This window comes from Petromyzon marinus, chromosome 1 (assembly GCF_048934315.1).
Source record: "Petromyzon marinus isolate PM22_M1 ecotype Great Lakes invasive population chromosome 1, UKy_Petmar_22M1.pri1.0, whole genome shotgun sequence".
NCBI classification, from domain to species: Eukaryota; Metazoa; Chordata; class Hyperoartia; order Petromyzontiformes; family Petromyzontidae; genus Petromyzon; species Petromyzon marinus.
The window spans coordinates 12455430-12598659 of record NC_133667.1 but is presented as its reverse complement, the minus strand read 5'-3'; the positions used below and the strand labels follow the sequence as shown (position 1 = coordinate 12598659).

The 143230-nt window shown below is 43.0% G+C and overlaps 9 protein-coding genes and 3 long non-coding RNA genes across 13 annotated transcripts in view; all 12 read right to left on the bottom strand.

The window, feature by feature from the left end:
* Positions 1–7651, bottom strand: part of LOC142929306 (dual specificity tyrosine-phosphorylation-regulated kinase 2-like) — an 11377-nt gene extending 3726 nt beyond the window's left edge. Inside the window, exons 1-8 of the mRNA XM_076070378.1 lie at positions 7415–7651; positions 5492–5632; positions 3497–3632; positions 2983–3064; positions 1509–1675; positions 875–935; positions 640–757; positions 128–358 (exon numbers count right to left, since the gene is read on the bottom strand). Coding sequence (XP_075926493.1) covers positions 128–358; positions 640–757; positions 875–935; positions 1509–1675; positions 2983–3064; positions 3497–3632; positions 5492–5610 — 914 coding nt within the window. The 5' untranslated portion in view covers positions 5611–5632; positions 7415–7651. The remainder of the gene's footprint in view (positions 1–127; positions 359–639; positions 758–874; positions 936–1508; positions 1676–2982; positions 3065–3496; positions 3633–5491; positions 5633–7414) is intronic.
* A 624-nt stretch (positions 7652–8275) lies between these two features.
* Positions 8276–10611, bottom strand: LOC142930180 (uncharacterized). The gene is made up of 3 exons (XR_012946244.1): positions 10063–10611; positions 8895–8952; positions 8276–8477 (listed from the first exon to the last, which is right to left on the bottom strand). It is a non-coding gene; the product is annotated as an uncharacterized LOC142930180 (long non-coding RNA).
* A 14515-nt stretch (positions 10612–25126) lies between these two features.
* Positions 25127–34408, bottom strand: LOC142929354 (dual specificity tyrosine-phosphorylation-regulated kinase 2-like). Its single transcript, XM_076070587.1, has 8 exons — positions 33431–34408; positions 30657–30738; positions 29533–29699; positions 28886–28946; positions 28651–28768; positions 28139–28369; positions 27185–27414; positions 25127–26167 (listed from the first exon to the last, which is right to left on the bottom strand). Exons 1-7 carry the CDS (start codon positions 33488–33490, stop codon positions 27228–27230), a joined length of 906 nt encoding a protein of 301 aa, XP_075926702.1. The 5' UTR covers positions 33491–34408; the 3' UTR covers positions 25127–26167; positions 27185–27227.
* A 1551-nt stretch (positions 34409–35959) lies between these two features.
* On the bottom strand, positions 35960–39143 carry LOC142929637 (dual specificity tyrosine-phosphorylation-regulated kinase 3-like). Its single transcript, XM_076071308.1, has 4 exons — positions 39008–39143; positions 37854–37911; positions 37434–37582; positions 35960–36286 (listed from the first exon to the last, which is right to left on the bottom strand). The coding sequence occupies exons 1-4, from the start codon at positions 39044–39046 to the stop codon at positions 36146–36148; spliced, it is 387 nt and encodes a 128-aa protein (XP_075927423.1). The 5' UTR covers positions 39047–39143; the 3' UTR covers positions 35960–36145.
* Positions 39144–48747: 9604 nt separating this feature from the next.
* Positions 48748–59246, bottom strand: LOC142929228 (dual specificity tyrosine-phosphorylation-regulated kinase 2-like). Of its 2 annotated transcripts, XM_076070036.1 has the most exons (9): positions 58580–59246; positions 57129–57264; positions 54361–54442; positions 53237–53403; positions 52590–52650; positions 52355–52472; positions 51843–52073; positions 50890–51119; positions 48748–49870 (listed from the first exon to the last, which is right to left on the bottom strand). In XM_076070036.1, exons 1-8 carry the CDS (start codon positions 58735–58737, stop codon positions 50933–50935), a joined length of 1140 nt encoding a protein of 379 aa, XP_075926151.1. In that variant the 5' UTR covers positions 58738–59246; the 3' UTR covers positions 48748–49870; positions 50890–50932. The 2 variants fall into 2 exon arrangements, with proteins under 2 accessions (XP_075926151.1, XP_075926166.1); XM_076070051.1 differs by lacking the exon at positions 58580–59246 and having other exon boundaries at positions 57129–57389.
* Positions 59247–59650: 404 nt separating this feature from the next.
* Positions 59651–67927, bottom strand: LOC142929606 (dual specificity tyrosine-phosphorylation-regulated kinase 3-like). The gene is made up of 4 exons (XM_076071190.1): positions 62699–67927; positions 61545–61602; positions 61125–61273; positions 59651–59977 (listed from the first exon to the last, which is right to left on the bottom strand). Exons 1-4 carry the CDS (start codon positions 62735–62737, stop codon positions 59837–59839), a joined length of 387 nt encoding a protein of 128 aa, XP_075927305.1. The 5' UTR covers positions 62738–67927; the 3' UTR covers positions 59651–59836.
* A 7681-nt stretch (positions 67928–75608) lies between these two features.
* LOC142930284 (uncharacterized) lies at positions 75609–78773 on the bottom strand. The gene is made up of 2 exons (XR_012946263.1): positions 78037–78773; positions 75609–76411 (listed from the first exon to the last, which is right to left on the bottom strand). It is a non-coding gene; the product is annotated as an uncharacterized LOC142930284 (long non-coding RNA).
* Positions 78774–78850: 77 nt separating this feature from the next.
* Positions 78851–91975, bottom strand: LOC142929237 (dual specificity tyrosine-phosphorylation-regulated kinase 2-like). Its single transcript, XM_076070106.1, has 9 exons — positions 90998–91975; positions 89543–89678; positions 84391–84472; positions 83268–83434; positions 82621–82681; positions 82386–82503; positions 81874–82104; positions 80921–81150; positions 78851–79901 (listed from the first exon to the last, which is right to left on the bottom strand). Exons 1-8 carry the CDS (start codon positions 91153–91155, stop codon positions 80964–80966), a joined length of 1140 nt encoding a protein of 379 aa, XP_075926221.1. The 5' UTR covers positions 91156–91975; the 3' UTR covers positions 78851–79901; positions 80921–80963.
* Positions 91976–106056: 14081 nt separating this feature from the next.
* Positions 106057–115221, bottom strand: LOC142929223 (dual specificity tyrosine-phosphorylation-regulated kinase 2-like). Its single transcript, XM_076070004.1, has 8 exons — positions 114649–115221; positions 113198–113333; positions 110174–110255; positions 109060–109226; positions 108413–108473; positions 108178–108295; positions 107666–107896; positions 106057–106942 (listed from the first exon to the last, which is right to left on the bottom strand). Exons 1-8 carry the CDS (start codon positions 114804–114806, stop codon positions 106756–106758), a joined length of 1140 nt encoding a protein of 379 aa, XP_075926119.1. The 5' UTR covers positions 114807–115221; the 3' UTR covers positions 106057–106755.
* Positions 115222–115470: 249 nt separating this feature from the next.
* Positions 115471–118989, bottom strand: LOC142929695 (dual specificity tyrosine-phosphorylation-regulated kinase 3-like). Its single transcript, XM_076071417.1, has 4 exons — positions 118767–118989; positions 117612–117669; positions 117192–117340; positions 115471–116044 (listed from the first exon to the last, which is right to left on the bottom strand). The coding sequence occupies exons 1-4, from the start codon at positions 118803–118805 to the stop codon at positions 115904–115906; spliced, it is 387 nt and encodes a 128-aa protein (XP_075927532.1). The 5' UTR covers positions 118806–118989; the 3' UTR covers positions 115471–115903.
* Positions 118990–128451: 9462 nt separating this feature from the next.
* On the bottom strand, positions 128452–130543 carry LOC142930194 (uncharacterized). The gene is made up of 2 exons (XR_012946256.1): positions 130513–130543; positions 128452–129493 (listed from the first exon to the last, which is right to left on the bottom strand). It is a non-coding gene; the product is annotated as an uncharacterized LOC142930194 (long non-coding RNA).
* LOC142929281 (dual specificity tyrosine-phosphorylation-regulated kinase 2-like) lies at positions 130542–138380 on the bottom strand. Its single transcript, XM_076070236.1, has 8 exons — positions 138216–138380; positions 136760–136895; positions 133985–134066; positions 132861–133027; positions 132214–132274; positions 131979–132096; positions 131467–131697; positions 130542–130742 (listed from the first exon to the last, which is right to left on the bottom strand). Exons 1-8 carry the CDS (start codon positions 138371–138373, stop codon positions 130556–130558), a joined length of 1140 nt encoding a protein of 379 aa, XP_075926351.1. The 5' UTR covers positions 138374–138380; the 3' UTR covers positions 130542–130555.
* Between the last annotated feature and the right edge of the window lie 4850 nt (positions 138381–143230).

Here is a 143230-nt window from a genome sequence, read left to right as displayed (position 1 = left end):
AGCAACGTCTCAAGGAGAGCTGCATGCAGAGAGAAAGTATTTAGCAGGGAGAAACATCAAAGTCACTTCATAAGAACCTAACCAACACAAATATTCTTCAAGATGCAACGTGCACGTGGAGACTCACGATTGGCTCTTGGCTGACACAAAATCTTCCTCGAGACCTGACCCAGAATCATTCGTCCATCTCTGCTCGCATTGGCTCACACGATCCACCTCCACGATCTCGTCCATTTTAATTGATGCGTCCACAGCATCCGGTTCATTGTGACTAGCATGGCTTTCGTCCTTGGTGTCGTCCTGAAGCCACCTGTGGTTCAAAGCTTCCTCAGGCGTGAGCCGGCGAGCGGGATCCCACCTGCCAAGATATGAACGGTGAATCGTCAGGGTTTATTTACTGTCTACATTTCTTCTAATAATGGGGTGGAGGTGTGGCACATGCAATTATTTACCTTCATTATGCAAACGAATACAAGAAGGCACAAGGCATGAAATATTGCCCTGTTATGACAGAAAGCCACTCCCTGTCAGTAAAACACCACTCCTAGTAGTGTGCACTCTTTCTACGAGAGTGCTGATGGTGAACACGAAAATAATGATGAATTAAGATCATATGTAGACAGTACAGGTATATCTTACTCAAGGCATCCTTGAACAAAATCGATTAACTCTCTGTTCGTAGTCCGAAGCTTTTCCTTAAGAGAGGTGGTGCTTGGAACGACTTTCCTGCCGTTCACCCTGTGGCACCCTGTCGTGTCTGTGTTGGAGAGAAAATGAGTGAAACGGGTTTCCGAGGATTACGAACAAAGTACATTACGGCAATGCTTGCCTGGATAATTGTGACAACAGAAGTAGCAACCTCCCCTCCACTCACCGGTGTAAATGTCTATGTCGGTCGCAGCATCAATCATGGACCTTGGTGGGAGACCAAGAATCTGTGCACAGGTCAAGTGAAATTAATATACATGGGTTAGGTCATTGGACTGTGTGTATTGTAAACATACATACAGTAGACTTCCTCAAATGTAAATGTCACTAAAACGGAAACGTTTATTCACAAGGACTGCACATGCTTTTACACCACTGCCAAATAGATTACATTTTTTATTGGGTACTTAATTAACAAATATTGCCCTTTAAAGTGACTTCAGGAACCTTCGCGATGAACAATTAACCGAAAGAATGGAAAGGGTAATAGTCTGTCGCTCTGAGTGATGATTATCAACAAGGCCAAATCACATCATACGTGTCCAACTAGTGTCTGGTCACATTAAAGATATGTCTATTCTCTATGTACATACTGGCAGCAGAGCAACATTTGTTCCCATGGAATGAGGCCAAAAGTATAATTGCTCCAAAGATTGCAATCCACGGCAGTCTCCTATATGGTTGTTAGCGACTAATGGACCATCACTCGGCGTTAGCATTGTGAGCCGGCTCAGCTAAAACTAAGCCATAGGCTTCAAATTCATAAATAACGAGATTATATTTTGGCATATTTCAGGTACCGTGATCATTTGGGCAATCTGACGTCCTGTGGCCATGAAGAGTGACTGCCCTGAAGCTAGCTCAGCAATTACGCAGCCCAGGGACCACATGTCCACTGCGCAGGTGAGTTGGAGGCCCAGCAATATCTCTGGAGCCATGTACTCCAACGTTCCGAAATATCCGAAAACTGCACACCACACACAGAGGAATAGCACTGATTGAGCGAGAAGGCCATGCTCGTTATTTTCTTAGATATTTTTTTTTTAGTGCACACGGATTAAAAAAAAACATGTTGTAGGATGTTAAACGTTGTCATTTTATACAGCAATTGAATGTGCATCTTTCTACAATTGGCTCAAAACTGGAAAAGCGTGAGTGGCACTCCAAGAGATGGTTTGAATTTTGGGTAAAAGTTGTTTGCAAGCACCTATTAAGGCCTACATGACCTATTAAGGCCTCTGTGGCGGAGGATTAAACTGAGTCACTGAGATTGCAGTGCACTGCAGTACTGCTCACCATGCCACGTTGCCACACGCACACACATTAGAATAACAGTCGCCGTTGGCCACTAAGTGGCGGTGACGTCACCACGGCGCCTGTGCCAGGCCATGTGCACTTTGAGGCCACGTGAAGTGTCGAAGGTTCATCGACAGGTCACGGGACCGAAATGAGTGGCAGATGCACCAACTATGCCCCCTGCTGTGCCAACACACATATAGCCTTAACAGACTGTTGGAGCAAGTGCTGTTAGCGAGCACCTATGAAGGCCGGCACGTGGCGCACGAGGGGGTGGATGGCCAGCACCACACCCGGCTGCTTTTATCTCCCTTGTGATGTTTACACCACACCGCACTAGGTGCTCATTTGGGGCTGAGTCGACCTAGGGGAGACCCAGGACCGGTTCAGATAATCGTCACTTGTATCGGCCATGAGCGGGCATCGAACTCGGGGCGGCCGGGTGCGTAGCGCACCGCGCTAACCGCTGCACTTGCGCTCCCCACTCGTATATTTGTTGAGGAGTAGAGTGGTGACGGGATGTCCCACTCGCCTCGGGAGGAGCGATGTCATGTCCCCTCAGGGTATTTGAGGGGGGACCGGTGACGTGGACGGGGTCTTCGCCGGGAGCCGGGATCGTGAGCGGTAGGGAAGTTGGGACCCAGGGTAGGGGAGAAATAGCACCAGGCTAGGGGGGGCTACTTTACCCGGCTGGCCGAGTTGGATGAACCGTCGGTCAGTGCTGTGGGAAGAGCCCGTTAGCCTGGGAGGCGTAGGGATTCCCAGTACCCTTTTCCCCTGGGGAGATTTAGCTTATCTAGTGACTTGTGTTTGCCCTTGACCGAAAGCTAGGCGAAAGCCCTTAATGAACCGTTTGGCGTCAGCCCCGACAACGCTCTGCCTTCGTGTCGTCATTAACACCACAGCATATTCACAAAGATTCACAAAGACGCACAGACACACACACCCTCACACGAAAACACAAGTAAAACTACTCACTTGGCTTCGTCATCATGACGCTCAGGCCGAAATCAATGATCCTGATGTTGCCGGTTGCGTGGTCCTTGACCATGATGTTTTCCTAGGAAAACAATAACAAAGGGCAATAGTGGTTAACGTTCAAAAGTATTCATGGTATGCAGCTCCTACCCGTTTAGACATCCAGTTAAGACTGCATTTTACATATCAGTGAAAAAGGTGGTTCTCACCTTTACTCGTGTAAGAAATGTGTCTAACTTTGGGCCAACTGTAGCTGTTGTCATTGTGACGAATGTAAATGAGAATCTTTTCAAATAAACTGCAGAGTGTACTCTCGAGCAAGAAGAGAATAGACAATGTCCTGGATTGAAACAAATGTCGATTACTGTTTTATACATTTATGGAAACAATAACATTCGGTGTTTGGTTTTCAATTTTTTTGAATTACGAGAGAGGTCTCACTTTTTTTTGCCACAGTTGCCTCAAGGCAACACAGATCCATGAATGACGGCAGTATGCTATTGTATTTACTTACCATCTTCAGGTCGCCATAAATGATGGCCTCCTTCTTAAGTTTTGCAAGGGCCCTCAACATGGATCTTGTATAGAGCCTGATTGTTGACGGGTCAAAGATCGTGGAGTTGGCATGGAATTGATCAAAGAGGTCGATGCTGCAAGACAAGATGTCGTCAATGGTTAGTCCACCTTCGACTATCTTGGTCAATGCTTAGGGTCGCTTCATGAACTGGAGGAATCATGATTTACAATAGATTAGGCTTTTCATTATGTAAAAACCACATTATACATTTTCCCAGGGTAATGAAGATGAAACATGACCTGCTCATTGTCTTCGAGAAGTAATAATAATAACAATAATACATCAACTTATAGTATGCAGAGGAACGATGAACCATAGACAAGCAGGTGGTCAACCAAGCGATGAGCAGACGCCAACAGAAAGCCCCAAGTTCTGCGGTTCTCTCTATGTCAAGGTAGTAACGGAAAATGAATTGAGTTTCAGTTTCATTTTATTGGGAATAACCCTGTGAAGCCATTCGGCTCTTGATTCGGGTGGCAACCGCAACAAACAATAAAATAACAAGATACATTTAAAATTGTACTGCACGCAAATTTAAACATCCCCTACAAAAACAATGAAATCTTCGAGAAAAAGCACCATTAGTTTATGCTGCGTACGAAAAAAAGAATCCCATTTTGATGTTTGATCACAATAACAATCATAATACAATTTAGATTAAAATGTTTAGTCTAACTCTATACTATATAAAAAAAATCGGGCTAAACTAAACCCTTCTAGAAATTAATAAAATAATGATATAAAAACAATGTAACGGTGATAATAAGAAATGTGATTGAAAGTTAACAATAGCGACATACATAACATATTATTACTAAACCTAGCATCCCTCGCTAGCTGCATGAAGGTCAATCCATAATAGCAGGAGTAACAATACTAGTAGAAGCACACTAGAATCATGTTTATATGTGGGAGCAAACCAAAGCACCCAGACAAAAACCCACACAAGGGGACAACACTCGATCACCGTTCAGGTGGAACAGGTAGAGTCTACATTTTCTGCTGGAATGCCCTCTCCTGACAAGCCAGGGTATGGGCACCTCGACGTCCACGGTAGGAAGTTTATCAAAATGTGTGTGACCCACCAAACCCTCGCCTCAACAGTGCTGGATTACAGGCGGGCACCACCCTACCTGGCTCATAGGGCTCGTTATGAGAATTTGCTGTTGCATCTGGTTTCATTATGAAGATAATGGATGAGACAGGACATTGCGTTATCTAGCAATGTCGTTTACAGATAACGAGAGCCATTGTTTCCTGTTTATGTGATTAATTTTGCAAGCGCTATGTTTTAATGTGCTGTACGATGTTAAACGGTGGTGCCACTCAGCTCGTATGTATTCAGTAAGGTGTGGGAGAGCATCGTCACGTGCCACGTTAAGGAGCCACCCGTGTCCCTTTTATATTTTACCAAGTACCAATAAAGCCTTGAAATGGAAACGGCTGGTACAGTCTGATGGGTGGTGACATGGCCTAATGGCAGCATGATTCCCCACCTTTCGTCGAGGTTCATGGTTCGAATCTAGCAGCCGCCCCGATTAATGCAGCTGTACTAACACTCACACACTGTTTGTCTCACAGCAGATGTTAAATAAAAAAATACCTGCAAAATTACTTAATTGCCAATAAAAGAATAGCTTTCACCCTTTTGGCATTGAAACAGGCATTAAGCTATTTAGACAACCCATTAAGTCCTTATTTGCCGTTGTACAACATAGGAATTAGTCACCCCCGCCCCTTCTGGCAGACGAATGCCCCAGGTCACTTTTGCAAATGAGACTCATCCTGGTCACTTGAGTTCTCTCCCGGTTAAACAAAAAAATAATCTGAAATTCATCAAATGTTAATCCTCCGCGTGTAACAAAACAATAAACTTTTGTGGATAAACACGATGGTGGTGCACAGGGTGTGATTTTTCTTTTTTTTACTCACGCGACTAGCTCCATGACGATTGCGGGATGGTTTCTGAACATAAGGAATTCGAAGAATCGAATGATGTAGTTATTTTCCTCATCTTCGGACTGCAAGGCGTTTAAGATCTGCACCTCCATTTCACATTCCTCAATTGTCTCGCTGTGGAAGGAATGCATCGATAAGTCTCACCCCACTCTTAGGTCTTGCACATTTGTAGGCATTGCCACACGTGGAATGACGCGGTCAACAGAGCTCCAGAATCATGGCTGTGAGCGCTTAATCCCGGTCAACGTCAACATCGTCCCTGCCCGGTCGACGTGATCAGCGGCCAACTGGGGAGGCTGGACCAATTGGTTGGGAAGTTGTCGTTGGTTACAATATGGGACCTTTCTTGCCAGTATCATAAGATAAGAATAGGTTTTTTTACCCTTTCTGGCAAAGAAAAAAACAGGTGTTAAGGGCTTAAAACACCAAACAGAATCCTTTTGCAAGGGGTAACACCTATTCTTCTATTTTAATACTGGCAATAAAGGTCCCATATTGTAGCTGCTCACCCCGAGCTATAAATACCCTGATAGTGGCATTGTCTTTGTGCTGTTCGCCTTGTGGCATTCTCTGGTCTAACACTGTTTGAGACTAGGCTCTAAAGAAAAGCTGTCTCTGGTGTGGCTCAATCAGTTTCAAAGACAATGCCATATATTATCAGAGGATGTTTGTTTTGTGCATGTTCACCACAAATACGTGTGGTTAATGCAGACTTGATTCCTTGCAAAAGCATTCTGTTTGAGGTTTGAACATCTTAACACATATTCTTGGTTCTTTCGGTAAAGTCACGTAGAAGGAAAACAATGAATAAATAAAAAATTCTCACGACGTTTCGACTGCAACACAAGCAATCATCAAATTTTCTTGCTGTGGTTTTCACACCGGATGATGATTGCTTGTGTTGCAGTCGAAACGTCGTGAGAATTTTATTGTTTTATATTTTTATTATTTTATTGTTTCCCTTCTACGTGGTGACTTTACCGAAAGAACCAAGAATATGAATCCCTGCAGTTACGAAAGCTTTAAATCAATAATCTTAACGCCTGTTTTATTGCCAGAAAGGGTAAAAACATTTATTATATTGTCGATGGTTGTTACTCGAAGGAGTTGCTGCATCGCATCTCAGTGAGGAAAAACATTTTCACCACTGGATTGGAATCACCTTGGTTTTCAGCTATGTTCGGCGAGTAAGGTACAAAGTGTTCTACTGCACCAACCCAAACTGTGGACGATATTGTAAACCACTATGGTCCGTGCTCCTTTAATGCGGAATTGCTAAATTTAAAATCTCTCCTGAAGCCCCCTCGTGGCTAGCAGACCTTGGCATTGGTATTTAGCGCCTGAACATGTTACCATATGCAAGATTAGAATGAGCAAAAGGGCAGCACTCATCCCCATTGTTGGGCAGTGGTGTCATTTCGACATTCACATGGCAGGAACCATAAACATTACAGACTGCCACTTGATCAAAAATAAAACATTATTTTGACGGTGCTTGATGACATTAATGATTAATACTGCGGGTGTATAACCATAATAATGCATGCTGTCTGCTTCGATGGATGCTAAAGATCACCTGACGTCATTTGCAAGAGTATGCCACTGTGTGCTTGCATCTGGGTACAATTTTTGCCAATATCGAAACTTACTCGACAAATTCCTCAATTTGTATTGTGCAACATAGCGATCATTGTCCTCTACTGGCAGACGAATGCTCCAGGTTACTCTTACAAATGAGACTCGTTCTGGTCTCTTGAGTTCTCACGAGGTTAAAGAAAATCAACTTTAAATTGTATCACTATTTAGACTTCCTCTGCAATATGTAAATTAGCACAACTTATTACAAGTTACAAAACCAGATTTCAAGATGTGGTTCATGTCTTTGTTCAAACTTACCTAGAAGTGTGCTCTAGCACCTTGATGGCCACTTCTCTTTTCGTTTTGTGGTCCAGGCATCGGAGCACCTGCCCAAAGGACCCCGTCCCAACTACATTCAGTACTTGGAAGCGGTACACCACGTGTTCATCCGTTATCTGGAACAAGATTACAGAAGTGTTGAGCACTCAACCAGGGCCCTCTCTCAGTGCTCAATCATTACTCAGTCGAAACACACGGCTCATTCAAGTGCTCATTTATTGCTCACCGCTCTTGACATTCCCGCACTCCTGAAAATGTCTAAGCTTTATCTGCTGTCATTGCCAAAAACCACGAAATCATTCGATGCAAAGCATGTCTTATAGAATGCCCTTCATCTGTATTTGTGAAATGGTATCCTCAGATGCGCATCTGCGGCCTTGTGTAACGGTCTTCCTTCCAATATTAGGAAGCCACTGGAGCTATACCCTTTTTAAATAATCTAGATTAACAATTCATTTTGGGGTCTGTAGTGGGATGCATGATTAGCTGGAATAAACGTTGCCCAAATTGAAAAGTCTTACCCAGGGACGGTCCAAGGATGAGCTGCCAGCATCTGGCGCCCTAGGCGAACCAATGCAATTGGCAACCCCCGACCCCCAAGGGCAGATGTAGGCTGAGGTTTACGTAAACTGGGGAAAAATGTTGCCCATATTTTCCCACTTCATCTGTTTTTAAGCGTGTTTTTTTTAAACAGAGGAACGATTATAAATGTTGAGAAAGGAATTATAATTAATAGTCCCTCTACACGCACGGGAATTGAAATAATGACATCTTCGTGATCTAATTTGTATATTTTTATTGTATTTTTTTTCCTCGAATCTCACACCCCACTTAACTTGGCACCCGAGGTGACCGCCTAGTCGCCTATATGGACGGGCTGCCCCTGGTCTTACTGGAATGTAGTGGTCGTTCACGTCATCGTAGCCATCATTGCGAGTGCCATTATGTTCCGATCGAATCTTGAAATAGAAAACTTCATTGAATTTCATGATTTCTTGACATTCCTGTGCTGTCATCCTGTGTTGGAATTTGTCCAAGATTTCTACACGCGCACACATGCCCAAAGACAGACACATACATAGTCATTGATGAACATACACGTGTGTAACAAACACAATTACAACACAACGGTGTGCTGTACTAGTGACTTTTTTTGGCATGTTTGGTTTACGTGACAACCCTTACTAGTTGGCTGTGTCGGGTGGTGGTGGGTTTAACGACACATTTATATATTTACGCGATCCAACCCAAAAAAAACCCTCTATTATGGACAATTACAATCACAAAGTAACCACGCATATAGTGCTAAACTTAAAGAGAATCGATTTGGGCCTCCTGTATGTGTGCTCTTAATGGAGTTGTAAAACCATTTAGGGATTGACTCTGGATGTGTGTTTGCTATAGAGGAGTGTGGCAGTAATTCATGTGGTGAATGATGCTGAATAAAGTGAAGTAAAACCTTGTGGTGTGCAGCTCATCCCTGCCACTGGGAAGACGACTTCATCCGATGGAGTTGCCTGTTTTTGTCACAGAGATGCGCACAGAGAGGCACGCGTGAACATGGGGGCAAGCACACAGACATGGACATATATACAGAGACACAGTGGTACACACACAAACACCCACTGAGAGAGTGCTTGTGGAAGGGCCTAAATCGCACAAAGCTCTCAGAGGATTACCCTAGAGAGTATTTTTTGGCCTGCACCTCCGTGATGGCCTCATATATTGGAAAAGGTCAACGCTTTACCTCACTATGCATGATCGACGAGCTGCGGTGAACCCATTTACTGTATACTGTTGGGTGGTATTTAAGAAACTTGCCCCATTGAACTGCCATGCTCGGAGATTAAAGCAGCGACCTCTGGTGTGGAAACCACTACACCAAGCAGCATCCAAGACATAGAGATTCACGAATAATAGTATATTGCACCTCGATGATGTCAAATAATCTGACACTTTGGGAATATTAAACGGTGCCCATATTCCCAGGTTTGTGCCCAATTCCATTAAACATCTTCAACTGCATTATCCATTGATTTCTAATTTACACAAATATAGCAAAAGGGTCAATTGTTGAAGGTATTTTATGAAACTGGTTACAGGTCACGAACCTGACCGCATTCATGAAGTCCAAGTAGAGCACCTGCCAATACGTGTGCTGTGTAATAAGCTCGTGTGTCTCCTGGTTGGTTCACGAGTACTAGAGTCCCTTACTGCGAACTGAGCTGACAAGAAATTGCCTTGACTGTGTCGTGAGTTTGCCGTGTGTAAGTGTGTCTGTACCGTTAGGTCAAAGCGGCCCGTTGTGGTACTAGTTATAATAGGCGTTTACTAACAACACTTGCCCCAAAAGTCTATAGAGCTTACACGATGTGGGGTGGCCGGGGGGGGGGGTGGAACTTTGATTCTTTGCTGTCAGTTGAACTAGTAATACACCCATTTGGTGGTGAAGTGACCTGAAAGCCTGCACTGTGTGTTGAGCTTATTGGTCAATGGTAATCGTTCTATTCTAGAATAGCAGTGAAACACGTAGTCCACGACTACTCTACGATAAAAAAAAATAAGTGAGCTTGTCTCTGTATTGTGCAGTCTGCTTATAAGAGTTTGCTGTCAAGTGAGTTACTGACCTGCTGCACAATTGCAGACTGAACATCGAGTTGATCCATCTCCAAAAGATCGTTCTGGAACACAGCACAAAGATAGCATTAAAACCTAAATAACCTCCTTTAGCACCCTTCATTCGACCAAGCTTAGAGCAGCAAGGGAGATCTCTCCAGCAGGTGTGGCACTCTCCCAGAACTGTCTTCAATAGGGAGTTCAAATCCCCGTTTAAAGATTGAGAACCCTTCATCCTTGAAGAGTTCGTGAAAAAATTAAGTGCCACTTTGTGTTAATCAATTAGTTGTCCGTATATTTAAATATGGGCCTCGCTATAGGAATGTGGAATTTACACCACCTGGAAATCACTACCCATGAAGCTTAATAGCTTATTGAGCCCTTTCGCAACCATCACCAACAACATCTACCTAAACCACAATCGCCATTAGCATCACTAGCACCACCACGGAAATTGTCTCTGACATCACCATAATCACCACCAGAAAGCAACTAAACCATCACCCCTATCACTACAATTACAATCTTCACGTAACTATCACTTGCAACACTCAACACGAGCAAAGAGTAGCTCTCCCCACTGCCACCAGCAACCAACTGCAATCAACACGACAAAGATCAATGTACCGTCCTCAACACCATTACCATCACTTACCGTGGATAAATCTGTCGTCGGCAAACTCGTACTCGCACTATTGAACATTCAAAAAACAGAGTCCTCGTGGCAAAAGCCGTAGCTCGAGCCGCGTGCCGCCTCGAAGTTTAGCGCTATGTTAATCGCATCCGGATAGTGACGTCAGTAGCGACGTCACGGCATCCGGTGCGCGGAGTGTCACGTGGGCGTTCGTGGGGGGTCGCGTGTTGTGTAATACACGTGTTGTGTATTACACAACACGTGTTGTGTAATACACGTGTTGTGTATTACACACGTGGTGTGTATAATACACGTGTTGTGTATTACACAGCACGTGTTGTGTACAGTATGTTGGACTTCTTTCGCACCGCACGTAGACAGCTGTGCTAATCGGAGGTGCCGATTCGAGCTGCAGTACAGTATAGTACAGCTGTTACCATCAGCCACGATGTAGTTCTCATTACAGTACAGTAGTATAAAGAGCAGGAATAGTTATTTCATTAACTTCACTCCACTTTGCCCCCCCCCGTACCCAATGGATGTTTGGCATCGCGTGACGCCCGTGAGCGATGCCCACAAAGTTGTAACGCCTCTTAAATTTTGATTTAAAGCTTTCGTGACTGCAGGGATTCATATTCTTGGTTCTTTCGGTAAAGTCACGTTGAAGGGAAACAATAAAATAATAAAAAAATAAAACAATTAAATTCTCACGGCGTTTCGACTGCAACACAAACAATCATCATCAGATGTCAAAACCACAATAAAATTTTAATAACTGCCACTTTTTTCAAATTTTCTTGTGGTTTTCACACCTGATGATGATTGCTGCTTGTGTTGCAGTCGAAACGTCCTGAGAATTTTATTGTTTTATATTTTTACTATTTTATTGTTTCCCTTCTACGTGGTGACTTTACCGAAAGAACCAAGAGAAATGTGACGTCACGTCAAAATGCGCAACTTCAAATAAATATAGACAACACGTTCTACTTTATTAAATAGACTTTTTAATAAATGTTTTCTCCTACAACATCAGAGTGCAGCGCCACATTAAATACGCACTACAATGACAATAGTTTAAAGCGATTTGAAGCATGTTTTATTTATTTATTTTGGGGGGGGGGCAGAGCTTTGTGACGTCATATTTGAGAGAGGGGGGGTCTGACTTTTTGTGACGCCGTGTGACTATGGTGGTGGGGGTCAAAAATCGCGTGCCGTCTTGTTATTCCACTGCTGGATGAGGGGGTTCGCCACGCAGCCGCAGATTGCGGGTGTATCTTGGGCCACGCATCATCGCCACGCTCGTCGATGTGGGTGGGTGGGTGAAGGCGGAGAAGCATGGAAGTTCAGTTCAACAGTTGATGTTGCTGTGCTGCACTGGCGGGCTATAACAATGCTGCTGAAATGATGCACTTTACCGATTTAAGGCCGTGAAGATGATGTGTAAGAAATGTTTTTATATATATATGATACGGAGACGGAAATGCGAATGGGGGTATATGGTGTTACTCTTTGTTTTTTTCTTTGGTAAAGTCACCTATAAATAAGAAATAATAAAATAACATAATAGCGTACGACGTTTCGGTTGCAACATAAGCAGCCATCATCAGATACAGAAGAGCTAAATTTACGACAGAGGGGAAACATTACCCCAGATGTATATACAGACACCCAAGTAGGGGGGAACTAACACAGATACAACAGGGGACACAGAGAGAGAAGCACACCAAAACAAACAGGGTTTAGCAAAATTTGGAAACCATATAAAGCAACACAGACGGTCAGTCAAAACAATTGACGCATAGTCTGGTTGATTACGCTATTTCAAAGATTGCTAAATTGCAAGTTAAGTATGAAATTTAAAATACAGACTGCACACACACACACATAGACATCCAAGTAGAGCGAACCAGCACAGAGACAAGCACAGAGTGAAGTCGCCTTAAATAGGCAGAGAAGGTAAGGCTGAAAGACAATGGGACAAATTAGCAAGAGGTATGCATGGAGCAAAGGGGACGCGGCAGCACACACTCGGAAACACCAAGGCCCACACACAGGCAGAGACAGCACAGAGACACAAATCCAAGCCAAAACAGAAAGGCAGACACACAAGCAGAGACAACACAAAGACACAGACCTCATACCTCCCCGTAGAGGTGGTTCAGACTTGATTCGAAGCTTTCGTGACTGCAGGAATTACTGCAGTCACGAAAGTATATGGTGTGCTTATTTATTTTGATATTTTATATTCTCCAAGACGACCCGAATTATTTTCGGTTGTACACTGGCAGGAAACAGCTCCATATGTAAAATTTACAAAGGGCTGTAGCATTACACTTACTCATTCATTCTGGCCACAACCTGATACCAACATTGACCGATTAAAAAAACCCTATATAATCTGTTTAATACGTAGGTTTTCGCGATCAATATTATTCTCAAAAGTTTTTTTGGGTTAAATCACGCAAATATCAGTGCTGTTAACCCACCACCACCACCACAGCCAATTAAGACGTTACATACACAAAACGTACCAATGAATTTTACTTCAGCACACCGATGTCGAAGAGGAAACGGACATTTACAACTTTAGTACGATGTTTCAATGGCGATTACAACCGGCTTTATCGGGCGATTTTCCCAAATTGTGAATAAGTCTTCCCGTTTCCAGTCTTAAGTCAGGCACTTCCAAATACGGCCTTCAGCGTTGCCAGCTGTTTGGTCGCGGGCTCTTGCAGCCGTGTGACCTCAAGACACACACACACCTGCGCAAGCACACGGACGAGAAGCCGTATAGCTGCAACGTGTGTGGCCAGACCTTCAGGTCGCTTCCACTTGCTTCAGATGTTGTTTTCCCCGCTTCAAATAAAAGGTGCATCGTGTTGAAAAGTAAAACATTGGACAGAGCCTCTATCGAGCTGCACAGGGCTCGCAAATCAGTTTGGCCACCGATGAGCCAACACGTTTAACGCATATTATAGATGAGCAACAAGTATGACCATTGGACACAGGTAAAGGTGGAAGTTTTAATAGTATTTTCTATAAACTCATTATGCATTTCCATGGAGCATTATGGATAAAGCAGGATTAACTCAATTGTGTTCACAAGTAAAACGTGTTTCAGTCGATCAGCCTATTAGTTATCCAGAAAAATATTATCAAGCAGCATTTGTTAAAGCAAGCAAACTGGACCAGTTTAAATATTGTGGGTCTCATCAGCAGTTAGGCTGGTTTAAACAAATGCTGCTGAATTACCGGATGTTATTAGCTAAGAGCATTCCAAATAAAAATGGGACCCCGTTTAATGCACAAAATCAAAGCGATACACAAACTCATGCGTTGCTGTGGATAATTTTTGGGTAACAGCATATATAATCATAACTCCATTTTTCTTGGTTCTTTCGGTAAAGTCGCGTAGAAGGGAAACAATACAATAATGAACTCAAGCACGTACACCAAGCTCTTAAGGCTAATGGTTATTCCGATGACACAATCCGCAAAGCTATCACTCCAACCATGAAGAAGGACCCTCTTGAGAAGCCTTTCAAAACCATCACGTTACCCTACATTGTAGGGATCACAAAAAAGTTCTCCAAAATCTTGAATAAACACAAGATCCAGGTCCGATTCAACACATTACATAAAATCCGTGATCTGGTTGCGTCTGTAAAAGATGTGATTCCAGACATACAGTACCCTGGTGTCTACAAACTAAGTTGCCTCTGTGGTAGTAGTTACATTAGAGAAACCAAACGGCATGTCTCGGACCGCATTCGTGAACACAAAGCAGACCTGAAACATGGTAGGACCAACACCTCGGCCGTGGCAGATCACTTATAATTCAGTAGGTTCACATGACATTGACTTCTCCTAGACAGAGGTTCTTTGCAAGCCATCTGGCTACCATGAGAGATTCGTTCATGAGGCTATCCACATATACAAACACAGACAATTTCAACCGAGAAGATGGATTCTGGCTTAGCAATCATTGGAAGGATTTGATAAACCATTTTGGGACTTAATTGATTGATCACGCTTACGCTGGCTTTCAGACCGCATCCATTATTTTCGTCTCCCCCCTCCTAGTTTCCGAACATAGATGGACTCATCCATCAGAATAAACTGTCAACTCGCTCTCCGTGGTGCAAACGTTAAAAAACCGCCACTTTTTTTCAAAATTTCTTGTTGTGGTTTTCACACCTGATGATGATTGCTTGTGTTGCAGTCGAAACGTCGTGAGAATTTTATTGTTTTATATTTTTATTATTTTATTGTTTCCCTTCTACGTGACTTTACCGAAAGAACCAAGAATATGAATCCCTGCAGTCACGAAAGCTTTAAATCAAAACATAACTCCATTGTTTCCACGTTAAAATATTCTTCATTTTATATTTTAAAAAAGCCTTAAAACCGAGCTCCATGACACACCAGACAAACATTTTATTGACCCTGATGTGAAAGAAAGAGGGGTTCATGAAGGGTCAGCATTAGTTAGTCCAAGGAAGGAAAAACACCACTGGTTGGTAACTGAAAGTTAGCTTCTATGAAAGAAGACAACAAGAGAACGTTTAATTCGGCGAGGGGTGGGGGGAAAGGGCAAACGAGCATGGATGTGGGTGGAAGCACCACAGGTAAATCGTTGTACCAACTAATTCTAGCAGAAAAAAAGTAATTAATTCTGTCCATTGTAACAGAGGTGTCCATAGAATTTTCTAAGCACATCCCACCATTGGGACCACCATCCGAATAGAGCCGTTTTGCAAATCCTTGAACGGTTTGGAAAGTGAAACCTCAACAGAGGATGCGCATTAGGGAACCTGCAAATTATGAATGTTCAGCACAACCAGTGCGATTAATTCACGCCTGTTAAACAAAAATATGGGTCTCCATTGTGTGCCACTGCCTGTAACCCACCAAGAAAAGTTCTGGTTACTTATGACAATTTCGATTTAAAGCTTTCGTGACTGCAATGATTCATCTTCTTTGGTTCTTTCGGTAAAGTCACGTAGAATGAGAATAAAATAATAAATTGATAAAATAAAATAACACAATAATATTCTCACGACGTTTCGGCCACAACACAAGCTGCCTTCATCAGGTGAAGGGGGCGAGACTGTCTGGTAGGACAGCGCTGGAGTGAGAGAGCCACGTTCAGATCACGGCTTTTAAGCTGTGTGAGAGGAACAAAGAGCCTTGAAGGAATTAGCATAAAATTTAGCATTGAAATGGCTGAATGATTAGCTTGTGACTGGTCACAGAAATAGCTATGTTAAAAGTTAAAGCATACACATCCGCAGAGGCACCCATTGTTAAAAGGAATTAGCATAGAATTTAGCATTGAAATAGCTAAGTTAAGGCATACACATCCGCAGAGGCACCCCTTGACAATGGGATTAGCATAGAATTTAGCATTGAAATGGCTGAGTGATTCGCTTGTAACTGCTACAGAAATAGTTACGTTGAAGTCAGAGCATACACATTCACCGAGGCACTTAGTACAAATCAAACAGGAGAATTTAGCATTGAAATAACTAGGCGAATTTAGCATTGAAATAACTGGGTGATTTGCTAGTGACTGGTCACAGAAATGACTACACATCTGAGCTATTCACAGTACTATATAGTGAACCAATAAAAACTAAAATATAAATTACCTTCATGTTATCAATAAACTCTATATTCTCCAATCAGCTAAGCTACCAACCATAAGTCGTTATGTATCACAATGCTATATGGCGAAAAAATGGGTGGATTCTTACCCTCAAATTTCCGTACCACGGATAGCTACGGGCCCCGTTCAGACGGACGAGTTCGTCCATGGTCGAAACAGAGGAGGGGGAGAGAGACAGCTGCGAAGCCCTAGTATACTCCATGTTGTAAACCATACCATTAACCGTGGTGTGAGAGGTATTAAGAGGCAATGCTGGCGAAAGAGCTGCGGTCTGAAGGTCATCGTAAAATTACAATTAATTAAGAACAGAAATGATTTAACACATCTTTCCAGTGGTTACTAAGCCTGAATCCATCTTCTCGGTTGAAATTGTCTCTGTGCTTGTATATGTGAATGGCCTCATGAACGAATCTCTCATGGTAGCCAGTTGGTTTGCAAAGAACCTCCGTCTTGGAGAAGTCAATGTCATGTGAGCCCACTGAATTGTAACAGTGATCTGCCACGGCAGAGGAGTTCGTCTTACCGTGTTTCAAGTCTGCTTTATGTTCGCGGATGCGGTCCGAGATATGTCTTTTGGTTTCTCCAATGTAGCTACTACCACAGAGGCACTTTAGTTTGTAAACGCCCGGGTACTGTATGTCTGGAAGAGCATCTTTTACAGATGGAACTAAATCACGGATTTTGTGTACTGTGTTGAATCGGACCTGGATCTTGTGTTTATTCAGGATTTTGGAGATCTTTTTAGTGACCTCTGCAATGTAGGGTAAGGTGATGGTTTTGAGTGGCTCCACAAGAGGATCCTTCTTCATGACTGGAGTGATGGCTTTGCGGATTGTGTAGTCGGAGTAGCCATTAGCCCTGAGAGCCTGGTGTACGTGCTTGAGTTCACTGGTAATGTGTTCCTGGTCGGAAATGCATTGGGCTCTATGGTATAGAGTCTTGATGAGGCAGTTCTTCTGGGATGGATGGTGGTGGGAATCCGGTTTCAAGTAAGCATCTGTATGGGTAGCTTTCCTGTAGACAGAGTGGCTCATTGAACCATCATGTCTCCTTTTAATTAAGACATCCAGAAAGGGTAGTTTGCCATCTTTTTCGACCTCCATGGTAAATCTGATGGCTGGGTGTATGGAATTGATGTGGTCGCGGAATTGGTCTAGAGCAGGCTGGCCATGTGGCCAGATGACAAAGGTGTCATCAACGTACCTCTTCCATAAGGTCGGGCGTAGAGTGGCAGTCTGGATGGCGTCAGTTTCAAATTTTTCCATGAATACGTTGGCTACAACCGGAGATAGGGGGGAGCCCATTGGGGTGCCCTCAGTTTGTTTGTAGAAAGTTCCATTCCAGGTGAAGTATGTGTTGGTTAAGCAATGTCTCACCAGGGGGGGTACATCAGTATGCAGTCCTTGATGAACCAGGTCTTCAATGATAGCGATGGTGTCAGGTACCGGGACTTTGGTGAACAAGGACACCACATCAAAACTGACAAGCAGGTCGTTTGGGGACAGGGAAATGTCTTTGATTGTCGATACCAGGTGAGTAGAATTTAGTACCGCAGAGGTGGTTTTTCCAGTGAAAAGTCGCAGTATATCAGCCAGAAAACGTGCCAGTTTGTAGGTGGGGGAGCTGATAGTAGAGACGATGGGACGAAGGGGTGTATCTTCTTTGTGTATCTTTGGAAGGCCATATAATCTTGGTGGTCTGGCAGCAGAGGGTTTCAACGAGAACTGTTTGTTCTCATCAATTAATGCTGTTGAATCAGAGATAATTTTGTTCGTTTTGGTGACCAGGCTGTTGGTGGGATCTCTTTTTATTTTTGTATAGCTGCCATCGTTGAGTAGTTCTTGAATTTTGTTGTTATATTCTGTTTTGTCCATGATGACAGTGGCATTGCCTTTGTCGGCTGAGAGAACGACAATATCATCCCTCTTTTTTAATTGAGATAATTCAAAACGTTCGTCTTTGCTGATGTTGCTAGGTGGCAACTTAGCGTTTTTGAGGGTTGCAGCGATTTCAGATCTTGCTACGTCTGCAGAGATGTGACTCAAGCCCTTGAGTGCAACGTCGACATGGGCAATGATATCATTAACCGGTAAGTTTCTCGGTGTGACAGCAAAGTTTAGACCTTTAGCTAAAACGGATTTCAGACCATCAGAAATGGAACTGTTACTGCGATTAATTACGACTTTGTTGACGTCTATCTTTTCGGTGTGTGGATCCGATTTTTTGCTGGAGAGGTGATTGAATTTGGAAATCAAATTGTCCCTACATTTGTTCGACATAGTGGCAGCCGAAGAGGTAGTCATATTGTCTACATGTTACCAATCCGATGTAGACATTGTCGACGTTGCACTCAAGGGCTTGAGTCACATCTCTGCAGACGTAGCAAGATCTGAAATCGCTGCAACCCTCAAAAACGCTAAGTTGCCACCTAGCAACATCAGCAAAGACGAACGTTTTGAATTATCTCAATTAAAAAAGAGGGATGATATTGTCGTTCTCTCAGCCGACAAAGGCAATGCCACTGTCATCATGGACAAAACAGAATATAACAACAAAATTCAAGAACTACTCAACGATGGCAGCTATACAAAAATAAAAAGAGATCCCACCAACAGCCTGGTCACCAAAACGAACAAAATTATCTCTGATTCAACAGCATTAATTGATGAGAACAAACAGTTCTCGTTGAAACCCTCTGCTGCCAGACCACCAAGATTATATGGCCTTCCAAAGATACACAAAGAAGATACACCCCTTCGTCCCATCGTCTCTACTATCAGCTCCCCCACCTACAAACTGGCACGTTTTCTGGCTGATATACTGCGACCTTTCACTGGAAAAACCACCTCTGCGGTACTAAATTCTACTCACCTGGTATCGACAATCAAAGACATTTCCCTGTCCCCAAACGACCTGCTTGTCAGTTTTGATGTGGTGTCCTTGTTCACCAAAGTCCCGGTACCTGACACCATCGCTATCATTGAAGACCTGGTTCATCAAGGACTGCATACTGATGTACCCCCCCTGGTGAGACATTGCTTAACCAACACATACTTCACCTGGAATGGAACTTTCTACAAACAAACTGAGGGCACCCCAATGGGCTCCCCCCTATCTCCGGTTGTAGCCAACGTATTCATGGAAAAATTTGAAACTGACGCCATCCAGACTGCCACTCTACGCCCGACCTTATGGAAGAGGTACGTTGATGACACCTTTGTCATCTGGCCACATGGCCAGCCTGCTCTAGACCAATTCCGCGACCACATCAATTCCATACACCCAGCCATCAGATTTACCATGGAGGTCGAAAAAGATGGCAAACTACCCTTTCTGGATGTCTTAATTAAAAGGAGACATGATGGTTCAATGAGCCACTCTGTCTACAGGAAAGCTACCCATACAGATGCTTACTTGAAACCGGATTCCCACCACCATCCATCCCAGAAGAACTGCCTCATCAAGACTCTATACCATAGAGCCCAATGCATTTCCGACCAGGAACACATTACCAGTGAACTCAAGCACGTACACCAGGCTCTCAGGGCTAATGGCTACTCCGACTACACAATCCGCAAAGCCATCACTCCAGTCATGAAGAAGGATCCTCTTGTGGAGCCACTCAAAACCATCACCTTACCCTACATTGCAGAGGTCACTAAAAAGATCTCCAAAATCCTGAATAAACACAAGATCCAGGTCCGATTCAACACAGTACACAAAATCCGTGATTTAGTTCCATCTGTAAAAGATGCTCTTCCAGACATACAGTACCCGGGCGTTTACAAACTAAAGTGCCTCTGTGGTAGTAGCTACATTGGAGAAACCAAAAGACATATCTCGGACCGCATCCGCGAACATAAAGCAGACTTGAAACACGGTAAGACGAACTCCTCTGCCGTGGCAGATCACTGTTACAATTCAGTGGGCTCACATGACATTGACTTCTCCAAGACGGAGGTTCTTTGCAAACCAACTGGCTACCATGAGAGATTCGTTCATGAGGCCATTCACATATACAAGCACAGAGACAATTTCAACCGAGAAGATGGATTCAGGCTTAGTAACCACTGGAAAGATGTGTTAAATCATTTCTGTTCTTAATTAATTGTAATTTTACGATGACCTTCAGACCGCAGCTCTTTCGCCAGCATTGCCTCTTAATACCTCTCACACCACGGTTAATGGTATGGTTTACAACATGGAGTATACTAGGGCTTCGCAGCTGTCTCTCTCCCCCTCCTCTGTTCCGACCATGGACGAACTCGTCCGTCTGAACGGGGCCCGTAGCTATCCGTGGTACGGAAATTTGAGGGTAAGAATCCACCCATTTTTTCGCCATATAGCATTGTGATATATAACGACTTATGGTTGGTAGCTTAGCTGATTGGAGAATATAGAGTTTATTGATAACATGAAGGTAATTTATATTTTAGTTTTTATTGGTTCACTATATAGTACTGTGAATAGCTCAGATGTGTAGTCATTTCTGTGACCAGTCACTAGCAAATCACCCAGTTATTTCAATGCTAAATTCGCCTAGTTATTTCAATGCTAAATTCTCCTGTTTGATTTGTACTAAGTGCCTCGGTGAATGTGTATGCTCTGACTTCAACGTAACTATTTCTGTAGCAGTTACAAGCGAATCACTCAGCCATTTCAATGCTAAATTCTATGCTAATCCCATTGTCAAGGGGTGCCTCTGCGGATGTGTATGCCTTAACTTAGCTATTTCAATGCTAAATTCTATGCTAATTCCTTTTAACAATGGGTGCCTCTGCGGATGTGTATGCTTTAACTTTTAACATAGCTATTTCTGTGACCAGTCACAAGCTAATCATTCAGCCATTTCAATGCTAAATTTTATGCTAATTCCTTCGTCAAGGCTCTTTGTTCCTCTCACACAGCTTAAAAGCCGTGATCTGAACGTGGCTCTCTCACTCCAGCGCTGTCCTACCAGACAGTCTCGCCCCCTTCACCTGATGAAGGCAGCTTGTGTTGTGGCCAAAACGTCGTGAGAATATTATTGTTATTTTATTTTATCAATTTATTATTTTATTCTCATTCTACGTGACTTTACCGAAAGAACCAAAGAAGATACTTATGACAACTTTGCAGTGCATTTACTTAGCTCAAAATTATTATTCGAAAAAAACATTCATTCATCAAATGTACTTCATACCAAAAAAAATACATACTGCTGCCACAGATGACAAAAGTCAGTCCTATTGAACAATATTTTTTTTAAAACATGTACAGTTTTGCTGTTGCAGCAGCAGAAGATTAAATGCTAGTGACATGAGACCACTGTTAGGAGGTGGGGGGGGCATGCTGACAACACACAAACGGACAACGATCACAAACTATGTACAATGCTTACCACCGCTGGGATTCCCAACGGACTATGTAGTGTCACGTGCCTGAGCCTATGGGGGGAAATGCAGAAGTTGCATTTCCCAGGAAACAACGTCAGGTTTTCTCGCAGACCCAATTATGGGTGGTTTTGAACACCTTCGGCATAAATAACAAGATGATGCTTTTACATATATACGTGATTTTTTTATGGTGGTAAATGCAGAATGATGCTGAAATGTGTTCCTTTGGTTTAAAACAACTTGGCGAATTCACTGGTCGAGAATTTGGAAACCAGCTCGGCAGAACCTGGAAGTTGATCGATGGAAGTGAGAAACGTTGAATCCAAAATCAGCTTAAGATGAGAACGATGCTGTGATCATCATGGTTGACACTTTTGGGAGGAATGGCCCTTTTACATCGCCGAGATAAAGATGGGATGGACATTGCCCAAAACAGACATTTTTTTTAGGGCAGTGTTAATGACGATTCGTGTTGAGCTTTTGTTATTTGTACATCACTGCCAATGCAATAGTAAACATAAAAGATAGAAATTAAGATGCAGAAAATGTAAGTATATATTTTTTTTAATTGAAATAAAAATGCCGTCCCTGTTTTCCCTTCAGATATAACAATGTGCAAGTTGTAAATGAATAATCTGAGTCTCCTTGCACCACATAATTAATGCAACCCGTGATTCAGAAATTCAGCTACAAAAATCAACATTTAAGGCATGTAAAAAATACCATTTCGGGAGAAATAATGGTGCCAAAGTAATGAAAATCTTTGAATGCAGAAGTCAGAATTCCTCACATTCACACATCCTAAATGGAAAAGACAGGTTACATAGAGAAACTATTCTTAAACTTAGAACAAAAATTGACGAGAGAAGAAATGAAATTATTAAATGCTGCAAAAACAAGGACGAAAAACCGTGCACATAAGTGGACTCTCTCACACTTTCCCAAAAGCGTTTGTCTCGAGAAAAATTTAGTTTTTCTCCCAGAAAGCACGGGCAGGGTTAAGGAAACATCACATAAACTGTTCAGGTCAGCGGGCTTGGTTCTTTGGGTAAAGTCACGTGGGTTGAAAATAAAATAGATTAAATCACGACGTTTAGGGCGCAGCACAAGCGGCCCGTCATCAGGTGGGACAACCAACAGGAAGCAACAAACTGCTGAAGTGGGCGAATCGGAGTTGCAGAGAGTTCCGCTTCAGCAATTTGTTTCTTGCTGTGGTTGTCCCAACACGATGACGGACCGCTTGCGTTGCGCCCGAAACGTCGTGATTTAATTCGTTTTATACCTACGTGACTTTACCGAAAGATTACAGCAACTTGGGAAGGCCTTCGTTGCAGCAGTGGACAGATCAGGGCTGAAGACACACACACACAAAACACATACAACGCACAAATTAGTAAATATAATGTAGTACACAATAAATGCACGCGCGCAAACGTCACGCGAGTAATTAAATAAATACAGTAAAACCTTGGATTGCGAGTAACTTGGTCTGCGAGTGTTTTGCAAGACGAGCACATTTTTTTAAATAAATATTAATTTGATAAACGAGCGAGGTCTTGCAATACGAGCAGTACGTACACGCTTTGTACTGCCGAGCGTCACGTGATCACAACTGATGTACGAGTGCTTTGATATACGAGTGCTTTGGATTACAAAACACGTTTCCGAAACGAATTATGCTCGCAATCCAAGGTTTTACTGTGTACAGTACATGCATACACATACCTATACAAACGCAAATCAATATATGCAATAATGAATAAATATATACACAGTATAATATGCACACAAGAGCAGGGGGGAACATAAACACGTAGGGTTTCATGGACGTACATAAAGCAGTGTTTTAGTACTCGATGTTCAACCTTGTTTTCATGGTTGGTCACCAACACTCTCCAATTCATCGCAATTGTATGTACGTTTAACTTCTTTTGCATCATACGGAGCCAACCGTGCTAATCGGACGTGCAGAGGATTCCATCCGGTGCCGGGACCCAAAACCGAAACATTAAATTAATTTACTATAGATATAGGGTGGCCCGATCTGTATAACCAAGCGATTTATGGACAGTTACTACATGGCAACATGTGCGATTGCGAGTGACATCAAACAAGCTACAATGACCAACAATGGCAACTCGCACAACGAGTGCTGGCCGGACGTGGGAATCGAACTCGGGACGCCGAGTTCATAGCGCAGCGCGCTCACCGCTACACCACCGCTCCACTTACACACACACTCCACACTCGCAGCCTACGTTAATTTTTCGTCTCCCCCCTCCTCTTTTCCGAACATAGATGGACTCGTCCATCTAAACAAACTGTCAAATCGCTATCCGTGGTGCTAACGTTTAAAAATAAATAAATACAAACCGCCACTTCTTTCAAATGTTCTTGCCGTTGTTTTTCACACCTGATGATGACTGCTTGTGTTGCAGTCGAAACGTCGTGAGAATTTTATTGTTTTATACATATTTTATTATTTTATTGTTTCCCTTCAACGTGACTTTACCGAAAGAACCAAGAATATGAATCACTGCAGTCACGAAAGCTTTATATGAAAATTTAAGGTGTAAACCGTTTTTGTGGGGTGCGAAGCGTGTCAGTGACCAACTAGGCTTCGGTGGTGGTGGTGGTGAAGGAGTGGATGGTGTTGGTCGTCGCGTGGTGGAGTCATGGATGACGCCGGTGCGGCAGTGCAGCGCTCAGGATTTAGTGCGGAGGGAGTTGGGGGCGGGTAAGGGCTGGATGGGGCTGTCCCCTCGCACAGCCCCGGGTTGCCTGCCCGTTCATCACCTTTGCGTTGGTGTTCTCCATCTCAACTTACAGCTGTTTTTATTGTCATAATCAGGGATAATTTTAGATGCGCGATGTGTTGATGATGCACCCAAGGCCACACTCGTCATTCTTCCACTCGCACTATCTGTCTCAGGAAAACAGTATTATGAAAACCCAGGTGGAGAGGTTCGGTTTGTGTGTTCTAGTTGACCTAAGCGCTAGTCGGGGTGCGTGCATGGGGTGAATGCATGGTGTGTGTGCATGGAGTGTGTATGTGTGGGCTGTATGTGTGGTGTGTGCATATGGTGTGTGTGTGGGGTGTAGGTGTGCGTGGGGTGTGTGTGTAGTTTGTGCATGGGGTGTGTGTGTGGGGTGTGAGCATGGGGTGTGTGTGTGGGGTGTATGTGTGCGTGGTGTGTGTGTGGGGGGTGTGTGTGGTGTGTGTATATGTGTGGGGTGCATGTGTGCGTGGGGTGCAAGCATGGTTTGTGTGTGTGCGTGGGGTGTGCACGGTGTGTGAATAGTGTGTGTATGCGTGGGGTGTGTGTGTGTGTGGTGCAAACAAGTAAAACAATATTAATAAACGTTCCAACAAAACCATAAATGCCAAGAAACATTGCTACAAATGAAAAATTTGTATTTACAAAATACTGAACACGAGGCTTGTTTGCAAACTTGCATGAAAGTAAAACGTATTGCACATTTAAATCTTCTGCATTAATACGTTCACGGTGAGACGGCCTTCCTCTAAATCCAATACACGATTAAACTAAACTAATATATTTACAGTTATTATATACGAGTTAAAAACAAACTTGCATGAAAGCAAAACGTATTGCACATTTAAATCTTCTGCATTAATACTTTCACGGTGAGACGGCCTTCCTCTAAATTCAATACACGGTAAAACTAAACTAATATATATTTACAGTTATTATTATATACGAGTTAAATACAAACTTGCATGAAAGTAAAACGTATTGCACATTTAAATCTTCTGCATTAACACGTTCACGGTGAGACGGCCTTCCTCTAAATTCAATACACGATTAAACTAAACTAATATATATTTACAGTTATTATATACGAGTTAAAAACAAACTTGCATGAAAGTAAAACGTATTGCACATTTAAATCTTCTGCATGAATACTTTCACGGTGAGACGGCCTTCCTCTAAATTCAATACACGGTAAAACTAAACTAATATATATTTACAGTTATTATTATATACGAGTTAAAAACATCCTTAGCTATTTCATTAACAGTAAGTCAAGAGAAAGGAGGGGGGGGGGTGTTTGTGTGTGTGGTGTGTTATTGGTGGGTGATGGTTGGGTGGTGTGTGTGTGCATAGGTGGTGGGTGCGTGATGTGTGTAGGTGGGTGGTGTGTGTGGGTGGTGTGTGTGTGGGTGAATGGGGTGTGTGTGGGTGGGTGGGGTATGTCTGTGTGTGGTGTGTGTTGTGGGTGGGTGGTGGGTGGGGTGTGTGTGTGTGTGTGGGGTATGTCTGTGTGAGGTGTGTGTGGGTGGATGGGGTGTGTGGGTGGGTGGGGTGTGTGTGTGGGGTGTGTGCAGGTGGGGTGGTGGGGGGTTGCAGGATGTCTTGGGGTCTGGGGTCTCTGCCTCTTCCATTCCAGGTGTCGACATCCCCCGGTGACGTCACCTGTTCCGGGCACAAACCCAGGGGAAGCATTGGGGTCATCAAGGGACAGAGCACTCAAGACACAGCAGCAGGTCTCCAGTCGTGTCTCAAGATGCTGCATGACATCGTGCGACAAGGGAGTGGAACACCAACGAGAGAAGCAGCCAGCTGGATGCAGTGCAATACAAATTTGGATTTATCTTCTCCATGTAAAATTGGTGGGAAAGATATTTTGCGGTGACGTAATGTTCACATACATTTCCTCGGGATGATCATCTATTTTTAAGCTATGTTAATGAAAGATTCTGATTATTATGAAATAAATAGCTTACACCAAAACAGAACTCTTAGACAAAATAATCCTTTTCTTTTCCAATACAGATCTTTGGTCTTTTCTGAAATTGAACATTTATCTTGTTGATTGTACTTTAGCTGAAAGATTTGCATGCATTACGCGAGAGCTGAGCTTCTGTTAAAGATCTCAAAATAAGAGCTGAGTTATTGTTAACACTTATTTTTGAATGTAATCTCTTACGTAACATTATTTAATGCTTGTTTTTCAACATTCCGGTTTCCTGAAATCCAAATAAATTGGAATTTTTGCCCACGTGACAACATCGTTTGATTGGCTGTCAGTAGAGGGAAAAGCTGAAAATTGTCAGATACCTCGACGATCTGACCCAAAGTAACGAATAATGAATCTAAGATTGATCGTGAAAGCCGAGATATAATACTTTTTTACCTTTTAACGTGCACAGTGCTCACTCACTCTCACAACGCGAGAAACCACAGAACCACAATTGTCCAAGCTCTGAGGTCCTCTATACGTCAAGGTGTTATCGGCCAAATAATGAGTGGCTTTAAAATGTCGAAGGAAACTGGGGATCCGGAAAAAAAAAACCCCACGCATGCGAGGCGAAAACCACTCAATCCCATCCAGACGGAACAGGTGGAGTCCACATTTTTGTTGTGCTGCCTTCTCCTGGCAAGCCAGGATACGGGTGCCCACGGAAAGGGAGCGACCCACCAAACCCTTACCTCCACTGTACTGGAGTGGTGGGGTGCGCCAACGATGGGGCCTTTATTCTTCCGCATTGCAGCAGCAATGCTTCCGGACAAATCTAAGAAATGTCCGGAGTCGCTGCCGCACACGGGCAAATCTCCGCCCAGGCCCCCTCGATGCCTTCGCTCCGGTGTTGGCGACAGCTTCACTTATCGCTTGATGGCTGCGTTGGTATTCCAGGGCAGTGTAGAAACTGGCGTTCGAGCTGAAAGAGAGTTGCAAGGGCCACTGTTATGCCTCTGTCTGCCTTTCTTTATTTGTGCTGAAACTTTCCTACTGCAATACAATTCCATTATCTATCCTACTGCTACTCCCTGGCCCTGCCCCCCAGCCACAACCAGGTCTACCCCTATCAGAATATGTTCAGAATCAGAATATTTATTTAGACTGTAGGAATATTATGACCTTTAAAGCTCTTTTTTTTACAGATGTCAAGTAGATCACTGCCCCTACACCTATCACTACCCCAAACCCTTCTGAAGATAAGAAAAGCCAAAGCATTTTCACACTCAAACGAGCAAGCAGAGTGGTGGGAATTCCACATTCCCATGGCAGGGGCCAATCTATAAATGAAAACCAATGTTAGAATGATGTCCAGTACTGCTGGACATCATACTGGACATCCGTGAAAAAGAGCTTCATAGCTCATCAAATTCCTCCAGTATAAATAAATATTCTGATTCTTTTCTAGAGTTATAGGCAGAGGAGAAGAGGAAGATCTGGAGCCTAGAGTTGAACAAGAGCATGAAGTCGACAATGAAGATGGCTGGGGAAGGACAGTTCCAGACTGCAGAGGAGAAAGAGCAACGTCTCAAAGAGAGCTGCATGCAGAGAGAAAGCATTGAGCAGGGAGAAACATCAAAGTCACTTCATAAGAACCTAACCAACACAAATATTCTTCAAGATGCAACGTGCACGTGGAGACTCACGATTGGCTCTTGGCTGACACAAAATCTTCCTCGAGATCTGACCCAGAATCATTCGTCCAGCTCTGCTCGCATTGGCTCACACGATCCACCTCCACGATCTCGTCCATTTTAATCGATGCGTCCACAGCATCCGGTTCATTGTGACTAGCATGGCTTTTGTCCTTGGTGTCGTCCTGAAGCCACCTGTGGTTCAAAGCTTCCTCAGGCGTGAGCCGGCGAGCGGGATCCCACCTGCCAAGATATGAACGGTGAATCGTCAGGGTCCACTTACCGTCTACATTTCTTCTAATAATGGGGTGGAGGTGTGGCACATGCAATTATTTACCTTCATTATGCAAACGAATACAAGAAGGCACAAGGCATGAAATATTGCCCTGTTATGACACAAAGCCACTCCCTGTCAGTAAAACATCACTCCTAGTAATGTGCACTCTGTTTACGAGAGTGCTGATGGTGAACACGAAAATAATGATGAATTAAGATCATATGTAGACAGTACAGGTATATCTTACTCAAGGCATCCTTGAACAAAATCGATTAACTCTCTGTTCGTAGTCCGAAGCTTTTCCTTAAGAGAGGTGGTGCTTGGAACGACCTTCCTGCCGTTCACCCTGTGGCACCCTGTCTTGTCTGTGTTGGAGAGAAAATGAGTGAAACGGGTTTCCGAGGATTACGAACAAAGTACATTACGGCAATGCTTGCCTGGATAATTGTGACAACAGAAGTAGCAACCTCCCCTCCACTTACCGGTGTCAATGTACATTTCGGTCGCAGCATCAATCATGGACCTTGGTGGGAGACCAAAAATCTGTGCACAGGTCACAGTGAAATTAATATACATGGGTTAGGTCATTGGACTGTGTGTATCGTAAACATACATACAGTAGACTTCCTCAAATGTAAATGTCTCTAAAACTGAAACGTTTATTCACAAGGACTGCACATGCTTTTACAACATTACCATATATTTTAATTATTGGGTACTTAATGAACAAATATTGCCCATTAAAGTTACTTCATGAACCTCAGGGATGAACAATGAACCCGAAGAATGGAAAGGGTAATAGTCTGTCGCTCTGAGTGATGATTATCAACAAGGCCAAATCACATCATACGTGCCCAACTATTGTCTGATCACATTAAAGATATGACTATTCTCTATGTACATACTGGCAGCAGAGCAACATTTGTTCCCATGGAATGAGGCCAAAAGTATAATTGCTCCACAGATTGCAATCCACGGCAGTCTCCTCTATGGTTGTTAGCGACTAATGGACCATCACTCGGCATTAGCATTGTGAGCCGGCTCAGCTAAAACTAAGCCATGGGCTCTGCTGTTGGTTGCAATTCAAATTCATAAATAATGAGATTATATTTTAGCATATTTCAGGTACCGTGATCATTTGGGCAAGATAATCTCCAGTGGTCCGTAAGAGAGGGTAGCCAGAAGAGAGCTCAGCAATTACGCAGCCCAGGGACCACATGTCCACTGCGCAGGTGAGTTGGAGGCCCAGGAACATCTCTGGAGCCATGTATTTCCACGTTCCGAAAGATCCGAAAACTGCGCACCACACACACATGGACAGCACCGATTGAGCGAGAAGGTCATGCACGTTATTTGTCCACTTAGATTTTTGAGTGCACACAGATTAAAACATTTACATTTTGTAGGATGGTAAAATTGGTCATTCTATCCAGCAGATGAATGTGGATCTTTCTAAAACTGGCTCAGAACTGGAAAAGTGTGAGCGGCACTCCAAGAGACGTTTTGACATTGGTAAAAACGTTGTTTGCAAACACCTATTAATGCCTGTATGACCTGATAGGGTCTCTATGGCTGAGAATAATAACTGAGTCACTGAGAATGTAGTGCATTGTAAAGCTGCTCACCATGCCACGTTTCCAAACGCACACACATAAGAATAACAGGCGCCATTCGCCACTAGGTAGCAGTGACGTCACCACGGGACCTGTGCCAGGCCAGGTGCACTTTGAGGCCACGTGAAATGTCGAAGTCTCACTGACATATCACGAAAGATATCTAGGTGCCATGGGTTGACGAACTGAGATGACTGGCATATGTACCAACTATGCCCCCTCTGTGTCAACACACATATAAGACAAAGATCCCCCGTATAGCCTTAACAGACTGTTGGGGCAAGTGCTGTTAGCGAGCACCTATGAAGGCCGGCACGGCACACGAGGTGGTGGGGGGCCAGCAGCACGCCCGGCTGCTTTTGTCTCCCTAGTGGCGATGTTTACACACCGCACGAGGCGCTCATTTGGGGCTGAGTCGACCTCGGGGAGTCCCAGGACCGGTTCAGATAATCGTCACTGGTGTCGGCCGTGAGCGGGAATCGAACTCGGGGCGGCCGGGGAGCGTAGCGCAGCGTAGCGCTAACCGCTGCACCGCGCTAACCGCTGCACTAGCGCTCCCCACTCGTATATTCACAAAGATTCACAAAGACGCACAGACACACACACCCTCACACGAAAAAACACAAGCAAAACTACTCACTTGGTTTCGTCATTTTGATGCTCGCGCCAAAATCAATGATCCTGATGTTGCCGGTTGCGTGGTCTTTGACCATGGTGTTTTCCTAGGAAAAATAACAGGGGATAAAAGTGGTTAAGGTTCAAAAGTGCTCATGGCATGGATGGCCGGCGTGAACTCACCTCTGATTAATCAACACGTATAATTGTGCACTCTGCTAATTGCTACGGAGAGACGGGTACATTTTCGTCATTATATAAGAAGGCAATGATGACTAGGGATAAGACCCCGAGCCCCACGTGCACTGTAGAGTTTACATTAGCTCCAATAATATGTAACTTTTACAATCATATTACTTTACTGTTAATCGAATGACAGGAACTCGGTAATGTTAATTGACGTTTGACTGATTTATTGGTGGTAATGAAGATATTCACAATTAAGATTATGATATCAAAGTTGATTTCTATATTTAAAATACTTGGGTCTAGAATATTAATAACACTGGTGCTCAATCCCTATTAACAGAGATATTTAGCTGCGGTGTTGTGAGGTGGAGGGTGTGCCTCGTCACTATTGCAGGTGTGAAGATGTTCAATTATTTTTTCCAGTTGTTTTTGTTAATTTTCAGTTTTTGCGCGGGAAATCTAATAATAAGATGGCGACGGCCTCGTGGTTAGTCATTTTATTAACTTGTTTATTTTGATCAATCCAACTCGAATCAATAGATATAACGAATTTAAAGTTTTCGTGACTGCAAGGATTCATCTTCTTTGGTTCTTTCGGTAAAGTCACGTAGAATGAGAATAAAATAATACATTGATAAAATAAAATAACACAATAAAATTCTCACGACGTTTCGGCCACAACACAAGCGGCCTTCATCAGGTGAAGGGACGAGACTGTCTGGAGGACAGTGCTGGAGCGAACACAGCCAAGCTCAGACCGCGACGTTTAAGCTGTGTGAGAAGAAACAGAGCGCCTTCTATGACCAGTCACAAGCTAATCCCTCAGTTATTTCAATGCTAAATTCTCCTGTTTCATTTGTACTAGGTACCTCTGTGGATGTGTAGGCTTTGACTTTAACATAGCCATTTCTGTGACCAGTCACAAGCTAATCACTCAGCTATTGCAATGCTAAATTCTATGCTAATTCCTTTGTCAAGGCGCTCTGTTTCTTCTCACACAGCTTTAAGGTCGCGGTCTGAGCTTGGCTGTGTTCGCTCCAGCGCTGTCCTCCAGACAGTCTCATCCCTTCACCTGATGAAGGCCACTTGTGTTGTGGCCGAAACGTCGTGAGAATTTTATTGTGTTATTTTATTTTATCAATTTATTATTTTATTCTCATTCTACGTGACTTTACCGAAAGAACCAAAGAAGGTATAACGGAGTTGAAAGATGATTAGAGCATTTTGGTGATGAAAATAGAAGTAGCTTTTTTGTGAAAGTTGATCACATTTTGGTGTTATTGTACTCGTTGGTTCTATTCGGTAAAGGCACGTAAAAGTATAAAACAAAAAATAAAAATAAAAAAATCACGACGTTTCGGCCACAACACAAGTGGCCTTCATCAGGTGAAGGGACCAGACTGTCTCGAGGACAGCGCTGGTCCCTTCACCTGATGAAGGCCACTTGTGTTGTGGCCGAAACGTCGTGAATTTTTTTTTGTTGTTTTATACTTTTATGTGATTTTACCGAATAGAACCAAAGAGTATGGATCCTTGCAGTCACGAAAGCTTCAAATCTAGAATTGGTGTTATTGTTTTGCATTGTGCGGTTCATTGCGAATGCACAAAATGGCCACGTTGTAGCAGCCATTTAATATTGACTTAATTTGGTGAACAGAATCGGCGTTACTGCAGAGGTTATATTCCTGATTAATAGTTGTTTTTATATATTTATTGTCAGTAAAATTTGATTTGCCTAATTTGCATGTCAATATAATTCCATATTAAATATGTATTTATTATTAATAACTATATAAGTACACATTGTTTCGTTTATGCAGTGTTATCAGGGACTGTGGGAAGTTTAGGAGGCATTAAAGATGTTTTGGGGCAGATGCTTCTTTTTAAAAATTAAAGATGTTTTGGGGCAGATGCTTCTTGTTAAATGTTAAAGAATATAATGTTAAATGTTATTCGACATGATAAGTGGCTGCTACCATAATTGAGATTTGGGAAGACTCCATGCTGAGAGATTGAGCTGTGGTCTTGTGACGTGGAGTCGCTCACTTCTCAGGAGGACGGAACACAGCGCGGATTATCTGCTCGTGTTCTACAAACTGTACCACTTGAATCACTGTCTATTTAGCCGACCTGTCCCCCTCGTTAGGATAAGTTACAGGTGCTTCTCTCCTTTTCCTCGTGTCAGAAACTTGTCTAACATTGCCAATTGTAATTATCGCTTTTGAGTGTTGTGATTGTGGCCAATGTAAATTAGAATCTCTTCAAATAAACTGCAGAGTGTACTCTAGAGCAAGAAGAGATTAGACAATGTCCTGGATTGAAACAAGTGTCGATTACTTTTTATACATTTATCGAAACAATAGCATTATTGTTGTGCAATTCGGTATGAGGTGCAGGGTGTTTGGTTTTCAAATTTTTGAGTTACGAGAGAGGTCTTATTTTAGATTTGAAGCTTTCGTGACTGCAAGGATCCATACTCTTTGGTTCTATTCGGTAAAGTCACGTGACTTTACCGAATAGAACCAAAGAGTATAGGTCTGATTTTGCCACAGTTGCCTCAAGGCAAAACATATCCATGAATGACGGCAGTATGTTATTGTATTTACTTACCATCTTCAGGTCGCCATAAATGATGGCCTCCTTCTTAAGTTTTGCAAGGGCCCTCAACATGGATCTTGCATAGAGCCTGATTGTTGACGGTGCAAAGATCGTGGAGTTGCCATGGAATTGATCAAAGAGGTCGATGCTGCAAGACAATATATCGTCAATGGTTAGTCCACCTTCGACTATCTTGGTCAATGCTTAGGATCGCTTCATGAACTGGAGGAATCATGCTTTACAATAGATTAGGAGTTTTATCATGTAAAACCAAATTCAAATTTCTCCCAGGGGAATGATGATGAAACATGACCTGCATATTGGGTTTGAGAAATATAATAACATCAACTTATAACATGCACAGTAATCACTTCAATGTAATATAAAGAGAACATTACTCAGACGTACGAGGAACCACAAACAGCAAGTCAACCAAAGTCATGAGCAGGCGCTAAAAGATGCCTAAGCTCTGCGGTCTTGTACATATAAAGGTATTTTCTAAAAAAAAATAATTGAGCGTTTACATGTTGGAAGAAAGCGGAGCACCCAGACAAAAACCCACACTTGCGAGGGGGCAATACTGTATCCCGTACAGGTGTAACAGGTAGAGTCTACACTTTTGTTGTACTGCTCTCTACCGACAAGCCAGGGCATAGGCACCTCGACGCCCACGGTAGGGAGTTTCGCAAAATGTGTGTGACCCACCAAAACCTCGCCTCAGCAGTGCTGGATTACAGGCGGGCACCAAAATCGCCTGGCTCATAGGGCTCGTTATGAGAATTTGCTGTTGTATCTGGTTTCATGATAAAGGTAATGGATGAGACAGGACGTTGCGGTAGGTAACAATGTTGTTTACAGATAACGAGAAACATCGTTTACTGTATTTGTAATTATTATGAAGTGCTATGTTTTAATGTGCTGTACAATGTAAAATGGTGGTAACCACTCAGCTCATATGTATTAAGTAAGGTGGGAGAGCATCGTTGCATCATAAACAGTTATGTGCCACGTTAAGGAGACACCCGTGTCCCTTTCATATTTTAAAAACTACCAATAAAGCCTTAACATGAAAGGGCTGGTACAATCCGATGGGTGGTGACATGGCCTAATGGCAGCATGATCCCCGCCTTTCGTCGAGGTTCATGGTTCGAATCCAGCAGCCTCCCTGATTAATGCAGCTGTAATAATACCACACACCGCGTCTGTCTCACAGCCGATGTTAAAAATTCGAAAATTACCCGAAAAATTAATTTATTGCCGTTGTACAACTTAGGAATCATCGCCCCCCTACTGGCAATCTAATGCCCCAGGTCACTGTTGCAAATGAGACTCATCCTGGTCTCTTGAGTTCTCACCTGGTCAAACAACATTTTTTAAAATCTGAATTTCATCAAATGTTACCTGCACGTTTTAAAAAAATGCTTGAGATAAACACGATGTTGGCGCACAGATGTGATTTTTTTACTTACGTCATGAGCTCCATAACGAAGCCGGGATGATTTCTGAACATAAGATGTCCGATAAATCTAATAATGTAGTTATTTTCATTGTCCTTGGACTGCAACGCTTTCATGATATGCGCCTCCCTTCTGCATTTCTGAAGGTCGTTTCTGTGGAGGGAATGCATCGGTGAGTCTCACCCCACTCTTAAGTCTTGCATATTTTTATGCATTATCACGCACATGGGATGGCGCGGTCAACAGAGCTCCAGAGTCATGGCTGTGAGCGCTTCATCCCGGTCAACGTCAACGTCGTCCCTGCCCGGTCGACGTGATCAGCGGCCAACTGGGGAGGCTGCACCAATCGGTTGGGAAGTTGTCGATGGTCGTTACCCGAAAGAGGTTACCACATCCCATCTCAGTGCGGTGAAAATGTTGCACCACTGGATTGTGATCACTGTGGTTTTTGAGCTATGTTAAGCGAGTAAGGTATAAAGTGTCCTGCTCCTCCAACCGAAACTGTGGACGATGTTGTGAAGCACTGTGGTCTGTGCTCCTTTAATGCGGAATTGCAAAAGTTGAAAAAAAAAAATCTCTCCTGAAGACCCCTCGTGGCTAGCAGACCTCCTTGGCATTGGTATTTAGTGCCTGAACATGTTGCAATATAGAAGAATATAATATAATGGGCAAAAGGGCAGCACTCATCCCCGTTGTTGGTCAGTGGTGTGAACTCCACGTTCACGTGGCAGTAACCTTAAAAAAATTACATATTGCCTCTTCATGACAAATCAAACATCATTTTGATGGTGTTTGAAGACTTTTATGAAATTATAAACTCATACAGAAACAGCTTCTGATGGAGATGGATACATGACCTGGCAGTCGCACGTTCGCCACTCGTTGAAGAGGTTCAAGGTTCGAATCAAGCAGCCGCCCTGATTAATACTGCGGGTGTATAACCATAATAATGCATGCTGTCTGCTTCGATGGATGCTAAAGAACACCTGACGTTATTTGCAAGAGTATGCCACTGTGTGCTTTGAACTGGGTACAATGTTTGCCAATATGGAAACCTACACCACAAATTCCTCAATTTGTATTGTGCAATCATTGTCCCCCTACTGGCAGACTAATGCTCCAGGTCACTCTTGCAAATGAGACTTATCCTGGTCTCTTCAGTTCTCACGAGGTTAAACAAAATAAACTTTTAAATTGATTTTTTTAAGTTATGGTTATCTTCACAAATTCAGATATATTTTTTTAATGTGGTTCATGTCTTTGTTCAAACTTACCTAGCAGTGTACTCTAGCAACTTGATGGCCACTTCTCTTTTCGTCTTGTGGTCCAGGCATCGGAGCACCTGCCCAAAGGACCCCTTCCCAAGTACATTCAGTACTTGGAAGCGGTACACCAGGTGTTCACCCGTGATCTAGAACAAGATTACACAAGTGTTCAGTACTCAAGCAGGGCCGTCTCTGAGTGCTCAAACATTACTCAGTCTAAACACACGGCTCATTCAAGTTCTCATTTCTTAGTCACTGGTCTGACATTCCCACACTCATGAACATCTTCTTTGGTTCTTTCGGTAAAGTCACGTAGAATGAGAATAAAATAATAAAATAAAATAACACAATAAAATTCTCACGACGTTTCGGCCACAACACAAGTGGCCTTCTTCAGCTTAAAAGACGCTACGAATCTTAACAACGTTCATTGAAGCTCTGTCGTCCCGACAGGTTTGTTCCTTTCACCTGAAGAAGGCCACTTGTGCTGTGGCCGAAACGTCGTGAGAATTTTATTGTGGTATTTTATTTTATTATTTTATTATTTTATTCTCATTCTACTTGACTTTACCGAAAGAACCAAAGAAGATGAATCCTTGCAGTCACGAAAGCTTTAAATCGAAACTCATGAACATGTCTGAGCTTTCCCTGATGTCTCTGCCAAATACATCTTTGCCTCACACTGGAAACCACTAAATCATTCTATGAAAAGTGTGGGTTATAGAATGTCCTTTATCTGTATTTATGATGACAAAGATAGTCACCACATCACGCGCTTTGAGTGCACTTCTGCGGCCGTCTGGAATGCTCTTCCTTCCGATATTAGGAAGCCACTGGAGCGATGCACTGTTAAATCTAGATTTAAAACTCAAGATCACAGGTGTCACTTTTACATAGCCATGTTCATTCAATTCCCACATTCCACCCACACAGTGAGTGGCCTCACTCTGTATGCCCTGCATACTATACTCATAGACCCATTCTAGGCTATGCCAACCCCACCCACTACTCAGGTAGCCGCACCTTTAGATCTTATCAATAGTTGAGCAATAGGCCAGAATATTTTAATCGAGATAAAATCCACATTTTTTTGTAGTTGCTTTGTGGCACCAGGAGAGCCTTTCTGAAAATGTCCAAAACTAGGACGTTGAGTAGCTTAACGTTTCAGTGTTCTTCACACAGAAAATCATTAGCAACTTATTAGGTATACACGTGCGTGTAAGGGATGTTGTGGTTTATAGTGGAATGCATGATTTAGTTGCAATGAACATGGCCCATATTGGAGAGTCTTACCGGAATGTAGTGGCCGTCGATGTCATCGTAGCCATCATTGGAAGGGCCATTTCGTTCCGAACGAATCTTGAAATAAAAAACTTCATTGAAACACAATATTTCTTGACGTTCCTGCTCTGTCATTCTGTCTTTGAATTTGTCCAAGACTTCTGCACACGCACACATGCCCAAAGACACACATGGTCATTCATGCACATATACACGTGTGCAACACACGTAATTACGATCACAAATGAATCAAGCACATCATGTTACACTTAACAAAGAGACTCGATTTGGGCCTCTTGTATGTGTGCTCTTAACGGATTTGTAAAGCCATTTAGGGATCGGTCTTCTAAATAGATATGATGTGTGTTTGTTATAGAGGAGTGTGGCAGTAATTCATGTGGTGAATGATGCTGAATAAAGTGGAGTAAAAACCTTGTGGTGTGCAGCTCATCCCTGCCACTGGGAAGACGACTTCATCCGATGGAGTTGCCTGCTTTTGTCACAGAGATGTGCACAGAGAGGCACGCGTGAACATGCGGGCAAGCACACAGACATGGACATATATACAGAGACAAAGTGGTACACACACAAACACCCACTGAGAGAGTGCTTGTGGAAGGGCCTAAATCGCACAAAGCTCTCAGAGGATTACCCTAGAGAGTATTTTTTGGCCTGCACCTCCGTGATGGCCTCATATATTGGAAAAGGTCAACGCTTTACCTCACTATGCATGATCGACGAGCTGCGGTGAACCCATTTACTGTATACTGTTGGGTGGTATTTAAGAAACTTGCCCCATTGAACTGCCATGCTCGGAGATTAAAGCAGCAACCTCTGGTGTGGAAACCACTACACCAAGCAGCATCCAAACATACATATTCACGAATAATAGTATATTGCACCTCGATGATGTCAAATAATCTGACACTTTGGGAATATTAAACGGTGCCCATATTCCCAGGTTTGTGGCCAATTCCATTAAACATCTTCAACTGCATTATATATTGATTTCTAATTTACACAAATATGGCAAAAGGGTGAATTGTTAAAGGTATTTTATGAAACTGGTTACAGGTCACGAACCTGAACACATTCATAAAGTCCAAGTAGAGCACCTGCCAATATGTGTGCTGTGTAATAAGCTCGTGTGTCTCCTGGTTGGTTCACGAGTACTAGAGTCCCTTACTGCGAACTGAGCTGACAAGAAATTGCCTTGACTGTGTCGTGAGTTTGCCGTGTGTAAGCATGTCTGTACCGTTAGGTAAAACGGCTCGTTGTGGTACTAGTTATAATAGGCGTTTACTAACAGCACTTGCCCCAAAAGTCTATAGAGCTTACACGATGTGGGGTGGGGGTGGAACTTTGATTCTTTGCTGTCAGTTGAACTAGTAATAAACCCATTTGGTGGTGAAGTGACCTGAAAGCCTGCACTGTGTGTTGAGCTTATTGGTCAATGGTAATCGTTCTATTCTAGAATGGCAGTGAAACACGTAGTCCACGACTACTCTACGATAAAAAAGAAATGAGCTTGTCTCTGTATTGTGCAGTCTGCTTATAAGAGTTTGCTGTCAAGAGTAGTTACTGACCTGCTGCACAATTGCAGACTGAACATCGAGTTGATCCATCTCCAAAAGATCGTTCTGGAACACAGCACAAAGATAGCATTAAAACCTAAATAACCTCCTTTAGCACCCTTCATTCGACCAAGCTTAGGGCAGCAAGGGAGATCTCTCCAGCAGGTGTGGCACTCTCCCAGAACTGTCTTCAATAGGGAGTTCAAATCCCCGTTTAAAGATTGAGAACCCTTCATCCTTGAAGAGTTCGTGAAAAAATTAAGTGCCACTTTGTGTTAATCAATTAGTTGTCCGTATATTTAAATATGGGCCTCGCCATAGGAATGTGGAATTTACACCACCTGGAAATCACTACCCATGACATGAAGCTTAATAGCTTATTGAGCCCTTTCGCAACCATCACCAACAACATCTACCTAAACCACAATCGCCATTAGCATCACTAGCACCACCACGGAAATTGTCTCTGACATCACCACAATCACCACCAGAAAGCAACTAAACCATCACCCCTATCACTACAATTACAATCTTCACGTAACTATCACTTGCAACACTCAACACGAGCAAAGAGCAGCTCTCCCCACTGCCACCAGCAACCAACTGCAATCAACACGACCACGACAAAGATCAATGTACCGTCCTCAACACCATTACCATCACTTACCGTGGATAAATCTCTCGTCGGCAAACTCGTACTCGCACTATTGAACATTCAAAACAGAGTCCTCGTGGCAAAAGCCGTAGCTCGAGCCGCGTGCCGCTTCGAAGTTTAGCGCTATGTTAATTGCATCCGGATAGTGACGTCAGTAGCGACGTCACGGCATCCGGTGCGCGGAGTGTCACGTGGGCGTTCGTGGGGGGTCGCGTGTTGTGTAATACACGTGTTGTGTATTACACACGTGGTGTGTGTATTACACAACACGTGTATTACACAACACGTGTTGTGTAATACACGTGTATTACACAACACGTGTTGTGTACAGTATGTTGGACTTCTTTCGCACCGCACGTAGACAGCTGTGCTAATCGGAGGTGCCGATTCGAGCTGCAGTACAGTATAGTACAGCTGTTACCATCAGCCACGATGTAGTTCTCATTACAGTACAGTAGCATAAAGAGCAGGAATAGTTATTTCATTAACTTCACTCCACTTTGCCCCCCCCGTACCCAATGGATGTTTGGCATCGCGTGACGCCCGTGAGCGATACCCACAAAGTTGTAACGCCTCTTAAATTTTGATTTAAAGCTTTCGTGACTGCAGGGATTCATATTCTTGGTTATTTCGGTAAAGTCACGTTGAAGGGAAACAATAAAATAATACAAATATAAAACAATTAAATTCTCACGGCGTTTCGACTGCAACACAATCATCATCAGATGTCAAAACCACAATAAAATTTTAATAACTGCCACTTTTTTCAAATTTTCTTGTGGTTTTCACACCTGATGATGATTGCTGCTTGTGTTGCAGTCGAAACGTCCTGAGAATTTTATTGTTTTATATTTTTACTATTTTATTGTTTCCCTTCTACGTGGTGACTTTACCGAAAGAACCAAGAGAAATGTGACGTCACGTCAAAATGCGCAACTTCAAATAAATATATACAACACGTTCTACTTTATTAAATAGACTTTTTAATAAATGTTTTCTCCTACAACATCAGAGTGCAGCGCCACATTAAATACGCACTACAATGACAATAGTTTAAAGCGATTTGAAGCATGTTTTATTTATTTTTTTTTGGGGGGGGGGGGGCAGAGCTTTGTGACGTCATATTTGAGAGAGGGGGGGTCTGACTTTTTGTGACGCCGTGTGACTATGGGGGTGGGGGTCAAAAATCGCGTGCCGTCTTGTTATTCCACTGCTGGATGAGGGGGTTCGCCACGCAGCCGCAGATTGCGGGTGTATCTTGGGCCACGCATCATCGCCACGCTCGTCGATGTGGGTGGGTGGGTGAAGGCGGAGAAGCATGGAAGTTCAGTTCAACAGTTGTTGTTGCTGTGCTGCACTGGCGGGCTATAACAATGCTGCTGAAATGATGCACTTTACCGATTTAAGGCCGTGAAGATGATGTGTAAGAAATGTTTTTTTTAAAATATATATGATACGGAGACGGAAATGCGAATGGGGGTATATGGTGTTACTCTTTGTTTTTTTTCTTTGGTAAAGTCACCTATAAATAAGAAATAATAAAATAACATAATAGCGTACGACGTTTCGGTTGCAACATAAGCAGCCATCATCAGATACAGAAGAGCTAAATTTACGAGAGAGGGGAAACATTACCCCAGATGTATATACAGACACCCAAGTAGGGGGGAACTAACACAGATACAACAGGGGACACAGAGAGAGAAGCACACCAAAACAAACAGGGTTTAGCAAAATTTGGAAACCATATAAAGCAACACAGACGGTCGGTCAAAACAATTAACGCATAGTCTGGTTGATTACGCTATTTCAAAGATTGCTAAATTGCAAGTTAAGTATGAAATTTAAAATACAGACTGCACACACACACACATAGACATCCAAGTAGAGCGAACCAGCACAGAGACAAGCACAGAGTGAAGTCGCCTTAAATAGGCAGAGAAGGTAAGGCTGAGAGACAATGGGACAAATTAGCAAGAGGTATGCATGGAGCAAAGGGGACGCGGCAGCACACACTCGGAAACACCAAGGCCCACACACAGGCAGAGACAGCACAGAGACACAAATCCAAGCCAAAACAGAAAGGCAGACACACAAGCAGAGACAACACAAAGACACAGACCTCATACCTCCCCGTAGAGGTGGTTCAGACTTGATTCGAAGCTTTCGTGACTGCAGGAATGACTGCAGTCACGAAAGTATATGGTGTGCTTATTTATTTTGATATTTTATATTCTCCAAGACGACCCGAATTATTTTCGGTTGTACACCGGCAGGAAACAGCTCCACATGTAAAATTTACAAAGGGCTGTAGCATTACACTTACTCATTCATTCTGGCCACAACCTGATACCAACATTGAGCGATAAAAAACCCCTATATAATCTGTTTAATACGTAGGTTTTCGCGATCAATATTATTCTCAAAAGTTTTTTTGGGTTAGATCACGCAAATATCAGTGCTGTTAACCCACCACCACCACAGCCAATTAAGACGTTACATACACAAAACGTACTAATGAATTTTACTTCAGCACACCGATGTCGAAGAGTAAACGGACATTTACAACTTTAGTACGATGTTTCAATGGCGATTACAACCGGCTTTATCAGGCGATTTGCCCAAATTGTGAATAAGTCTTCCCGTTTCCAGTCTTAAGTCAGGCACTTCCAAATACGGCCTTCAGCATTGCCAGCTGTTTGGTCGCGGGCTCTTGCAGCCGTGTGACCTCAAGACACACACACACCTGCGCAAGCACACGGACGAGAAGCCGTATAGCTGCAACGTGTGTGGCCAGACCTTCAGGTCGCTTCCACTTGCTTCAGATGTTGTTTTCCCCGCTTCAAATAAAAGGTGCATCGTGTTGAAAAGTAAAACATTGGACAGAGCCTCTATCGAGCTGCACATGGCTCGCAAATCAGTTTGGCCACCGATGAGCCAACACGTTTAACGCATATTATAGATGAGCAACAAGTATGACCATTAGACACAGGTAAAGGTGGAAGTTTTAATAGTATTTTCTATATTTTTTTATGCATTTCCATGGAGCATTGTGGATAAAGCAGGATTAACTCAATTGTGTTCACAAGTAAAACGCGTTTTAGTCGATCAGCCTATTAGTTATCCAGAAAAATATTATCAAGCAGCATTTGTTAAAGCAAGCAAACTGGACCAGTTTAAATATTGTGGGTCTCATCAGCAGTTAGGCTGGTTTAAACAAATGCTGCTGAATTACCGGATGTTATTAGCTAAGAGCATTCCAAATAAAAATGGGACCCCGTTTAATGCACAAAATCAAAGCGATACACAAACTCATGCGTTGCTGTGGATAATTTTTGGGTAACAGCATATATAATCATAACTCCATTTTTCTTGGTTCTTTCGGTAAAGTCACGTAGAAGGGAAACAGTAAAATAATGAACTCAAGCACGTACACCAAGCTCTTAAGGCTAATGGTTATTCCGATGACACAATCCGCAAAGCTATCACTCCAACCATGAAGAAGGACCCTCTTTAGGAGCCTTTCAAAACGATCACTTTACCCTACATTGTAGGGATCACAAAAAAGTTCTCCAAAATCTTGAATAAACACAAGATCCAGGTCCGATTCAACACATTACATAAAATCCGTGATCTGGTTGCGTCTGTAAAAGATGTGATTCCGGACATACAGTACCCTGGCGTCTACAAACTAAGTTGCCTCTGTGGTAGTAGTTACATTGGAGAAACCAAACGGCATGTCTCGGACCGCATTCGTGAACACAAAGCAGACCTGAAACACGGTAGGACCAACACCTCGGCCGTGGCAGATCATTTATAATTCAGTAGGTTCACATGACATTGACTTCTCCTAGACAGAGGTTCTTTGCAAGCCATCTGGCTACCATGAGAGATTCGTTCATGAGGCTATCCACATATACAAACAAAGACAATTTCAACCGAGAAGATGGATTCTGGCTTAGCAATCATTGGAAGGATTTGATAAACCATTTTGGGACTTAATTGATTGATCACGCTTACGCTGGCTTTCAGACCGCATCCATTATTTTCGTCTCCCCCCTCCTAGTTTCCGAACATAGATGGACTCATCCATCAGAATAAACTGTCAACTCGCTCTCCGTGGTGCTAACGTTAAAAAACCGCCATTTTTTTCCAAAATTTCTTTTTGTGGTTTTCACACCTGATGATGATTGCTTGTGTTGCAGTTGAAACGTCGTGACAATTTTATTGTTTTATATTTTTATTATTTTATTGTTTCCCTTCTACGTGACTTTACCGAAAGAACCAAGAATATGAATCCCTGCAGTCACGAAAACTTTAAATCAAAACATAACTTCATTGTTTCCACGTTAAAATATTCTTTATTTTATATTTTAAAAAGGCCTTAAAACCGAGCTCCATGACACACCAGACAAACATTTTATTGGCCCTGATGTGAAAGAAAGAGGGGTTCATGAAGGGTCAGCATTAGTTGTCCAAGGAAGGAAAAATACCACTAGTTGGTAACTGAAAGTTGGCTTCTATGAAAGAAGACAACAAGAGAACGTTTAATTCGGCGAGGGGTGGGGGGAAAGGGCAAACGAGCATGGGTGCGGGTGGAAGCACCACGGGTAAATCGTTGTACCAACTAATTCTAGCAGAAAAAAACAGTAATGAATTCTGTCCATTGTAACAGAGGTGTCCATAGAATTTTCTAAGCACATCCCACCATTGGGACCACCAGCCGAATAGAGCAGTTTTGCAAAACCTTGAACGGTTTGGAAAGTGAAACCTCAAAAGAGGATGCGCATTAGGGAAGCTGCAAATTATGAATTTTCAGCACAACCAGTGCGATTAATTCACGCCAGTTAAACAAAAATATGGGTCTCCATTGTGTGCCACTGCCTGTAACCCACCAAGAAAAGTTCTGGTTACTTATGACAACTTTGCAGTGCATTTACTTAGCTCAAAATTATTATTCGAAAAAAACATTCATTCATCAAATGTACTTCAGACCAAAAACAATACATACTGCTGCCACAGATGACAAAAGTCAGTCCTATTGAACAATATTTTTTTAAACACATGTAAAGTTTTGCTGTTGCAGCAGCAGAAGATTAGATGCTAGTGACATGAGACCACTGTTAGGAGGGGGGGGGGGATGCTGACAACACACAAACGGACAACGATCACAAACTATGTACAATGCTTGCCACCGCTGGAATTCCCAACGGACTATGTAGTGTCACGTGCCTGAGCCTATGGGGGGAAATGCAGAAGTTGCATTTCCCAGGAAACAACGTCAGGTTTTCTCGCAGACCCAATTAGGGGTGGTTTTGAACACCTTCGGCATAAATAACAAGACGATGCTTTTACATATATACGTGATTTTTTTTATGCTGGTAAATGCAGAATGATGCTTAAATGTGTTCTTTTGGTTTAAAACAACTTGGCGAATTCACTGGTCGAGAATTTGGAAACCGGCTCGGCAGAACCTGGAAGTTGATCGATGGAAGTGAGAAACGTTGAATCCAAAATCAGTTTAAGATGAGAACGATGCTGTGATCATCATGGTTGACACTTTTGGGAGGAATGGCCCTTTTCCATCGCCGAGATAAAGATGGGATGGACATTGTTTTCCCTTCAGATATAACAACGTGCAAGTTGTAAATGAATAATCTGAGTCTCCTTGCACCACTAAATTAATGCAACCCGTCATTCAGAAATTCAGCTACAAAATCAACATTTAAGGCATGTAAAAAATACCACTTTGGGAGAAATAATGGTGCCAAAGTAATGAAAATCTTTGAATGTAGAAGTCAGAATTCCTCACATTCACACATCCTAAATGGAAAAGACAGGTTAAATAGAAAAACTATTCTTAAACTTAGAACAAAATTTGACGAGAGAAGAATTGAAAGTATTAAATGCTGCAAAAACAAGGACGAAAAACCATGCACATACGTGGACTCTCTCACACTTTCCCAAAAGCGTTTGTCTCGAGAAAATTTTAGTTTTTCTCACACAAAGCACGAGCAGGGTTAAGGAAACATCACATAAACTGTTCAGGTCAGCGGGCTTTTTGACCAGGCAATTTCCCTTGGAGAGGAGACACTTTTGCTCGATATTCGGGCGTACATAGGCAAGAATAATGAGAGGATGGCAGTGAGGGCAGAGAAAGCACCGGGGAGAGTCTGTACGGAACGGAGACAGGGCGATGAAATCAGCCCCATTCGCAGGCGCTCAGTCGATCGGTCACTGCATTTGCTGAACCGGGAGAGATTACAGCAATCTAGATTTGAAGTTTTCGTGACTGCAGGGGATCCATAGTCTTTGGTTCTTTGGGTAAAGTCACGTGGGTTGAAAATAAAATAGATTAAATCACGACGTTTAGAGCGCAGCACAAGCGGTCCGTCATCAGGTGGGACAACCAACAGGAAGAAACAAACTGCTGAAGTGGGCGAATCGGAGTTGCAGAGAGTTCCGCTTCAGCAATTTGTTTCTTGCTGTGGTTGTCCCAACACGATGACGGACCGCTTGCGTTGCTCCCGAAACGTCGTGATTTAATTCGTTTTATACCTACGTGACTTTACCGAAAGATTACAGCAACTTGGGAAGGCCTTCGTTGCAGCAGTGGACAGATCAGGGCTGAAGACACACACACACAAAACACATACAACGCACAAATTAGTAAATATAATGTAGTACACAATAAATGCACGCGCGCAAACGTCACGCGAGTAATTAAATAAATACAGTAAAACCTTGGATTGCGAGTAACTTGGTCTATGAGTGTTTTGCAAGACGAGCACATTTTTAAAATAAATATTAATTTGATAAACGAGCGAGGTCTTGCAATACGAGCAGTACGTACACGCTTTGTACTGCCGAGCGTCACGTGATCACAACTGATGTACGAGTGCTTTAATATATGAGTGCTTTGGATTACAAAACACGTTTCCAGAACGAATTATGCTCGCAATCCAAGGTTTTACTGTGTACAGTACATGCATACACATACCTATACAAACGCAAATCAATATAAAAAAACAAATGTATACGTACGCAATAGAGTATGCAATAATTAATAAATATATACACAGTATAATATGCACACAAGAGCAGGGGGGAACATAAACACGTAGGGTTTCATGGACGTACATAAAGCAGTGTTTTAGTACTCGATGTTCAACCTTGTTTTCATGGTTGGTCACCAACACTCTCCAATTCATCGCAATTGTATGTACGTTTAACTTCTTTTGCATCATACGGAGCCAACCGTGCTAATCGGACGTGCAGAGGATTCCATCCGGTGCCGGGATCCAAAACCGAAACATTAAATTAATATAGATATAGATATAGGGTGGCCCGATCTGTATAACCAAGCGATTTATGGACAGTTACTACATGGCAACATGTGCGATTGCGAGTGACATCAAACAAGCTACAATGACCAACAATGGCAACTCGCACAACGAGCCATCGAAAGCACAATATGTATTCAACTACCTCGAACAACAAAGATCCCCTGTGTAGCCTTAACAGACTGTTGGGGCGAGTGCTGTTAGCACCTATAAAGGTCGGCCCTCCCCTAGGCCGAGCCGGCCTAGGGGAGGGCCGGCCTAGGGGAGGCCCAGGACCCGGTTCAGATATAATCGTCACTGGTGCTGGCCGGACGTGGGAATCGAACTCGGGACGCCGAGTTCATAGCGCAGCGCGCTCACCGCTACACCACCGCTCCACTTACACACACACTCCACACTCGCAGCCTACGTTAATTTTTCGTCTCCCCCCTCCTCTTTTCCGAACATAGATGGACTCGTCCATCTAAACAAACTGTCAAATCGCTATCCGTGGTGCTAACGTTTAAAAATAAATAAATACAAACCGCCACTTCTTTCAAATGTTCTTGCCGTTGTTTTTCACACCTGATGATGACTGCTTGTGTTGCAGTCGAAACGTCGTGAGAATTTTATTGTTTTATACATATTTTATTATTTTATTGTTTCCCTTCAACGTGACTTTACCGAAAGAACCAAGAATATGAATCACTGCAGTCACGAAAGCTTTAAATCAAAATTTAAGGTGTAAACCGTTTTTGTGGGGTGCGAAGCGTGTCAGTGACCAACTAAGCTTCGGTGGTGGTGAAGGAGTGGATGGTGTTGGTCGTCGCGTGGTGGAGTCATGGATGACGCCGGTCCGGCAGTGCAGCGCTCAGGATTTAGTGCGGAGGGAGTTGGGGGGGGGTAAGGGCTGGATGGGGCTGTCCCCTCGCACAGCCCCGGGTTGCCTGCCCGTTCATCACCTTTGCGTTGGTGTTCTCCATCTCAACTTACAGCTGTTTTATTGTCATAATCAGGGATAATTTTAGATGCGCGATGTGTTGATGATGCACCCAAGGCCACACTCGTCATTCTTCCACTCGCACTATCTGTCTCAGGAAAACAGTATTATTGCATTCCAACACTCCCTGCCCTTTCCAACTTACCCCCCTTGAGTGCTCGTGTATCTGGGTGCACCATCATATTCTACCCGGATTCTCCCGGAGGTGGTCTCGCGTCAAACTCACCCATGTTTTACCACAGGGTCCGGGAGTCACCATCTCACACCGAACTTTGCCAATTCTCTCTCACATAGGAAACCCATGGCCAGGTCACTCGCTCGGTTTGCCGGGATGAAAACCCAGGTGGAGAGGTTCGGTTTGTGTGTTCTAGTTGACCTAAGCGCTAGTCGGGGTGCGTGCATGGGGTGAATGCATGGTGTGTGTGTATGTGTGGGCTGTATGAGTGGTGTGTGCATATGGTGTGTGTGTGGGGTGTAGGTGTGCGTGGGGTGTGTGTGTAGTTTGTGCATGGGGTGTGTGTGTGGGGTGTGAGCATGGGGTGTGTGTGTGGGGTGTATGTGTGCGTGGTGTGTGTGTGGGGGGTGTGTGTGGTGTGTGTATATGTGTGGGTGCATGTGTGCGTGGGGTGCAAGCATGGTTTGTGTGTGTGCGTGGGGTGTGCACGGTGTGTGAATAGTGTGTGTATGCGTGGGGTGTGTGTGTGTGTGTGGTGCAAACAAGTAAAACAATATTAATAAACGTTCCAACAAAACCATAAATGCCAAGAAACATTGCTACAAATGAAAAATTTGTATTTACAAAATACTGAACACGAGGCTTGTTTGCAAACTTGCATGAAAGTAAAACGTATTGCACATTTAAATCTTCTGCATTAATACGTTCACGGTGAGACGGCCTTCCTCTAAATTCAATACACGAATAAACTAAACTAATATATTTACAGTTATTATATACGAGTTAAAAACAAACTTGCATGAAAGCAAAACGTATTGCACATTTAAATCTTCTGCATTAATACTTTCACGGTGAGACGGCCTTCCTCTAAATTCAATACACGGTAAAACTAAACTAATATATATTTACAGTTATTATTATATACGAGTTAAATACAAACTTGCATGAAAGTAAAACGTATTGCACATTTAAATCTTCTGCATTAACACGTTCACGGTGAGACGGCCTTCCTCTAAATTCAATACACGATTAAACTAAACTAATATATATTTACAGTTATTATTATATACGAGTTAAATACAAACTTGCATGAAAGTAAAACGTATTGCACATTTAAATCTTCTGCATTAACACGTTCACGGTGAGACGGCCTTCCTCTAAATTCAATACACGATTAAACTAAACTAATATATATTTACAGTTATTATTATATACGAGTTAAAAACAAACTTGCATGAAAGTAAAACGTATTGCACATTTAAATCTTCTGCATTAATACTTTCACGGTGAGACGGCCTTCCTCTAAATTCAATACACGGTAAAACTAAACTAATATATATTTACAGTTATTATTATATACGAGTTAAAAACATCCTTAGCTATTTCATTAACAGTAAGTCAAGAGAAAGGAGGGGGGGGTGTTTGTGTGTGTGGTGTGTTATTGGTGGGTGATGGTTGGGTGGTGTGTGTGTGCATAGGTGGTGGGTGCGTGATGTGTGTAGGTGGGTGGTGTGTGTGGGTGGTGTGTGTGTGGGTGGGTGGTGGGTGGGGTGTGTGTGTGTGGGGTATGTCTGTGTGAGGTGTGTGTGGGTGGATGGGGTGTGTGGGTGGGGTGTGTGTGTGGGGTGTGTGCAGGTGGGGTGGTGGGGGGTTGCAGGATGTCTTGGGGTCTGGGGTCTCTGCCTCTTCCATTCCAGGTGTCGACATCCCCCGGTGACGTCACCTGTTCCGGGCACAAACCCAGGGGAAGCATTGGGGTCATCAAGGGACAGAGCACTCAAGACACACAGCAGCAGGTCTCCAGTCGTGTCTCAAGATGCTGCATGACATCGTGCAACAAGGGAGTGGAACACCAACGAGAGAAGCAGCCAGCTGGATGCAGTGCAATACAAATTTGGATTTATCTTCTCCATGTAAAATTGGTGGGAAAGATATTTTGCGGTGACGTAATGTTCACATACATTTCCTCGGGATGATCATGTATTTTTAAGCTATGTTAATGAAAGATTCTGATTATTATGAAATAAATAGCTTACACCAAAACAGAACTCTTAGACAAAATAATCCTTTTCTTTTCCAATACAGATCTTTGGTCTTTTCTTAAATTGAACATTTATCTTGTTGATTGTACTTTAGCTGAAAGATTTGCATGCATTACGCGAGAGCTGAGCTTCTGTTAAAGATCTCAAAATAAGAGCTGAGTTATTGTTAACACTTATTTTTGAATGTAATCTCTTACGTAACATTATTTAATGCTTGTTTTTCAACATTCCGGTTTCCTGAAATCCAAATAAATTGGAATTTTTGCCCACGTGACAACATCGTTTGATTGGCTGTCAGTAGAGGGAAAAGCTGAAAATTGTCAGATACCTCGACGATCTGACCCAAAGTAACGAATAATGAATCTAAGATTGGTCGTGAAAGCCGAGATATAATACTTTTTTACCTTTTAACGTGCACAGTGCTCACTCACTCTTACAACGCGAGAAACCACAGAACCACAATTGTCCAAGCTCTGAGGTCCTCTATACGTCAAGGTGTTATCGGCCAAATAATGAGTGGCTTTAAAATGTCGAAGGAAACTGGGGATCCGGAAAAAAAAAACCCCACGCATGCGAGGCGAAAACCACTCAATCCCATCCAGACGGAACAGGTGGAGTCCACATTTTTGTTGTGCTGCCTTCTCCTGGCAAGCCAGGATACGGGTGCCCACGGAAAGGGAGCGACCCACCAAACCCTTACCTCCACTGTACTGGAGTGGTGGGGTGCGCCAACGATGGGGCCTTTATTCTTCCGCATTGCAGCAGCAATGCTTCCGGACAAATCTAAGAAATGTCCGGAGTCGCTGCCGCACACGGGCAAATCTCCGCCCAGGCCCCCTCGATGCCTTCGCTCCGGTGTTGGCGACAGCTTCACTTATCGCTTGATGGCTGCGTTGGTATTCCAGGGCAGTGTAGAAACTGGCGTTCGAGCTGAAAGAGAGTTGCAAGGGCCACTGTTATGCCTCTGTCTGCCTTTCTTTATTTGTGCTGAAACTTTCCTACTGCAATACAATTCCATTATCTATCCTACTGCTACTCCCTGGCCCTGCCCCCCAGCCACAACCAGGTCTACCCCTATCAGAATATGTTCAGAATCAGAATATTTATTTAGACTGTAGGAATATTATGACCTTTAAAGCTCTTTTTTTTACAGATGTCAAGTAGATCACTGCCCCTACACCTATCACTACCCAAACCCTTCTGAAGATAAGAAAAGCCAAAGCATTTTCACACTCAAACGAGCAAGCAGAGTGGTGGGAATTCCACATTCCCATGGCAGGGGCCAATCTATAAATGAAAACCAATGTTAGAATGATGTCCAGTACTGCTGGACATCATACTGGACATCCGTGAAAAAGAGCTTCATAGCTCATCAAATTCCTCCAGTATAAATAAATATTCTGATTCTTTTCTAGAGTTATAGGCAGAGGAGAAGAGGAAGATCTGGAGCCTAGAGTTGAACAAGAGCATGAAGTCGACAATGAAGATGGCTGGGGAAGGACAGTTCCAGACTGCAGAGGAGAAAGAGCAACGTCTCAAAGAGAGCTGCATGCAGAGAGAAAGCATTGAGCAGGGAGAAACATCAAAGTCACTTCATAAGAACCTAACCAACACAAATATTCTTCAAGATGCAACGTGCACGTGGAGACTCACGATTGGCTCTTGGCTGACACAAAATCTTCCTCGAGATCTGACCCAGAATCATTCGTCCAGCTCTGCTCGCATTGGCTCACACGATCCACCTCCACGATCTCGTCCATTTTAATCGATGCGTCCACAGCATCCGGTTCATTGTGACTAGCATGGCTTTTGTCCTTGGTGTCGTCCTGAAGCCACCTGTGGTTCAAAGCTTCCTCAGGCGTGAGCCGGCGAGCGGGATCCCACCTGCCAAGATATGAACGGTGAATCGTCAGGGTCCACTTACCGTCTACATTTCTTCTAATAATGGGGTGGAGGTGTGGCACATGCAATTATTTACCTTCATTATGCAAACGAATACAAGAAGGCACAAGGCATGAAATATTGCCCTGTTATGACACAAAGCCACTCCCTGTCAGTAAAACATCACTCCTAGTAATGTGCACTCTGTTTACGAGAGTGCTGATGGTGAACACGAAAATAATGATGAATTAAGATCATATGTAGACAGTACAGGTATATCTTACTCAAGGCATCCTTGAACAAAATCGATTAACTCTCTGTTCGTAGTCCGAAGCTTTTCCTTAAGAGAGGTGGTGCTTGGAACGACCTTCCTGCCGTTCACCCTGTGGCACCCTGTCTTGTCTGTGTTGGAGAGAAAATGAGTGAAACGGGTTTCCGAGGATTACGAACAAAGTACATTACGGCAATGCTTGCCTGGATAATTGTGACAACAGAAGTAGCAACCTCCCCTCCACTTACCGGTGTCAATGTACATTTCGGTCGCAGCATCAATCATGGACCTTGGTGGGAGACCAAAAATCTGTGCACAGGTCACAGTGAAATTAATATACATGGGTTAGGTCATTGGACTGTGTGTATCGTAAACATACATACAGTAGACTTCCTCAAATGTAAATGTCTCTAAAACTGAAACGTTTATTCACAAGGACTGCACATGCTTTTACAACATTACCATATATTTTAATTATTGGGTACTTAATGAACAAATATTGCCCATTAAAGTTACTTCATGAACCTCAGGGATGAACAATGAACCCGAAGAATGGAAAGGGTAATAGTCTGTCGCTCTGAGCGATGATTATCAACAAGGCCAAATCACATCATACGTGCCCAACTATTGTCTGATCACATTAAAGATATGACTATTCTCTATGTACATACTGGCAGCAGAGCAACATTTGTTCCCATGGAATAAGGCCAAAAGTATAATTGCTCCACAGATTGCAATCCACGGCAGTCTCCTCTATGGTTGTTAGCGACTAATGGACCATCACTCGGCATTAGCATTGTGAGCCGGCTCAGCTAAAACTAAACCATGGGCTCTGCTGTTGGTTGCAATTCAAATTCATAAATAATGAGATTATATTTTAGCATATTTCAGGTACCGTGATCATTTGGGCAAGATAATCTCCAGTGGTCCGTAAGAGAGGGTAGCCAGAAGAGAGCTCAGCAATTACGCAGCCCAGGGACCACATGTCCACTGCGCAGGTGAGTTGGAGGCCCAGGAACATCTCTGGAGCCATGTATTTCCACGTTCCGAAAGATCCGAAAACTGCGCACCACACACACATGGACAGCACCGATTGAGCGAGAAGGTCATGCACGTTATTTGTCCACTTAGATTTTTGAGTGCACACAGATTAAAACATTTACATTTTGTAGGATGGTAAAATTGGTCATTCTATCCAGCAGATGAATGTGGATCTTTCTAAAACTGGCTCAGAACTGGAAAAGTGTGAGCGGCACTCCAAGAGACGTTTTGACATTGGTAAAAACGTTGTTTGCAAACACCTATTAATGCCTGTATGACCTGATAGGGTCTCTATGGCTGAGAATAATAACTGAGTCACTGAGAATGTAGTGCATTGTAAAGCTGCTCACCATGCCACGTTTCCAAACGCACACACATAAGAATAACAGGCGCCATTCGCCACTAGGTAGCAGTGACGTCACCACGGGACCTGTGCCAGGCCAGGTGCACTTTGAGGCCACGTGAAATGTCGAAGTCTCACTGACATATCACGAAAGATATCTAGGTGCCATGGGTTGACGAACTGAGATGACTGGCATATGTACCAACTATGCCCCCTCTGTGTCAACACACATATAAGACAAAGATCCCCCGTATAGCCTTAACAGACTGTTGGGGCAAGTGCTGTTAGCGAGCACCTATGAAGGCCGGCACGGCACACGAGGTGGTGGGGGGCCAGCAGCACGCCCGGCTGCTTTTGTCTCCCTAGTGGCGATGTTTACACACCGCACGAGGCGCTCATTTGGGGCTGAGTCGACCTCGGGGAGTCCCAGGACCGGTTCAGATAATCGTCACTGGTGTCGGCCGTGAGCGGGAATCGAACTTGGGGCGGCCGGGGAGCGTAGCGCAGCGTAGCGCTAACCGCTGCACCGCGCTAACCGCTGCACTAGCGCTCCCCACTCGTATATTCACAAAGATTCACAAAGACGCACAGACACACACACCCTCACACGAAAAAACACAAGCAAAACTACTCACTTGGTTTCGTCATTTTGATGCTCGCGCCAAAATCAATGATCCTGATGTTGCCGGTTGCGTGGTCTTTGACCATGGTGTTTTCCTAGGAAAAATAACAGGGGATAAAAGTGGTTAAGGTTCAAAAGTGCTCATGGCATGGATGGCCGGCGTGAACTCACCTCTGATTAATCAACACGTATAATTGTGCACTCTGCTAATTGCTACGGAGAGACGGGTACATTTTCGTCATTATATAAGAAGGCAATGATGACTAGGGATAAGACCCCGAGCCCCACGTGCACTGTAGAGTTTACATTAGCTCCAATAATATGTAACTTTTACAATCATATTACTTTACTGTTAATCGAATGACAGGAACTCGGTAATGTTAATTGACGTTTGACTGATTTATTGGTGGTAATGAAGATATTCACAATTAAGATTATGATATCAAAGTTGATTTCTATATTTAAAATACTTGGGTCTAGAATATTAATAACACTGGTGCTCAATCCCTATTAACAGAGATATTTAGCTGCGGTGTTGTGAGGTGGAGGGTGTGCCTCGTCACTATTGCAGGTGTGAAGATGTTCAATTATTTTTTCCAGTTGTTTTTGTTAATTTTCAGTTTTTGCGCGGGAAATCTAATAATAAGATGGCGACGGCCTCGTGGTTAGTCATTTTATTAACTTGTTTATTTTGATCAATCCAACTCGAATCAATAGATATAACGAATTTAAAGTTTTCGTGACTGCAAGGATTCATCTTCTTTGGTTCTTTCGGTAAAGTCACGTAGAATGAGAATAAAATAATACATTGATAAAATAAAATAACACAATAAAATTCTCACGACGTTTCGGCCACAACACAAGCGGCCTTCATCAGGTGAAGGGACGAGACTGTCTGGAGGACAGTGCTGGAGCGAACACAGCCAAGCTCAGACCGCGACGTTTAAGCTGTGTGAGAAGAAACAGAGCGCCTTCTATGACCAGTCACAAGCTAATCCCTCAGTTATTTCAATGCTAAATTCTCCTGTTTCATTTGTACTAGGTACCTCTGTGGATGTGTAGGCTTTGACTTTAACATAGCCATTTCTGTGACCAGTCACAAGCTAATCACTCAGCTATTGCAATGCTAAATTCTATGCTAATTCCTTTGTCAAGGCGCTCTGTTTCTTCTCACACAGCTTTAAGGTCGCGGTCTGAGCTTGGCTGTGTTCGCTCCAGCGCTGTCCTCCAGACAGTCTCATCCCTTCACCTGATGAAGGCCACTTGTGTTGTGGCCGAAACGTCGTGAGAATTTTATTGTGTTATTTTATTTTATCAATTTATTATTTTATTCTCATTCTACGTGACTTTACCGAAAGAACCAAAGAAGGTATAACGGAGTTGAAAGATGATTAGAGCATTTTGGTGATGAAAATAGAAGTAGCTTTTTTGTGAAAGTTGATCACATTTTGGTGTTATTGTACTCGTTGGTTCTATTCGGTAAAGGCACGTAAAAGTATAAAACAAAAAATAAAAAAATCACGACGTTTCGGCCACAACACAAGTGGCCTTCATCAGGTGAAGGGACCAGACTGTCTCGAGGACAGCGCTGGTCCCTTCACCTGATGAAGGCCACTTGTGTTGTGGCCGAAACGTCGTGAATTTTTTTTTGTTGTTTTATACTTTTATGTGATTTTACCGAATAGAACCAAAGAGTATGGATCCTTGCAGTCACGAAAGCTTCAAATCTAGAATTGGTGTTATTGTTTTGCATTGTGCGGTTCATTGCGAATGCACAAAATGGCCACGTTGTAGCAGCCATTTAATATTGACTTAATTTGGTGAACAGAATCGGCGTTACTGCAGAGGTTATATTCCTGATTAATAGTTGTTTTTATATATTTATTGTCAGTAAAATTTGATTTGCCTAATTTGCATGTCAATATAATTCCATATTAAATATGTATTTATTATTAATAACTATATAAGTACACATTGTTTCGTTTATGCAGTGTTATCAGGGACTGTGGGAAGTTTAGGAGGCATTAAAGATGTTTTGGGGCAGATGCTTCTTTTTAAAAATTAAAGATGTTTTGGGGCAGATGCTTCTTGTTAAATGTTAAAGAATATAATGTTAAATGTTATTCGACATGATAAGTGGCTGCTACCATAATTGAGATTTGGGAAGACTCCATGCTGAGAGATTGAGCTGTGGTCTTGTGACGTGGAGTCGCTCACTTCTCAGGAGGACGGAACACAGCGCGGATTATCTGCTCGTGTTCTACAAACTGTACCACTTGAATCACTGTCTATTTAGCCGACCTGTCCCCCTCGTTAGGATAAGTTACAGGTGCTTCTCTCCTTTTCCTCGTGTCAGAAACTTGTCTAACATTGCCAATTGTAATTATCGCTTTTGAGTGTTGTGATTGTGGCCAATGTAAATTAGAATCTCTTCAAATAAACTGCAGAGTGTACTCTAGAGCAAGAAGAGATTAGACAATGTCCTGGATTGAAACAAGTGTCGATTACTTTTTATACATTTATCGAAACAATAGCATTATTGTTGTGCAATTCGGTATGAGGTGCAGGGTGTTTGGTTTTCAAATTTTTGAGTTACGAGAGAGGTCTTATTTTAGATTTGAAGCTTTCGTGACTGCAAGGATCCATACTCTTTGGTTCTATTCGGTAAAGTCACGTGACTTTACCGAATAGAACCAAAGAGTATAGGTCTGATTTTGCCACAGTTGCCTCAAGGCAAAACATATCCATGAATGACGGCAGTATGTTATTGTATTTACTTACCATCTTCAGGTCGCCATAAATGATGGCCTCCTTCTTAAGTTTTGCAAGGGCCCTCAACATGGATCTTGCATAGAGCCTGATTGTTGACGGTGCAAAGATCGTGGAGTTGCCATGGAATTGATCAAAGAGGTCGATGCTGCAAGACAATATATCGTCAATGGTTAGTCCACCTTCGACTATCTTGGTCAATGCTTAGGATCGCTTCATGAACTGGAGGAATCATGCTTTACAATAGATTAGGAGTTTTATCATGTAAAACCAAATTTCTCCCAGGGGAATGATGATGAAACATGACCTGCATATTGGGTTTGAGAAATATAATAACATCAACTTATAACATGCACAGTAATCACTTCAATGTAATATAAAGAGAACATTACTCAGACGTACGAGGAACCACAAACAGCAAGTCAACCAAAGTCATGAGCAGGCGCTAAAAGATGCCTAAGCTCTGCGGTCTTGTACATATAAAGGTATTTTCTAAAAAAAAATAATTGAGCGTTTACATGTTGGAAGAAAGCGGAGCACCCAGACAAAAACCCACACTTGCGAGGGGGCAATACTGTATCCCGTACAGGTGTAACAGGTAGAGTCTACACTTTTGTTGTACTGCTCTCTACCGACAAGCCAGGGCATAGGCACCTCGACGCCCACGGTAGGGAGTTTCGCAAAATGTGTGTGACCCACCAAAACCTCGCCTCAGCAGTGCTGGATTACAGGCGGGCACCAAAATCGCCTGGCTCATAGGGCTCGTTATGAGAATTTGCTGTTGTATCTGGTTTCATGATAAAGGTAATGGATGAGACAGGACGTTGCGGTAGGTAACAATGTTGTTTACAGATAACGAGAAACATCGTTTACTGTATTTGTAATTATTATGAAGTGCTATGTTTTAATGTGCTGTACAATGTAAAATGGTGGTAACCACTCAGCTCATATGTATTAAGTAAGGTGGGAGAGCATCGTTGCATCATAAACAGTTACGTGCCACGTTAAGGAGACACCCGTGTCCCTTTCATATTTTAAAAACTACCAATAAAGCCTTAACATGAAAGGGCTGGTACAATCCGATGGGTGGTGACATGGCCTAATGGCAGCATGATCCCCGCCTTTCGTCGAGGTTCATGGTTCGAATCCAGCAGCCTCCCTGATTAATGCAGCTGTAATAATACCACACACCGCGTCTGTCTCACAGCCGATGTTAAAAATTCGAAAATTACCCGAAAAATTAATTTATTGCCGTTGTACAACTTAGGAATCATCGCCCCCCTACTGGCAATCTAATGCCCCAGGTCACTGTTGCAAATGAGACTCATCCTGGTCTCTTGAGTTCTCACCTGGTCAAACAACATTTTTTAAAATCTGAATTTCATCAAATGTTACCTGCACGTTTTAAAAAAATGCTTGAGATAAACACGATGTTGGCGCACAGATGTGATTTTTTTACTTACGTCATGAGCTCCATAACGAAGCCGGGATGATTTCTGAACATAAGACGTCCGATAAATCTAATAATGTAGTTATTTTCATTGTCCTTGGACTGCAACGCTTTCATGATATGCGCCTCCCTTCTGCATTTCTGAAGGTCGTTTCTGTGGAGGGAATGCATCGGTGAGTCTCACCCCACTCTTAAGTCTTGCATATTTTTATGCATTATCACGCACATGGGATGGCGCGGTCAACAGAGCTCCAGAGTCATGGCTGTGAGCGCTTCATCCCGGTCAACGTCAACGTCGTCCCTGCCCGGTCGACGTGATCAGCGGCCAACTGGGGAGGCTGCACCAATCGGTTGGGAAGTTGTCGATGGTCGTTACCCGAAAGGGGTTACCACATCCCATCTCAGTGCGGTGAAAATGTTGCACCACTGGATTGTGATCACTGTGGTTTTTGAGCTATGTTAAGCGAGTAAGGTATAAAGTGTCCTGCTCCTCCAACCGAAACTGTGGACGATGTTGTGAAGCACTGTGGTCTGTGCTCCTTTAATGCGGAATTGCAAAAGTTGAAAAAAAAAATCTCTCCTGAAGACCCCTCGTGGCTAGCAGACCTCCTTGGCATTGGTATTTAGTGCCTGAACATGTTGCAATATAGAAGAATATAATATAATGGGCAAAAGGGCAGCACTCATCTCCGTTGTTGGTCAGTGGTGTGAACTCCACGTTCACGTGGCAGTAACCTTAAAAAAATTACATATTGCCTCTTCATGACAAATCAAATATCATTTTGATGGTGTTTGAAGACTTTTATGAAATTATAAACTCATACAGAAACAGCTTCTGATGGAGATGGATACATGACCTGGCAGTCGCACGTTCGCCACTCGTTGAAGAGGTTCAAGGTTCGAATCAAGCAGCCGCCCTGATTAATACTGCGGGTGTATAACCATAATAATGCATGCTGTCTGCTTCGATGGATGCTAAAGAACACCTGACGTTATTTGCAAGAGTATGCCACTGTGTGCTTTGAACTGGGTACAATGTTTGCCAATATGGAAACCTACACCACAAATTCCTCAATTTGTATTGTGCAATCATTGTCCCCCTACTGGCAGACTAATGCTCCAGGTCACTCTTGCAAATGAGACTTATCCTGGTCTCTTCAGTTCTCACGAGGTTAAACAAAATAAACTTTTAAATTGATTTTTTTAAGTTATGGTTATCTTCACAAATTCAGATATATTTTTTTAATGTGGTTCATGTCTTTGTTCAAACTTACCTAGCAGTGTACTCTAGCAACTTGATGGCCACTTCTCTTTTCGTCTTGTGGTCCAGGCATCGGAGCACCTGCCCAAAGGACCCCTTCCCAAGTACATTCAGTACTTGGAAGCGGTACACCAGGTGTTCACCCGTGATCTAGAACAAGATTACACAAGTGTTCAGTACTCAAGCAGGGCCGTCTCTGAGTGCTCAAACATTACTCAGTCTAAACACACGGCTCATTCAAGTTCTCATTTCTTAGTCACTGGTCTGACATTCCCACACCCATGAACATCTTCTTTGGTTCTTTCGGTAAAGTCACGTAGAATGAGAATAAAATAATAAAATAAAATAACACAATAAAATTCTCACGACGTTTCGGCCACAACACAAGTGGCCTTCTTCAGCTTAAAAGACGCTACGAATCTTAACAACGTTCATTGAAGCTCTGTCGTCCCGACAGGTTTGTTCCTTTCACCTGAAGAAGGCCACTTGTGCTGTGGCCGAAACGTCGTGAGAATTTTATTGTGGTATTTTATTTTATTATTTTATTATTTTATTCTCATTCTACTTGACTTTACCGAAAGAACCAAAGAAGATGAATCCTTGCAGTCACGAAAGCTTTAAATCGAAACTCATGAACATGTCTGAGCTTTCCCTGATGTCTCTGCCAAATACATCTTTGCCTCACACTGGAAACCACTAAATCATTCTATGAAAAGTGTGGGTTATAGAATGTCCTTTATCTGTATTTATGATGACAAAGATAGTCACCACATCACGCGCTTTGAGTGCACTTCTGCGGCCGTCTGGAATGCTCTTCCTTCCGATATTAGGAAGCCACTGGAGCGATGCACTGTTAAATCTAGATTTAAAACTCAAGATCACAGGTGTCACTTTTACATAGCCATGTTCATTCAATTCCCACATTCCACCCACACAGTGAGTGGCCTCACTCTGTATGCCCTGCATACTATACTCATAGACCCATTCTAGGCTATGCCAACCCCACCCACTACTCAGGTAGCCCCACCTTTAGATCTTATCAATAGTTGAGCAATAGGCCAGAATATTTTAATCGAGATAAAATCCACATTTTTTTGTAGTTGCTTTGTGGCACCAGGAGAGCCTTTCTGAAAATGTCCAAAACTAGGACGTTGAGTAGCTTAACGTTTCAGTGTTCTTCACACAGAAAATCATTAGCAACTTATTAGGTATACACGTGCGTGTAAGGGATGTTGTGGTTTATAGTGGAATGCATGATTTAGTTGCAATGAACATGGCCCATATTGGAGAGTCTTACCGGAATGTAGTGGCCGTCGATGTCATCGTAGCCATCATTGGAAGGGCCATTTCGTTCCGAACGAATCTTGAAATAAAAAACTTCATTGAAACACAATATTTCTTGACGTTCCTGCTCTGTCATTCTGTCTTTGAATTTGTCCAAGACTTCTGCACACGCACACATGCCCAAAGACACACATGGTCATTCATGCACATATACACGTGTGCAACACACGTAATTACGATCACAAATGAATCAAGCACATCATGTTACACTTAACAAAGAGACTCGATTTGGGCCTCTTGTATGTGTGCTCTTAACGGATTTGTAAAGCCATTTAGGGATCGGTCTTCTAAATAGATATGATGTGTGTTTGTTATAGAGGAGTGTGGCAGTAATTCATGTGGTGAATGATGCTGAATAAAGTGGAGTAAAAACCTTGTGGTGTGCAGCTCATCCCTGCCACTGGGAAGACGACTTCATCCGATGGAGTTGCCTGCTTTTGTCACAGAGATGTGCACAGAGAGGCACGCGTGAACATGCGGGCAAGCACACAGACATGGACATATATACAGAGACAAAGTGGTACACACACAAACACCCACTGAGAGAGTGCTTGTGGAAGGGCCTAAATCGCACAAAGCTCTCAGAGGATTACCCTAGAGAGTATTTTTTGGCCTGCACCTCCGTGATGGCCTCATATATTGGAAAAGGTCAACGCTTTACCTCACTATGCATGATCGACGAGCTGCGGTGAACCCATTTACTGTATACTGTTGGGTGGTATTTAAGAAACTTGCCCCATTGAACTGCCATGCTCGGAGATTAAAGCAGCGACCTCTGGTGTGGAAACCACTACACCAAGCAGCATCCAAACATACATATTCACGAATAATAGTATATTGCACCTCGATGATGTCAAATAATCTGACACTTTGGGAATATTAAACGGTGCCCATATTCCCAGGTTTGTGGCCAATTCCATTAAACATCTTCAACTGCATTATATATTGATTTCTAATTTACACAAATATGGCAAAAGGGTGAATTGTTAAAGGTATTTTATGAAACTGGTTACAGGTCACGAACCTGAACACATTCATAAAGTCCAAGTAGAGCACCTGCCAATACGTGTGCTGTGTAATAAGCTCGTGTGTCTCCTGGTTGGTTCACGAGTACTAGAGTCCCTTACTGCGAACTGAGCTGACAAGAAATTGCCTTGACTGTGTCGTGAGTTTGCCGTGTGTAAGCGTGTCTGTACCGTTAGGTAAAACGGCTCGTTGTGGTACTAGTTATAATAGGCGTTTACTAACAGCACTTGCCCCAAAAGTCTATAGAGCTTACACGATGTGGGGTGGGGGTGGAACTTTGATTCTTTGCTGTCAGTTGAACTAGTAATAAACCCATTTGGTGGTGAAGTGACCTGAAAGCCTGCACTGTGTGTTGAGCTTATTGGTCAATGGTAATCGTTCTATTCTAGAATGGCAGTGAAACACGTAGTCCACGACTACTCTACGATAAAAAAGAAATGAGCTTGTCTCTGTATTGTGCAGTCTGCTTATAAGAGTTTGCTGTCAAGAGTAGTTACTGACCTGCTGCACAATTGCAGACTGAACATCGAGTTGATCCATCTCCAAAAGATCGTTCTGGAACACAGCACAATGATAGCATTAAAACCTAAATAACCTCCTTTAGCACCCTTCATTCGACCAAGCTTAGAGCAGCAAGGGAGATCTCTCCAGCAGGTGTGGCACTCTCCCAGAACTGTCTTCAATAGGGAGTTCAAATCCCCGTTTAAAGATTGAGAACCCTTCATCCTTGAAGAGTTCGTGAAAAAATTAAGTGCCACTTTGTGTTAATCAATTAGTTGTCCGTATATTTAAATATGGGCCTCGCCATAGGAATGTGGAATTTACACCACCTGGAAATCACTACCCATGACATGAAGCTTAATAGCTTATTGAGCCCTTTCGCAACCATCACCAACAACATCTACCTAAACCACAATCGCCATTAGCATCACTAGCACCACCACGGAAATTGTCTCTGACATCACCACAATCACCACCAGAAAGCAACTAAACCATCACCCCTATCACTACAATTACAATCTTCACGTAACTATCACTTGCAACACTCAACACGAGCAAAGAGCAGCTCTCCCCACTGCCACCAGCAACCAACTGCAATCAACACGACCACGACAAAGATCAATGTACCGTCCTCAACACCATTACCATCACTTACCGTGGATAAATCTCTCGTCGGCAAACTCGTACTCGCACTATTGAACATTCAAAACAGAATCCTCGTGGCAAAAGCCGTAGCTCGAGCCGCGTGCCGCTTCGAAGTTTAGCGCTATGTTAATCGCATCCGGATAGTGACGTCAGTAGCGACGTCACGGCATCCGGTGCGCGGAGTGTCACGTGGGCGTTCGTGGGGGGTCGCGTGTTGTGTAATACACGTGTTGTGTATTACACACGTGGTGTGTGTATTACACAACACGTGTATTACACAACACGTGTTGTGTAATACACGTGTATTACACAACACGTGTTGTGTACAGTATGTTGGACTTCTTTCGCACCGCACGTAGACAGCTGTGCTAATCGGAGGTGCCGATTCGAGCTGCAGTACAGTATAGTACAGCTGTTACCATCAGCCACGATGTAGTTCTCATTACAGTACAGTAGTATAAAGAGCAGGAATAGTTATTTCATTAACTTCACTCCACTTTGCCCCCCCCGTACCCAATGGATGTTTGGCATCGCGTGACGCCCGTGAGCGATACCCACAAAGTTGTAACGCCTCTTAAATTTTGATTTAAAGCTTTCGTGACTGCAGGGATTCATATTCTTGGTTATTTCGGTAAAGTCACGTTGAAGGGAAACAATAAAATAATAAAAATATAAAACAATTAAATTCTCACGGCGTTTCGACTGCAACACAAGCAATCATCAGATGTGAAAACCACAATAAAAATTTAATATCACTTACCGTGGATAAATCTCTCGTCGGCAAACTCGCACTATTGAACATTCAAAACAGAGTCCTCGTGGCAAAAGCCGTAGCTCGAGCCGCGTGCCGCCTCGAAGTTTAGCGCTGTTAATCGCATCCGGATAGTGACGTCAGTAGCGACGTCACGGCATCCGGTGCGCGGAGTGTCACGTGGGCGTTCGTGGGGGGTCGCGTGTTGTGTAATACACGTGGTGTGTAATACACGTGTTGTGTATTACACAACACGTGTTGTGTACAGTATGTTGGACTTCTTTCGCACCGCACGTAGACAGCTGTGCTAATCGGAGGTGCCGATTCGAGCTGCAGTACAGTATAGTACAGCTGTTACCATCAGCCACGATGTAGTTCTCATTACAGTACAGTAGTATAAAGAGCAGGAATAGTTATTTCATTAACTTCACTCCACTTTGCCCCCCCCCGTACCCAATGGATGTTTGGCATCGCGTGACGCCCGTGAGCGATGCCCACAAAGTTGTAACGCCTCTTAAATTTTGATTTAAAGCTTTCGTGACTGCAGGGATTCATATTCTTGGTTCTTTCGGTAAAGTCACGTTGAAGGGAAACAATAAAATAATAAAAAAATAAAACAATTAAATTCTCACGGCGTTTCGACTGCAACACAAACAATCATCATCAGATGTCAAAACCACAATAAAATTTTAATAACTGCCACTTTTTTCAAATTTTCTTGTGGTTTTCACACCTGATGATGATTGCTGCTTGTGTTGCAGTCGAAACGTCCTGAGAATTTTATTGTTTTATATTTTTACTATTTTATTGTTTCCCTTCTACGTGGTGACTTTACCGAAAGAACCAAGAGAAATGTGACGTCACGTCAAAATGCGCAACTTCAAATAAATATAGACAACACGTTCTACTTTATTAAATAGACTTTTTAATAAATGTTTTCTCCTACAACATCAGAGTGCAGCGCCACATTAAATACGCACTACAATGACAATAGTTTAAAGCGATTTGAAGCATGTTTTATTTATTTATTTTGGGGGGGGGGCAGAGCTTTGTGACGTCATATTTGAGAGAGGGGGGGTCTGACTTTTTGTGACGCCGTGTGACTATGGTGGTGGGGGTCAAAAATCGCGTGCCGTCTTGTTATTCCACTGCTGGATGAGGGGGTTCGCCACGCAGCCGCAGATTGCGGGTGTATCTTGGGCCACGCATCATCGCCACGCTCGTCGATGTGGGTGGGTGGGTGAAGGCGGAGAAGCATGGAAGTTCAGTTCAACAGTTGATGTTGCTGTGCTGCACTGGCGGGCTATAACAATGCTGCTGAAATGATGCACTTTACCGATTTAAGGCCGTGAAGATGATGTGTAAGAAATGTTTTTATATATATATGATACGGAGACGGAAATGCGAATGGGGGTATATGGTGTTACTCTTTGTTTTTTTCTTTGGTAAAGTCACCTATAAATAAGAAATAATAAAATAACATAATAGCGTACGACGTTTCGGTTGCAACATAAGCAGCCATCATCAGATACAGAAGAGCTAAATTTACGACAGAGGGGAAACATTACCCCAGATGTATATACAGACACCCAAGTAGGGGGGAACTAACACAGATACAACAGGGGACACAGAGAGAGAAGCACACCAAAACAAACAGGGTTTAGCAAAATTTGGAAACCATATAAAGCAACACAGACGGTCGGTCAAAACAATTGACGCATAGTCTGGTTGATTACGCTATTTCAAAGATTGCTAAATTGCAAGTTAAGTATGAAATTTAAAATACAGACTGCACACACACACACATAGACATCCAAGTAGAGCGAACCAGCACAGAGACAAGCACAGAGTGAAGTCGCCTTAAATAGGCAGAGAAGGTAAGGCTGAGAGACAATGGGACAAATTAGCAAGAGGTATGCATGGAGCAAAGGGGACGCGGCAGCACACACTCGGAAACACCAAGGCCCACACACAGGCAGAGACAGCACAGAGACACAAATCCAAGCCAAAACAGAAAGGCAGACACACAAGCAGAGACAACACAAAGACACAGACCTCATACCTCCCCGTAGAGGTGGTTCAGACTTGATTCGAAGCTTTCGTGACTGCAGGAATTACTGCAGTCACGAAAGTATATGGTGTGCTTATTTATTTTGATATTTTATATTCTCCAAGACGACCCGAATTATTTTCGGTTGTACACTGGCAGGAAACAGCTCCATATGTAAAATTTACAAAGGGCTGTAGCATTACACTTACTCATTCATTCTGGCCACAACCTGATACCAACATTGACCGATTAAAAAAACCCTATATAATCTGTTTAATACATAGGTTTTCGCGATCAATATTATTCTCAAAAGTTTTTTTGGGTTAAATCACGCAAATATCAGTGCTGTTAACCCACCACCACCACCACAGCCAATTAAGACGTTACATACACAAAACGTACCAATGAATTTTACTTCAGCACACCGATGTCGAAGAGGAAACGGACATTTACAACTTTAGTACGATGTTTCAATGGCGATTACAACCGGCTTTATCGGGCGATTTTCCCAAATTGTGAATAAGTCTTCCCGTTTCCAGTCTTAAGTCAGGCACTTCCAAATACGGCCTTCAGCGTTGCCAGCTGTTTGGTCGCGGGCTCTTGCAGCCGTGTGACCTCAAGACACACACACACCTGCGCAAGCACACGGACGAGAAGCCGTATAGCTGCAACGTGTGTGGCCAGACCTTCAGGTCGCTTCCACTTGCTTCAGATGTTGTTTTCCCCGCTTCAAATAAAAGGTGCATCGTGTTGAAAAGTAAAACATTGGACAGAGCCTCTATCGAGCTGCACAGGGCTCGCAAATCAGTTTGGCCACCGATGAGCCAACACGTTTAACGCATATTATAGATGAGCAACAAGTATGACCATTGGACACAGGTAAAGGTGGAAGTTTTAATAGTATTTTCTATAAACTCATTATGCATTTCCATGGAGCATTATGGATAAAGCAGGATTAACTCAATTGTGTTCACAAGTAAAACGTGTTTCAGTCGATCAGCCTATTAGTTATCCAGAAAAATATTATCAAGCAGCATTTGTTAAAGCAAGCAAACTAGGCCAGTTTAAATATTGTGGGTCTCATCAGCAGTTAGGCTGGTTTAAACAAATGCTGCTGAATTACCGGATGTTATTAGCTAAGAGCATTCCAAATAAAAATGGGACCCCGTTTAATGCACAAAATCAAAGCGATACACAAACTCATGCGTTGCTGTGGATAATTTTTGGGTAACAGCATATATAATCATAACTCCATTTTTCTTGGTTCTTTCGGTAAAGTCGCGTAGAAGGGAAACAATAAAATAATGAACTCAAGCACGTACACCAAGCTCTTAAGGCTAATGGTTATTCCGATGACACAATCCGCAAAGCTATCACTCCAACCATGAAGAAGGACCCTCTTGAGAAGCCTTTCAAAACCATCACGTTACCCTACATTGTAGGGATCACAAAAAAGTTCTCCAAAATCTTGAATGAACACAAGATCCAGGTCCGATTCAACACATTACATAAAATCCGTGATCTGGTTGCGTCTGTAAAAGATGTGATTCCAGACATACAGTACCCTGGTGTCTACAAACTAAGTTGCCTCTGTGGTAGTAGTTACATTAGAGAAACCAAACGGCATGTCTCGGACCGCATTCGTGAACACAAAGCAGACCTGAAACACGGTAGGACCAACACCTCGGCCGTGGCAGATCACTTATAATTCAGTAGGTTCACATGACATTGACTTCTCCTAGACAGAGGTTCTTTGCAAGCCATCTGGCTACCATGAGAGATTCGTTCATGAGGCTTTCCACATATACAAACACAGACAATTTCAACCGAGAAGATGGATTCTGGCTTAGCAATCATTGGAAGGATTTGATAAACCATTTTGGGACTTAATTGATTGATCACGCTTACGCTGGCTTTCAGACCGCATCCATTATTTTCGTCTCCCCCCTCCTAGTTTCCGAACATAGATGGACTCATCCATCAGAATAAACTGTCAACTCGCTCTCCGTGGTGCAAACGTTAAAAAACCGCCACTTTTTTTCAAAATTTCTTGTTGTGGTTTTCACACCTGATGATGATTGCTTGTGTTGCAGTCGAAACGTCGTGAGAATTTTATTGTTTTATATTTTTATTATTTTATTGTTTCCCTTCTACGTGACTTTACCGAAAGAACCAAGAATATGAATCCCTGCAGTCACGAAAGCTTTAAATCAAAACATAACTCCATTGTTTCCACGTTAAAATATTCTTCATTTTATATTTTAAAAAAGCCTTAAAACCGAGCTCCATGACACACCAGACAAACATTTTATTGACCCTGATGTGAAAGAAAGAGGGGTTCATGAAGGGTCAGCATTAGTTAGTCCAAGGAAGGAAAAACACCACTGGTTGGTAACTGAAAGTTAGCTTCTATGAAAGAAGACAACAAGAGAACGTTTAATTCGGCGAGGGGTGGGGGGAAAGGGCAAACGAGCATGGATGCGGGTGGAAGCACCACAGGTAAATCGTTGTACCAACTAATTCTAGCAGAAAAAAAGTAATTAATTCTGTCCATTGTAACAGAGGTGTCCATAGAATTTTCTAAGCACATCCCACCATTGGGACCACCATCCGAATAGAGCCGTTTTGCAAATCCTTGAACGGTTTGGAAAGTGAAACCTCAACAGAGGATGCGCATTAGGGAACCTGCAAATTATGAATGTTCAGCACAACCAGTGCGATTAATTCACGCCTGTTAAACAAAAATATGGGTCTCCATTGTGTGCCACTGCCTGTAACCCACCAAGAAAAGTTCTGGTTACTTATGACAATTTCGATTTAAAGCTTTCGTGACTGCAATGATTCATCTTCTTTGGTTCTTTCGGTAAAGTCACGTAGAATGAGAATAAAATAATAAATTGATAAAATAAAATAACACAATAATATTCTCACGACGTTTCGGCCACAACACAAGCTGCCTTCATCAGGTGAAGGGGGCGAGACTGTCTGGTAGGACAGCGCTGGAGTGAGAGAGCCACGTTCAGATCACGGCTTTTAAGCTGTGTGAGAGGAACAAAGAGCCTTGAAGGAATTAGCATAAAATTTAGCATTGAAATGGCTGAATGATTAGCTTGTGACTGGTCACAGAAATAGCTATGTTAAAAGTTAAAGCATACACATCCGCAGAGGCACCCATTGTTAAAAGGAATTAGCATAGAATTTAGCATTGAAATAGCTAAGTTAAGGCATACACATCCGCAGAGGCACCCCTTGACAATGGGATTAGCATAGAATTTAGCATTGAAATGGCTGAGTGATTCGCTTGTAACTGCTACAGAAATAGTTACGTTGAAGTCAGAGCATACACATTCACCGAGGCACTTAGTACAAATCAAACAGGAGAATTTAGCATTGAAATAACTAGGCGAATTTAGCATTGAAATAACTGGGTGATTTGCTAGTGACTGGTCACAGAAATGACTACACATCTGAGCTATTCACAGTACTATATAGTGAACCAATAAAAACTAAAATATAAATTACCTTCATGTTATCAATAAACTCTATATTCTCCAATCAGCTAAGCTACCAACCATAAGTCGTTATGTATCACAATGCTATATGGCGAAAAAATGGGTGGATTCTTACCCTCAAATTTCCGTACCACGGATAGCTACGGGCCCCGTTCAGACGGACGAGTTCGTCCATGGTCGAAACAGAGGAGGGGGAGAGAGACAGCTGCGAAGCCCTAGTATACTCCATGTTGTAAACCATACCATTAACCGTGGTGTGAGAGGTATTAAGAGGCAATGCTGGCGAAAGAGCTGCGGTCTGAAGGTCATCGTAAAATTACAATTAATTAAGAACAGAAATGATTTAACACATCTTTCCAGTGGTTACTAAGCCTGAATCCATCTTCTCGGTTGAAATTGTCTCTGTGCTTGTATATGTGAATGGCCTCATGAACGAATCTCTCATGGTAGCCAGTTGGTTTGCAAAGAACCTCCGTCTTGGAGAAGTCAATGTCATGTGAGCCCACTGAATTGTAACAGTGATCTGCCACGGCAGAGGAGTTCGTCTTACCGTGTTTCAAGTCTGCTTTATGTTCGCGGATGCGGTCCGAGATATGTCTTTTGGTTTCTCCAATGTAGCTACTACCACAGAGGCACTTTAGTTTGTAAACGCCCGGGTACTGTATGTCTGGAAGAGCATCTTTTACAGATGGAACTAAATCACGGATTTTGTGTACTGTGTTGAATCGGACCTGGATCTTGTGTTTATTCAGGATTTTGGAGATCTTTTTAGTGACCTCTGCAATGTAGGGTAAGGTGATGGTTTTGAGTGGCTCCACAAGAGGATCCTTCTTCATGACTGGAGTGATGGCTTTGCGGATTGTGTAGTCGGAGTAGCCATTAGCCCTGAGAGCCTGGTGTACGTGCTTGAGTTCACTGGTAATGTGTTCCTGGTCGGAAATGCATTGGGCTCTATGGTATAGAGTCTTGATGAGGCAGTTCTTCTGGGATGGATGGTGGTGGGAATCCGGTTTCAAGTAAGCATCTGTATGGGTAGCTTTCCTGTAGACAGAGTGGCTCATTGAACCATCATGTCTCCTTTTAATTAAGACATCCAGAAAGGGTAGTTTGCCATCTTTTTCGACCTCCATGGTAAATCTGATGGCTGGGTGTATGGAATTGATGTGGTCGCGGAATTGGTCTAGAGCAGGCTGGCCATGTGGCCAGATGACAAAGGTGTCATCAACGTACCTCTTCCATAAGGTCGGGCGTAGAGTGGCAGTCTGGATGGCGTCAGTTTCAAATTTTTCCATGAATACGTTGGCTACAACCGGAGATAGGGGGGAGCCCATTGGGGTGCCCTCAGTTTGTTTGTAGAAAGTTCCATTCCAGGTGAAGTATGTGTTGGTTAAGCAATGTCTCACCAGGGGGGGTACATCAGTATGCAGTCCTTGATGAACCAGGTCTTCAATGATAGCGATGGTGTCAGGTACCGGGACTTTGGTGAACAAGGACACCACATCAAAACTGACAAGCAGGTCGTTTGGGGACAGGGAAATGTCTTTGATTGTCGATACCAGGTGAGTAGAATTTAGTACCGCAGAGGTGGTTTTTCCAGTGAAAGGTCGCAGTATATCAGCCAGAAAACGTGCCAGTTTGTAGGTGGGGGAGCTGATAGTAGAGACGATGGGACGAAGGGGTGTATCTTCTTTGTGTATCTTTGGAAGGCCATATAATCTTGGTGGTCTGGCAGCAGAGGGTTTCAACGAGAACTGTTTGTTCTCATCAATTAATGCTGTTGAATCAGAGATAATTTTGTTCGTTTTGGTGACCAGGCTGTTGGTGGGATCTCTTTTTATTTTTGTATAGCTGCCATCGTTGAGTAGTTCTTGAATTTTGTTGTTATATTCTGTTTTGTCCATGATGACAGTGGCATTGCCTTTGTCGGCTGAGAGAACGACAATATCATCCCTCTTTTTTAATTGAGATAATTCAAAACGTTCGTCTTTGCTGATGTTGCTAGGTGGCAACTTAGCGTTTTTGAGGGTTGCAGCTATTTCAGATCTTGCTACGTCTGCAGAGATGTGACTCAAGCCCTTGAGTGCAACGTCGACATGGGCAATGATATCATTAACCGGTAAGTTTCTCGGTGTGACAGCAAAGTTTAGACCTTTAGCTAAAACGGATTTCAGACCATCAGAAATGGAACTGTTACTGCGATTAATTACGACTTTGTTGACGTCTATCTTTTCGGTGTGTGGATCCGATTTTTTGCTGGAGAGGTGATTGAATTTGGAAATCAAATTGTCCCTACATTTGTTCGACATAGTGGCAGCCGAAGAGGTAGTCATATTGTCTACATGTTACCAATCCGATGTAGACATTGTCGACGTTGCACTCAAGGGCTTGAGTCACATCTCTGCAGACGTAGCAAGATCTGAAATCGCTGCAACCCTCAAAAACGCTAAGTTGCCACCTAGCAACATCAGCAAAGACGAACGTTTTGAATTATCTCAATTAAAAAAGAGGGATGATATTGTCGTTCTCTCAGCCGACAAAGGCAATGCCACTGTCATCATGGACAAAACAGAATATAACAACAAAATTCAAGAACTACTCAACGATGGCAGCTATACAAAAATAAAAAGAGATCCCACCAACAGCCTGGTCACCAAAACGAACAAAATTATCTCTGATTCAACAGCATTAATTGATGAGAACAAACAGTTCTCGTTGAAACCCTCTGCTGCCAGACCACCAAGATTATATGGCCTTCCAAAGATACACAAAGAAGATACACCCCTTCGTCCCATCGTCTCTACTATCAGCTCCCCCACCTACAAACTGGCACGTTTTCTGGCTGATATACTGCGACCTTTCACTGGAAAAACCACCTCTGCGGTACTAAATTCTACTCACCTGGTATCGACAATCAAAGACATTTCCCTGTCCCCAAACGACCTGCTTGTCAGTTTTGATGTGGTATCCTTGTTCACCAAAGTCCCGGTACCTGACACCATCGCTATCATTGAAGACCTGGTTCATCAAGGACTGCATACTGATGTACCCCCCCTGGTGAGACATTGCTTAACCAACACATACTTCACCTGGAATGGAACTTTCTACAAACAAACTGAGGGCACCCCAATGGGCTCCCCCCTATCTCCGGTTGTAGCCAACGTATTCATGGAAAAATTTGAAACTGACGCCATCCAGACTGCCACTCTACGCCCGACCTTATGGAAGAGGTACGTTGATGACACCTTTGTCATCTGGCCACATGGCCAGCCTGCTCTAGACCAATTCCGCGACCACATCAATTCCATACACCCAGCCATCAGATTTACCATGGAGGTCGAAAAAGATGGCAAACTACCCTTTCTGGATGTCTTAATTAAAAGGAGACATGATGGTTCAATGAGCCACTCTGTCTACAGGAAAGCTACCCATACAGATGCTTACTTGAAACCGGATTCCCACCACCATCCATCCCAGAAGAACTGCCTCATCAAGACTCTATACCATAGAGCCCAATGCATTTCCGACCAGGAACACATTACCAGTGAACTCAAGCACGTACACCAGGCTCTCAGGGCTAATGGCTACTCCGACTACACAATCCGCAAAGCCATCACTCCAGTCATGAAGAAGGATCCTCTTGTGGAGCCACTCAAAACCATCACCTTACCCTACATTGCAGAGGTCACTAAAAAGATCTCCAAAATCCTGAATAAACACAAGATCCAGGTCCGATTCAACACAGTACACAAAATCCGTGATTTAGTTCCATCTGTAAAAGATGCTCTTCCAGACATACAGTACCCGGGCGTTTACAAACTAAAGTGCCTCTGTGGTAGTAGCTACATTGGAGAAACCAAAAGACATATCTCGGACCGCATCCGCGAACATAAAGCAGACTTGAAACACGGTAAGACGAACTCCTCTGCCGTGGCAGATCACTGTTACAATTCAGTGGGCTCACATGACATTGACTTCTCCAAGACGGAGGTTCTTTGCAAACCAACTGGCTACCATGAGAGATTCGTTCATGAGGCCATTCACATATACAAGCACAGAGACAATTTCAACCGAGAAGATGGATTCAGGCTTAGTAACCACTGGAAAGATGTGTTAAATCATTTCTGTTCTTAATTAATTGTAATTTTACGATGACCTTCAGACCGCAGCTCTTTCGCCAGCATTGCCTCTTAATACCTCTCACACCACGGTTAATGGTATGGTTTACAACATGGAGTATACTAGGGCTTCGCAGCTGTCTCTCTCCCCCTCCTCTGTTCCGACCATGGACGAACTCGTCCGTCTGAACGGGGCCCGTAGCTATCCGTGGTACGGAAATTTGAGGGTAAGAATCCACCCATTTTTTCGCCATATAGCATTGTGATATATAACGACTTATGGTTGGTAGCTTAGCTGATTGGAGAATATAGAGTTTATTGATAACATGAAGGTAATTTATATTTTAGTTTTTATTGGTTCACTATATAGTACTGTGAATAGCTCAGATGTGTAGTCATTTCTGTGACCAGTCACTAGCAAATCACCCAGTTATTTCAATGCTAAATTCGCCTAGTTATTTCAATGCTAAATTATCCTGTTTGATTTGTACTAAGTGCCTCGGTGAATGTGTATGCTCTGACTTCAACGTAACTATTTCTGTAGCAGTTACAAGCGAATCACTCAGCCATTTCAATGCTAAATTCTATGCTAATCCCATTGTCAAGGGGTGCCTCTGCGGATGTGTATGCCTTAACTTAGCTATTTCAATGCTAAATTCTATGCTAATTCCTTTTAACAATGGGTGCCTCTGCGGATGTGTATGCTTTAACTTTTAACATAGCTATTTCTGTGACCAGTCACAAGCTAATCATTCAGCCATTTCAATGCTAAATTTTATGCTAATTCCTTCGTCAAGGCTCTTTGTTCCTCTCACACAGCTTAAAAGCCGTGATCTGAACGTGGCTCTCTCACTCCAGCGCTGTCCTACCAGACAGTCTCGCCCCCTTCACCTGATGAAGGCAGCTTGTGTTGTGGCCGAAACGTCGTGAGAATATTATTGTGTTATTTTATTTTATCAATTTATTATTTTATTCTCATTCTACGTGACTTTACCGAAAGAACCAAAGAAGATACTTACGACAACTTTGCAGTGCATTTACTTAGCTCAAAATTATTATTCGAAAAAAACATTCATTCATCAAATGTACTTCATACCAAAAAAAATACATACTGCTGCCACAGATGACAAAAGTCAGTCCTATTGAACAATATTTTTTTTAAAACATGTACAGTTTTGCTGTTGCAGCAGCAGAAGATTAAATGCTAGTGACATGAGACCACTGTTAGGAGGTGGGGGGGGCATGCTGACAACACACAAACGGACAACGATCACAAACTATGTACAATGCTTACCACCGCTGGGATTCCCAACGGACTATGTAGTGTCACGTGCCTGAGCCTATGGGGGGAAATGCAGAAGTTGCATTTCCCAGGAAACAACGTCAGGTTTTCTCGCAGACCCAATTATGGGTGGTTTTGAACACCTTCGGCATAAATAACAAGATGATGCTTTTACATATATACGTGATTTTTTTATGGTGGTAAATGCAGAATGATGCTGAAATGTGTTCCTTTGGTTTAAAACAACTTGGCGAATTCACTGGTCGAGAATTTGGAAACCAGCTCGGCAGAACCTGGAAGTTGATCGATGGAAGTGAGAAACGTTGAATCCAAAATCAGCTTAAGATGAGAACGATGCTGTGATCATCATGGTTGACACTTTTGGGAGGAATGGCCCTTTTACATCGCCGAGATAAAGATGGGATGGACATTGCCCAAAACAGACATTTTTTTTAGGGCAGTGTTAATGACGATTCGTGTTGAGCTTTTGTTATTTGTACATCACTGCCAATGCAATAGTAAACATAAAAGATAGAAATTAAGATTCAGAAAATGTAAGTATATATATTTTTTTAATTGAAATAAAAATGCCGTCCCTGTTTTCCCTTCAGATATAACAATGTGCAAGTTGTAAATGAATAATCTGAGTCTCCTTGCACCACATAATTAATGCAACCCGTGATTCAGAAATTCAGCTACAAAATCAACATTTAAGGCATGTAAAAAATACCATTTCGGGAGAAATAATGGTGCCAAAGTAATGAAAATCTTTGAATGCAGAAGTCAGAATTCCTCACATTCACACATCCTAAATGGAAAAGACAGGTTACATAGAGAAACTATTCTTAAACTTAGAACAAAAATTGACGAGAGAAGAAATGAAATTATTAAATGCTGCAAAAACAAGGACGAAAAACCGTGCACATACGTGGACTCTCTCACACTTTCCCAAAAGCGTTTGTCTCGAGAAAAATTTAGTTTTTCTCCCAGAAAGCACGGGCAGGGTTAAGGAAACATCACATAAACTGTTCAGGTCAGCGGGCTTGGTTCTTTGGGTAAAGTCACGTGGGTTGAAAATAAAATAGATTAAATCACGACGTTTAGGGCGCAGCACAAGCGGCCCGTCATCAGGTGGGACAACCAACAGGAAGCAACAAACTGCTGAAGTGGGCGAATCGGAGTTGCAGAGAGTTCCGCTTCAGCAATTTGTTTCTTGCTGTGGTTGTCCCAACACGATGACGGACCGCTTGCGTTGCGCCCGAAACGTCGTGATTTAATTCGTTTTATACCTACGTGACTTTACCGAAAGATTACAGCAACTTGGGAAGGCCTTCGTTGCAGCAGTGGACAGATCAGGGCTGAAGACACACACACACAAAACACATACAACGCACAAATTAGTAAATATAATGTAGTACACAATAAATGCACGCGCGCAAACGTCACGCGAGTAATTAAATAAATACAGTAAAACCTTGGATTGCGAGTAACTTGGTCTGCGAGTGTTTTGCAAGACGAGCACATTTTTTTTTATAAATATTAATTTGATAAACGAGCGGGGTCTTGCAATACGAGCAGTACGTACACGCTTTGTACTGCCGAGCGTCACGTGATCACAACTGATGTACGAGTGCTTTGATATACGAGTGCTTTGGATTACAAAACACGTTTCCGAAACGAATTATGCTCGCAATCCAAGGTTTTACTGTGTACAGTACATGCATACACATACCTATACAAACGCAAATCAATATATGCAATAATGAATAAATATATACACAGTATAATATGCACACAAGAGCAGGGGGGAACATAAACACGTAGGGTTTCATGGACGTACATAAAGCAGTGTTTTAGTACTCGATGTTCAACCTTGTTTTCATGGTTGGTCACCAACACTCTCCAATTCATCGCAATTGTATGTACGTTTAACTTCTTTTGCATCATACGGAGCCAACCGTGCTAATCGGACGTGCAGAGGATTCCATCCGGTGCCGGGACCCAAAACCGAAACATTAAATTAATTTACTATAGATATAGGGTGGCCCGATCTGTATAACCAAGCGATTTATGGACAGTTACTACATGGCAACATGTGCGATTGCGAGTGACATCAAACAAGCTACAATGACCAACAATGGCAACTCGCACAACGAGCCATCGAAAGCACAATATGTATTCAACTACCTCGAACAACAAAGATCCCCTGTGTAGCCTTAACAGACTGTTGGGGCGAGTGCTGTTAGCACCTATAAAGGTCGGCCCTCCCCTAGGCCGAGCCTGCCTAGGGGAGGGCCGGCCTAGGGGAGGCCCAGGACCCGGTTCAGATATAATCGTCACTGGTGCTGGCCGGACGTGGGAATCGAACTCGGGACGCCGAGTTCATAGCGCAGCGCGCTCACCGCTACACCACCGCTCCACTTACACACACACTCCACACTCGCAGCCTACGTTAATTTTTCGTCTCCCCCCTCCTCTTTTCCGAACATAGATGGACTCGTCCATCTAAACAAACTGTCAAATCGCTATCCGTGGTGCTAACGTTTAAAAATAAATAAATACAAACCGCCACTTCTTTCAAATGTTCTTGCCGTTGTTTTTCACACCTGATGATGACTGCTTGTGTTGCAGTCGAAACGTCGTGAGAATTTTATTGTTTTATACATATTTTATTATTTTATTGTTTCCCTTCAACGTGACTTTACCGAAAGAACCAAGAATATGAATCACTGCAGTCACGAAAGCTTTAAATCAAAATTTAAGGTGTAAACCGTTTTTGTGGGGTGCGAAGCGTGTCAGTGACCAACTAAGCTTCGGTGGTGGTGAAGGAGTGGATGGTGTTGGTCGTCGCGTGGTGGAGTCATGGATGACGCCGGTCCGGCAGTGCAGCGCTCAGGATTTAGTGCGGAGGGAGTTGGGGGGGGGTAAGGGCTGGATGGGGCTGTCCCCTCGCACAGCCCCGGGTTGCCTGCCCGTTCATCACCTTTGCGTTGGTGTTCTCCATCTCAACTTACAGCTGTTTTATTGTCATAATCAGGGATAATTTTAGATGCGCGATGTGTTGATGATGCACCCAAGGCCACACTCGTCATTCTTCCACTCGCACTATCTGTCTCAGGAAAACAGTATTATTGCATTCCAACACTCCCTGCCCTTTCCAACTTACCCCCCTTGAGTGCTCGTGTATCTAGGTGCACCATCATATTCTACCCGGATTCTCCCGGAGGTGGTCTCGCGTCAAACTCACCCATGTTTTACCACAGGGTCCGGGAGTCACCATCTCACACCGAACTTTGCCAATTCTCTCTCACATGGGAAACCCATGGCCAGGTCACTCGCTCGGTTTGCCGGGATGAAAACCCAGGTGGAGAGGTTCGGTTTGTGTGTTCTAGTTGACCTAAGCGCTAGTCGGGGTGCGTGCATGGGGTGAATGCATGGTGTGTGTGTATGTGTGGGCTGTATGTGTGGTGTGTGCATATGGTGTGTGTGTGGGGTGTAGGTGTGCGTGGGGTGTGTGTGTAGTTTGTGCATGGGGTGTGTGTGTGGGGTGTTAGCATGGGGTGTGTGTGTGGGGTGTATGTGTGCGTGGTGTGTGTGTGGGGGGTGTGTGTGGTGTGTGTATATGTGTGGGGTGCATGTGTGCGTGGGGTGCAAGCATGGTTTGTGTGTGTGCGTGGGGTGTGCACGGTGTGTGAATAGTGTGTGTATGCGTGGGGTGTGTGTGTGTGTGTGGTGCAAACAAGTAAAACAATGTTAATAAACGTTCCAACAAAACCATAAATGCCAAGAAACATTGCTACAAATGAAAAATTTGTATTTACAAAATACTGAACACGAGGCTTGTTTGCAAACTTGCATGAAAGTAAAACGTATTGCACATTTAAATCTTCTGCATTAATACGTTCACGGTGAGACGGCCTTCCTCTAAATTCAATACACGATTAAACTAAACTAATATATTTACAGTTATTATATACGAGTTAAAAACAAACTTGCATGAAAGCAAAACGTATTGCACATTTAAATCTTCTGCATTAATACTTTCACGGTGAGACGGCCTTCCTCTAAATTCAATACACGGTAAAACTAAACTAATATATATATTTACAGTTATTATTATATACGAGTTAAATACAAACTTGCATGAAAGTAAAACGTATTGCACATTTAAATCTTCTGCATTAACACGTTCACGGTGAGACGGCCTTCCTCTAAATTCAATACACGATTAAACTAAACTAATATATATTTACAGTTATTATTATATACGAGTTAAAAACAAACTTGCATGAAAGTAAAACGTATTGCACATTTAAATCTTCTGCATTAATACTTTCACGGTGAGACGGCCTTCCTCTAAATTCAATACACGGTAAAACTAAACTAATATATATTTACAGTTATTATTATATACGAGTTAAAAACATCCTTAGCTATTTCATTAACAGTAAGTCAAGAGAAAGGAGGGGGGGGTGTTTGTGTGTGTGGTGTGTTATTGGTGGGTGATGGTTGGGTGGTGTGTGTGTGCATAGGTGGTGGGTGCGTGATGTGTGTAGGTGGGTGGTGTGTGTGGGTGGTGTGTGTGTGGGTGAATGGGGTGTGTGTGGGTGGGTGGGGTATGTCTGTGTGAGGTGTGTGTGTGGTGTGTGTTGTGGGTGGGTGGTGGGTGGGGTGTGTGTGTGTGGGGTATGTCTGTGTGAGGTGTGTGTGGGTGGATGGGGTGTGTGGGTGGGTGGGGTGTGTGTGTGGGGTGTGTGCAGGTGGGGTGGTGGGGGGTTGCAGGATGTCTTGGGGTCTGGGGTCTCTGCCTCTTCCATTCCAGGTGTCGACATCCCCCGGTGACGTCACCTGTTCCGGGCACAAACCCAGGGGAAGCATTGGGGTCATCAAGGGACAGAGCACTCAAGACACACAGCAGCAGGTCTCCAGTCGTGTCTCAAGATGCTGCATGACATCGTGCGACAAGGGAGTGGAACACCAACGAGAGAAGCAGCCAGCTGGATGCAGTGCAATACAAATTTGGATTTATCTTCTCCATGTAAAATTGGTGGGAAAGATATTTTGCGGTGACGTAATGTTCACATACATTTCCTCGAGATGATCATGTATTTTTAAGCTATGTTAATGAAAGATTCTGATTATTATGAAATAAATAGCTTACACCAAAACAGAACTCTTAGACAAAATAATCCTTTTCTTTTCCAATACAGATCTTTGGTCTTTTCTTAAATTGAACATTTATCTTGTTGATTGTACTTTAGCTGAAAGATTTGCATGCATTACGCGAGAGCTGAGCTTCTGTTAAAGATCTCAAAATAAGAGCTGAGTTATTGTTAACACTTATTTTTGAATGTAATCTCTTACGTAACATTATTTAATGCTTGTTTTTCAACATTCCGGTTTCCTGAAATCCAAATAAATTGGAATTTTTGCCCACGTGACAACATCGTTTGATTGGCTGTCAGTAGAGGGAAAAGCTGAAAATTGTCAGATACCTCGACGATCTGACCCAAAGTAACGAATAATGAATCTAAGATTGGTCGTGAAAGCCGAGATATAATACTTTTTTACCTTTTAACGTGCACAGTGCTCACTCACTCTTACAACGCGAGAAACCACAGAACCACAATTGTCCAAGCTCTGAGGTCCTCTATACGTCAAGGTGTTATCGGCCAAATAATGAGTGGCTTTAAAATGTCGAAGGAAACTGGGGATCCGGAAAAAAAAAACCCCACGCATGCGAGGCGAAAACCACTCAATCCCATCCAGACGGAACAGGTGGAGTCCACATTTTTGTTGTGCTGCCTTCTCCTGGCAAGCCAGGATACGGGTGCCCACGGAAAGGGAGCGACCCACCAAACCCTTACCTCCACTGTACTGGAGTGGTGGGGTGCGCCAACGATGGGGCCTTTATTCTTCCGCATTGCAGCAGCAATGCTTCCGGACAAATCTAAGAAATGTCCGGAGTCGCTGCCGCACACGGGCAAATCTCCGCCCAGGCCCCCTCGATGCCTTCGCTCCGGTGTTGGCGACAGCTTCACTTATCGCTTGATGGCTGCGTTGGTATTCCAGGGCAGTGTAGAAACTGGCGTTCGAGCTGAAAGAGAGTTGCAAGGGCCACTGTTATGCCTCTGTCTGCCTTTCTTTATTTGTGCTGAAACTTTCCTACTGCAATACAATTCCATTATCTATCCTACTGCTACTCCCTGGCCCTGCCCCCCAGCCACAACCAGGTCTACCCCTATCAGAATATGTTCAGAATCAGAATATTTATTTAGACTGTAGGAATATTATGACCTTTAAAGCTCTTTTTTTTACAGATGTCAAGTAGATCACTGCCCCTACACCTATCACTACCCAAACCCTTCTGAAGATAAGAAAAGCCAAAGCATTTTCACACTCAAACGAGCAAGCAGAGTGGTGGGAATTCCACATTCCCATGGCAGGGGCCAATCTATAAATGAAAACCAATGTTAGAATGATGTCCAGTACTGCTGGACATCATACTGGACATCCGTGAAAAAGAGCTTCATAGCTCATCAAATTCCTCCAGTATAAATAAATATTCTGATTCTTTTCTAGAGTTATAGGCAGAGGAGAAGAGGAAGATCTGGAGCCTAGAGTTGAACAAGAGCATGAAGTCGACAATGAAGATGGCTGGGGAAGGACAGTTCCAGACTGCAGAGGAGAAAGAGCAACGTCTCAAAGAGAGCTGCATGCAGAGAGAAAGCATTGAGCAGGGAGAAACATCAAAGTCACTTCATAAGAACCTAACCAACACAAATATTCTTCAAGATGCAACGTGCACGTGGAGACTCACGATTGGCTCTTGGCTGACACAAAATCTTCCTCGAGATCTGACCCAGAATCATTCGTCCAGCTCTGCTCGCATTGGCTCACACGATCCACCTCCACGATCTCGTCCATTTTAATCGATGCGTCCACAGCATCCGGTTCATTGTGACTAGCATGGCTTTTGTCCTTGGTGTCGTCCTGAAGCCACCTGTGGTTCAAAGCTTCCTCAGGCGTGAGCCGGCGAGCGGGATCCCACCTGCCAAGATATGAACGGTGAATCGTCAGGGTCCACTTACCGTCTACATTTCTTCTAATAATGGGGTGGAGGTGTGGCACATGCAATTATTTACCTTCATTATGCAAACGAATACAAGAAGGCACAAGGCATGAAATATTGCCCTGTTATGACACAAAGCCACTCCCTGTCAGTAAAACATCACTCCTAGTAATGTGCACTCTGTTTACGAGAGTGCTGATGGTGAACACGAAAATAATGATGAATTAAGATCATATGTAGACAGTACAGGTATATCTTACTCAAGGCATCCTTGAACAAAATCGATTAACTCTCTGTTCGTAGTCCGAAGCTTTTCCTTAAGAGAGGTGGTGCTTGGAACGACCTTCCTGCCGTTCACCCTGTGGCACCCTGTCTTGTCTGTGTTGGAGAGAAAATGAGTGAAACGGGTTTCCAAGGATTACGAACAAAGTACATTACGGCAATGCTTGCCTGGATAATTGTGACAACAGAAGTAGCAACCTCCCCTCCACTTACCGGTGTCAATGTACATTTCGGTCGCAGCATCAATCATGGACCTTGGTGGGAGACCAAAAATCTGTGCACAGGTCACAGTGAAATTAATATACATGGGTTAGGTCATTGGACTGTGTGTATCGTAAACATACATACAGTAGACTTCCTCAAATGTAAATGTCTCTAAAACTGAAACGTTTATTCACAAGGACTGCACATGCTTTTACAACATTACCATATATTTTAATTATTGGGTACTTAATGAACAAATATTGCCCATTAAAGTTACTTCATGAACCTCAGGGATGAACAATGAACCCGAAGAATGGAAAGGGTAATAGTCTGTCGCTCTGAGTGATGATTATCAACAAGGCCAAATCACATCATACGTGCCCAACTATTGTCTGATCACATTAAAGATATGACTATTCTCTATGTACATACTGGCAGCAGAGCAACATTTGTTCCCATGGAATGAGGCCAAAAGTATAATTGCTCCACAGATTGCAATCCACGGCAGTCTCCTCTATGGTTGTTAGCGACTAATGGACCATCACTCGGCATTAGCATTGTGAGCCGGCTCAGCTAAAACTAAGCCATGGGCTCTGCTGTTGGTTGCAATTCAAATTCATAAATAATGAGATTATATTTTAGCATATTTCAGGTACCGTGATCATTTGGGCAAGATAATCTCCAGTGGTCTGTAAGAGAGGGTAGCCAGAAGAGAGCTCAGCAATTACGCAGCCCAGGGACCACATGTCCACTGCGCAGGTGAGTTGGAGGCCCAGGAACATCTCTGGAGCCATGTATTTCCACGTTCCGAAAGATCCGAAAACTGCGCACCACACACACATGGACAGCACCGATTGAGCGAGAAGGTCATGCACGTTATTTGTCCACTTAGATTTTTGAGTGCACACAGATTAAAACATTTACATTTTGTAGGATGGTAAAATTGGTCATTCTATCCAGCAGATGAATGTGGATCTTTCTAAAACTGGCTCAGAACTGGAAAAGTGTGAGCGGCACTCCAAGAGACGTTTTGACATTGGTAAAAACGTTGTTTGCAAACACCTATTAATGCCTGTATGACCTGATAGGGTCTCTATGGCTGAGAATAATAACTGAGTCACTGAGAATGTAGTGCATTGTAAAGCTGCTCACCATGCCACGTTTCCAAACGCACACACATAAGAATAACAGGCGCCATTCGCCACTAGGTAGCAGTGACGTCACCACGGGACCTGTGCCAGGCCAGGTGCACTTTGAGGCCACGTGAAATGTCAAAGTCTCACTGACATATCACGAAAGATATCTAGGTGCCATGGGTTGACGAACTGAGATGACTGGCATATGCACCAACTATGCCCCCTCTGTGTCAACACACATATAAGACAAAGATCCCCCGTATAGCCTTAACAGACTGTTGGGGCAAGTGCTGTTAGCGAGCACCTATGAAGGCCGGCACGGCACACGAGGTGGTGGGGGGCCAGCAGCACGCCTGGCTGCTTTTGTCTCCCTAGTGGCGATGTTTACACACCGCACGAGGCGCTCATTTGGGGCTGAGTCGACCTCGGGGAGTCCCAGGACCGGTTCAGATAATCGTCACTGGTGTCGGCCGTGAGCGGGAATCGAACTCGGGGCGGCCGGGTGCGTAGCGCAGCGTAGCGCTAACCGCTGCACCGCGCTAACTGCTGCACTAGCGCTCCCCACTCGTATATTCACAAAGATTCACAAAGACGCACAGACACACACACCCTCACACGAAAAAACACAAGCAAAACTACTCACTTGGTTTCGTCATTTTGATGCTCGCGCCAAAATCAATGATCCTGATGTTGCCGGTTGCGTGGTCTTTGACCATGGTGTTTTCCTAGGAAAAATAACAGGGGATAAAAGTGGTTAATGTTCAAAAGTGCTCATGGCATGGATGGCCGGCGTGAACTCACCTCTGATTAATCAACACGTATAATTGTGCACTCTGCTAATTGCTACGGAGAGACGGGTACATTTTCGTCATTATATGAGAAGGCAATGATGACTAGGGATAAGACCCCGAGCCCCACGTGCACTGTAGAGTGTACATTAGCTCCAATAATATGTAACTGTTACAATCATATTACTTTACTGTTAATCGAATGACAGGAACTCGGTAATGTTAATTGACGTTTGATTTATTGGTGGTAATGAAGATATTCACAATTAAGATTATGATATCAAAGTTGATTTCTATATTTAAAATACTTGGGTCTAGAAAATTAATAACACTGGTGCTCAATCCCTATTAACAGAGATATTTAGCAGCGGTGTTGTGAGGTGGAGGGTGTGCCTCGTCACTATTGCAGGTGTGAAGATGTTCAATTATTTTTTCCAGTTGTTTTTGTTAATTTTCAGTTTTTGCGCGGGAAATCTAATAATAATAAGATGGCGACGGCCTAGTGGTTAGTCATTTTATTAACTTGTTTATTTTGATCAATTCAACTCGAATCAATAGATATAACGGATTTAAAGTTTTCGTGACTGCAAGGATTCATCTTCTTTGGTTCTTTCGGTAAAGTCACGTAGAATGAGAATAAAATAATAAATTGATAAAATAAAATAACACAATAAAATTCTCACGACGTTTCGGCCACAACACAAGCGGCCTTCATCAGGTGAAGGGACGAGACTGTCTGGAGGACAGCGCTGGAGCGAACACAGCCAAGCTCAGACCGCGACCTTTAAGCTGTGTGAGAAGAAACAGAGCGCCTTCTATGACCAGTCACAAGCTAATCCCTCAGTTATTTCAATGCTAAATTCTCCTGTTTCATTTGTACTAGGTACCTCTGTGGATGTGTAGGCTTTGACTTTAACATAGCCATTTCTGTGACCAGTCACAAGCTAATCACTCAGCTATTGCAATGCTAAATTCTATGCTAATTCCTTTGTCAAGGCGCTCTGTTTCTTCTCACACAGCTTTAAGGTCGCGGTCTGAGCTTGGCTGTGTTCGCTCCAGCGCTGTCCTCCAGACAGTCTCATCCCTTCACCTGATGAAGGTCACTTGTGTTGTGGCCGAAACGTCGTGAGAATTTTATTGTGTTATTTTATTTTATCAATTTATTATTTTATTCTCATTCTACGTGACTTTACCGAAAGAACCAAAGAAGGTATAACGGAGTTGAAAGATGATTAGAGCATTTTGGTGATGAAAATAGAAGTAGCTTTTTTGTGAAAGTTGATCACATTTTGGTGTTATTGTACTCGTTGGTTCTATTCGGTAAAGTCACGTAAAAGTATAAAACAACAAAAAATAAAAAAATCACGACGTTTCGGCCACAACACAAGTGGCCTTCATCAGGTGAAGGGACCAGACTGTGTCGAGGACAACGTTAGTCCCTTCACCTGATGAAGGCCACTTGTGTTGTGGCCGAAACGTCGTTAATTTTTTATTTTTTAATTATTTTTCGTTGTTTTATACTTTTACGTGACTTTACCGAATAGAACCAAAGAGTATGGATCCTTGCAGTCACGAAAGCTTCAAATCTAGAATTGGTGTTATTGTGTTACATTGTGCGGTTCATTGCGAATGCACAAAATGGCCACGTTGTAGCAGCCATTTAATATTGACTTAATTTGGTAAACAGAATCGGCGTTACTGCAGAGGTTATATTCCTGATTAATAGTTGTTTTTATATATTTATTGTCAGTAAAATTTGATTTGCCTAATTTGCATGTCAATATAATTCCATATTAAATATGTATTTATTATTAATAACTATATAAGTACACCTTCTTTGGTTCTTTCGGTAAAGTCACGTAGAATGAGAATAAAATAATAAATTGATAAAATAAAATAACACAATAATATTCTCACGACGTTTCGGCCACAACACAAGCGGCCTTCATCAGGTGAAGGGAGCGAGACTGTCTGGTAGGACAGCGCTGGAGTGAGAGAGCCACGTTCAGATCACGGCTTTTAAGCTGTGTGAGAGGAACAAAGAGCCTTGACGAAGGAATTAGCATAAAATTTAGCATTGAAAAGGCTGAATGATTAGCTTGTGACTGGTCACAGAAATAGCTATGTTAAAAGTTAAAGCCTACACATCCGCAGAGGCACCCATTGTTAAAAGGAATTAGCATAGAATTTAGCATTGAAATAGCTAAATTAAGGCATTCGCTTGTAACTGCTACAGAAATAGTTACGTTGAAGTCAGAGCATACACATTCACCGAGGCACTTAGTACAAATCAAAACAGGAGAATTTAGCATTGAAATAACTAGGCAAATTTAGCATTGAAATAACTGGGTGATTTGCTAGTGACTGGTCACAGAAATGACTACAAATCTGAGCTATTCACAGTACTATATAGTGAACCAATAAAAACTAAAATATAAATTACCTTCATGTTATCAATAAACTCTATATTCTCCAATCAGCTAAGCTACCAACCATAAGTCGTTATATATCACAATGCTATATGGCGAAAAAATGGGTGGATTCTTACCCTCAAATTTCCGTACCACGGATAGCTACGGGCCCCGTTCAGACGGACGAGTTCGTCCATGGTCGGAACAGAGGAGGGGGAGAGAGACAGCTGCGAAGCCCTAGTATACTCCATGTTGTAAACCATACCATTAACCGTGGTGTGAGAGGTATTAAGAGGCAATGCTGGCGAAAGAGCTGCGGTCTGAAGGTCATCGTAAAATTACAATTAATTAAGAACAGAAATGATTTAACACATCTTTCCAGTGGTTACTGAGCCTGAATCCATCTTCTCGGTTGAAATTGTCTCTGTGCTTGTATATGTGAATGGCCTCATGAACGAATCTCTCATGGTAGCCAGTTGGTTTGCAAAGAACCTCCGTCTTGGAGAAGTCAATGTCATGTGAGCCCACTGAATTGTAACAGTGATCTGCCACGGCAGAGGAGTTCGTCTTAACTCCTCTGCCGTGGCAGATCACTGTTAACTCCTCTGCCGTGGCAGATCACTGTTACAATTCAGTGGGCTCACATGACATTGACTTCTCCAAGACGGAGGTTCTTTGCAAACCAACTGGCTACCATGAGAGATTCGTTCATGAGGCCATTCACATATACAAGCACAGAGACAATTTCAACCGAGAAGATGGATTCAGGCTCAGTAACCACTGGAAATATGTGTTAAATCATTTCTGTTCTTAATTAATTGTAATTTTACGATGACCTTCAGACCGCAGCTCTTTCGCCAGCATTGCCTCTTAATACCTCTCACACCACGGTTAATGGTATGGTTTACAACATGGAGTATACTAGGGCTTCGCAGCTGTCTCTCTCCCCCTCCTCTTTTCCGACCATGGACGAACTCGTCCGTCTGAACGGGGCCCGTAGCTATCCGTGGTACGGAAATTTGAGGGTAAGAATCCACCCATTTTTTCGCCATATAGCATTGTGATATATAACGACTTATGGTTGGTAGCTTAGCTGATTGGAGAATATAGAGTTTATTGATAACATGAAGGTAATTTATATTTTAGTTTTTATTGGTTCACTATATAGTACTGTGAATAGCTCAGATTTGTAGTCATTTCTGTGACCAGTCACTAGCAAATCACCCAGTTATTTCAATGCTAAATTTGCCTAGTTATTTCAATGCTAAATTCTCCTGTTTTGATTTGTACTAAGTGCCTCGGTGAATGTGTATGCTCTGACTTCAACGTAACTATTTCTGTAGCAGTTACAAGCGAATGCCTTAATTTAGCTATTTCAATGCTAAATTCTATGCTAATTCCTTTTAACAATGGGTGCCTCTGCGGATGTGTAGGCTTTAACTTTTAACATAGCTATTTCTGTGACCAGTCACAAGCTAATCATTCAGCCTTTTCAATGCTAAATTTTATGCTAATTCCTTCGTCAAGGCTCTTTGTTCCTCTCACACAGCTTAAAAGCCGTGATCTGAACGTGGCTCTCTCACTCCAGCGCTGTCCTACCAGACAGTCTCGCTCCCTTCACCTGATGAAGGCCGCTTGTGTTGTGGCCGAAACGTCGTGAGAATATTATTGTGTTATTTTATTTTATCAATTTATTATTTTATTCTCATTCTACGTGACTTTACCGAAAGAATCAAAGAAGATGAATCATTGCAGTCACGAAAGCTTTAAATCGATATATAAGTACACATTGTTTCGTTTATGCAGTGTTATCAGGGACTGTGGGAAGTTTAGGAGGCATTAAAGATGTTTTGGGGCAGATGCTTCTTTTTAAATATTAAAGATGTTTTGGGGCAGATGCTTCTTGTTAAATGTTAAAGAATATAATGTTAAATGTTATTCGACATGATAAGTGGCTGCTACCATAATTGAGATTTGGGAAGACTCCATGCTGAGAGATTGAGCTGTGGTCTTGTGACGTGGAGTCGCTCACTTCTCAGGAGGACGGAACACAGCGCGGATTATCTGCTCGTGTTCTACAAACTGTACCACTTGAATCACTGTCTATTTAGCCGACCTGTCCCCCTCGTTAGGATAAGTTACAGGTGCTTCTCTCCTTTTCCTCGTGTCAGAAACTTGTCTAACATTGCCAATTGTAATTATCGCTTTTGAGTGTTGTGATTGTGGCCAATGTAAATTAGAATCTCTTCAAATAAACTGCAGAGTGTACTCTAGAGCAAGAAGAGATTAGACGATGTCCTGGATTGAAACAAGTGTCGATTACTTTTTATACATTTATCGAAACAATAGCATTATTGTTGTGCAATTCGGTATGAGGTGCAGGGTGTTTGGTTTTCAATTTTTTGAGTTACGAGAGAGGTCTTATTTTAGATTTGAAGCTTTCGTGACTGCAAGGATCCATACTCTTTGGTTCTATTCGGTAAAGTCACGTGACTTTACCGAATAGAACCAAAGAGTATAGGTCTGATTTTGCCACAGTTGCCTCAAGGCAAAACATATCCATGAATGACGGCAGTATGCTATTGTATTTACTTACCATCTTCAGGTCGCCATAAATGATGGCCTCCTTCTTAAGTTTTGCAAGGGCCCTCAACATGGATCTTGCATAGAGCCTGATTGTTGACGGTGCAAAGATCGTGGAGTTGCCATGGAATTGATCAAAGAGGTCGATGCTGCAAGACAAGATATCGTCAATGGTTAGTCCACCTTCGACTATCTTGGTCAATGCTTAGGATCGCTTCATGAACTGGAGGAATCATGCTTTACAATAGATTAGGAGTTTTATCATGTAAAACCAAATTCAAATTTCTCCCAGGTGAATGATGATGAAACATGACCTGCATATTGGGTTTGAGAAATATAATAACATCAACTTATAACATGCACAGTAATCACTTCACTGCAATATAAAGAGAACATTACTCAGACGTACGAGGAACCACAAACAGCAAGTCAACCAAAGTCATGAGCAGGCGCCAAAAGATGCCTAGGCTCTGCGGTCTTGTACATATAAAGGTATTTTCTAAAAAAAAAAAAATGAGCGTTTACATGTTGGAAGAAAGCGGAGCACCCAGACAAAAACCCACACTTGCGAGGGGGCAATACTGTATCCCGTACAGATGTAACAGGTAGTCTACACTTTTGTTGTACTGCTCTCTACCGACAAGCCAGGGTATGGGCACCTCGACGCCCACGGTAGGGAGTTTCGCAAAATGTGTGTGACCCACCAAACCCTCGCCTCAGCAGTGCTGGATTACAGGCGGACACCAAAATCGCCTGGCTCATAGGGCTCGTTATGATAATTTGCTGTTGCATCTGGTTTCATGATAAAGGTAATGGATGAGACAGGACGTTGCGGTAGGTAACAATGTTATTTACAGATAACGAGAAACATTGTTTACTGTATTTGTAATTATTATGAAGTGCTATGTTTTAATGTGCTGTACAATGTAAAATGGTGGTAACCACTCAGCTCATATGTATTAAGTAAGGTGGGAGAGCATCGTTGCATCATAAACAGTTACGTGCCACGTTAAGGAGACACCCGTGTCCCTTTCATATTTTAAAAACTACCAATAAAGCCTTAACATGAAAGGGCTGGTACAAGCCGATGGGTGGTGACATGGCCTAATGGCAGCATGATCCCCGCCTTTCGTCGAGGTTCATGGTTCGAATCCAGCAGCCTCCCTGATTAATGCAGCTGTAATAATACCACACACCGCGTCTGTCTCACAGCCGATGTTAAAAATTCGAAAATTACCCGAAAAATTAATTTATTGCCGTTGTACAACTTAGGAATCATCGCCCCCCTACTGGCAATCTAATGCCCCAGGTCACTGTTGCAAATGAGACTCATCCTGGTCTCTTGAGTTCTCACCTGGTCAAACAACATTTTTTTAAATCTGAATTTCATCAAATGTTACCTGCACGTTTTAAAAAATTGCTTCAGATAAACACGATGTTGGCGCACAGATGTGATTTTTTTACTTACGTCATGAGCTCCATAACGAAGCCGGGATGCTTTCTGAACATAAGATGCCCGATAAATCTAATAATGTAGTTATTTTCATTGTCCTTGGACTGCAACGCTTTCATGATATGCGCCTCCCTTCTGCATTTCTGAAGGTCGTTTCTGTGGAGGGAATGCATCGGTGAGTCTCACCCCACTCTTAAGTCTTGCATATTTTTATGCATTATCACGCACATGGGATGGCGCGGTCAACAGAGCTCCAGAGTCATGGCTGTGAGCGCTTCATCCCGGTCAACGTCAACGTCGTCCCTGCCCGGTCGACGTGATCAGCGGCCAACTGGGGAGGCTGCACCAATCGGTTGGGAAGTTGTCGATGGTCGTTACCCGAAAGGGGTTACCACATCCCATCTCAGTGCGGTGAAAATGTTGCACCACTGGATTGTGATCACTGTGGTTTTTGAGCTATGTTAAGCGAGTAAGGTATAAAGTGTCCTGCTCCTCCAACCGAAACTGTGGACGATGTTGTGAAGCACTGTGGTCTGTGCTCCTTTAATGCGGAATTGCAAAAGTTGAAAAAAAAAATCTTTCCTGAAGACCCCTCGTGGCTAGCAGACCTCCTTGGCATTGGTATTTAGTGCCTGAACATGTTGCAATATAGAAGAATATAATATAATGGGCAAAAGGGCAGCACTCATCCCCGTTGTTGGTCAGTGGTGTGAACTCCACGTTCACGTGGCAGTAACCTTAAAAAATTACATATTGCCTCTTCATGACAAATCAAACATCATTTTGATGGTGTTTGAAGACATTTATGAAATTATAAACTCATACAGAAACAGCTTCTGATGGAGATGGATACATGACCTGGCAGTCGCACGTTCGCCTTCTCTTCTCTTCAGTTCTCACGAGGTTAAACAAAATAAACTTTTAAATTGATTTTTTTAAGTTATGGTTATCTTCACAAATTCAGATATATTTTTTTAATGTGGTTCATGTCTTTGTTCAAACTTACCTAGCAGTGTACTCTAGCAACTTGATGGCCACTTCTCTCTTCGTCTTGTGGTCCAGGCATCGGAGCACCTGCCCAAAGGACCCCTTCCCAAGTACATTCAGTACTTGGAAGCGGTACACCAGGTGTTCACCCATGATCTAGAACAAGATTACACAAGTGTTCAGTACTCAAGCAGGGCCGTCTCTGAGTGCTCAAACATTACTCAGTCTAAACACACGGCTCATTCAAGTTCTCATTTCTTAGTCACTGGTCTGACATTCCCACACTCATGAACATCTTCTTTGGTTCTTTCGGTAAAGTCACGTAGAATGAGAATAAAATAATAAAATAAAATAACACAATAAAATTCTCACGACGTTTCGGCCACAACACAAGTGGCCTTCTTCAGCTTAAAAGACGCTACGAATCTTAACAACGTTCATTGAAGCTCTGTCGTCCCGACAGGTTTGTTCCTTTCACCTGAAGAAGGCCACTTGTGCTGTGGCCGAAACGTCGTGAGAATTTTATTGTGGTATTTTATTTTATTATTTTATTATTTTATTCTCATTCTACTTGACTTTACCGAAAGAACCAAAGAAGATGAATCCTTGCAGTCACGAAAGCTTTAAATCGAAACTCATGAACATGTCTGAGCTTTCCCTGATGTCTCTGCCAAATACATCTTTGCCTCACACTGGAAACCACTAAATCATTCTATGAAAAGTGTGGGTTATAGAATGTCCTTTATCTGTATTTATGATGACAAAGATAGTCACCACATCACGCGCTTTGAGTGCACTTCTGCGGCCGTCTGGAATGCTCTTCCTTCCGATATTAGGAAGCCACTGGAGCGATGCACTGTTAAATCTAGATTTAAAACTCAAGATCACAGGTGTCACTTTTACATAGCCATGTTCATTCAATTCCCACATTCCACCCACACAGTGAGTGGCCTCACTCTGTATGCCCTGCATACTATACTCATAGGCCCATTCTAGGCTATGCCAACCCCACCCACTACTCAGGTAGCCCCACCTTTAGATCTTATCAATAGTTGAGCAATAGGCCAGAATATTTTAATCGAGATAAAATCCACATTTTTTTGTAGTTGCTTTGTGGCACCAGGAGAGCCTTTCTGAAAATGTCCAAAACTAGGACGTTGAGTAGCTTAACGTTTCAGTGTTCTTCACACAGAAAATCATTAGCAACTTATTAGGTATACACGTGCGTGTAAGGGATGTTGTGGTTTATAGTGGAATGCATGATTTAGTTGCAATGAACATGGCCCATATTGGAGAGTCTTACCGGAATGTAGTGGCCGTCGATGTCATCGTAGCCATCATTGGAAGGGCCATTTCGTTCCGAACGAATCTTGAAATAAAAAACTTCATTGAAACACAATATTTCTTGACGTTCCTGCTCTGTCATTCTGTCTTTGAATTTGTCCAAGACTTCTGCACACGCACACATGCCCAAAGACACACATGGTCATTCATGCACATATACACATGTGCAACACACGTAATTACGATCACAAATGAATCAAGCACATCATGTTACACTTAACAAAGAGACTCGATTTGGGCCTCTTGTATGTGTGCTCTTAACGGATTTGTAAAGCCATTTAGGGATCGGTCTTCTAAATAGATATGATGTGTGTTTGTTATAGAGGAGTGTGGCAGTAATTCATGTGGTGAATGATGCTGAATAAAGTGGAGTAAAAACCTTGTGGTGTGCAGCTCATCCCTGCCACTGGGAAGACGACTTCATCCGATGGAGTTGCCTGCTTTTGTCACAGAGATGTGCACAGAGAGGCACGCGTGAACATGCGGGCAAGCACACAGACATGGACATATATACAGAGACAAAGTGGTACACACACAAACACCCACTGAGAGAGTGCTTGTGGAAGGGCCTAAATCGCACAAAGCTCTCAGAGGATTACCCTAGAGAGTATTTTTTGGCCTGCACCTCCGTGATGGCCTCATATATTGGAAAAGGTCAACGCTTTACCTCACTATGCATGATCGACGAGCTGCGGTGAACCCATTTACTGTATACTGTTGGGTGGTATTTAAGAAACTTGCCCCATTGAACTGCCATGCTCGGAGATTAAAGCAGCGACCTCTGGTGTGGAAACCACTACACCAAGCAGCATCCAAGACATAGAGATTCACGAATAATAGTATATTGCACCTCGATGATGTCAAATAATCTGACACTTTGGGAATATTAAACGGTGCCCATATTCCCAGGTTTGTGGCCAATTCCATTAAACATCTTCAACTGCATTATACATTGATTTCTAATTTACACAAATATGGCAAAAGGGTGAATTGTTAAAGGTATTTTATGAAACTGGTTACAGGTCACGAACCTGAACGCATTCATAAAGTCCAAGTAGAGCACCTGCCAATATACGTGTGCTGTGTAATAAGCTCGTGTGTCTCCTGGTTGGTTCACGAGTACTAGAGTCCCTTACTGCGAACTGAGCTGACAAGAAATTGCCTTGACTGTGTCGTGAGTTTGCCGTGTGTAAGCGTGTCTGTACCGTTAGGTAAAACGGCTCGTTGTGGTACTAGTTATAATAGGCGTTTACTAACAGCACTTGCCCCAAAAGTCTATAGAGCTTACACGATGTGGGGTGGGGGTGGAACTTTGATTCTTTGCTGTCAGTTGAACTAGTAATAAACCCATTTGGTGGTGAAGTGACCTGAAAGCCTGCACTGTGTGTTGAGCTTATTGGTCAATGGTAATCGTTCTATTCTAGAATGGCAGTGAAACACGTAGTCCACGACTACTCTACGATAAAAAAGAAATGAGCTTGTCTCTGTATTGTGCAGTCTGCATATAAGAGTTTGCTGTCAAGAGTAGTTACTGACCTGCTGCACAATTGCAGACTGAACATCGAGTTGATCCATGTCCAAAAGATCGTTCTGGAACACAGCACAAAGATAGCATTAAAACCTAAATAACCTCCTTTAGCACCCTTCATTCGACCAAGCTTAGAGCAGCAAGGGAGATCTCTCCAGCAGGTGTGGCACTCTCCCAGAACTGTCTTCAATAGGGAGTTCAAATCCCCGTTTAAAGATTGAGAACCCTTCATCCTTGAAGAGTTCGTGAAAAAATTAAGTGCCACTTTGTGTTAATCAATTAGTTGTCCGTATATTTAAATATGGGCCTCGCCATAGGAATGTGGAATTTACACCACCTGGAAATCACTACCCATGACATGAAGCTTAATAGCTTATTGAGCCCTTTCGCAACCATCACCAACAACATCTACCTAAATCACAATCGCCATTAGCATCACTAGCACCACCACGGAAATTGTCTCTGACATCACCACAATCACCACCAGAAAGCAACTAAACCATCACCCCTATCACTACAATTACAATCTTCACGTAACTATCACTTGCAACACTCAACACGAGCAAAGAGCAGCTCTCCCCACTGCCACCAGCAACCAACTGCAATCAACACGACCACGACAAAGATCAATGTACCGTCCTCAACACCATTACCATCACTTACCGTGGATAAATCTCTCGTCGGCAAACTCGTACTCGCACTATTGAACATTCAAAACAGAGTCCTCGTGGCAAGAGCCGTAGCTCGAGCCGCGTGCCGCCTCGAAGTTTAGCGCTATGTTAATCGCATCCGGATAGTGACGTCAGTAGCGACGTCACGGCATCCGGTGCGCGGAGTGTCACGTGGGCGTTCGTGGGGGGTCGCGTGTTGTGTAATACACGTGTTGTGTATTACACACGTGGTGTGTAATACACGTGTTGTGTATTACACAACACGTGTATTACACAACACGTGTTGTGTAATACACGTGTATTACACAACACGTGTTGTGTACAGTATGTTGGACTTCTTTCGCACCGCACGTAGACAGCTGTGCTAATCGGAGGTGCCGATTCGAGCTGCAGTACAGTATAGTACAGCTGTTACCATCAGCCACGATGTAGTTCTCATTACAGTACAGTAGTATAAAGAGCAGGAATAGTTATTTCATTAACTTCACTCCACTTTGCCCCCCCCCCCGTACCCAATGGATGTTTGGCATCGCGTGACGCCCGTGAGCGATGCCCACAAAGTTGTAACGCCTCTTAAATTTTGATTTAAAGCTTTCGTGACTGCAGGGATTTATATTCTTGGTTCTTTCGGTAAAGTCACGTTGAAGGGAAACAATAAAATAATAAAATAATAAAACAATTAAATTCTCACGGCGTTTCGACTGCAACACAAACAATCATCATCAGATGTCAAAACCACAATACAATTTTAATAACTGCCACTTTTTTCAAATTTTCTTGTGGTTTTCACACCTGATGATGATTGCTGCTTGTGTTGCAGTCGAAACGTCCTGAGAATTTTATTGTTTTATATTTTTACTATTTTATTGTTTCCCTTCTACGTGGTGACTTTACCGAAAGAACCAAGAGAAATGTGACGTCACGTCAAAATGCGCAACTTCAAATAAATATATACAACACGTTCTACTTTATTAAATAGACTTTTTAATAAATGTTTTCTCCTACAACATCAGAGTGCAGCGCCACATTAAATACGCACTACAATGACAATAGTTTAAAGCGATTTGAAGCATGTTTTATTTATTTTTTTTGGGGGGGGGGCAGAGCTTTGTGACGTCATATTTGAGAGAGGGGGGGTCTGACTTTTTGTGACGCCGTGTGACTATGGGGGTGGGGGTCAAAAATCGCGTGCCGTCTTGTTATTCCACTGCTGGATGAGGGGGTTCGCCACGCAGCCGCAGATTGCGGGTGTATCTTGGGCCACGCATCATCGCCACGCTCGTCCATGTGGGTGGGTGGGTGAAGGCGGAGAAGCATGGAAGTTCAGTTCAACAGTTGATGTTGCTGTGCTGCACTGGCGGGCTATAACAATGCTGCTGAAATGATGCACTTTACCGATTTAAGGCCGTGAAGATGATGTGTAAGAAATGTTTTTTAATATATATGATACGGAGACGGAAATGCGAATGGGGGTATATGGTGTTACTCTTTGTTTTTTTCTTTGGTAAAGTCACCTATAAATAAGAAATAATAAAATAACATAATAGCGTACGACGTTTCGGTTGCAACATAAGCAGCCATCATCAGATACAGAAGAGCTAAATTTACGAGAGAGGGGAAACATTACCCCAGATGTATATACAGACACCCAAGTAGGGGGGAACTAACACAGATACAACAGGGGACACAGAGAGAGAAGCACACCAAAACAAACAGGGTTTAGCAAAATTTGGAAACCATATAAAGCAACACAGACGGTCGGTCAAAACAATTAACGCATAGTCTGGTTGATTACGCTATTTCAAAGATTGCTAAATTGCAAGTTAAGTATGAAATTTAAAATACAGACTGCACACACACACACATAGACATCCAAGTAGAGCGAACCAGCACAGAGACAAGCACAGAGTGAAGTCGCCTTAAATAGGCAGAGAAGGTAAGGCTGAGAGACAATGGGACAAATTAGCAAGAGGTATGCATGGAGCAAAGGGGACGCGGCAGCACACACTCGGAAACACCAAGGCCCACACACAGGCAGAGACAGCACAGAGACACAAATCCAAGCCAAAACAGAAAGGCAGACACACAAGCAGAGACAACACAAAGACACAGACCTCATACCTCCCCGTAGAGGTGGTTCAGACTTGATTCGAAGCTTTCGTGACTGCAGGAATGACTGCAGTCACGAAAGTATATGGTGTGCTTATTTATTTTGATATTTTATATTCTCCAAGACGACCCGAATTATTTTCGGTTGTACACCGGCAGGAAACAGCTCCACATGTAAAATTTACAAAGGGCTGTAGCATTACACTTACTCATTCATTCTGGCCACAACCTGATACCAACATTGAGCGATAAAAAAACCCCTATATAATCTGTTTAATACGTAGGTTTTCGCGATCAATATTATTCTCAAAAGTTTTTTTGGGTTAGATCACGCAAATATCAGTGCTGTTAACCCACCACCACCACAGCCAATTAAGACGTTACATACACAAAACGTACCAATGAATTTTACTTCAGCACACCGATGTCGAAGAGTAAACGGACATTTACAACTTTAGTACGATGTTTCAATGGCGATTACAACCGGCTTTATCAGGCGATTTGCCCAAATTGTGAATAAGTCTTCCCGTTTCCAGTCTTAAGTCAGGCACTTCCAAATACGGCCTTCAGCATTGCCAGCTGTTTGGTCGCGGGCTCTTGCAGCCGTGTGACCTCAAGACACACACACACCTGCGCAAGCACACGGACGAGAAGCCGTATAGCTGCAACGTGTGTGGCCAGACCTTCAGGTCGCTTCCACTTGCTTCAGATGTTGTTTTCCCCGCTTCAAATAAAAGGTGCATCGTGTTGAAAAGTAAAACATTGGACAGAGCCTCTATCGAGCTGCACAGGGCTCGCAAATCAGTTTGGCCACCGATGAGCCAACACGTTTAACGCATATTATAGATGAGCAACAAGTATGACCATTAGACACAGGTAAAGGTGGAAGTTTTAATAGTATTTTCTATATTTTTTTATGCATTTCCATGGAGCATTGTGGATAAAGCAGGATTAACTCAATTGTGTTCACAAGTAAAACGCGTTTTAGTCGATCAGCCTATTAGTTATCCAGAAAAATATTATCAAGCAGCATTTGTTAAAGCAAGCAAACTGGACCAGTTTAAATATTGTGGGTCTCATCAGCAGTTAGGCTGGTTTAAACAAATGCTGCTGAATTACCGGATGTCATTAGCTAAGAGCATTCCAAATAAAAATGGGACCCCGTTTAATGCACAAAATCAAAGCGATACACAAACTCATGCGTTGCTGTGGATAATTTTTGGGTAACAGCATATATAATCATAACTCCATTTTTCTTGGTTCTTTCGGTAAAGTCGCGTAGAAGGGAAACAGTAAAATAATGAACTCAAGCACGTACACCAAGCTCTTAAGGCTAATGGTTATTCCGATGACACAATCCGCAAAGCTATCACTCCAACCATGAAGAAGGACCCTCTTTAGGAGCCTTTCAAAACGATCACTTTACCCTACATTGTAGGGATCACAAAAAAGTTCTCCAAAATCTTGAATAAACACAAGATCCAGGTCCGATTCAACACATTACATAAAATCCGTGATCTGGTTGCGTCTGTAAAAGATGTGATTCTGGACATACAGTACCCTGGCGTCTACAAACTAAGTTGCCTCTGTGGTAGTAGTTACATTGGAGAAACCAAACGGCATGTCTCGGACCGCATTCGTGAACACAAAGCAGACCTGAAACACGGTAGGACCAACACCTCGGCCGTGGCAGATCATTTATAATTCAGTAGGTTCACATGACATTGACTTCTCCTAGACAGAGGTTCTTTGCAAGCCATCTGGCTACCATGAGAGATTCGTTCATGAGGCTATCCACATATACAAACAAAGACAATTTCAACCGAGAAGATGGATTCTGGCTTAGCAATCATTGGAAGGATTTGATAAACCATTTTGGGACTTAATTGATTGATCACGCTTACGCTGGCTTTCAGACCGCATCCATTATTTTCGTCTCCCCCCTCCTAGTTTCCGAACATAGATGGACTCATCCATCAGAATAAACTGTCAACTCGCTCTCCGTGGTGCTAACGTTAAAAAACCGCCATTTTTTTTCAAAATTTCTTTTTGTGGTTTTCACACCTGATGATGATTGCTTGTGTTGCAGTTGAAACGTCGTGACAATTTTATTGTTTTATATTTTTATTATTTTATTGTTTCCCTTCTACGTGACTTTACCGAAAGAACCAAGAATATGAATCCCTGCAGTCACGAAAACTTTAAATCAAAACATAACTTCATTGTTTCCACGTTAAAATATTCTTTATTTTATATTTTAAAAAGGCCTTAAAACCGAGCTCCATGACACACCAGACAAACATTTTATTGGCCCTGATGTGAAAGAAAGAGGGGTTCATGAAGGGTCAGCATTAGTTGTCCAAGGAAGGAAAAATACCACTAGTTGGTAACTGAAAGTTGGCTTCTATGAAAGAAGACAACAAGAGAACGTTTAATTCGGCGAGGGGTGGGGGGAAAGGGCAAACGAGCATGGGTGCGGGTGGAAGCACCACGGGTAAATCGTTGTACCAACTAATTCTAGCAGAAAAAAACAGTAATGAATTCTGTCCATTGTAACAGAGGTGTCCATAGAATTTTCTAAGCACATCCCACCATTGGGACCACCAGCCGAATAGAGCCGTTTTGCAAAACCTTGAACGGTTTGGAAAGTGAAACCTCAAAAGAGGATGTGCATTAGGGAAGCTGCAAATTATGAATTTTCAGCACAACCAGTGCGATTAATTCACGCCAGTTAAACAAAAATATGGGTCTCCATTGTGTGCCACTGCCTGTAACCCACCAAGAAAAGTTCTGGTTACTTATGACAACTTTGCAGTGCATTTACTTAGCTCAAAATTATTATTCGAAAAAAACATTCATTCATCAAATGTACTTCAGACCAAAAACAATACATACTGCTGCCACAGATGACAAAAGTCAGTCCTATTGAACAATATTTTTTTAAACACATGTAAAGTTTTGCTGTTGCAGCAGCAGAAGATTAGATGCTAGTGACATGAGACCACTGTTAGGAGGGGGGGGGGGGATGCTGACAACACACAAACGGACAACGATCACAAACTATGTACAATGCTTGCCACCGCTGGAATTCCCAACGGACTATGTAGTGTCACGTGCCTGAGCCTATGGGGGGAAATGCAGAAGTTGCATTTCCCAGGAAACAACGTCAGGTTTTCTCGCAGACCCAATTAGGGGTGGTTTTGAACACCTTCGGCATAAATAACAAGATGATGCTTTTACATATATACGTGATTTTTTTATGGTGGTAAATGCAGAATGATGCTTAAATGTGTTCTTTTGGTTTAAAACAACTTGGCGAATTCACTGGTCGAGAATTTGGAAACCGGCTCGGCAGAACCTGGAAGTTGATCAATGGAAGTGAGAAACGTTGAATCCAAAATCAGTTTAAGATGAGAACGATGCTGTGATCATCATGGTTGACACTTTTGGGAGGAATGGCCCTTTTCCATCGCCGAGATAAAGATGGGATGGACATTGTTTTCCCTTCAGATATAACAACGTGCAAGTTGTAAATGAATAATCTGAGTCTCCTTGCACCACTAAATTAATGCAACCCGTCATTCAGAAATTCAGCTACAAAATCAACATTTAAGGCATGTAAAAAATACCACTTTGGGAGAAATAATGGTGCCAAAGTAATGAAAATCTTTGAATGTAGAAGTCAGAATTCCTCACATTCACACATCCTAAATGGAAAAGACAGGTTAAATAGAGAAACTATTCTTAAACTTAGAACAAAATTTGACGAGAGAAGAATTGAAAGTATTAAATGCTGCAAAAACAAGGACGAAAAACCATGCACATACGTGGACTCTCTCACACTTTCCCAAAAGCGTTTGTCTCGAGAAAATTTTAGTTTTTCTCACACAAAGCACGAGCAGGGTTAAGGAAACATCACATAAACTGTTCAGGTCAGCGGGCTTTTTGACCAGGCAATTTCCCTTGGAGAGGAGACACTTTGCTCGATATTCGGGCGTACATAGGCAAGAATAATGAGAGGATGGCAGTGAGGGCAGAGAAAGCACCGGGGAGAGTCTGTACGGAACGGAGACAGGGCGATGAAATCAGCCCCGTTCGCAGGCGCTCAGTCGATCGGTCACTGCATTTGCTGAACCGGGAGAGATTACAGCAATCTAGATTTGAAGTTTTCGTGACTGCAGGGGATCCATAGTCTTTGGTTCTTTGGGTAAAGTCACGTGGGTTGAAAATAAAATAGATTAAATCACGACGTTTAGAGCGCAGCACAAGCGGTCCGTCATCAGGTGGGACAACCAACAGGAAGAAACAAACTGCTGAAGTGGGCGAATCGGAGTTGCAGAGAGTTCCGCTTCAGCAATTTGTTTCTTGCTGTGGTTGTCCCAACACGATGACGGACCGCTTGCGTTGCTCCCGAAACGTCGTGATTTAATTCGTTTTATACCTACGTGACTTTACCGAAAGATTACAGCAACTTGGGAAGGCCTTCGTTGCAGCAGTGGACAGATCAGGGCTGAAGACACACACACACAAAACACATACAACGCACAAATTAGTAAATATAATGTAGTACACAATAAATGCACGCGCGCAAACGTCACGCGAGTAATTAAATAAATACAGTAAAACCTTGGATTGCGAGTAACTTGGTCTATGAGTGTTTTGCAAGACGAGCACATTTTTTAAATAAATATTAATTTGATAAACGAGCGAGGTCTTGCAATACGAGCAGTACGTACACGCTTTGTACTGCCGAGCGTCACGTGATCACAACTGATGTACGAGTGCTTTAATATATGAGTGCTTTGGATTACAAAACACGTTTCCAGAACGAATTATGCTCGCAATCCAAGGTTTTACTGTGTACAGTACATGCATACACATACCTATACAAACGCAAATCAATATAAAAAAACAAATGTATACGTACGCAATAGAGTATGCAATAATTAATAAATATATACACAGTATAATATGCACACAAGAGCAGGGGGGAACATAAACACGTAGGGTTTCATGGACGTACATAAAGCAGTGTTTTAGTACTCGATGTTCAACCTTGTTTTCATGGTTGGTCACCAACACTCTCCAATTCATCGCAATTGTATGTACGTTTAACTTCTTTTGCATCATACGGAGCCAACCGTGCTAATCGGACGTGCAGAGGATTCCGTCCGGTGCCGGGACCCAAAACCGAAACATGAAATTAATATAGATATAGGGTGGCCCGATCTGTATAACCAAGCGATTTATGGACAGTTACTACATGGCAACATGTGCGATTGCGAGTGACATCAAACAAGCTACAATGACCAACAATGGCAACTCGCACAACGAGCCATCGAAAGCACAATATGTATTCAACTACCTCGAACAACAAAGATCCCCTGTGTAGCCTTAACAGACTGTTGGGGCGAGTGCTGTTAGCACCTATAAAGGTCGGCTCTCCCCTAGGCCGAGCCGGCCTAGGGGAGAGGCCGAGCCGGCCTAGGGGAGGCCCAGGACCCGGTTCAGATATAATTGTCACTGGTGTTGGCCGTACGTGGGAATCGAACTCGGGACGCCGAGTTCATAGCGCAGCGCGCTCACCGCTACACCACCGCTCCACTTACACACACACTCCACACTCGCAGCCTACGTAAATTTTTCGTCTCCCCCCTCCTCTTTTCCGAACATAGATGGACTCGTCCATCTAAACAAACTGTCAAATCGCTATCCGTGGTGCTAACGTTTAAAAATAAATAAATACAAACCGCCACTTCTTTCAAATGTTCTTGCCGTTGTTTTTCACACCTGATGATGACTGCTTGTGTTGCAGTCGAAACGTCGTGAGAATTTTATTGTTTTATATATATTTTATAATTTTATTGTTTCCCTTCAACGTGACTTTACCGAAAGAACCAAGAATATGAATCACTGCAGTCACGAAAGCTTTAAATCAAAATTTAAGGTGTAAACCGTTTTTGTGGGGTGCGAAGCGTGTCAGTGACCAACTAGGTTTCGGTGGTGGTGGTGGTGAAGGAGTGGATGGTGTTGGTCGTCGCGTGGTGGAGTCATGGATGACGCCGGTGCGGCAGTGCCGCGCTCAGGATTTAGTGCGGAGGGAGTTGGGGGGGGTAAGGGCTGGATGGGGCTGTCCCCTCGCACAGCCCCGGGTTGCCTGCCCGTTCATCACCTTTGCGTTGGTGTTCTCCATCTCAACTTACAGCTGTTTTTATTGTCATAATCAGGGATAATTTTAGATGCGCGATGTGTTGATGATGCACCCAAGGCCACACTCGTCATTCTTCCACTCGCACTATCTGTCTCAGGAAAACAGTATTATTGCATTCCAACACTCCCTGCCCTTTCCAACTTACCCCCCTTGAGTGCTCGTGTATCTGGGTGCACCATCATATTCTATCCGGATTCTCCCGGAGGTGGTCTCGCGTCTAACTCACCCATGTTTTACCACAGGGTCCGGGAGTCAACATCTCACACCGAACTTTGCCAATTCTCTCTCACATGGGAAACCCATGGCCAGATCACTCGCTCGGTTTGCCGGGATGAAAACCCAGGTGGAGAGGTTCGGTTTGTGTGTTCTAGTTGACCTAAGCGCTAGTCGGGGTGCGTGCATGGGGTGAATGCATGGTGTGTGTGCATGGAGTGTGTATGTGTGGGCTGTATGTGTGGTGTGTGCATATGGTGTGTGTGTGGGGTGTAGGTGTGCGTGGGGTGTGTGTGTAGTTTGTGCATGGTGTGTGTGTGTGGGGTGTGAGCATGGTGTGTGAGCATGGTGTGTGTATGTGTGGGGTGTATGTGTGCGTGGGGTGTGTGTGTGTGGTGTATGCATGGGGTGTGTGTGTGGGGTGTATGTGTGCGTGGTGTGTGTGTGGGGGTGTGTGTGGTGTGTGTATATGTGTGGGGCGCATGTGTGCGTGGGGTGCAAGCATGGTTTGTGTGTGTGCGTGGGGTGTGCACGGTGTGTGAATAGTGTGTGTATGCGTGGGGTGTATGTGTGTGTGGTGCAAGCAAGTAAAACAATATTAATAAACGTTCCAACAAAACCATAAATGCCAAGAAACATTGCTACAAATGAACAATTTGTATTTACAAAATACTGAACACGAGGCTTGTTTGCAAACTTGCATGAAAGTAAAACGTATTGGACATTTAAATCTTCTGCATTAATACGTTCACGGTGAGACGGCCTTCCTCTAAATTCAATACACGATGAAACTAAACTAATATATATTTACAGTTATTATTATATACGAGTTAAAAACAAACTTGCATGAAAGTACAACGTATTGCACATTTAAATCTTCTGCATTAATACTTTCACGGTGAGACGGCCTTCCTCTAAATTCAATACACGATGAAACTAATCTAATATATTTACAGTTATTATTATATACGAGTTAAAAACAAACTTGCATGAAAGTAAAACGTATTGCACATTTAAATCTTCTGCATTAATACTTTCACGGTGAGACGGCCTTCCTCTAAATTCAATACACAGTAAAACTAAACTAATATATTTACAGTTATTATTATATACGAGTTAAAAAAACATCCTTAGCTATTTCATTAACAGTGAGTCAAGAGAAAGGAGGGGGGGGGGGGTGTTTGTGTGTGTGGTGTGTTCTTGGTGGGTGATGGCTGGGTGGTGTGTGTGTGCATAGGTGGTGGGTGCGTGATGTGTGTAGGTGGATGGTGTGTGGGTGGGGTGTGTTCATGCGTTGGGTGTGTGTATGTGTGCGGTGTATGTGTGTGAGGTGTGTGTGGTGTGTGTTGTGGGTGGGTGGTGGGTGGGTGGGTTGTGTGGATGGGGTGTGTTCATGCGTTGGGTGTGTTTATGCGTGGGGTGTATGTGTGTGTGGTGTGTGTTGTGGGTGGGTAGTGGGTGGGTGGTCTGTGTGTGGGTGTGTGGGGTATGTCTGTGTGAGGTGTGTGTTGTGGATGGGGTGTGTGTGGGTGGGTGGGGTGTGTGTGTGGGGTGTGTGCAGGTGGGGTGGTGGGGGGTTGCAGGATGTCTTGGGGTCTGGTGTCTCTGCCTCTTCCATTCCAGGTGTCGACATCCCCCGGTGATGTTACCTGTTCCGGGCACAAACCCAGGGGAAGCATTGGGGTCATCAAGGGACAGAGCACTCAAGACACACAGCAGCAGGTCTCCAGTCGTGTCTCAAGATGCTGCATGACATCGTGCGACAAGGGAGTGGAACACCAACGAGAGAAGCAGCCAGCTGGATGCAGTGCAATACAAATTTGGATTTATCTTCTCCATGTAAAATTGGTGGGAAAGATATTTTGCGGTGACGTAATGTTCACATACATTTCCTCGGGATGATCATGTATTTTTAAGCTATGTTAATGAAAGATTCTGATTATTATGAAATAAATAGCTTACACCAAAACAGAACTCTTAGACAAAATAATCCTTTTCTTTTCCAATACAGATCTTTGGTCTTTTCTGAAATTGAACATTTATCTTGTTGATTGTACTTTAGCTGAAAGATTTGCATGCATTACGCGAGAGCTGAGCTTCTGTTAAAGATCTCAAAATAAGAGCTGAGTTATTGTTAACACTTATTTTTGAATGTAATCTCTTACATAACATTATTTAATGCTTGCTTTTCAACATTCCGGTTTCCTGGAAAACAAATAAATTGGCATTTTTGCCACGTGACAACATCGTTTGATTGGCTGTCAGTAGAGGGAAAAGCTGAAAATTGTCAGATACCTCGACGATCTGACCCAAAAGTAACAAATAATGAATCTAACATTGGTCGTGAAAGCCGAGATATAATACTTTTTTTACCTTTTAACGTGCACAGTGCTCGCTCACTCTCACAACGCGAGAAACCACAGAACCACAATTATCCAAGCTCTGAGGTCCTCTATACGTCAAGGTGTTATCAGGACAAATAATGAGTGGCTTTAAATGTCGGAGGAAACTGGGGATCCGGAAAAAAACCCCCATGCATGCGAGGCGAAAACCACTCAATCCCATCCAGACGGAACAGGTGGAGTCCACATTTTTGTTGTGCTGCCTTCTCCTGGCAAGCCAGGATACGGGTGCCCACGGAAAGGGAGCGACCCACCAAACCCTTACCTCCACTGTACTGGAGTGGTGGGGTGCGCCAACGATGGGGCCTTTATTCTTCCGCATTGCAGCAGCAATGCTTCCGGACAAATCTAAGAAATGTCCGGAGTCGCTGCCGCACACGGGCAAATCTCCGCCCAGGCCCCCTCGATGCCTTCGCTCCGGTGTTGGCGACAGCTTCACTGGTCGCTTGATGGCTGCGTTGGTATTCCAGGGCAGTGTAGAAACTGGCGTTCGAGCTGAAAGAGAGTTGCACGGGCCACTGTTATGCCTCTGTCTGCCTTTCTTTATTTGTGCAGAAACTTTCCTACTGCAATACAATTCCATTATTTATCCTACTGCTACTCCCTGGCCCTGCCCCCAGCCACAACCAGGTCTACCCCTATCAGAATATGTTCAGAATCAGAATATTTATTTAGACTATAGGAATATTATGACCTATAAAGCTCTTTTTTTTACAGATGTCAAGTAGATCACTGCCCCTACACCTATCACTACCCCAAACCCTTCTGAAGATAAGAAAAGCCAAAGCATTTTCACACTCAAACGAGCAAGCAGAGTGGTGGGAATTCCACATTCCCATGGCAGGGGCCAATCTATAAATGAAAACCAATGTTAGAATGATGTCCAGTACTGCTGGACATCATACTGGACATCCGTGAAAAAGAGCTTCATAGCTCATCAAATTCCTCCAGTATAAATAAATATTCTGATTCTTTTCTAGAGTTATAGGCAGAGGAGAAGAGGAAGATCTGGAGCCTAGAGATGAACAAGAGCATGAAGTCGACAATGAAGATGGCTGGGGAAGGACAGTTCCAGACTGCAGAGGAGAAAGAGCAACGTCTCAAAGAGAGCTGCATGCAGAGAGAAAGCATTGAGCAGGGAGAAACATCAAAGTCACTTCATAAGAACCTAACCAACACAAATATTCTTCAAGATGCAACGTGCACGTGGATACTCACGATTGGCTCTTGGCTGACACAAAATCTTCATCGAGATCTGACCCAGAATCATTCGTCCATCTCTGCTCGCATTGGCTCACACGATCCACCTCCACGATCTCGTCCATTTTAATCGATGCGTCCACAGCATCCTGTTCATTGTGACTAGCATGGCTTTCGTCCTTGGTGTCGTCCTGAAGCCACCTGTGGTTCAAAGCTTCCTCAGGCGTGAGCCGGCGAGCGGGATCCCACCTGCCAAGATATGAACGGTGAATCGTCAGGGTTCATTTACCGTCTACATTTCTTCTAATAATGGGGTGGAGGTGTGGCACATGCAATTATTTACCTTCATTATGCAAACGAATACAAGAAGGCACAAGACATGAAATATTGCCCTGTTATGACACAAAGCCACTCCCTGTCAGTAAAACATCACTCCTAGTAATGTGCACTCTGTTTACGAGAGTGCTGATGGTGAACACGAAAATAATGATGAATTAAGATCATATGTAGACAGTACAGGTATATCTTACTCAAGGCATCCTTGAACAAAATCGATTAACTCTCTGTTCGTAGTCCGAAGCTTTTCCTTAAGAGAGGTGGTGCTTGGAACGACCTTCCTGCCGTTCACCCTGTGGCACCCTGTCTTGTCTGTGTTGGAGAGAAAATGAGTGAAACGGGTTTCCGAGGATTACGAACAAAGTACATTACGGCAATGCTTGCCTGGATAATTGTGACAACAGAAGTAGCAACCTCCCCTCCACTCACCGGTGTAAATGTCCATGTCGGTCGCAGCATCAATCATGGACCTTGGTGGGAGACCAAAAATCTGTGCACAGGTCACAGTGAAATTAATATACATGGGTTAGGTCATTGGACTTTGTGTATCGTAAACATGCATACAGTAGACTTCCTCAAATGTAAATGTCTCTAAAACTGAAACGTTTATTCACAAGGACTGCACATGCTTTTACAACATTACCATATATTTTAATTATTGGGTACTTAATGAACAAATATTGCCCATTAAAGTTACTTCATGAACCTCAGGGATGAACAATGAACCCGAAGAATGGAAAGGGTAATAGTCTGTCGCTCTGAGTGATGATTATCAACAAGGCCAAATCACATCATACGTGTCCAACTAGTGTCTGGTCACATTAAAGATATGTCTATTCTCTATGTACATACTGGCAGCAGAGCAACATTTGTTCCCATGGAATGAGGCCAAAAGTATAATTGCTCCACAGATTGCAATCCACGGCAGTCTCCTATATGGTTGTTAGCGACTAATGGACCATCACTCGGCGTTAGCATTGTGAGCCGGCTCAGCTAAAACTAAGCCATGGGCTCTGCTGTTGGTTGCAATTCAAATTCATAAATAATGAGATTATATTTTGGCATATTTCAGGTACCGTGATCATTTGGGCAATATAATCTCCTGTGGTCTGTAAGAGAGGGTAGCCAGAAGAGAGCTCAGCAATTACGCAGCCCAGGGACCACATGTCCACTGCGCAGGTGAGTTGGAGGCCCAGGAACATCTCTGGAGCCATGTATTTCCACGTTCCGAAACATCCGAAAACTGCGCACCACACACACATGGACAGCACCGATTGAGCGAGAAGGTCATGCACGTTATTTGTCCACTTAGATTTTTGAGTGCACACAGATTAAAATATTTACATTTTGTAGGATGGTAAAATTGGTCATTCTATCCAGCAGATGAATGTGGACCTTTCTAAAACTGGCTCAGAAATGGAAAAGTGTGAGCGGCACTCCAAGAGACGCTTTGACATTTGGTAAAAACGTTGTTTGTAAACACCTATTAAGGCCTGTATGACCTGATAGGGTCTCTATGGCTGAGAATAATAACTGAGTCACTAAGATTGTAGTGCATTGTAAAGCTGCTCACCATGCCACGTTTCCAAACGCACACACATACGAATAACAGGCGCCATTCGCCACTAAGCAGCAGTGACGTCACCACGGGACCTGTGCCAGGCCAGGTGCACTTTGAGGCCACGTGAAATGTCGAAGCCTCACTGACATATCACGAAAGATATCTAGGTGTCATGGGTTGACGAACTGAGATGACTGGCATATGCACCAACTATGCCCCCTCTGTGCCAACACACATATAAGACAAAGATCCCCCGTATAGCCTTAACAGACTGTTGGGGCAAGTGCTGTTAGCGAGCACCTATGAAGGCCGGCACGGCACACGAGGTGGTGGGGGGCCAGCAGCACGCCAGGCTGTTTTTGTCTCCCTAGTGGCGATGTTTACACACCGCACGAGGCGCTCATTTGGGGCTGAGTCGACCTCGGGGAGTCCCAGGACCGGTTCAGATAATCGTCACTGGTGTCGGCCGTGAGCGGGAATCGAACTCGGGGCGGCCGGGTGCGTAGCGCTAACCGCTGCACCGCGCTAACCGCTGCACTAGCGCTCCCCACTCGTATATTCACAAAGATTCACAAAGACGCACAGACACACACACCCTCACACGAAAAAACACAAGCAAAACTACTCACTTGGTTTCGTCATTTTGATGCTCGCGCCAAAATCAATGATCCTGATGTTGCCGGTTGCGTGGTCTTTGACCATGATGTTTTCCTAGGAAAAATAACAGGGGATAAAAGTAGTTAAGGTTCAAAAGTGCTCATGGCATGGATGGCCGGCGTGAACTCACCTCTGATTAATCAACACGTATAATTGTGCACTCTGCTAATTGCTACGGAGAGACGGGTACATTTTCGTCATTATATGAGAAGGCAATGATGACTAGGGATAAGACCCCGAGCCCCACGTGCACTGTAGAGTTTACATTAGCTCCAATAATATGTAACTTTTTTTTTATTTAAAGCTTTCGTGACTGCAGTAATTCATATTCTTAGTTTTTTCGGTAAAGTCACGTTGAAGAGAAACAACAAAATAATAAAATATATATAAAATATAATTTTATACGTTGAAGAGAAACAACAAAATAATAATATATATAAAATATATTTTTCATATATTTTATTATTTTGTTGTTTCTCTTCAACGTGACTTTACCGAAAAAACTAAGAATATAATATGTAACTGTTACAATCATATTACTTTAATGTTAATCGAATGACAGGAACTCGGTAATGTTAATTGACGTTTGACTGACTTATTGGTGGTAATGAAGATATTCACAATTAAGATTATGATATCAAAGTTGATTTCTATATTCAAAATACTTGGGTCTAGAAAATTAATAACACTGGTGCTCAATCCCTATTAACAGAGATATTTAGCTGCGGTGTTGTGAGGTGGAGGGTGTGCCTCGTCACTATTGCAGGTGTGAAGATGTTCAATTATTTTTTCCAGTTGTTTTTGTTAATTTTCAGTTTTTGCGCGGGAAATCTAATAATAAGATGGCGACGGCCTCGTGGTTAGTCATTTTATTAACTTGTTTATTTTGATCAATCCAACTCGAATCAATAGATATAACGAATTTAAAGCTTTCGTGACTGCAAGCATTTATCTTTTTTGGGTTCTTTCGGTAAAGTCACGTAGAATGAGAATAAAATAATAAATTGATAAAATAAAATAACACAATAAAATTATCACGACGTTTCAGCCACAACACAAGCGGCCTTCATCAGGTGAAGGGACGAGACTGTCTGGAGGACAGCGCTGGAGCGAACACAGCCAAGCTCAGACCGCGACCTTTAAGCTGTGTGAGAAGAAACAGAGTGCCTTCTATGACCAGTCACAAGCTAATCCCTCAGTTATTTCAATGCTAAATTCTCCTGTTTGATTTGTACTAGGTACCTCTGTGGATGTGTAGGCTTTGACTTTAACATAGCCATTTCTGTGACCAGTCACAAGCTAATCACTCAGCTATTGCAATGCTAAATTCTATGCTAATTCCTTTGTCAAGGCGCTCTGTTTCTTCTCACACAGCTTAAAGGTCGCGGTCTGAGCTTGGCTGTGTTCGCTCCAGCGCTGTCCTCCAGACAGTCTCGTCCCTTCACCTGATGAAGGCCGCTTGTGTTGTGGCCGAAACGTCGTGAGAATTTTATTGTGTTATTTTATTTTATCAATTTATTATTTTATTCTCATTCTACGTGACTTTACCGAAAGAACCAATGAAGATATAACGGAGTTGAAAGATGATTAGAGCGTTTTGGTGATGAAAATAGAAGTAGCTTTTTTGTGAAAGTTGATAACATTTTGGTGTTATTGTACTCGTTGGTTCTATTCAGTAAAGTCACGTAAAAGTATAAAACAACAAAAAATAAAAAAATAACGACGTTTTGGCCACAACACAAGTGGCCTTCATCAGGTGAAGGGACCAGACTGTCTCGAGGACAGCGCTGGTCCCTTCACCTGATGAAGGCCACTTGTGTTGTGGCCGAAACGTCGTGAATTTTTTATTGTTTTAATTATTTTTTGTTGTTTTATACTTTTACGTGACTTTACCGAATAGAACCAAAGAGTATGGATCCTTGCAGTCACGAAAGCTTCAAATCTAGAATTGGTGTTATTGTGTTACATTGTGCGGTTCATTGCGAATGCACAAAATGGCCACGTTGTAGCAGACATTTAATATTCACTTAATTTGGTGAACAGAATCGGCGTTACTGCAGAGGTTATATTCCTGATTAATAGTTGTTTTTATATGTTTATTGTCAGTAAAATTTGATTTGCCTAATTTGCATGTCAATATAATTCCATATTAAATATGTATTTATTATTAATAACTATATAAGTACACATTGTTTCGTTTATGCAGTGTTATCAGGGACTGTGGGAAGTTTAGGAGGCATTAAAGATGTTTTGGGGCAGATGTTTCTTGTTAAATATTAAAGATGTTTTGGGGCAGATGCTTCTTGTTAAATGTTAAAGAACATAATGTTAAATGTTATTCGACATGATAAGTGGCTGCTACCATAATTGAGATTTGGGAAGACTCCATGCTGAGAGATTGAGCTGTGGTCTTGTGACGTGGAGTCGCTCACTTCTCAGGAGGACGGAACACAGCGCGGATTATCTGATCGTGTTCTACAAACTGTACTACTTGAATCACTCTCTATTTAGCCGACCTGTCCCCCTCGTTAGGATAAGTTACAGGTGCTTATCTCCTTTTCCTCGTGTCAGAAACTTGTCTAACATTGCCAATTGTAATTATCGCTTTTGAGTGTTGTGATTGTGACCAATGTAAATTAGAATCTCTTCAAATGAACTGCAGAGTGTATTCTCGAGCAAGAAGAGATTAGACAATGTCCTAGATTGAAACAAGTGTCGATTACTTTTTATACATTTAGCAAAACAATAGCATTATTGTTGTGCAATGCGGTATGAGGTGCAGGCTGTTTGGTTTTCAATTTTTTGAGTTACGAGAGAGGTCTTATTTTAGATTTGAAGCTTTCGTGACTGCAAGGATCCATACTCTTTGGTTCTATTCGGTAAAGTCACGTGACTTTACCGACTAGAACCAAAGAGTATAGGCCTTATTTTTCCACAGTTGCCTCAAGGCAACACATATCCATGAATGACGGCAGTATGCTTTTGTATTTACTTACCATCTTCAGGTCGCCATAAATGATGGCCTCCTTCTTAAGTTTTGCAAGGGCCCTCAACATGGATCTTGCATAGAGCCTGATTCTTGACGGTGCAAAGATCGTGAAGTTGTCCTGGAATTGATCAAAGAGGTCGATGCTGCAAGACAAGATATCGTCAATGGTTAGTCCACCTTCGACTATCTTGGTCAATGCTTAGGATCGCTTCATGAACTGGAGGAATTATGCTTTACAATAGATTAGTTTTATCATGTAAAACCAAATTCAAATTTCTCCCAGGGGAATGATGATGAAACATGACCTGCATATTGGGTTTGAGAAATATAATAACATCAACTTATAACATGCACAGTAATCACTTCACTGTAATATGAAGAGAACAATTCTCAGACGTACGAGGAACCACAAACAGCAAGTCAACCAAAGTCATGAGCAGGCGCCAACAGATGCCTAAGCTCTGCGGTCTTGTACATATTAAGGTATTTTATTAAAAAAAAATTTGAGCGTTTACATGTTGGAAGAAACCGGAGCACTCAGACAAAAACCCACACTTGCGAGGGGGCAATACTGTATCCCGTACAGGTGTAACAGGTAGTCTACACTTTTGTTGTACTGCTCTCTACCGACAAGCCAGGGTATGGGCACCTCGACGCCCACGGTAGGGAGTTTCGCAAAATGTGTGTGACCCACCAAACCCTCGCCTCAGCAGTGCTGGATTACAGGCGGGCACCACCATCGCCTAGCTCATAGGGCTCGTTATGAGAATTTGCTGTTGCATCTGGTTTCATGATAAAGGTAATGGATGAGACAGGACGTTGCGGTAGGTAACAATGTTGTTTACAGATAACGAGAAACATCGTTTACTGTATTTGTAATTATTATGAAGTGCTATGTTTTAATGTGCTGTATAATGTAAAATGGTGGTAACCACTCAGCTCATATGTATTAAGTAAGGTGGGAGAGCATCGTTGCATCATAAACAGTTACGTGCCACGTTAAGGAGACACCCGTGTCCCTTTCATATTTTAAAAACTATCAATAAAGCCTTAACATGAAAGGGCTGGTACAATCCGATGGGTGGTGACATGGCCTAATGGCAGCATGATCCCCGCCTTTCGTCGAGGTTCATGGTTCGAATCCAGCAGGCTCCCTGATTAATGCAGCTGTAATAATACCACACACCGCGTCTGTCTCACAGCCGATGTTAAAAATTCGAAAATTACCCGAAAAATTAATTTATTGCCGTTGTACAACTTAGGAATCATCGCCCCCCTACTGGCAATCTAATGCCCCAGGTCACTGTTGAAAATGAGACTCATCCTGGTCTCTTGAGTTCTCACCTGGTCAAACAACATTTTTTTCAATCTGAATTTCATCAAATGTTACCTGCACGTTTTAAAAAATTGCTTCAGATAAACACGATGTTGGCGCACAGATGTGATTTTTTTACTTACGTCATGAGCTCCATAACGAAGCCGGGATGCTTTCTGAACATAAGATGTCCGATAAATCTAATAATGTAGTTATTTTCATTGTCCTTGGACTGCAACGCATTCATGATATGCGCCTCCCTTCTGCATTTCTGAAGGTCGTTTCTGTGGAGGGAATGCATCGGTGAGTCTCACCCCACTCTTAAGTCTTGCATATTTTTATGCATTATCACGCACATGGGATGGCGCGGTCAACAGAGCTCCAGAGTCATGGCTGTGAGCGCTTCATCCCGGTCAACGTCAACGTCGTCCCTGCCCGGTCGACGTGATCAGCGGCCAACTGGGGAGGCTGCACCAATCGGTTGGGAAGTTGTCGATGGTCGTTACCCGAAAGGGGTTACCACATCCCATCTCAGTGCGGTGAAAATGTTGCACCACTGGATTGTGATCACTGTGGTTTTTGAGCTATGTTAAGCGAGTAAGGTATAAAGTGTCCTGCTCCTCCAACCGAAACTGTGGACGATGTTGTGAAGCACTGTGGTCTGTGCTCCTTTAATGCGGAATTGCAAAAGTTGAAAAAAAAAATATTTCCTGAAGACCCCTCGTGGCTAGCAGACCTCCTTGGCATTGGTATTTAGTGCCTGAACATGTTGCAATATAGAAGAATATAATATAATGGGCAAAAGGGCAGCACTCATCCCCGTTGTTGGTCAGTGGTGTGAACTCCACGTTCACGTGGCAGTAACCTTAAAAAATTACATATTGCCTCTTCATGACAAATCAAACATCATTTTGATGGTGTTTGAAGACATTTATGAAATTATAAACTCATACAGAAACAGCTTCTGATGGAGATGGATACATGACCTGGCAGTCGCACGTTCGCCAACCGTTGAAGAGGTTCAAGGTTCGAATCAAGCAGCCGCCCTGATTAATACTGCGGGTGTATAACCATAATAATGCATGCTGTCTGCTTCGATGGATGCTAAAGAACACCTGACGTTATTTGCAAGAGTATGCCACTGTGTGCTTTGAACTGGGTACAATGTTTGCCAATATGGAAACCTACACCACAAATTCCTCAATTTGTATTGTGCAATCATTGTCCCCCTACTGGCAGACTAATGCTCCAGGTCACTCTTGCAAATGAGACTTATCCTGGTCTCTTCAGTTCTCATGAGGTTAAACAAAATACACTTTTAAATTGATTTTTTTAAGTTATGGTTATCTTCACAAATTCAGATGTATTTTTTAATGTGGTTCATGTCTTTGTTCAAACTTACCTAGCAGTGTACTCTAGCAACTTGATGGCCACTTCTCTTTTCGTCTTGTGGTCCAGGCATCGGAGCACCTGCCCAAAGGACCCCTTCCCAAGTACATTCAGTACTTGGAAGCGGTACACCAGGTGTTCACCCGTGATCTAGAACAAGATTACACAAGTGTTCAGTACTCAAGCAGGGCCGTCTCTGAGTGCTCAAACAATACTCAGTCTAAACACACGGCTCATTCAAGTTCTCATTTCTTAGTCACTGGTCTGACATTCCCACACTCATGAACATCTTCTTTGGTTCTTTCGGTAAAGTCACGTAGAATGAGAATAAAATAATAAAATAAAATAACACAATAAAATTCTCACGACGTTTCGGCCACAACACAAGTGGCCTTCTTCAGCTTAAAAGACGCTACGAATCTTAACAACGTTCATTGAAGCTCTGTCGTCCCGACAGGTTTGTTCCTTTCACCTGAAGAAGGCCACTTGTGCTGTGGCCGAAACGTCGTGAGAATTTTATTGTGGTATTTTATTTTATTATTTTATTATTTTATTCTCATTCTACTTGACTTTACCGAAAGAACCAAAGAAGATGAATCCTTGCAGTCACGAAAGCTTTAAATCGAAACTCATGAACATGTCTGAGCTTTCCCTGATGTCTCTGCCAAATACATCTTTGCCTCACACTGGAAACCACTAAATCATTCTATGAAAAGTGTGGGTTATAGAATGTCCTTCATCTGTATTTATGATGACAAAGATAGTCACCACATCGCGCGCTTTGAGTGCACTTCTGCGGCCGTCTGGAATGCTCTTCCTTCCGATATTAGGAAGCCACTGGAGCGATGCACTGTTAAATCTAGATTTAAAACTCAAGATCACAGGTGTCACTTTTACATAGCCATGTTCATTCAATTCCCACATTCCACCCACACAGTGAGTGGCCTCACTCTGTATGCCCTGCATACTATACTCATAGGCCCATTCTAGGCTATGCCAACCCCACCCACTACTCAGGTAGCCCCACCTTTAGATCGTATCAATAGTTGAGCAATAGGCCAGAATATTTTAATCGAGATAAAATCCACATTTTTTTGTAGTTGCTTTGTGGCACCAGGAGAGCCTTTCTGAAAATGTCCAAAACTAGGACGTTGAGTAGCTTAACGTTTCAGTGTTCTTCACACAGAAAATCATTAGCAACTTATTAGGTATACACGTGCGTGTAAGGGATGTTGTGGTTTATAGTGGAATGCATGATTTAGTTGCAATGAACATGGCCCATATTGGAGAGGCTTACCGGAATGTAGTGGCCGTCGATGTCATCGTAGCCATCATTGGAAGGGCCATTTCGTTCCGAACGAATCTTGAAATAAAAAACTTCATTGAAACACAATATTTCTTGACGTTCCTGCTCTGTCATTCTGTCTTTGAATTTGTCCAAGAGTTCTGCACACGCACACATGCCCAAAGACACACATGGTCATTCATGCACATATTCACGTGTGCAACACACGTAATTAAGATCACAAATGAATCAAGCACATCATGTTACACTTAACAAAGAGACTCGATTTGGGCCTCTTGTATGTGTGCTCTTATCGGATTTGTAAAGCCATTTAGGGATCGGTCTTCTAGATAGATATGATGTGTGTTTGTTATAGAGGAGTGTGGCAGTAATTCATGTGGTGAATGATGCTGAATAAAGTGGAGTAAAAACCTTGTGGTGTGCAGCTCATCCCTGCCACTGGGAAGACGACTTCATCCGATGGAGTTGCCTGTTTTTGTCACAGAGATGCGCACAGAGCGGCACGCGTGAACATGCGGGCAAGCACACAGACATGGACATATATACAGAGACAAAGTGGTACACACACAAACACCCACTGAGAGAGTGCTTGTGGAAGGGCCTAAATCGCACAAAGCTCTCAGAGGATTACCCTAGAGAGTTTTTTTTGGCCTGCACCTCCGTGATGGCCTCATATATTGGAAAAGGTCAACGCTTTACCTCACTATGCATGATCGACGAGCTGTGGTGAACCCATTTACTGTATACTGTTGGGTGGTATTTAAGAAACTTGCCCCATTGAACTGCCATGCTCGGAGATTAAAGCAGCGACCTCTGGTGTGGAAACCACTACACCAAGCAGCATCCAAGACATACATATTCACGAATAATAGTATATTGCACCTCGATGATGTCAAATAATCTGACACTTTGGGAATATTAAACGGTGCCCATATTCCCAGGTTTGTGGCCAATTCCATTAAACATCTTTAACTGCATTATACATTGATTTCTAATTTACACAAATATGGCAAAAGGGTGAATTGTTAAAGGTATTTTATGAAACTGGTTACAGGTCACGAACCTGAATGCATTCATAAAGTCCAAGTAGAGCACCTGCCAATACGTGTGCTGTGTAATAAGCTCGTGTGTCTCCTGGTTGGTTCACGAGTACTAGAGTCCCTTACTGCGAACTGAGCTGACAAGAAATTGCCTTGACTGTGTCGTGAGTTTGCCGTGTGTAAGCGTGTCTGTACCGTTAGGTAAAACGGCTCGTTGTGGTACTAGTTATAATAGGCGTTTACTAACAGCACTTGCCCCAAAAGTCTATAGAGCTTACACGATGTGGGGTGGGGGTGGAACTTTGATTCTTTGCTGTCAGTTGAACTAGTAATAAACCCATTTGGTGGTGAAGTGACCTGAAAGCCTGCACTGTGTGTTGAGCTTATTGGTCAATGGTAATCGTTCTATTCTAGAATGGCAGTGAAACACGTAGTCCACGACTACTCTACAATAAAAAAAGAAGTGAGCTCGTCTCTGTATTGTGCAGTCTGCTTATAAGAGTTTGCTGTCAAGAGTGTTACTGACCTGCTGCACAATTGCAGACTGAACATCGAGTTGATCCATCTCCAAAAGATCGTTCTGGAACACAGCACAAAGATAGCATTAAAACCTAAATAACCTCCTTTAGCACCCTTCATTCGACCAAGCTTAGAGCAGCAAGGGAGATCTCTCCAGCAGGTGTGGCACTCTCCCAGAACTGTCTTCAATAGGGAGTTCAAATCCCCGTTTAAAGATTGAGAACCTTTCATCCTTGAAGAGTTCGTGAAAAAATTAAGTGCCACTTTGTGTTAATCAATTAGTTCTCCGTATATTTAAATATGGGCCTCGCCATAGGAATGTGGAATTTACACCACCTGGAAATCACTACCCATGACATGAAGCTTAATAGCTTATTGAGCCCTTTCGCAACCATCACCAACAACATCTACCTAAACGACAATCGCCATTAGCATCACTAGCACCACCACGGAAATTGTCTCTGACATCACCACAATCACCACCAGAAAGCAACTAAACCATCACCCCTATCACTACAATTACAATCTTCACGTAACTATCACTTGCAACACTCAACACGAGCAAAGAGCAGATCTCCCCACTGCCACCAGCAACCAACTGCAATCAACACGACCACGACAAAGATCAATGTACCGTCCTCAACACCATTACCATCACTTACCGTGGATAAATCTCTCGTCGGCAAACTCGTACTCGCACTATTGAACATTCAAAACAGAGTCCTCGTGGCAAGAGCCGTAGCTCGAGCCGCGTGCCGCCTCGAAGTTTAGCGCTATGTTAATCGCATCCGGATAGTGACGTCAGTAGCGACGTCACGGCATCCGGTGCGCGGAGTGTCACGTGGGCGTTCGTGGGGGGTCGCGTGTTGTGTGTAATACACGTGTTGTGTATTACACACAACACGTGGTGTGTAATACACGTGTTGTGTATTACACAACACGTGTTGTGTAATACACGTGTATTACACAACACGTGTTGTGTACAGTATGTTGGACTTCTTTCGCACCGCACGTAGACAGCTGTGCTAATCGGAGGTGCCGATTCGAGCTGCAGTACAGTATAGTACAGCTGTTACCATCAGCCACGATGTAGTTCTCATTACAGTACAGTAGTATAAAGAGCAGGAATAGTTATTTCATTAACTTCACCCCACTTTGCCCCCCCCCGTACCCAATGGATGTTTGGCATCGCGTGACGCCCGTGAGCGATGCCCACAAAGTTGTAACGCCTCTTAAATTTTTATTTAAAGCTTTCGTGACTGCAGGGATTCATATTATTGGTTCTTTCGGTAAAGTCACGTTGAAGGGAAACAATAAAATAATAAAAATATAAAACAATTAAATTATCACGGCGTTTCGACTGCAACACAAGCAATTATCATCAGATGTGATAACCACAATAAAATTTTAATAACCGCCACTTTTTTCAAATTTTCTTGTTGTGGTTTCACACCTGATGATGATTGCTGCTTGTGTTGCAGTCGAAACGTCGTGAGAATTTTATTGTTTTATATTTTTACTATTTTATTGTTTCCCTTCTACGTGGTGACTTTACCGAAAGAACCAAGAGAAATGTGACGTCACGTCAAAATGCGCAACTTCAAATAAATATAGACAACACGTTCTACTTTATTAAATAGACGTTTTAATAAATGTTTCCTCCTACAACATCAGAGTGCAGCGCCACATTAAATACGCACTACAATGACAATAGTTTAAAGCGATTTGAAGCATGTTTTATTTATTTATTTGGGGAGGGCAGAGCTTTGTGACGTAATATTTGAGAGGGGGGGGTCTGACTTTTTGTGACGCCGTGTGACTATGGGGGTGGGGGTCAAAAATCGCGTGCCGTCTTGTTATTCCACTGCTGGATGAGGGGGTTCGCCACGCAGCCGCAGATTGCGGGTGTATCTTGGGCCACGCATCATCGCCACGCTCGTCGATGTGGGTGGGTGGGTGAAGGCGGAGAAGCATGGAAGTTCAGTTCAACAGTTGATGTTGCTGTGCTGCACTGGCGGGCTATAACAATGCTGCTGAAATGATGCACTTTACCGATTTAAGGCCGTGAAGATGATGTGTAAGAAATGTTTTTTTTAATATATATGATACGGAGACGGAAATGCGAATGGGGGTATATGGTGTTACTCTTTGTTTTTTTCTTTGGTAAAGTCACCTATAAATAAGAAATAATAAAATAACATAATAGCGTACGACGTTTCGGTTGCAACATAAGCAGCCATCATCAGATACAGAAGAGCTAAATTTACGAGAGAGGGGAAACACATAACCCCAGATGTATATACAGACACCCAAGTAGGGGGGAACTAACACAGATACAACAGGGGACACAGAGAGAGAAGCACACCAAAACAAACAGGGTTTAGCAAAATTTGGAAACCATATAAAGCAACACAGACGGTCGGTCAAAACAATTAACGCATAGTCTGGTTGATAACGCTATTTCAAAGATTGCTAAATTGCAAGTTAAGTATGAAATTTAAAATACAGACCGCACACACACACACACATAGACATCAAAGTAGAGCGAACCAGCACAGAGACAAGCACAGAGTGAAGTCGCCTTAAATAGGCAGAGAAGGTAAGTCTGAGAGATAATGGGACAAATTAGCAAGAGGTATGCATGGAGCAAAAGGGGGCGTGGCAGCACACACTCGGAAACACCAAGGCCCACACACAGGCAGAGACAGCACAGAGACACAAATCCAAGCCAAGACACAAAGGCAGAGACACACAAGCAGAGGCAACACAAAGACACAGACCTCATATCTCCCCGTAGAGGTGGTTCAGACTTGATTCGAAGCTTTTGTGACTGCAGGAATTACTGCAGTCACGAAAGTGTATGGTTTGCTTATTCATTTTGATATTTTATATTCTCCAAGACGACCCGAATGATTTTCAGTTGTACACGGGCAGGAAACAGCTCCACATGTAAAATTTACAGACAAAGGGCTGTAGCATTACACTTACTCATTCATTCTGGCTACAACCTGATACCAACATTGACCGATTTAAAAAAAAACCCTATATAATCTGTTTAATACGTAGGTGTTCACGATCAATATTATTCTCAAAAGTTTTTTTTGGGTTAGATCACGCAAATATCAGTGCTGTTAACCCACCACCACAGCCAATTAAGACGTTACATACACAAAACGTACCAATGAATTTTACTTCAGCACACCGATGTCGAAGAGTAAACGGACATTTACAACTTGAGTACGATGTTTCAATGGCGATTACAACCGGCTTCATCAGGCGATTTGCCCAAATTGTGAATAAGTCTTCCCGTTTCCAGTCTTAAGTCAGGCACTTCCAAATACGGCCTTCAGCGTTGCCAGCTGTTTGGTCGCGGGCTCTTGCAGCCGTGTGACCTCAAGACGCACACACACCTGCACAAGCACACGGACGAGAAGCCGTATAGCTGCAACGTGTGTGGCCAGACCTTCAGGTCGCTTCCACTTGCTTCAGATGTTGTTTTCCCCGCTTCAAATAAAAGGTGCATCGTGTTGAAAAGTAAAACATTGGACAGAGCCTCTATCGAGCTGCACAGGGCTCGCAAATCAGTTTGGCCACCGATGAGCCAACACGTTTAACGCATATTATAGATGAGCAACAAGTATGACCATTGGACACAGGTAAAGGTGGAAGTTTTAATAGTATTTTCTATAAACTCATTATGCATTTTCATGGAGCATTGTGGATAAAGCAGGATTAACTCAATTGTGTTCACAAGTAAAACGCGTTTTAGTCGATCAGCCTATTAGTTATCCAGAAAAATATTATCAAGCAGCATTTGCTAAAGCAAGCAAACTGGACCAGTTTAAATATTTTGGATCTCATCAGCAGTCAGGCTGGTTTAAACAAATGCTGCTGAATTACCGGATGTTATTGGCTAAGAGCATTCCAAATAAAATATGGGACCCCGTTCAATGCACAAAATCAAAACGATACGCAAACTCATGCGTTGCTGTGGATATTTTTTGGGTAACAGCATATTATAATCATAACTCCATTTTTCTTGGTTCTTTCGGTAAAGTCACGTAGAATGGAAACAATAAAATAATGAACTCAAGCACGTACACCAAGCTCTTAAGGCTAATGGTTATTCCGACTACACAATCCGCAAAACTAGCACTCCAACCATGAAGGACCCTCTTGAGGAGCCTTTTAAAACCATCACTTTACCCTATATTTCAGGGATCACAAAAAGATCTCCAAAATCTTGAATAAACACAAGATCCAGGTCCGATTCAACACATTACATAGAATCCGTGATCTGGTTGCATCTGTAAAAGATGTGATTCCGGACATACATTACCCTGGCGTCTACAAGCTAAGTTGCCTCTGTGGTAGTAGTTACATTGGAGAAACCAAACGGCATGTCTCGGACCGCATTCGTGAACACAAAGCAGACCTGAAACACGGTAGGACCAATACCTCGGCCGTGGCAGATCACTGTTATAATTCAGTAGGTTCACATGACATTGACTTCTCCAAGACAGAGGTTCTTTGCAAGCCATCTGGCTACCATGAGAGATTCGTTCATGAGGCTATTCACATATACAAACACATACACTTTCAACTGAGAAGATGGATTCTGGCTTAGCAATCATTGGAAGGATTTGATAAACCATTTCAGGTCTTAATTGATTGATCACGCTTAAGGTGGCTTTCAGACCGCATCCATTATTTTCGTCTCCCCCCCTCCTCTTTTCCGAACATAGATGGACTCGTCCATCTGAATAACTGCCAAATCGCTATCCGTGGTGCTAACGTTAAAAAAACGCCACTTTTTCACATTTGCTTGTTGTGGTTTTCACACCTGATGATGATTGCTTGTGTTGCAGTCGAAACGTCGTGGGAATGTAATTGTTTTATATTTTTTATTATTTTATTGTTTCCCTTCTACGTGAATTTACCGAAAGAACCAAGCATATGAATCCCTGCAGTGACGAAAGCTTTAAATCAAAACATAACTCCATTGTTTCCACATTAAAATATTCTTTATTTTATATTTTAAAAAGGCCTTAAAACCGAGCTCCATGACACACCAGACAAACATTTTATTGGCCCTGATGTGAAAGAAAGAGGGGTTCATGAAGGGTCAGCATTAGTTAGTCTAAGGAAGGAAAAACACCACTGGTTGGTAACTGAAAGTTGGCTTCTATGAAAGAAGACAACAAGAGAACGTTTAATTCGGCGAGGGGTGGGGGGAAAGGGCAAACGAGCATGGATGCGGGTGGAAGCACCACAGGTAAATCGTTGTACCAACTAATTCTAGCAGAAAAAAAGTAATTAATTCCGTCCATTGTAACAGAGGTGTCCATAGAATTTTCTAAGCACATCCCACCATTGGGACCACCATCCGAATAGAGCCGTTTTGCAAATCCTTGAACGGTTTGGAAAGTGAAACCTCAACAGAGGATGCGCATTAGGGAACCTGCAAATTATGAATGTTCAGCACAACCAGTGCGATCAATTCATGCCTGTTAAACAAAAATATGGGTCTCCATTGTGTGCCACTGCCTGTAACCCACCAATAAAAGTTCTGGTTACTTATGACAACTTTGCAGTGCATTTACTTAGCTCAAAATTATTATTCGAAAAAACATTCATTCATCAAATGTACTTCAGACCAAAAAAAATACATACTGCTGCCACAGATGACAAAAGTCAGTCCTATTGAACAATATTTTTTTAAACACATGTACAGTTTTGCTGTTGCAGCAGCAGAAGATTAGATGCTAGTGACATGAGACCACTGTTAGGAGGGGGGGGGGCATGCTGACAACACACAAACGGACGATCACAAACTATGTACAATGCTTGCCACCGCTGGGATTCCCAACGGACTATGTAGTGTCACGGGCCTGAGCCTATGGGGGGGAAATGCAGAAGTTGCATTTCCCAGGAAACAACGTCAGGTTTTCTCGCAGACCCAATTAGGGGTGGTTTTGAACACCTTCGGCATAAATAACAAGATGATGCTTTTACAGATATACGTGATTTTTTTCATGCTGGTAAATGCAGAATGATGCTTGAATGTGTTCCTTTGGTTTAAAACAACTTGGCGAATTCACTGGTCGAGAATTTGGAAACCGGCTCGGCAGAACCTGGAAGTTGATCGATGGAAGTGAAAAACGTTGAATCCAAAATCAGCTTAAGATGAGAACGATGCTGTGATCATCATGGTTGACACTTTTGGGAAGAATGGCCCTTTTCCATCGCCGAGATAAAGATGGGATGGACATTGCACAAAACAGACATTTTTTTTAGGGCAGTGTTAATGACGATTCGTGTTGAGCTTTTGTTATTTGCACATCACTGCCAATGCAATAGTAAACATAAAAGATAGAAATTAAGATGCAGAAAATGTAAGTGATTTTTTTTTTAAATTGAAATAAAAATGCCATCCCTGTTTTCTCTTCAGATATAACAATGTGCAAGTTGTAAATGAATAATCTGAGTCTCCTTGCACCACGTAATTAATGCAACCCGTCATTCAGAAATTCAGCTACAAAATCAACATTTAAGGCATGTAAAAAATACCATTTCGGGAGAAATAATGGTGCCAAAGTAATGAAAATCTTTGAATGCAGAAGTCAGAATTCCTCACATTCACACATCCTAAATGGAAAAGACAGGTTACATAGAGAAACTATTCTTAAACTTAGAACAAAAATTGACGAGAGAAGAAATGAAATTATTAAATGCTACAAAAACAAGGACGAAAAACCTTGCACATACGTGGACCCTCTCACACTTTCCCAAAAGCGTTTGTCTCGAGAAAAATTTAATTTTTCTCACAGAAAGCACGGGCAGGGTTAAGGAAACATCACAAACTGTTCAGGTCAGCGGGCTTTTTGACCAGGCAATTTCCCTTGGAGAGGAGACACTTTGCTCGATATTCGGGCGTACATAGGCAAGAATAATGAGAGGATGGCAGTGAGGGCAGAGAAAGCACCGGGGAGAGTCTGTACGGAACGGAGACAGGGCGATGAAATCAGCCCCGTTCGCAGGCGCTCAGTCGATCGGTCGCTGCATTTGCAGAACCGGGAGAGATTACAGCAATCTAGATTTGAAGTTTTCGTGACTGCAGGGGATCCATAGTCTTTGGTTCTTTGGGTAAAGTCACGTGGGTTGAAAATAAAATAGATTAAATCACGACGTTTAGGGCGCAGCACAAGCGGTCCGTCATCAGGTGGGACAACCAACAGGAAGAAACAAACTGCTGAAGTGGGCGAATCGGAGTTGCAGAGAGTTCCGCTTCAGCAATTTGTTTCTTGCTGTGGTTGTCCCAACACGATGACGGACCGCTTGCGTTGCGCCCGAAACGTCGTGATTTAATTTATTTTATACCTACGTGACTTTACCGAAAGATTACAGCAACTTGGGAAGGCCTTCGTTGCAGCAGTGGACAAATCAGGGCTGAAGACACACACACACAAAACACATACAACGCACAAATTAGTAAATATAATGTAGTACACAATAAATGCACGCGCGCAAACGTCACGCGAGTAATTAAATAAATACAGTAAAACCTTGGATTGCGAGTAACTTGGTCTGCGAGTGTTTTGCAAGACGAGCAAATTTTTTAAATAAATATTAATTTGATAAACGAGCGAGGTCTTGCAATACGAGTAGTACGTATACGCTTTGTACTGCCAAGCGTCACGTGATCACAACTGATGTACGAGTGCTTTGATATACGAGTGCTTTGGATTTCAAAACACGTTTCCGGAACGAATTATGCTCGCAATCCAAGGTTTTACTGTGTACAGTACATGCATACACATACCTATACAAACACAAATAAATATACACGAACAAATGTATACGTACGCAATAGAGTATGCAATAATTAATAAACATATCCACAGTATAATATGCACACAAGAGCAGGGTGGGACAAAAACACGTAGGGTTTCATGGACGTACATAAAGCAGTGTTTTAGTACTCCATGTTCAACCTTGTTTTCATGGTTGGTCTCCAACACTCTCCGATTCATCGCAATTGTATATACGTTTAACTTCTTTTGCATCATACGGAGCCAACCGTGCTAATCGGACGTGCAGAGGATTACATCCGGTGCCGGGACCCAAAACCGAAACATTAAATTAATTTACTATAGATATAGGGTGGCCCGATCTGTATAACCAAGCGATTTATGGACAGTTACTACATGGCAACATGTGCGATTGCGAATGACATCAAACAAGGTACAATGACCAACAATGGCAACTCGCACAACGAGCCATCGAAAGCACAATATGTATTCAACTACCTCGAACAACAAAGATCCCCTGTGTAGCCTTAACAGACTGTTGGGGCGAGTGCTGTTAGCACCTATAAAGGTCGGCCCTCCCCTAGGCTGAGCCGGCCTAGGGGAGGCCCAGGACCCGGTTCAGATATAATCGTCACTGGTGTTGGCCGTACGTGGGAATCGAACTCGGGACGCCGAGTTCATAGCGCAGCGCGCTCACCGCTACACCACCGCTCCACTTACACACACACTCCACACTCGCAGCCTACGTTAATTTTTCGTCTCCCCCCTCCTCTTTTCCGAACATAGATGGACTCGTCCATCTAAACAAACTGTCAAATCGCTATCCGTGGTGCTAACGTTTAAAAATAAATAAATACAAACCGCCACTTCTTTCAAATGTTCTTGCCGTTGTTTTTCACACCTGATGATGACTGCTTGTGTTGCAGTCGAAACGTCGTGAGAATTTTATTGTTTTATACATATTTTATTATTTTATTGTTTCCCTTCAACGTGACTTTACCGAAAGAACCAAGAATATGAATCACTGCAGTCACGAAAGCTTTACATGAAAATTTAAGGTGTAAACCGTTTTTGTGGGGTGCGAAGCGTGTCAGTGACCAACTAAGCTTCGGTGGTGGTGGTGGTGGTGAAGGAGTGGATGGTGTTGGTCGTCGCGTGGTGGAGTCATGGATGACGCCGGTGCGGCAGTGCAGCGCTCAGGATTTAGTGCGGAGGGAGTTGGGGGGGGTAAGGGCTGGATGGGGCTGTCCCCTCGCACAGCCCCGGGTTGCCTGCCCGTTCATCACCTTTGCGTTGGTGTTCTCCATCTCAACTTACAGCTGTTTTTATTGTCATAATCAGGGATAATTTTAGATGCGCGATGTGTTGATGATGCACCCAAGGCCACACTCGTCATTCTTCCACTCGCACTATCTGTCTCAGGAAAACAGTATTATGAAAACCCAGGTGGAGAGGTTCGGTTTGTGTGTTCTAGTTGACCTAAGCGCTAGTCGGGGTGCGTGCATGGGGTGAATGCATGGTGTGTGTGTATGTGTGGGCTGTATGTGTGGTGTGTGCATATGGTGTGTGTGTGGGGTGTAGGTGTGCGTGGGGTGTGTGTGTAGTTTGTGCATGGGGTGTGTGTGTGGGGTGTGAGCATGGGGTGTGTGTGTGGGGTGTATGTGTGCGTGGTGTGTGTGTGGGGGGTGTGGGGGGTGTGTGTATATGTGTGGGGTGCATGTGTGCGTGGGGTGCAAGCATGGTTTGTGTGTGTGCGTGGGGTGTGCACGGTGTGTGAATAGTGTGTGTATGCGTGGGGTGTGTGTGTGTGTGTGTGGTGCAAACAAGTAAAACAATATTAATAAACGTTCCAACAAAACCATAAATGCCAAGAAACATTGCTACAAATGAAAAATTTGTATTTACAAAATACTGAACACGAGGCTTGTTTGCAAACTTGCATGAAAGTAAAACGTATTGCACATTTAAATCTTCTGCATTAATACGTTCACGGTGAGACGGCCTTCCTCTAAATCCAATACACGATTAAACTAAACTAATATATTTACAGTTATTATATACGAGTTAAAAACAAACTTGCATGAAAGCAAAACGTATTGCACATTTAAATCTTCTGCATTAATACTTTCACGGTGAGACGGCCTTCCTCTAAATTCAATACACGGTAAAACTAAACTAATATATATTTACAGTTATTATTATATACGAGTTAAATACAAACTTGCATGAAAGTAAAACGTATTGCACATTTAAATCTTCTGCATTAACACGTTCACGGTGAGACGGCCTTCCTCTAAATTCAATACACGATTAAACTAAACTAATATATATTTACAGTTATTATATACGAGTTAAAAACAAACTTGCATGAAAGTAAAACGTATTGCACATTTAAATCTTCTGCATGAATACTTTCACGGTGAGACGGCCTTCCTCTAAATTCAATACACGGTAAAACTAAACTAATATATATTTACAGTTATTATTATATACGAGTTAAAAACATCCTTAGCTATTTCATTAACAGTAAGTCAAGAGAAAGGAGGGGGGGGGGGTGTTTGTGTGTGTGGTGTGTTATTGGTGGGTGATGGTTGGGTGGTGTGTGTGTGCATAGGTGGTGGGTGCGTGATGTGTGTAGGTGGGTGGTGTGTGTGGGTGGTGTGTGTGTGGGTGAATGGGGTGTGTGTGGGTGGGTGGGGTATGTCTGTGTGTGGTGTGTGTTGTGGGTGGGTGGTGGGTGGGGTGTGTGTGTGTGTGTGGGGTATGTCTGTGTGAGGTGTGTGTGGGTGGATGGGGTGTGTGGGTGGGTGGGGTGTGTGTGTGGGGTGTGTGCAGGTGGGGTGGTGGGGGGTTGCAGGATGTCTTGGGGTCTGGGGTCTCTGCCTCTTCCATTCCAGGTGTCGACATCCCCCGGTGACGTCACCTGTTCCGGGCACAAACCCAGGGGAAGCATTGGGGTCATCAAGGGACAGAGCACTCAAGACACACAGCAGCAGGTCTCCAGTCGTGTCTCAAGATGCTGCATGACATCGTGCGACAAGGGAGTGGAACACCAACGAGAGAAGCAGCCAGCTGGATGCAGTGCAATACAAATTTGGATTTATCTTCTCCATGTAAAATTGGTGGGAAAGATATTTTGCGGTGACGTAATGTTCACATACATTTCCTCGGGATGATCATGTATTATTAAGCTATGTTAATGAAAGATTCTGATTATTATGAAATAAATAGCTTACACCAAAACAGAACTCTTAGACAAAATAATCCTTTTCTTTTCCAATACAGATCTTTGGTCTTTTCTGAAATTGAACATTTATCTTGTTGATTGTACTTTAGCTGAAAGATTTGCATGCATTACGCGAGAGCTGAGCTTCTGTTAAAGATCTCAAAATAAGAGCTGAGTTATTGTTAACACTTATTTTTGAATGTAATCTCTTACGTAACATTATTTAATGCTTGTTTTTCAACATTCCGGTTTCCTGAAATCCAAATAAATTGGAATTTTTGCCCACGTGACAACATCGTTTGATTGGCTGTCAGTAGAGGGAAAAGCTGAAAATTGTCAGATACCTCGACGATCTGACCCAAAGTAACGAATAATGAATCTAAGATTGATCGTGAAAGCCGAGATATAATACTTTTTTACCTTTTAACGTGCACAGTGCTCACTCACTCTCACAACGCGAGAAACCACAGAACCACAATTGTCCAAGCTCTGAGGTCCTCTATACGTCAAGGTGTTATCGGCCAAATAATGAGTGGCTTTAAAATGTCGAAGGAAACTGGGGATCCGGAAAAAAAAAACCCCACGCATGCGAGGCGAAAACCACTCAATCCCATCCAGACGGAACAGGTGGAGTCCACATTTTTGTTGTGCTGCCTTCTCCTGGCAAGCCAGGATACGGGTGCCCACGGAAAGGGAGCGACCCACCAAACCCTTACCTCCACTGTACTGGAGTGGTGGGGTGCGCCAAACATGGGGCCTTTATTCTTCCGCATTGCAGCAGCAATGCTTCCGGACAAATCTAAGAAATGTCCGGAGTCGCTGCCGCACACGGGCAAATCTCCGCCCAGGCCCCCTCGATGCCTTCGCTCCGGTGTTGGCGACAGCTTCACTTATCGCTTGATGGCTGCGTTGGTATTCCAGGGCAGTGTAGAAACTGGCGTTCGAGCTGAAAGAGAGTTGCAAGGGCCACTGTTATGCCTCTGTCTGCCTTTCTTTATTTGTGCTGAAACTTTCCTACTGCAATACAATTCCATTATCTATCCTACTGCTACTCCCTGGCCCTGCCCCCCAGCCACAACCAGGTCTACCCCTATCAGAATATGTTCAGAATCAGAATATTTATTTAGACTGTAGGAATATTATGACCTTTAAAGCTCTTTTTTTTACAGATGTCAAGTAGATCACTGCCCCTACACCTATCACTACCCCAAACCCTTCTGAAGATAAGAAAAGCCAAAGCATTTTCACACTCAAACGAGCAAGCAGAGTGGTGGGAATTCCACATTCCCATGGCAGGGGCCAATCTATAAATGAAAACCAATGTTAGAATGATGTCCAGTACTGCTGGACATCATACTGGACATCCGTGAAAAAGAGCTTCATAGCTCATCAAATTCCTCCAGTATAAATAAATATTCTGATTCTTTTCTAGAGTTATAGGCAGAGGAGAAGAGGAAGATCTGGAGCCTAGAGTTGAACAAGAGCATGAAGTCGACAATGAAGATGGCTGGGGAAGGACAGTTCCAGACTGCAGAGGAGAAAGAGCAACGTCTCAAAGAGAGCTGCATGCAGAGAGAAAGCATTGAGCAGGGAGAAACATCAAAGTCACTTCATAAGAACCTAACCAACACAAATATTCTTCAAGATGCAACGTGCACGTGGAGACTCACGATTGGCTCTTGGCTGACACAAAATCTTCCTCGAGATCTGACCCAGAATCATTCGTCCAGCTCTGCTCGCATTGGCTCACACGATCCACCTCCACGATCTCGTCCATTTTAATCGATGCGTCCACAGCATCCGGTTCATTGTGACTAGCATGGCTTTTGTCCTTGGTGTCGTCCTGAAGCCACCTGTGGTTCAAAGCTTCCTCAGGCGTGAGCCGGCGAGCGGGATCCCACCTGCCAAGATATGAACGGTGAATCGTCAGGGTCCACTTACCGTCTACATTTCTTCTAATAATGGGGTGGAGGTGTGGCACATGCAATTATTTACCTTCATTATGCAAACGAATACAAGAAGGCACAAGGCATGAAATATTGCCCTGTTATGACACAAAGCCACTCCCTGTCAGTAAAACATCACTCCTAGTAATGTGCACTCTGTTTACGAGAGTGCTGATGGTGAACACGAAAATAATGATGAATTAAGATCATATGTAGACAGTACAGGTATATCTTACTCAAGGCATCCTTGAACAAAATCGATTAACTCTCTGTTCGTAGTCCGAAGCTTTTCCTTAAGAGAGGTGGTGCTTGGAACGACCTTCCTGCCGTTCACCCTGTGGCACCCTGTCTTGTCTGTGTTGGAGAGAAAATGAGTGAAACGGGTTTCCGAGGATTACGAACAAAGTACATTACGGCAATGCTTGCCTGGATAATTGTGACAACAGAAGTAGCAACCTCCCCTCCACTTACCGGTGTCAATGTACATTTCGGTCGCAGCATCAATCATGGACCTTGGTGGGAGACCAAAAATCTGTGCACAGGTCACAGTGAAATTAATATACATGGGTTAGGTCATTGGACTGTGTGTATCGTAAACATACATACAGTAGACTTCCTCAAATGTAAATGTCTCTAAAACTGAAACGTTTATTCACAAGGACTGCACATGCTTTTACAACATTACCATATATTTTAATTATTGGGTACTTAATGAACAAATATTGCCCATTAAAGTTACTTCATGAACCTCAGGGATGAACAATGAACCCGAAGAATGGAAAGGGTAATAGTCTGTCGCTCTGAGTGATGATTATCAACAAGGCCAAATCACATCATACGTGCCCAACTATTGTCTGATCACATTAAAGATATGACTATTCTCTATGTACATACTGGCAGCAGAGCAACATTTGTTCCCATGGAATGAGGCCAAAAGTATAATTGCTCCACAGATTGCAATCCACGGCAGTCTCCTCTATGGTTGTTAGCGACTAATGGACCATCACTCGGCATTAGCATTGTGAGCCGGCTCAGCTAAAACTAAGCCATGGGCTCTGCTGTTGGTTGCAATTCAAATTCATAAATAATGAGATTATATTTTAGCATATTTCAGGTACCGTGATCATTTGGGCAAGATAATCTCCAGTGGTCCGTAAGAGAGGGTAGCCAGAAGAGAGCTCAGCAATTACGCAGCCCAGGGACCACATGTCCACTGCGCAGGTGAGTTGGAGGCCCAGGAACATCTCTGGAGCCATGTATTTCCACGTTCCGAAAGATCCGAAAACTGCGCACCACACACACATGGACAGCACCGATTGAGCGAGAAGGTCATGCACGTTATTTGTCCACTTAGATTTTTGAGTGCACACAGATTAAAACATTTACATTTTGTAGGATGGTAAAATTGGTCATTCTATCCAGCAGATGAATGTGGATCTTTCTAAAACTGGCTCAGAACTGGAAAAGTGTGAGCGGCACTCCAAGAGACGTTTTGACATTGGTAAAAACGTTGTTTGCAAACACCTATTAATGCCTGTATGACCTGATAGGGTCTCTATGGCTGAGAATAATAACTGAGTCACTGAGAATGTAGTGCATTGTAAAGCTGCTCACCATGCCACGTTTCCAAACGCACACACATAAGAATAACAGGCGCCATTCGCCACTAGGTAGCAGTGACGTCACCACGGGACCTGTGCCAGGCCAGGTGCACTTTGAGGCCACGTGAAATGTCGAAGTCTCACTGACATATCACGAAAGATATCTAGGTGCCATGGGTTGACGAACTGAGATGACTGGCATATGTACCAACTATGCCCCCTCTGTGTCAACACACATATAAGACAAAGATCCCCCGTATAGCCTTAACAGACTGTTGGGGCAAGTGCTGTTAGCGAGCACCTATGAAGGCCGGCACGGCACACGAGGTGGTGGGGGGCCAGCAGCACGCCCGGCTGCTTTTGTCTCCCTAGTGGCGATGTTTACACACCGCACGAGGCGCTCATTTGGGGCTGAGTCGACCTCGGGGAGTCCCAGGACCGGTTCAGATAATCGTCACTGGTGTCGGCCGTGAGTGGGAATCGAACTCGGGGCGGCCGGGGAGCGTAGCGCAGCGTAGCGCTAACCGCTGCACCGCGCTAACCGCTGCACTAGCGCTCCCCACTCGTATATTCACAAAGATTCACAAAGACGCACAGACACACACACCCTCACACGAAAAAACACAAGCAAAACTACTCACTTGGTTTCGTCATTTTGATGCTCGCGCCAAAATCAATGATCCTGATGTTGCCGGTTGCGTGGTCTTTGACCATGGTGTTTTCCTAGGAAAAATAACAGGGGATAAAAGTGGTTAAGGTTCAAAAGTGCTCATGGCATGGATGGCCGGCGTGAACTCACCTCTGATTAATCAACACGTATAATTGTGCACTCTGCTAATTGCTACGGAGAGACGGGTACATTTTCGTCATTATATAAGAAGGCAATGATGACTAGGGATAAGACCCCGAGCCCCACGTGCACTGTAGAGTTTACATTAGCTCCAATAATATGTAACTTTTACAATCATATTACTTTACTGTTAATCGAATGACAGGAACTCGGTAATGTTAATTGACGTTTGACTGATTTATTGGTGGTAATGAAGATATTCACAATTAAGATTATGATATCAAAGTTGATTTCTATATTTAAAATACTTGGGTCTAGAATATTAATAACACTGGTGCTCAATCCCTATTAACAGAGATATTTAGCTGCGGTGTTGTGAGGTGGAGGGTGTGCCTCGTCACTATTGCAGGTGTGAAGATGTTCAATTATTTTTTCCAGTTGTCTTTGTTAATTTTCAGTTTTTGCGCGGGAAATCTAATAATAAGATGGCGACGGCCTCGTGGTTAGTCATTTTATTAACTTGTTTATTTTGATCAATCCAACTCGAATCAATAGATATAACGAATTTAAAGTTTTCGTGACTGCAAGGATTCATCTTCTTTGGTTCTTTCGGTAAAGTCACGTAGAATGAGAATAAAATAATACATTGATAAAATAAAATAACACAATAAAATTCTCACGACGTTTCGGCCACAACACAAGCGGCCTTCATCAGGTGAAGGGACGAGACTGTCTGGAGGACAGTGCTGGAGCGAACACAGCCAAGCTCAGACCGCGACGTTTAAGCTGTGTGAGAAGAAACAGAGCGCCTTCTATGACCAGTCACAAGCTAATCCCTCAGTTATTTCAATGCTAAATTCTCCTGTTTCATTTGTACTAGGTACCTCTGTGGATGTGTAGGCTTTGACTTTAACATAGCCATTTCTGTGACCAGTCACAAGCTAATCACTCAGCTATTGCAATGCTAAATTCTATGCTAATTCCTTTGTCAAGGCGCTCTGTTTCTTCTCACACAGCTTTAAGGTCGCGGTCTGAGCTTGGCTGTGTTCGCTCCAGCGCTGTCCTCCAGACAGTCTCATCCCTTCACCTGATGAAGGCCACTTGTGTTGTGGCCGAAACGTCGTGAGAATTTTATTGTGTTATTTTATTTTATCAATTTATTATTTTATTCTCATTCTACGTGACTTTACCGAAAGAACCAAAGAAGGTATAACGGAGTTGAAAGATGATTAGAGCATTTTGGTGATGAAAATAGAAGTAGCTTTTTTGTGAAAGTTGATCACATTTTGGTGTTATTGTACTCGTTGGTTCTATTCGGTAAAGGCACGTAAAAGTATAAAACAAAAAAATAAAAATAAAAAAATCACGACGTTTCGGCCACAACACAAGTGGCCTTCATCAGGTGAAGGGACCAGACTGGCTCGAGGACAGCGCTGGTCCCTTCACCTGATGAAGGCCACTTGTGTTGTGGCCGAAACGTCGTGAATTTTTTTTTGTTGTTTTATACTTTTATGTGATTTTACCGAATAGAACCAAAGAGTATGGATCCTTGCAGTCACGAAAGCTTCAAATCTAGAATTGGTGTTATTGTTTTGCATTGTGCGGTTCATTGCGAATGCACAAAATGGCCACGTTGTAGCAGCCATTTAATATTGACTTAATTTGGTGAACAGAATCGGCGTTACTGCAGAGGTTATATTCCTGATTAATAGTTGTTTTTATATATTTATTGTCAGTAAAATTTGATTTGCCTAATTTGCATGTCAATATAATTCCATATTAAATATGTATTTATTATTAATAACTATATAAGTACACATTGTTTCGTTTATGCAGTGTTATCAGGGACTGTGGGAAGTTTAGGAGGCATTAAAGATGTTTTGGGGCAGATGCTTCTTTTTAAATATTAAAGATGTTTTGGGGCAGATGCTTCTTGTTAAATGTTAAAGAATATAATGTTAAATGTTATTCGACATGATAAGTGGCTGCTACCATAATTGAGATTTGGGAAGACTCCATGCTGAGAGATTGAGCTGTGGTCTTGTGACGTGGAGTCGCTCACTTCTCAGGAGGACGGAACACAGCGCGGATTATCTGCTCGTGTTCTACAAACTGTACCACTTGAATCACTGTCTATTTAGCCGACCTGTCCCCCTCGTTAGGATAAGTTACAGGTGCTTCTCTCCTTTTCCTCGTGTCAGAAACTTGTCTAACATTGCCAATTGTAATTATCGCTTTTGAGTGTTGTGATTGTGGCCAATGTAAATTAGAATCTCTTCAAATAAACTGCAGAGTGTACTCTAGAGCAAGAAGAGATTAGACAATGTCCTGGATTGAAACAAGTGTCGATTACTTTTTATACATTTATCGAAACAATAGCATTATTGTTGTGCAATTCGGTATGAGGTGCAGGGTGTTTGGTTTTCAATTTTTTGAGTTACGAGAGAGGTCTTATTTTAGATTTGAAGCTTTCGTGACTGCAAGGATCCATACTCTTTGGTTCTATTCGGTAAAGTCACGTGACTTTACCGAATAGAACCAAAGAGTATAGGTCTGATTTTGCCACAGTTGCCTCAAGGCAAAACATATCCATGAATGACGGCAGTATGCTATTGTATTTACTTACCATCTTCAGGTCGCCATAAATGATGGCCTCCTTCTTAAGTTTTGCAAGGGCCCTCAACATGGATCTTGCATAGAGCCTGATTGTTGACGGTGCAAAGATCGTGGAGTTGCCATGGAATTGATCAAAGAGGTCGATGCTGCAAGACAAGATATCGTCAATGGTTAGTCCACCTTCGACTATCTTGGTCAATGCTTAGGATCGCTTCATGAACTGGAGGAATCATGCTTTACAATAGATTAGGAGTTTTATCATGTAAAACCAAATTCAAATTTCTCCCAGGTGAATGATGATGAAACATGACCTGCATATTGGGTTTGAGAAATATAATAACATCAACTTATAACATGCACAGTAATCACTTCACTGCAATATAAAGAGAACATTACTCAGACGTACGAGGAACCACAAACAGCAAGTCAACCAAAGTCATGAGCAGGCGCCAAAAGATGCCTAAGCTCTGCGGTCTTGTACATATAAAGGTATTTTCTAAAAAAAAAAAAAATGAGCGTTTACATGTTGGAAGAAAGCGGAGCACCCAGACAAAAACCCACACTTGCGAGGGGGCAATACTGTATCCCGTACAGATGTAACAGGTAGTCTACACTTTTGTTGTACTGCTCTCTACCGACAAGCCAGGGTATGGGCACCTCGACGCCCACGGTAGGGAGTTTCGCAAAATGTGTGTGACCCACCAAACCCTCGCCTCAGCAGTGCTGGATTACAGGCGGGCACCAAAATCGCCTGGCTCATAGGGCTCGTTATGATAATTTGCTGTTGCATCTGGTTTCATGATAAAGGTAATGGATGAGACAGGACGTTGCGGTAGGTAACAATGTTATTTACAGATAACGAGAAACATTGTTTACTGTATTTGTAATTATTATGAAGTGCTATGTTTTAATGTGCTGTACAATGTAAAATGGTGGTAACCACTCAGCTCATATGTATTAAGTAAGGTGGGAGAGCATCGTTGCATCATAAACAGTTACGTGCCACGTTAAGGAGACACCCGTGTCCCTTTCATATTTTAAAAACTACCAATAAAGCCTTAACATGAAAGGGCTGGTACAAGCCGATGGGTGGTGACATGGCCTAATGGCAGCATGATCCCCGCCTTTCGTCGAGGTTCATGGTTCGAATCCAGCAGCCTCCCTGATTAATGCAGCTGTAATAATACCACACACCGCGTCTGTCTCACAGCCGATGTTAAAAATTCGAAAATTACCCGAAAAATTAATTTATTGCCGTTGTACAACTTAGGAATCATCGCCCCCCTACTGGCAATCTAATGCCCCAGGTCACTGTTGCAAATGAGACTCATCCTGGTCTCTTGAGTTCTCACCTGGTCAAACAACATTTTTTTAAATCTGAATTTCATCAAATGTTACCTGCACGTTTTAAAAAATTGCTTCAGATAAACACGATGTTGGCGCACAGATGTGATTTTTTTACTTACGTCATGAGCTCCATAACGAAGCCGGGATGCTTTCTGAACATAAGATGCCCGATAAATCTAATAATGTAGTTATTTTCATTGTCCTTGGACTGCAACGCTTTCATGATATGCGCCTCCCTTCTGCATTTCTGAAGGTCGTTTCTGTGGAGGGAATGCATCGGTGAGTCTCACCCCACTCTTAAGTCTTGCATATTTTTAGGCATTATCACGCACATGGGATGGCGCGGTCAACAGAGCTCCAGAGTCATGGCTGTGAGCGCTTCATCCCGGTCAACGTCAACGTCGTCCCTGCCCGGTCGACGTGATCAGCGGCCAACTGGGGAGGCTGCACCAATCAGTTGGGAAGTTGTCGATGGTCGTTACCCGAAAGAGGTTACCACATCCCATCTCAGTGCGGTGAAAATGTTCCACCACTGGATTGTGATCACTGTGGTTTTTGAGCTATGTTAAGCGAGTAAGGTATAAAGTGTCCTGCTCCTCCAACCGAAACTGTGGACGATGTTGTGAAGCACTGTGGTCTGTGCTCCTTTAATGCGCAATTGCAAAAGTTGAAAAAAAATCTCTCCTGAAGACCCCTCGTGGCTAGCAGACCTCCTTGGCATTGGTATTTAGTGCCTGAACATGTTGCAATATAGAAGAATATAATATAATGGGCAAAAGGGCAGCACTCATCCCCGTTGTTGGTCAGTGGTGTGAACTCCACGTTCACGTGGCAGTAACCTTAAAAAATACATATTGCCTCTTCATGACAAATCAAACATCATTTTGATGGTGTTTGAAGACATTTATGAAATTATAAACTCATACAGAAACAGCTTCTGATGGAGATGGATACATGACCTGGCAGTCGCACGTTCGCCACTCGTTGCAGAGGTTCAAGGTTCGAATCAAGCAGCCGCCCTGATTAATACTGCGGGTGTATAACCATAATAATGCATGCTGTCTGCTTCGATGGATGCTAAAGATCACCTGACGTAATTTGCAAGAGTATGCCACTATGTGCTTGGAACTGGGTACAATGTTTGCCAATATGGAAACCTACACCACAAATTCCTCAATTTGTATTGTGCAATCATTGTCCCCCTACTGGCAGACTAATGCTCCAGGTCACTCTTGCAAATGAGACTTATCCTGGTCTCTTCAGATCTCACGAGGTTAAACAAAATACACTTTTAAATTGATTTTTTAAAAGTTATGGCTCTCTTCACAAATTCAGATATATATTTTTAATGTGGTTCATGTCTTTGTTCAAACTTACCTAGAAGTGTACTCTAGCAGCTTGATGGCCACTTCTCTTTTCGTCTTGTGGTCCAGGCATCGGAGCACCTGACCAAAGGACCCCTTCCCAAGTACATTCAGTACTTGGAAGCGGTACACCAGGTGTTCACCCGTGATCTAGAACAAGATTACACAAGAGTTCAGTACTCAACCAGGGCCGTCTCTAAGTGCTCAAACATTACTCAGTCTAAATACACGGCTCATTCAAGTTCTCATTTCTTAGTCACTGGTTTAGAGAAGTGAAGCACCTTGACACCTCACTTCTCTAAACCAGCTTAAAAGACGCTACGAATCTTAACAACGTTCATTGAAGCTCTGTCGTCCCGACAAGTTTGTTCCTTTCACCTGAAGAAGGCCACTTGTGTTGTGGCCGAAACGTCGTGAGAATTTTATCGTGTTATTTTATTATTTTATTACTTTATTCTCATTCTACTTGACTTTACCGAAAGAACCAAAGAAGATGAATCCTTGCAGTCACGAAAGCTTTAAATCGAAACTCATGAACATGTCTGAGCTTTCCCTGATGTCTCTGCCAAATACATCTTTGCCTCACACTGGAAACCACTAAATCATTCTATGAAAAGTGTGGGTTATAGAATGTCCTTTAACTGTATTTATGATGACAAAGATAGTCACCACATCGCACGCTTTGAGTGCACTTCTGCGGCCGTCTGGAATGCTCTTCCTTCCGATATTAGGCAGCCACTGGAGCGATGCACTGTTAAATCTAGATTTAAAACTCAAGATCACAGGTGTCACTTTTACATAGCCATGTTCATTCAATTCCCACATTCCACCCACACAGTGAGTGGCTTCACTCTGTATGCCCTGCATACTATACTCATAGGCCCATTCTAGGCTATGCCAACCCCACCCACTACTCAGGTAGCCCCACCTTTTGATCGTATCAATGGTTGAGCATTAGGCCAGAAGATTTTAATCGAGATAAATCCACATTTTTTTTGTAGTTGCTTTGTGGCACCAGGAGAGCCTTTCTGAAAATGTCCAAAACTAGGACGTTGAGTAGCTTAACGTTTCAGTGTTCTTCACACAGAAAATCATTAGCAACTTATTAGGTATACACGTGCGTGTAAGGGATGTTGTGGTTTATAGTGGAATGCATGATTTAGTTGCAATGAACATGGCCCATATTGGAGAGTCTTACCGGAATGTAGTGGCCGTCGATGTCATCGTAGCCATCATTGGAAGGGCCATTTCGTTCCGAACGAATCTTGAAATAAAAAACTTCATTGAAACACAATATTTCTTGACGTTCCTGCTCTGTCATTCTGTCTTTGAATTTGTCCAAGACTTCTGCACACGCACACATGCCCAAAGACACACATGGTCATTCATGCACATATACACGTGTGCAACAAACGTAATTACGATCACAAATGAATGAAGCACATCATGTTACACTTAACAAAGAGACTCGATTTGGGCCTCTTGTATGTGTGCTCTTAACGGATTTGTAAAGCCATTTATGGATCGGTCTTCTAGATAGATATGATGTGTGTTTGTTATAGAGGAGTGTGGCAGTAATTCATGTGGTGAATGATGCTGAATTAAGTGGAGTAAAAACCTTGTGGTGTGCAGCTCATCCCTGCCACTGGGAAGACGACTTCATCCGATGGAGTTGCCTGTTTTTGTCACAGAGATGCGCACAGAGAGGCACGCGTGAACATGCGGGCAAGCACACAGACATAGACATGTATACAGACACAGTGGTACACACACAAACACCCACTGAGAGAGTGCTTGTGGAAGGGCCTAAATCGCACAAAGCTCTCAGAGGATTACCCTAGAGAGTATTTTTTAGCCTGCACCGCCGTGATGGCCTCATATATTGGAAAAGGTCAACGCTTTACCTCACTATGCATGATCGACGAGCTGCGGTGAACCCATTTACTGTATACTGTTGGGTGGTATTTAAGAAACTTGCCCCATTGAACTGCCATGCTTGGAGATTAAAGCAGCGACCTCTGGTGTGGAAACCACTACACCAAGCAGCATCCAAGACATAGAGATTCACGAATAATAGTATATTGCACCTCGATGATGTCAAATAATCTGACACTTTGGGAATATTAAACGGTGCCCATATTCCCAGGTTTGTGCCCAATTCCATTAAACATCTTCAACTGCATTATCCATTGATTTCTAATTTACACAAATATGGCAAAAGGGTCAATTGTTGAAGGTATTTTATGAAACTGGTTACAGGTCACGAACCTGACCGCATTCATGAAGTCCAAGTAGAGCACCTGCCAATACGTGTGCTGTGTAATACGCTCGTGTGTCTCCTGGTTGGTTCACGAGTACTAGAGTCCCTTACTGCGAACTGAGCTGACAAGAAATTGCCTTGACTGTGTCGTGAGTTTGCCGTGTGTAAGCGTGTCAGTACCGTTAGGTCAAAACGGCCCGTTGTGGTACTAGTTATAATAGGCGTTTACTAACAGCACTTACCCCAGAGTCTATAGAGCTTACACGATGTGGGGTGGGGGGGGGGGAACTTTGATTCTTTGCTGTCAGTTGAACTAGTAATAAACCCATTTGGTGGTGAAGTGACCTGAAAGCCTGCACTGTGTGTTGAGCTCATTGGTCAATGGTAATCGTTCTATTCTAGAATGGCAGTGAAACACGTAGTCCACGAATACTCTACGATAAAAAAAGAAGTGAGCTTGTCTCTGTATTGTGCAGTCTGCTTATAAGAGCTTGCTGTCAAGTGAGTTACTGACCTGCTGCACAATTGCAGACTGAACATCGAGTTGATCCATCTCCAAAAGATCGTTCTGGAACACAGCACAAATATAGCATTAAAACCTAAATAACCTCCTTTAGCACCCTTCATTCGACCAAGCTTAGAGCAGCAAGGGAGATCTCTCCAGCAGGTGTGGCACTCTCCCAGAACTGTCTTCAATAGGGAGTTCAAATCCCCGTTTAAAGATTGGGAACCCTTCATCCTTGAAGAGTTCGTGAAAAAATTAAGTGCCACTTTGTGTTAATCAATTAGTTGTCCGTATATTTAAATGTGGGCCTCGCCATAGGAATGTGGAATTTACACCACCTGAAAATCACTACCCATGACATGAAGCTTAATAGCTTATTGAGCCCTTTCGCAACCATCACCAACAACATCTACCTAAACCACAATCGCCATTAGCATCACTAGCACCACCACGGAAATTGTCTCTGACATCACCACAATCACCACCAGAAAGCAACTAAACCATCACCCCTATCACTACAATTACAATCTTCACGTAACTATCACTTGCAACACTCAACACGAGCAAAGAGCAGCTCTCCCCACTGCCACCAGCAACCAACTGCAATCAACACGACAAAGATCAATGTACCGTCCTCAACACCATTACCATCACTTACCGTGGATAAATCTCTCGTCGGCAAACTCGTACTCGCACTATTGAACATTCAAAACAGAGTCCTCGTGGCAAGAGCCGTAGCTCGTGCCGCGTGCCGCCTCGAAGTTTAGCGCTATGTTAATCGCATCCGGATAGTGACGTCAGTAGCGACGTCACGGCATCCGGTGCGCGGAGTGTCACGTGGGCGTTCGTGGAGGGTCGCGTGTTGTGTAATACACGTGTTGTGTATTACCACGTGTGTAATACACGTGTTGTGTATTACACAACACGTGTATGTGTTGTGTATTACACAACACGTGTATTACACAACACGTGTTGTGTACAGTATGTTGGACTTCTTTCGCACCG

Excerpts from the sequence above, each read along its gene's own strand:
- LOC142929223 (XM_076070004.1), bottom strand. The coding sequence starts at position 114,806 with ATGCATTCCCTCCACAGAAACGACCTTCAGAAATGCAGAAGGGAGGCG. Across the intron at positions 113,334-114,648 it reads TTCGTTATGGAGCTCATGAC|CATCGACCTCTTTGATCAAT; the intron begins GTAAGTAAAAAA and ends CTTGTCTTGCAG. Across the intron at positions 108,474-109,059 it reads ATATTGCCCAAATGATCACG|ATTTTTGGTCTCCCACCAAG; the intron begins GTACCTGAAATA and ends ACCTGTGCACAG.
- LOC142929637 (XM_076071308.1), bottom strand. The coding sequence starts at position 39,046 with ATGGATCAACTCGATGTTCAGTCTGCAATTGTGCAGCAG. Across the intron at positions 37,583-37,853 it reads GATGAGCTGCACACCACAAG|AAGTCTTGGACAAATTCAAA; the intron begins GTTTTTACTCCA and ends GTGCGTGTGCAG. Across the intron at positions 36,287-37,433 it reads TCGACGGCCACTACATTCCG|ATCACGGGTGAACACCTGGT; the intron begins GTAAGACTCTCC and ends ATCTTGTTCTAG.
- LOC142929281 (XM_076070236.1), bottom strand. The coding sequence starts at position 138,373 with ATGCATTCCCTCCACAGAAACGACCTTCAGAAATGCAGAAGGGAGGCG. Across the intron at positions 134,067-136,759 it reads TTTATGGCGACCTGAAGATG|GAAAACACCATGGTCAAAGA; the intron begins GTAAGTAAATAC and ends TATTTTTCCTAG. Across the intron at positions 131,698-131,978 it reads TTTGTTCAAGGATGCCTTGA|GTGGGATCCCGCTCGCCGGC; the intron begins GTAAGATATACC and ends ATATCTTGGCAG.
- LOC142929606 (XM_076071190.1), bottom strand. The coding sequence starts at position 62,737 with ATGGATCAACTCGATGTTCAGTCTGCAATTGTGCAGCAG. Across the intron at positions 61,603-62,698 it reads AGTCTGCAATTGTGCAGCAG|GCAACTCCATCGGATGAAGT; the intron begins GTCAGTAACTAC and ends TGACAAAAGCAG. Across the intron at positions 61,274-61,544 it reads GATGAGCTGCACACCACAAG|AAGTCTTGGACAAATTCAAA; the intron begins GTTTTTACTCCA and ends GTGCGTGTGCAG.
- LOC142929237 (XM_076070106.1), bottom strand. The coding sequence starts at position 91,155 with ATGCATTCCCTCCACAGAAACGACCTTCAGAAATGCAGAAGGGAGGCG. Across the intron at positions 84,473-89,542 it reads TTTATGGCGACCTGAAGATG|GAAAACACCATGGTCAAAGA; the intron begins GTAAGTAAATAC and ends TATTTTTCCTAG. Across the intron at positions 82,504-82,620 it reads CGAAATGTACATTGACACCG|ACAAGACAGGGTGCCACAGG; the intron begins GTAAGTGGAGGG and ends TCTCCAACACAG.
- LOC142929228 (XM_076070036.1), bottom strand. The coding sequence starts at position 58,737 with ATGCATTCCCTCCACAGAAACGACCTTCAGAAATGCAGAAGGGAGGCG. Across the intron at positions 54,443-57,128 it reads TTTATGGCGACCTGAAGATG|GAAAACACCATGGTCAAAGA; the intron begins GTAAGTAAATAC and ends TATTTTTCCTAG. Across the intron at positions 52,473-52,589 it reads CGAAATGTACATTGACACCG|ACAAGACAGGGTGCCACAGG; the intron begins GTAAGTGGAGGG and ends TCTCCAACACAG.
- LOC142929695 (XM_076071417.1), bottom strand. The coding sequence starts at position 118,805 with ATGGATCAACTCGATGTTCAGTCTGCAATTGTGCAGCAG. Across the intron at positions 117,341-117,611 it reads GATGAGCTGCACACCACAAG|AACTCTTGGACAAATTCAAA; the intron begins GTTTTTACTCCA and ends GTGCGTGTGCAG. Across the intron at positions 116,045-117,191 it reads TCGACGGCCACTACATTCCG|ATCACGGGTGAACACCTGGT; the intron begins GTAAGCCTCTCC and ends ATCTTGTTCTAG.
- LOC142929354 (XM_076070587.1), bottom strand. The coding sequence starts at position 33,490 with ATGTTGAGGGCCCTTGCAAAACTTAAGAAGGAGGCCATCATTTATGGC. Across the intron at positions 30,739-33,430 it reads TTTATGGCGACCTGAAGATG|GAAAACACCATGGTCAAAGA; the intron begins GTAAGTAAATAC and ends TATTTTTCCTAG. Across the intron at positions 29,700-30,656 it reads CATCAAAATGACGAAACCAA|TTTTCGGATCTTTCGGAACG; the intron begins GTGAGTAGTTTT and ends TGTGGTGCGCAG.